Genomic DNA, 144,179 nt, shown 5'->3' with positions numbered 1-144,179 from the left:
TTAAGGTAGCTGCGAAGAGATAAAGCAGTTGTTGAAAATGTTGGGTGTTGAGTACATATCATATCATGCATGTCCGAATTATTGTATTCTATATAGAGGAGAATATGCAAACAAAGAGATATGTCCGAAATGTGGGCATGAAATGTACCATAAATAAATAAATAAAACTGGTAAATCACATGGTCCTCCTCATAAGATATTGAGGCACATGCATATAATCCCAAGCATTCAAAGGCTCTTTCTTTGCAAAGAATTAGCTATGTTGTAGGGATGACATGCCTCACACAAAAGTGAGTCGAGAGTTATGTGAATCCAAATAGATTCAATAACCATGAAGCATATAAAGGATACAAAGCCTGAAAAATTCAGGATGAAGTATGAAGTCTATGACTTAGCATAGCCATGGATGGCGTCAACCCATATTTCCTCCAAAACATCAACTATTATGTTTGGCATGTAACATAGATGAATAACAATATCCCCCTGTGGTTGTCTATGAATAGTGAAGATCTTATGTTGGCTCTCATAGTCCTTGGTAGAAGACAAGTGAAGAATATGGTTGTCTATTTACAACCATTGGTAGATGAATTGAAGGAATTATGGGAAGGGATACATGTGTACGATGTATCAAGACCCATTGCAACAAAGAGGAGTTTTACATTGTATGGCATATGTGCTTACACCATGCATGATTATCCATGCTTAGGAGTTTGCTCTGGCAAATTACATTTTTTTATTTGTTTACATACATAACAATATTGTTTCGCATATTAATTTAATTCGCTGCAATTGTTCTAGTCTTCATGATCACCAAGGTGCCTTGTATATAATAATTTTGCAGGTCTTGTAACGAAAGGGTATCATGGATGTAAATGTTGTGGACATTCTCTAAAGGCTAGGCAGTTCGACCACCTACGAAAATAAATGTATGACTGCTCTAGGGTATTCCTCCTAGAAGAACAACCTTATAGAAGAGCAACATTTGCTTTCAATGGTAAACCAGAGAGAACCCAAAGGCTTGCAATAATGGCACTAGTTGAATGGCTTAGAGCATATGAGAAAGAGAAGGAGAGGTGGTTTGCATAAATGTTTGATTCAAATGGGGAGCCTATGTTCGATGATCCAAAATTCTTCGACACCTACGCTGAGAAATTTCCCATTGAGATGAAAAGGAAATCTATCTGTTATGAGCTCCCATATTGGGAGCATCTTAGGATTTACCATTTACTAGATCCCATGTATATGGTTATGAAAAGGCTATTGAATGCTTGGATGACAATGGAGAACAAAGAGTCTTATAGGGTAAGAAGAAGGCAACATCAATTAGGATGTTTACAACCATGCAGGTAAAGCGTAGTCGCATGAAAGGTTGTGTATTATTGCAGTGCATATTTCTTGTGATAAAGGTAAGGATGTTGAGGATGCTAAGGTCTTGAACATGTACCTAGTTTTGCAGCAGTTTTAGGATGTGTTTCCAGTAGAGATTTCAGAGTTTTCGCCTCACAGGGAAGTGGACTTTTCTATTGATTTGGTACCAGGGGCAATACCAACATTAAAGACACCTTACAAGATGAGCACACAAGAATGAGTGGAATTGAAGTTGCAGTTGAAGGAAATGCTTTACAAGGGATACATTAGGCCAAGTGTGTCGCATTGGGGTGCACCAATGTTGTTTATGAAGAAGAAGGATGGCACTCTAAGGTTGTGTATGGATTATAGGCAGCTGAACAAGGTGAGGATCAAGAATAGGTACCCATTGTCGAGGATTGATGACTTGTTTGACTAGTTGAAGGAAGTAGTAGTGTTCTTGAAGATCGATTTGAGATCAGGATAGGCAACATCAGTTAGGATGGTTACAACCATGCAGGTAAAGTGTAGTCGCAGGAAAGGCTGTGTATTATTTGTAGTGCATATTTCCAGTGATAAAGGTAAGGATGTTGAGGATGCTAAGGTCTTGAACATGTACCTAGTTTTGCAGCAGTTTTAGGATGTGTTTCCAACAGAGATTTCAGAGTTTTCGCCTCATAGGGAAGTGGACTTTTCTATTGATTTGGTACCAGGGGCAATATCAACATTAAAGACACCTTACAAGATGAGCACACTAAAATGAGTGGAATTGAAGTTGCAATTGAAGGAAATGCTTTACAAGGGATACATTAGGCCAAGTGTGTCGCATTGGGGTGCGCCAATGTTGTTTCTGAAGAAGAAGGATGGCACTCTAAGGTTGTGTATGGATTACAAGCAGCTAAACAAGGTGAGGATCAAGAATAGGTAACCTTTGTCGAGGATTGATGACTTGTTTGACTAGTTGAAGGGAGTAGTAGTGTTCTTGAAGATTGATTTGAGATTAGGATACCATCAGGTTCACATAAAAGAAGAGGATATCTACAAGACAACTTTCTGGACTAGGTATGGGAATTATGAGTTTGTTGTAGCTCCTTTTGGTTTGACTAATGCTCCAGTTACTTTTATGTTCTTGATGAATAGTGTAATGTGTCCTTATATAAACAAGTTTGTGATTGTATTCATTGTTGATATATTGATATATTCTAAGAATGAGGAAGAACATGTCGGACGCTTAGCAACAATATTGAGATTGCTAAGAGAGAATCAGTTGCATGCCAAGCTTAGTACGTGCAGTTTATTTCAAATAGAGGTACATTGTTTGGGGCATGTGGTTTCCAAGGAAGGCATAGTAGTGGATCTAGAAAAGATAAGAGCTATCATAGAATGGGAAGCTCCTAGAAATGTGGAAGAGGTCATATCATTCATGGGATTAATAGGTTATTACAGGAGGTTCACCAATAAATTCTCACAGATTTCCTATCCTATTACGTCATTGCAGTGGAAAGGAAATAAATTTGAATGGACATAGGAATGTGCAACAAATTTTGAGTAGTTGAAACAATTATTGACAAATACTCTAGTTCTAAAGATTGCATATCTGGATAAAGAGTTTGTGGTGTGCACATATTCTTACAAGAGAGGATAGGTAGTATTCTATGAGTAAAGGAAACTGAACGAGCACAAGAATAACTATGTGACACATGATCTTGAGTTGGCAACGATCATCCATGCATTGAACAAGTGGACGCACTATCTTCTTGGTAGGAGATTCCTTCTAATGAGTGATCACAGTGGGCTAAGATACTTATTTTACCAATCGAATTTGAATGCTAGGCAAGTTAGATGGTTGGTTACAATCAATGAGTTTGACTTTGAGATCAGGTACATCAAGGGTAAAGAGAACAGGGTTGCAGATGCTCTTAGCAGAAGAGTACAGGTAAATCACATAACAACTATGAGTTGCTATGGGACAAATTTACAGGATCAGATCTTACAAGCGGGACAACAAGATGACAGGTATAGGGATCTTGGGCACAGGTTATAGCAATAAGGTACATGTGAACAAGATGTGGATTATCATCTCATGACAAACGGTTTGGTTGGATTTAGGGACAAGATATATGTGTCGGACAATAGTGAGCTCAAGAAGCTTATCTTGAGGGAATTTCATGCTAAGTCATATTCAAGTCACCCAGGATATCAAAAGACATTGATAGTTGTGAATAATTTCTACTACTGGCCGAATTCGAAGAAAGAGGTGGTAGATTTTGTCGCAAGATGTTTGGATTGTCAACAGGTAAAAGAAAAGTGTAAGCATCCAGGTGGATTACTACAACTGGTTTTGATTCTATAGTGAAAATGTGAGGTCATTTCCATAGACTTCATTACAGGTTTGTCGAGGGCCTTTAGACAACAAGATTTTATTATGGTTTTGGTTGACAAAGGTAGTGCACTTCATTCTAGTAAAGTATACAAATTCAGCTAGTGAGGTAGCACAAGTCTTCATCAGAGACATAGTGAGGTTTCATGGTGTTTCGAAGAAGATTGTGTTAGACAGGGATGCCAAGTTCACTTCTTGGTTTTGGAAAGGGTTATTTGCAGGTTTGGGTACAGAGTTGGCCTTTAGTACAACTTATCATCCGCGGATAGATGTACAAATGAAGAAGGTCAACATGATTTTGGAGGACATGTTGAGGATGTACATTATGCATCAACAATGAAAGTGGGAATAATATCTTCCACTGGTGGAGTTTGCATATAACAATGGGTATCAAGAATCTTTGAAGATGAGTCCATTTAAGACACTTTATGGGTGGAGTTGTAATACTCCTATAAGTTGGAGCAATCCAGTGAACAGGGTATTGATTGGACTAGACATGTTGGAAGAGATGGAACAAGAAATGTAGGTAATTAAGAAAAATTTGAAGGTCGCACAAAATAGACATAAGAGTTATGTAGATAAGCACAAGGTGTTTAAGGATTTTCAAGTTGGGGAACATGTGTACTTTCACATCAAGCCTAAGAAGAGCTCCTTGAGGTCTGGATCATGTGCCAAGTTGGCACCCGGTATTGTGGACCTTTCAATATTATTGAGAGGATTGGACCAATAGCATATTGACTTGCAATTCCTCCGACAATGAAAGTCCATGATGTTTTCCAAGTGTCATTAATTAAAAGATATGTGAAATATGTTGATAATGTTATTGATTAGTATGTATTACAGGTGGAGCCAGAAGGAGAATTCCAATTAGAACCTCAGAGCATTTTGCAGTGAAAGATGCTCATGCTCCGGAATCGAGCAATTGAGCAAGTTAAGGAGTTGTGGAAGCACTTTAGGCTTGATGAAGCTAAATGGGAGATGGTTGATAAGATGTGGGCTATGTATCCTTATCTATTCGTTGGTTGAGCATATGTCTTTTAGTATATGTTTTGGTGTTGTGGTTGGTTACGTCTATATATGCATATGTATGTAAATACCGCATCAAGTTGTGTTATAAAGCTCCAATAAGCGATATGGTGTTCATAATATGTTGGTTATGTTTTAGCAGATGGGTATGATGTAAATGTTGCCTCAAGCTATGTTATACAAATCCATAGGCAACATCTGTTTGTTGGTTTATAAGTGTCATTGAACATCGAGGATGGTGTTCCGTTCTATAATAACCTAGGTTAAAAATCCATGTAATAAAGTTAATAAAGGAAAACTAAGACCAAGGTCATGGGACACATGTTCCAAGCTGAATGTTGGACAAAAAAAAAGTGATGTGGATCCCTTGTAATTAATAAATGGCTATGGAAATTGGCAAAGGAAATGGAAAAAGCAATAGGCATTAATTGGCATTTTATTTATGAAAATAATATAAAATAGGAGAAAAAGAAGGTGAAAGGTGACAAAATTGCATGTGAGGAAAATTGAAGGAAAAATAGAGGAAAATGAAGAAAATAGAGGCCTCAAGGATAAAAAGGCTTATGAGGATAGATTCACAACCTTTTATCAGTTTAAGCTTGGAGCTCTCTTCCATTCTCTCTCTCTCATACTCTTGCACACTTAGAGTCCTTGGAGCCCTCTTGGAGGATTGTGGCGTACTTTGGATTTGGTGAAAGAAGGCAAAGGAAAAGCAGGAAAGTGCAAGAGGACAACAGGATAAACAATTGCAACTAGTTTTCTTTGAAGCTACTGAGTTGCATGTATGATTTCCTTGCTAGTTTTGGCATGCATGGCATATGCATGTGGTTGTTTTGTTATGATTTGTCATTGGCATGGAGGATTTCTTGGATTAACAGTGGTTTTGCCTTATCTTGCCATTTCCTGGATATCCATGGTGTTATGGGTTTTCCCATTTGTTTTATGATGGTGCTCATGTTCCTTATGGTTTTGGGTTGAGTTATTAGTTTTTGGACCCTTGATTGGACAAACGCTCCGGAAGCCCTGGAACGACTAAGGTTGAGTTACTAGTCTTGGAAGCCTTGGTTTGACAAATGCTTTGGAGCCCTTGGTGGGTTGAGTTACTAATCTTAGAGCCCTGGTTGGACAAACACTCTAGAGCCCTGTGGCAGCTGTGGGCTGAGTTACTAGCCCTGGAGTCGGGTTGGAACAAACACTCTGGAGCCCTGGACAGCATGGGTAGAGACCTATCTGTGATGTTAGTGATGTTCGACAGTGAGGTCGAATCACTAGTTGAGGGTTGAGGTGGTTGGCCTAAGGAAGCCCTTGTATGGTTATGTTTGGTTTACTCCATGAGATCCCACATTCATTCTCAAAATTTGGCACGAGGTTGATTACCTAAAAGAGAGATTTGGTTCAGCCCAATCTATGGTCAGGTGGTACATGAAGTGCCCGACTTGATTGGATTTTTCATATGTTAATAAGAGTTATTTCCTCTTGTATTTCATGATTAATTGTATTTGTTATTATGTGGTTTTGATGGTTGATTTATCATGATGTATATGTTGTTCACTTACTGGTTATATGTGGGTCATGAGACGTATAATGGTTGTGAATCTTGATGTGTTTTGATTGATTGAGGAATGATTAATGAATGTATAAGCTAATATATGCTAATGCAGTTATTATGAGATGGCATTAGACCTTCAGTAAGATTCCTAGATAAGTATGAAATCCCTATGTTCAATTATGTAATTATGACTTGTAGATTACATGATCATGAGGTGTTTGATGAAATTTTTATCATGGTTAGGTGTGGTTAAGTCCATTTCTTGTCTAATTTTTGAATTAAAGTCTTTGTCTTTGTGTCATTAGATGTTTTGGAAAGTTTCATTAAGTTTTGGGTAGTGGTTTGGAGACTAGCCCTGAAAAAGTGCCTCCGATCTCTCAGTCGTAGGCATATAACTAGGTGAAAAAGACTGTTGTTGCTCCCTTGTAGGCTTATGCATGCGACTAGAGGGTTACAGTCGAATTCAGGTAGTGTTGTGCCAGCGTCTGGGAGTCCAGATCAGTGAAAAGGTAATGTAACTTAGGGTTTGGACACCTGGAAGGGTGGTTTAGCTCTTAGGAGTCCTATAGCAGTTGAAGGAATTCAGTAAGGTTTTGGTTTTCTCAATTCAACTTCCTTAAGGTGATCTAGGAGGTTGAATCATATCATAGTAACTCTTCATCACATATTTACCCCGGTGGACCGGTGAACTTGGGTAAGTGTAGGAGGAGGGCGTTACAAAGGTTGGTATGTATGATTACTTATAGGATATGACTGCCATGGAGGAAATGTTGTTAGATGCATTCCAGAACGATGAGCTAGGGGATTATGCTCATATCGCTGATACCTTATTCGAAAGCCTGAAATCTGCTTCCACCATCCCTCTCTTTGGACCTGATGGCGAGTTAAAGTCTACTCAGCTGGGGACAATAATGTTATTGTACAACTTGAAATCAAAGTTTGGCATGTTGAATACATGTTTCTCACAATATTGAGGTAATTCACCTGCATGATCGATCAAGTCCCTTATATTTTGAGAAATCTTGTCACACAATCAACATTAAAAATTATTGATTTATTGAACGTTTAATATTGACAGTGTACAATTATATTCCCCAACAACTGCAGATTATTCAAAGATAAGGTTCTTCCGAGTGATAATGTCTTTCCAGGTAGCTACGAAGAGATAAAGCGGTTGTTGAAAATGTTGGGTGTTGAGTACATATCATATCATGCATGTCCGAATTATTGTATTCTATATAGAGGAGAATATGCAAACAAAGAGATATGTCTGAAATGTGGGCATGACATGTACCATAAATAAATATATAAAACTGGTAAATCACATGGTCCTCCTCATGAGATGTTGAGGCACATGCATATAATCCCAAGCATTCAAAGGCTCTTTCTTTGCAAAGAATTAGCTATGTTGTAGGGATGACATGCCTCACACAAAAGTGAGTCGAGAGTTATGTGAATCCAAATAGATTTAATAACCATGAAGCATATAAAGGATACATGGCCTGAAAAATTCAAGATGAAGTATGAAGTCTATGACTTAGCATAGCCATGGATGGCGTCAACCCATATTTCCTCCAAAACATCAACTATTCTGTTTGGCATGTAACAGAGATGAATAACAATATCCCCCTGTGGTTGTCTGTGAATAGTGAAGATCTTATGTTGGCTCTCATAGTCCTTGGTAGAAGACAAGTGAAGAATATGGATGCCTATTTACAACCATTGGTAGATGAATTGAAGGAATTATGGGAAGGGATACATGTGTACGATGTATCAAGACCCATTGCAACAAAGAGGAGTTTTACGTTGTATGGCATATGTGCTTACACCATACATGATTATCCATGCTTAGGAGTTTGCTCTGGTAAATTACATTTTTTTATTTGTTTATATACATAACAATATTGTTTCGCATATTAATTTAATTCGCTGCAATTGTTATAGTCTTCATGATCACTAAGGTGCCTTGTATACAATAATTTTGCAGGTCTTGTAACGAAAGGGTATCATGGATGTAAATGTTGTGGACATTCTCTGAAGGCTAGGCAGTTCGACCACCTACGAAAATAAATGTATGACTGCTCTAAGGTATTCCTCCTAAAAGAACAACCTTATAGAAGAGCAACATTTGCATTCAATGTTAAACCAAAGAGAACCCAAAGGCTTGTAATAATGGCACTAGTTGAATGCCTTAGAGCATATGAGAAAGAGAAGGAGAGGTAGTTTGCATAAATGTTTGATTCAAATGGGGAGCCTATGTTCGATGATCCAAAATTCTTCGACACCTACGCTGAGAAATTTCCCATTGAGATGAAAAGGACATCTGTTTTTTATGAGCTTCCATATTGGGAGCCATCTTAAGATTGACCATTTACTAGATCCCATGTATATATATATATATATATATATATATATATATATATATATATATATATATATATATATATATATATATATATATTCATCTTCTTTATGGATGCACATAACATCGAAAGAAGATGACATTGGTTATTAGGAGAGATCTTATTTCTTCAAAAACTAAAAAGAAGCATTGACCAAGACAAGAAAGTAAAGGAGAGGTTGGTCCCTCTTGGCCTTTCAAAGAAGATGATGTCCCATGGGTTTTAAAGAAAGATGATCTTTCTTTGGAAAAGGAAGTTATAATGAGTGTGAGGGTGCCCTCTTTATACGGGTCTTCACTATGACGTTGCTTCACTTTGGAAGATCGTTTGTCATGGTTGAAATCACATGACCATTTGAACCTTCTAAGAGTAGGTATGTAAAAAACATGATTTTATTATTTGTTATTATTTTGATGCAATGGGATATTTTATAATTATTTTTTGTATAATGTACTATTTATTGTGCAGTGTCATTATCCTCTACTCTATTGAAAAATGCAGCAAGAAATTCTTAATTTGATTAATTTGAGAAAATTCAAATTTCCAGATCAATAGACAATTTTGATGCCGTTAACTTGTGTGACATGGCTTGTGTTGTCCAATTTACTCAGTAAATTTGAGTTGGAGGAGTTAGAGTTCAGTTAAGCATGTGTGATTTCTAATTTGTAGCAATCAAGGTCAATTATCTCAAGTTGTTTTCAGTTAAACTAGTTCCAACTGTTGGAGGAACTAGTGGAAGGTCAGTTGTGCAGTGGGACTTCAGTCAAACTCAGTGATCATCCAATTAACTGATTAATCAACCCAAAATAACTAATGCATGCAAATAAATTGAGTTCCCTTGCTGTGGTGGAGATTCCAAGGTAGTGTAAAATTAGTTATAGACTAGTCTTGAGTGTACAGGTGTTGCATACAGTCATATATCAAAATAACTAATGCATGCAAAGAATTCGAGTTCCCCTGCTGTGGTGGAGATTCCAAGGTAGTGTAAAATTAGTTGTAGACTAGTCTTGTGTGTACAGGTGTTGCATGCAGTCATATGATCAACCTTGGGAATTAAGCAATTCATTTTGGATAAATTTTTAAATAATAGGGGGCTAATTTATCAAGGAATTGCGCAGGGAAATATGGGCTTAAGCAGAGGCATAAATTGATTAATTATGGGTCAGAGCTTCTTAGCGAGCAGAGAGATAGGTTATTCACTTGCAAGTTGTGCTCAGTTGAGAAAATAAATTGTAATACATCTCTATTCATCAGATTAATGCAAGCATGCATTGGTGTTTTTAGCATATTGCTTTCCTTAGGAAAAATATTGTGTGCATGTGTGTTATTTCTTATTGCATGCCTGGGATTTTTGTTCTAAATTGTGAATTAACTTCCGCATAACAGTAGAGTAGGTTTGTGTCTTGTGATTTTGATTAAAACTTCATGAGCAATTTCAAATCTACACCATAATTTCTACATGGTATCAGAGCAGGTTTCACAGTAGAACAAGAGTTTGAATTTGTTTATCAGGAGGATCGAATTTGCAATTCAGTGTAGTAGGATCTCTTCAGAGCTGAGAAGATGACCTTCAATAGGGTGAGGCTAGAGTATGCCTTGGAAGGCACCTCTAATTTCATCACATGGAAGGATCTCATGGATGCAGCATTAGATGATAATGGCTTGCTAGAATACATCAAGAAAGATGTTGAAAAACTACAAACACTTGATGCCTAGAACCTTGCTCAGTGGAAGAAAGATGTAGCCAAGGCGAGGAGAATAATCTTGGAGGGAGTATGGGATCACGTTGTCTCAAATATCCATGGGAAAGAGACTCCATTCATAATGTGGAAAGAATTGACATAATTGTTCAAGAATAGTAGTGACCATAGGAAGTTGGCGCTCAAGGATAAAAAATCCAATAACGAATTCGTGCACCCTTTAGGTATAAGAAAAAAAATTAGTGTGTAACCAACTGAATCCCGGAAATTTCCACAAGCCGGTCCCTCTTCTCATGAGAAGCAATGAGTCTCCCATCACAAGTGGCATGTTGTTGGAGGGGTCAGATGGAGGTGAGGATTGGCAGTGCGCTGTCTCTCCTGTGATGTTCCATCTGAGGTATGGCAAAGGGATGATCTTCAGGCTGTCAGGTTTGAAGGCACTTCGAAGGTTGATTTAGCTAGATTTCCGGAAAGGAATCCGTTAATTATCCCTGCCCTCTCAACATGAGCGCTAATGAAGTCCCTACATGTCGCCGTGGGAGTGTGGAGGAGGGATGTATGGGTGGAGGTGGAGGAGTGACAGTGCGTTGTATTCCCGTGAAGTCCTCATCTAGGTGGGGAACGGAATGAAGGCTAATGGTGTCCGACGTTGGTCAGTATGTATGACAGTGTGTGTTTGGAGCACCCACCCTACGCTCTGTTAGGGTAGGTACAAAGTCCCATGTTGTAGTCAGTAAAACTGACAGCTGGTGGTAGACGGATTCTTAGGTGAGTATCCATAATTGTATAAATGTGTCTGGTGTCTGCCGCCCTGCTGGTTTCAGCTATTTGAAGGAGTACGGTTTTGTTGGTTAGGAGTCATTTTTTTGGTTAGGAGTTTTTTTCCAATTATATGATGCATAATCTTTAGGAGGCACTGTCAGATGTGGAAGGTTGGAGGGCAGGCAGGCCGAAGGCTGTTGGCCCATCTTTAGGATGCACTGTGAGAGATTGTTGTGCTGAAGTCTACATCCTCTATAAAAGATAAAAGGTTCTTGGAGGGCTGAGGGATGTTTGGTTGGAAGGTGGGGTGATGGGGCCCCATCAAGGTTGGCCCCATCACCCTAATATCCTTAGCGACAAAAGATATTTTTCCAAATCTGCTTTGATTGGAATAACTTCTAAATCTAGCATTTGGGCTCCTGTATATATGCTTAATGCAAAGTCTATTCCTCCAATCAACTGATAATAATTTAATGCCTTTAGGATCCAAATCATATTTTCAGTGAATTGAGAAGACCACATATCTGATAAACTTTTAAAATAGATCTTCACCTTCATATTGGGCAAAGGGTATATCTTTACCAAATCAACATCTAGGCCCAAAGATATGACGACATTTTTAGACTGCCATGCTTGGCATCTTCAAAAGGCTTCCTGGGGTTAAAGGTTAAACCTCAGGAAGCCTTTCAGACAGATGTAAGTGAAACAGAAGAAACAAAGGAAACGGAAGAAACTACAGATGTTTCTGAAGATGAGTTTGATGCTACATCAATTTCTGAAAGACTGCAGCAAACAGGTAAGCAGCCAATCCCAAAACTGCCTGAACTCAATTCTTTTTGTCCTTATAAAAAGAATACTACTACCTCTACCAGTTTCACAATCCCAGACTGTAAAAGAGTGGAAGAGAACGCTCTCTTAAAAAAGATTATCAAAACCAATAGTCTCATTTATATTCCAGTCCAAGTTCAAGTCCGCAATGAATGGATAAATGTAGATGCATTCATCGACACTGGAGGTTCTAATAATTTGGCCCGACCCTCCTTGTTTAAATCTCTTTGGAAGCCACTCCAAAACATTTTAGTGTCTGAAACCGTTGGAGGATCTGTTCAGTTAACACATTATGTGGATAACATTCCTTTGAAAGTTGGGGGGAGTATTGTTAAAATTTCTGCTATTCAGCATTTTGATCCATCTACAAGTTTAATGCTTGGCATGCCTTTTATCAACTCTATGCTCCCAGTCACTATTAGCGAAGATAAGCTGATAATCAATTTAAAAAAGAAAGCTATTGTTGTGCCTAGATTATCTATAGCAAATTCTGAGGCAAGAAATGAGAATAGCCAAAATAAAGTTGGCGCACGCAAACCTCTTAAGGACTCCAATAATTGGCAAGAATTTTTACAATTATATGAGAAAAGAATGGAGTTAAAAAATAAACAAAAGGCCTGCATTGACCCAAAATGGTCCGCTGAGCAGATTGCTATGCATAACAGATTGTTGGAAAGTTGTTCAAATAATCCCCAACAATTTTGGACAGTAGAGAGTCCAAAACAAGAGATAGTGACTCTACACGACAATGGAGTCAAAGGAAAATTAATCCCATGCACCCCTGCAAATGAACAAGAAATCAAGAGACAAATAAGTGAGCTGCTCAGTATGAACCTTATTGAACCAAGCATGTCTCATTACTCTTGTTCAGCATTTCTGGTTAGAAATCATTCAGAAATAGTCAGAGGTAAGCCCAGAATGGTAATCAATTATAAACCTCTGAATGCCATAACTCAGGGTTTTCATTACCCGTTACCAAGACCAGAAACCATCATGCAGAAAATTCAAAATAGCAAAGTATTCAGTAAGTTTGATATGAAATATGGATACTACCAAATACAGATCCAAGAAGAGGATAGACACAAAACTGCCTTCACATGCCCTGCAGGTTTCTATCAGTGGAAGGTGGTTCCATTTGGCCTAAAAAATGCCCCTGCATTCTTCCAAAGAAGAATGGATTTTATTTTTGGAAAGTATGATTTTATTGTAACATATATTGATGATATTCTTGTACATAGTCCAGATCTTGAAACACATTTCAAGCATTTAGAGATTTTTCTGACTGAAGTTCAAAAGCATGGTATAGTCCTTTCTGAGAAGAAAATGGTTTTATTTCAAGACAGTATAGATTTTTTGGGGATCAATGTCGTTAATGGACAAATTCAAATGCAGCCCCATATTCTTACTAAACTGTCTCAGTTTCCAGATGAATTAAAAGACACTAAAACAATTCAGAGATTTTTAGGTGTCTTGAATTATGTGCACAGATATATTCCTAGATTGTCAAAGAAGACAGCCTCGATTAGAAAACATCTTCGAGAAGGATGGTCAGCAGAAGCCACTGCAGCAGTTAAAGAGCTCAAATCAAAATGTCAGCAACTTCCAAAGCTACAACCACCAGGTGATGGCCTTCTGATTTTACAAACCGATGCTTCTGATAATTTTTGGGCAGCAGTCCTTTTTGAGAAAAGGGAGAATGAAGAAGGAAAGGAAGAAGAAACACTTTGTGCATATGAATCAGGTGAATTCTCTCCTAGTCAAAAGAATTATTATATTGCTGAAAAAGAAACTTTAGAAATATTTAATGGGATACAGGAAATATGTTCAAGTAGTGGTGCACCATCAGCGTTGGTGGGTGGCTATTTGGATTGAGAAGAAGAAATACAAAACTTGGTTTTTGGTGGCCATTTTCCACTTTTAACATATCTATGATTGGCGTATTGAAATTCTTCTACAGGGGAGAAATTAGATACATATGTTCTAAACATCTTATTAATAGCAAGAAATGGCTTTTCTTCGGAGATATACAATTGGTATGACGGAATAGATACAATGGTTTCTTGTGATGGATGGTTATATACATTTCGTGAAAAAGATTTGCGACCGCTAGTCGATGGTTGCTCAGATTCTGGAATGGCTGGTAAAACATGCTTTTGTGGCATGAAGATTGGTCTAGGTATTGATGACCTATCAGACAATATTCGAACATGACCATCACTTACAGACATTCTTCTTGTTTTTTTTCTTAGAGTCTCTGTTGATGCCAGAGATTTATATTGAATGTACCAGTCACTGGGTAGGGCTTCTTTGTCATAGGGAACGTCTTCTACTTGAGCATCACTGATTCCTACGGCTACACAATCTTTTAACACTGGTTGCTTTAACTTCAGATATACAGTGTTCATGAGCTGGAAAGATGTTTGGACTAACACAGAAAGATATTCACTATCTTCAACCATTTTTAAACCTTAGACACTGACTATTAATTTCCAGCAGTGTTTTAAATGGACGTCAAACAGACTGATAGAATAATCTGGGTAAATGGTACCATATTGACAACCTGAAAATAGATTTCCTAATATGGTTTCGATACGAGCATGGTCATAGTTCTGGTGTCGCGTATCAAAAACTTCAGATATACATGGAGTATTAAAACCATGGCGAAATAGTGGGGCTAGTCCTATCCTTATCCCTCCAAAATGAAAATAAGCAATTTTTTTCTCTTGGACATATTTTTTGATTTCATCATCACAAAATAAACTCAAACCAACTATCTGTACAAAAGGACTAGAAATCTTAATTTTCAATTCAACTTCCTTTAACCAATTCATTCTTGATAGACTGAACAGAGATGGAACGGGATAAATTTCTTTTGAACTTAAAACAGGGGGGTTCCAATTTTCAGGATCTTCAACTTTCTCATGTTCAATATAATCGCTTTCTATGGATCGAAAATTGACTTCAGAAATAGTTCGTCTATCTATGTTAGAAAATGATCTTAAGAAATTGGCCATGACTAAAGTATAAACTATACTAGAGATTGAGTAAAGCAGCTTTTATCTAATCAGCAATTGTATAACAAATGCTTTTCGAAGGCTTCCTCACTGGCTTTAGACTCTGTCTGTAGTTTATAGACTTAGGACCTGAACGAGGCTCTGATACCAAAAATAGAGACTCAAGCAGAGTAAGACTTACTTCGAGATCAAATTCGAAGTTATTGAACAACAGATCTAAAACAAGAGTTTCTTCTCCTCAACCGAACATGCGTGCACAACTATGACCTCTCTCCACGGGTCTTCAAACGCCTTCGCCTTACAGTTCCAGGTTCTTTCGGATGACAGAAATTGTCCTCAGACAGGCGGCTCAGTATTATTAGTTCTTCCTTGACTAACAATTATTAAAGGGCATTCATATAAAGTAGGGATAAGTAGGGCTAACTGATAGGCCACAGGCCCAATGCGGGCAAGGATCTAAAAAGGGCCAAAAAACAAGGAGCTAGATTTACATACGTGCACACAATGTATTTCACGTTTCATTATTCAAAAAGTATATTTATGATCCTAGACATATTAGTAACTGGAAAGATATAAAAATAAGCAATAGTTGAAATAAATTTATATGAATGTCCTCTAATAATTGTTAATCAAGGAAGAACTAACAATGGCTTTTAACTGTGACTGTAGGTTGAACCAAATGGGGAATTTCTAGTCGAACCCCTACGTTTTCTAGAACAAAGAGAAACAATGTTGCAAAAGTGAGCTATCACACAAGTTAGAGTGTAGTGGAGGCACTTTATCCCAGAAGAGGCTACCCGAGAAAATGAAAAAATTATTAAGGAAGCTTATTCCAACGTGTTCTGTGGATTAGGAAAACATTGGGACAATGTTTTGTTTAAGGGGGGGAGATGTACTACCCTTTGGCAAAAACCTGTAAATATTTATTTACTATTGGAATTTTTTTTATTGTGGGCCTTGTGAAGCCAAATATGCATATATATAAATGTTTGTTAGCTTATTAAAATATAATTATTATGTGCAACTAACCATAAAAGTGGCATGGGAAACGATGTTGAGGAGGCTCACATTTAGTTGGTTAGAAATAGTTATGGGTAAGGCAGTTACCTGCCCAAACTGCTTTGGAGATAAAAATATCTTAAAAAGGAAAAAGGGGAAGCCAATAGGGTAAGATGAACCTGAGGCTACTTAGAGAGAAGATTTTGGATTGAAGAGCTCTGGTAGGGACTCTATTATGAAGAGTAATTCTTGAGCTGAGTAAGCCAGTGGAATTCCTTGTAAAGCCTTTGTGGTCAATATGATGACTTTAGACTAAGTCTCCTTGGGACTAGATTGCCTTGAAAGCTAAATTGTGTAGGTATTTGTTCTAACCTAACTTGAATGTGTAGTTGGCTCGGGGGGAGATGCAATGGATGACTGGTCTCATTGGTTGGGAGGAGCATTCCCTTCCCTCTGAATTTTCTGTGAGCTTGGATAATTAAATACAAGAAGAACACAGATAAGTATTGAATAAGGATATGATATTGTGTTGAATTGAAAAGGGTTCTCTTTTGGAAAGTATGTGGTTGTATGAGAATGAATAGATGTTCCAAATTGTATCCATATTGTATCTAATGTGTTGTTGCCTGGTGAGGCAAAATGATTATTGTTCTAGAACCGATGTAAAGAATATTAATTATGACAAAACCCTATCTGGAACTTAGATTAGTTCTCGGGCTAAGTCGGCATTGCCAACAACCTGAGATCAGTCCCTACGTTACCAGACGGATATGAAACATTCCATGTACACATTATAATTACTGTTGAAAAGAAATAAGCATTCTAGATTTGGTAGACCACAAAACTTGACATTAAAAATTTAATGGAATAAAATAGATAAATGCCATACAGAGGAATAGTATAATTCTTCCATATACCCGTATAAACACATGAGGATAAATAATCTCTGTTGTGAAAGTAATTTATGTTAAAAATGCTTTGCTAGTTTGAATAACACACTGTCTATACTCTTACGGAAAAAAATAAGACACCGTATGTAATGCATAGTCGAAGACATGTACAATTCTAAAACAAAATGCACAACATTGATAGGCCATATCATTTAGAAAACACCACCTTGGGCTGACCCATATCTGGTTGAAAACTTAACAGTTGAACATTGGACTGTGAACCCTCGATAAGAGGAAAACTGATTGAATTCAAGTGAACAAAACCTAACCCTACACCTGTTGACACCTAGAAAGAACAAAGAAAATAATTATTAGAAGAAGCCTAGATTGGAAGCCACGGAAGAGCCATAGGGAGTTGTAGAAGTTTGTAGTGGGATAACCCTCACTTGTCGAAAGAAAAGAAAGAGCATTGACACCAGTCAGTGCAATATTTTTCCAAGGGTAAAAACACTGATAAACACAAACAAGGAATGGTAGGGAAGTGTCCTTGTTAGGGAAATCCTTTCTTTCCAAAGACGCCAAGCGAGGTGCTCTAACAAAATTTATAATTCAAATTATTAATTGAAACCCTATAGTGATAGATAAAACAGTTTGAGATACATCACAGAGAATTGGTTAAGAACATGTAGAACAAACTTGTGACAGGAAGTCTTCAGCCAGAATCTGAGTCTGGTGGCAACTGTTTGCAAAAGAATCCATGAGTGAAGTGCAAAAGCCCTCTGTGAAAACTGTAAACAAACACTAGAAAGCACAAAAGAAAAGAACCCCATATAAAATACACAAGGCAAGCTAGTGATTAAAGAATGGAAGTCTTGGTAAGGGAAATTGAAAAGAATCTTAAGAGAACCGGAAAGTAAAACTTTACCCAATCCATAGAGCGTAGAAGAAAAGACCTTCATGACTAGGTTACAAATCCGTAACCCATTGAGTGAGAGTGACAATGGACTGCAAGAGGCGCCTGAGTGAGTGGGCAGTTACCCTGTAACTGCCCCTCATCAAATATGACCGTTCATTGAACCCTAGAGCATAGGAGTTGTAGATCTCCTTGCATACCTTACCAAGCAAATGGTTTTCCATATGGCACACGAGTGAGAGCTCGAGAAAGTTCGGGTATTCATTGTCACAAAAGCTAAAGTGATAATCATATAGTTCACACAATATTAAAATCCTTGCTATATATATTTCGGAACACATATAAACAATGTTCCACCAAGACTCCGAAACGGGGAGACGCGGGTGCGGGGAGACGCACAAAGGGGAAGTGTGAGAGTACCCTCAAATTTTAGGGAAATTTAGGGGGGACGGGGGACGTTGGGGCATATATATATCAAATTCATATTCTATAATGAAAGCATAAATACAATAATACATACATATTTGAATTAAATAATGAAATACATTGATCCATACTCATCATCCTTACTAATACATACATGATTCATCCATAGACCACGAGATTTAATAATGAAATACTCTGATCCATATCCATTATTCATTATTCACCATTCTAGAATCTACATTGATTTAAAAATTAAATTCATCATTCTAGATTCTAAATTGATTTAAAATTAAATTCATCATTCATCATTCTAGAATCTAATTAGTACTAAGAAAAATAGACTATAATAGATATTGAAATCTAAAGTCTGGAATAGTAAAATGATATAGCTAAAACTAAAAAACAGTGGAGTGATGAGTCTAAAAGTCACTCTAAAATACATAGAGGGCTTGGTGCTCTTGATTAAATACTAATTCCATACCCCCTTGTACATGACAAAATGCAATGGAAACATTGCAATCCATCGAATCCTGAATTTCTGAAAAACTGTTAAGTTTGCTGGATTTTGAGTGAGATCTAAAATTCTACTTTCTCCATATGAAATCCAATGAGGTCGGAACCACTCTCAAACATCTTGAGTCATTTCATGGTAATGTTAAAAATTTAAGTAAAAGGATGAAAATGAAAAATAAAGGAGAATGTCACTTTTACTCTAAGAATTTAACATTACCATGAATTGCATAGCGTGAGTAGGGAAATATGGTCAAATACTAGGTTTTCCTTGTCATAAATCATAGTTTACAAGCAAATTTAAGGGCAAACGCATAGCCCATTTTGAGGGGGGATGCTCAGGCGTCCCCCTTTTGGGGAGTCGCACCCCCCACACTGGGGAAACGTCCCCCCATGCGTCTCCCCGTGTCTCCCCCAAAGGGGGACGTGGGGAAACGTTTCCCCAGACGTCCCCCCGTCCCAGATGCGTGGGGTGCGAGGGGTGCGCGCACCCGATCCTGGGGGACGCGTCCCCATGGAATACTGCATATAAACCAAAGTCCTAGAGCTTGGGTTACATAATCTTAAACCAAACAAATGTATAGGGGTGTAGAGCAAAACCATTACCTTGCAGCAGTAAAATAAATACTTACCTTACGAAAGAAATATGTTATAAATATTAACTTTTCCTTTGACCATGTTAAACTTATTACTTGTAAAAAAAAAAATTCTCAAGGTATGATTCTACGTACTAGCAAGACCATGAAAGAATATAGGAAGAGAATAGTATATAATTTTTGAGAGTGGATTTACGTTATTGTGTATCTTTATGTTGTTTATGAGAATGTAAGCAGTTTGTACATTGTTTGATGCAACTACTGTATAGCCATTGCAGGATCTCGAGTCAACTCTCACATTGCTCATGTGACTGTGGCAAGCGAAGAGAGGATTGGGGCTTGCCCATGTGACTGTGGCAAGCGAAAAGAAGATTGGGGCTGTAGTTGCATGTGGCTTGCCACAAATGGTTAAACTTGCTCATTGTGCTCCCAGAGGCTATTCAGTGATTTAGGAAGGTGTTTTTAAGAAGTGTAGGGTTAAGCAAGACTACAAAACTTACAGAAAAATAACTAAACAATAGTTGAAGAAGAACAATAGTTCTTCATTCTAATCACTTCTTTGGTAGTTACTTTAATATAATATATCTAATGTATTCTCTTAATTTATGTGTAATAATGTTCTATAGCAATAGAGCTCTAATGGATCTAGGATGATAAGTTTAAAAATGGATAAGCTTAACTATGAAGGTGAGCTAGTGTGAGGGGAGGTGCGGGAAATATTAGGTAATATGTAATTATTAAGATTGATTTTATATACATACATCATGTTATCTTTATTTTGAATGATTATAATACAATTGGTGTCTTCAAAAAATAATTGTTATATTGTACTTACATTTTGAGAAATGATTATATTGGTGAATTATACTTGCATCATGTAAATTGGTGATAACGAAGAGGATTTTTAAATAATAATTAAAAAAAATAAAAATAAAATAATACTTAATCATAGAGATAATTAATAAGATATTTTAGTAAAAGAAGAATAATGAAAACATTAACCAATTCAATCTCATTGCAATGACACTTAAATTATCTAAAATTGTGTACTCTATGTATTTCCATGTTCTATTTTGCAAATTGCTTAGTGTTACATAAATCTAGTTTACTTGAATTTGTAACATAATTCTATTATAATCAACCATCTTTTAATCATCCTTTGATAGTTATATGTCAACTTGTGGTAGTAAGAATTCCTATAATATTTTATGCATAATATCAAAAAGACAACTTAAAATTTTACTTACCAAAGTATCTTCCCCGCACCATCTTTATTCCCAAGATAAAACCCACAATACATCGAGAAAACCATTTTTATAGCCTCCTTCAAGTGTTATAGCCTCCTTCAAGTGTTAGATCTAGCGTAGTAAGGAAATTCAAATTGAATTAGTTACACCCAAAATTGGAAAATGATTCAAAAAATTATTATGTATTTCTTCTTTGAAATTTAGTTTTTTACATAAATGTTTGATAAAGTATTTAGGAGAATCTTCTTTAGTTTATGTTTGATAAGGTAACTTTATTTTACTTTAGATTACTTTATTATTTATGTAATTTATATTTTTTATCTTTAATGTAAATTCCTTTCAATGTATTTGAAAAATTAAATGAATAAAATAAAATATTTATTAAAATATTTATCATCTTTAAAAATATGAAATTTCAATCACATTCAACATTTTATTTTTCAACCAAATTCTTATTTATAAAATAAGATACAAACTAATAAACAATAATGTCTCTTATAATCACAAGAGTGTCTAATTTAATATTTGAAAATCACACTATATTACATGATAAAATAAAATGTTTATTAAAATATTTATCATCTTTAAAAATATGAAATTTCAATCACATTCAACATTTTATTTTTCAACCAAATTCTTATTTATAAAATACAATATAAACTAATAAACAATAATGTCTCTTATAATCACAAGAGTGTCTAATTTAATATTTGAAAATCACACTATATTACATGATAACAAAAATGCATTTTATTTTATATTTAACGTAAATTTCTCTAAATATATTTGAAAAATTAAATGAGTAAAATTAAATAATTATTAAAACATTTATTATTTTCAAAAACATGAAATTCCAATCACATTTAAAAAAAATTCAATCAAATCTTTATTTATAAGATACAATACAAACTAATAAAATATAATGTCTCTTATAATCATCACATATTTCTTATAGAATTTAATATTTCAAAATCACACTATATTACATATTACAAATATATATTATATTTTATATAAATAAACTTAATATCATATATTAAATATTAAAAATATATATTATATTTTATATTAATAAACTTAAATCATAATAGGCAATAATAAGCAATATAATGGTTAATAAATTGACAAGTAAATATAAGCCGCTTTCCAATATCAATGATGGATATGATGGTTACTAGTTAACAAATTAAAATGTATATACCTGAGTTAATATATTCACAACTAACATAGTAGAGACGTTTCCAAACCATACTATATCAATTATATTAAAATTAATAATTATTATTTTTATATTTTAATAAATATTTTTATTAAAATTAATTATTTATATTTTTATATTTTAATAAATAATTTTATTATTAATATGGTAATGAGTAAATATATTAAAATGAATTATAATTGTGATTTTATAATTAGTTATTTTATTAATATTAATTATAATAAATTTTAAATTTTAAAAAAATTATAATTATGACTTGAAAACTTTTGCTAATCACAATTTTCTTTAAAATTATGATAATAAAATTTTAAATTAAAATTGATAAAATTCTAAATTATGGATATTTTATCAAATTTATTAAAAAATATTGAAAATATTTTATTAAATTTATTAAAAATTTTAAAACAGTATTTTTATGAAAAATATAAAGAATTTTAATATTTTATTAAAAAATAATTAAAATAATTATAAGGATATTAAAATTTGATTAAAATAATTATAAAAAACATTGAGAATATGTCATTAATTTTATTAAGAATTTTAAAAGAGTATTTCCATAAAAAATATAAGAGTTTTATTAAAATAATTATAAGGATATTAAAAATTTCATTAAAATAATTACAAGGAACATTGGGAATATTTTATTAATTTTATTAAGAATTTTAAAAGAGTATTTCCATCAAAAATATAAAAATATAATGAATTCTAATATTTTATTAAGAGTTTCATTAAAATAATTATAAGGATATTAAAAATTTTATTAAAATAATTATAAGGAAAATTGAGAACATTTTATTAAGAATTTTAAGAGTTTCTATCAAAAAAATATTAAAATATAATGAATTCTAATATTTTTTTAAGAGTTTCATTAAAATATATTGTATTCCAGTAAAATATATAAAAATATAATGAATTTTAATATTTTATTAATAGTTTCATTATAATATATTGTATTACAGTAAAATTTATAACATGGGCTTTCTTTTAATTATGAGTTTGAATACAATTGTTTTTCAAAGTTGTGATGATAAAATTTTTAAATTATTAAAATTTGTAAATAGTTTTTAGGATTTTAATTAATTTTATTACGTTGATCGAAAATATCTTCCAAGGTTATTAATCCTATTAAAAGTAAATTATTAAAATTTGTAAATACTTTTGAGAATTTTAATAAATTTTATTATGTTATTAATCCAAAATATCTTCTAAGGTTGTTATTAAAGTATATAAAATGTATTGTAATGATACACTGTAAATGGGTTTGGTACTCGAAAATTATAATCATAATTATAATGATAAAATTATAAAAAATTATATTTATTAAAACTGAGCAATGGAGAATATCATTATTGAAATCACTTGACATTGACATTGATATATTGATTTGAGATAATGTATTATTTGGTATGTAAGATGGTACAATGATTTCAGCAATGTTCATGGTGGACAGGATACGATGATCATTTAGAAGTAGACCACATACAAACCAACCATTCCATTTTATCAAATGATCACTTGGCAATGGAACTTCAAAGTGGGCAGCATGCAAACTAACCAGTTTGAAGGAAAAAAATATATTTACAGCAATATACCCTACACACATTTACTTCAAAGTGGGCAGCATGCAAACTAACCAGTTTGAAGGAAAAATTATATTTACAGCAATATACCCTACACACATTTACAACATAAAAACTTGACTGTTAGTTCAAGCTAACAATTATTGTCCCTCTCATGGTCAATTTCAAATACATTTACAACATAAAAACTTGACTGTGGTAGGTCAAGCTAGCAATTATTGTCCCCCTTATATTCAATTTCAAAGACCTTGTCAGGCTGACTCAAAACTTGTTCATGCTTTGGGACGTTCTTCTTTCTGTCAAGAGCTTCAACTTCATCATTAACTCCATCGCTGCATTCACCAGCATCAGCTTGAAACTGTAATCTGTTGCCTACTTCCACAACTTCAACTAGACTTACCACATTTGCCTTGGTCCTCGACATCTTCTACTTGACCTGTGTCATTGCCTTCATCGGTGACAACTACTATTTGATCATGTACTACATGATTTCCTTTGGTATCTAGAGAATAAACAAAATCAGAAAGATCAATATTTTATCATCTCCATGCTAAGCTAACAACATATAAATTTTCTATTGCACAATCACGTTGCTTATATGTAAGGTGAGACAATTACTTAAGAAAATTATACCTGATCCTGCATAGGCTTGGTTTTCATGGATATGAAAATTACATTGATGGTCTCTTTTTCCTTTACATCCTTCTCTCCCTTTCTCCTTTTTGTTGTTTCCACTTCATCAACGACAAGGTTCCCCACACCTAAGGGATGACTCGGTCCTCTTCTAATTCGCTTGAGAATAAGCAAGTACCATGTTCCCATGGCATGGCTATGGTTTATATGTCGTCAATAGTCACCATACTCTTGACCTCAAGATCCTTGAATGATGAGGGATTCAAGGGTCCACAAAAATCAACCCCGTGATGTAATAGGAACCAACTCCCACACAAACTAGTGGTCTACCTACTTTGCCCATTTATTACAATTTTCTATCAATGTTTTGTTTAACCCCTTTTTCAGAGAATGCACAATAACATGTGCAATAAGCATCATAAATGATAGATTGAATTAACTAAACTAGCGTTCATATCAATTGTTTTCTTTGTTTTATATAAACTAGTTTCTGCATCAACTACCATCAAATCCTTGGAGAGATATAAATTATCTATGCAAATAGTTCCAGATGCTCCTTGAGTAGGCCCTTTTAAAAGTAAGTATCATGCTAAGGTTGTTGAAAATTTTGACCACAATCAACCTCAACAGCCACAAGGAAGAAATAGAATGCAACATTGAAGGCCAAAAGACCCCTTGGATAATTTAAATGACTCAAAGAATTAAATTGCAATCAAGGAAAAAAATAGTTTTTACACAAAACATGGAAACTCAGGGATATAATGTTAATTTAGCTAATGTAATCCGTCATTTAAGATGTTTATTGGCAAATATTATTGTCCATTGTATGGAAAACAAGCTAGACAAAACATTGATAGAAAATTGCAATAAATGGGCAGGAGGTAGACTACTTGGTATGTATGGGGTTTGGTCCCCATTAAGTAATGGGATCAATACATATGGCCCTTTGGTTCATCTTCAACTCTAAGACGTTGGGGCTAAGAGCATGTTGACTATTGACACCACGTAAAACATAAGCATGCTATATGATCATGCCCCTCAATTATTCTCAAGCACATTGTAAAGGATTAACTCATTTCTTAGGAGTGGGGGAACCTCCCCATCGATTAAAAGGGAAGTACACTAGAAAGCACATGGTTATTTTCTGAAAGCAATGATTGCATTAGAATCATTCAAAACTATGTATAACAATACACCAACTATTGAAGCAATTACGAGTATAGCACATAAGAATTATGAAATCAAACATAATTTGTGTGTATGGTATTGGTAATCAATCTTAGTGTACATCTAAGAAAAAATAATTTAAAATGTTCAAACAATATCGATTCTATCATTAATAACAAAAAATAAAACATTGGAGAAGGCCAAAATAAATCAAACATAAGTATAGCACATAAGAATTATGAAATCAAACATAAATTTGTGTGTATAGTATTGGTAATCAATCTTAGTGTACATCTAAGAAAAAATAATTTAAAATGTTCAAACAATATCGATTCTATCATTAATAACAAAATTCCATCATTAATAACCAAAAAAACATTGGAAAAGGATAAAATAAATCTAAATAGTTTATGTAGAGTTTTTTTAAATCCATCTTAGATTTATCTTAATAGAATTTATTTAATATTATTAAGACTTACATTAAGAGCATTGTTGTATATATATAGAGAGAGGTGTAAATCAGTTGGATTGCAGAGTTTTTTTAAATCCATCTTAGATTTATCTTAATAGAATTTATTTAATATTATTAAGACTTACATTATGAGCATTGTTGTATATATATAGAGAGAGAGGTGTAAATCAGTTGGATTGGGTTTACTCTCTATCAAGTCTCAAGTTCAACTCTGATGGAGAGGGATTGAGGGCCGGAGTCAAGTTTCGAGTTCAAATCTGATGAAGAGGGATTGAGGGTGTGAGTCAATTGTAGAGGTTCCATTGTTTTAAGGGGCATCCAAGCTTGACCACATCTCGCACAATCTTGCTGATAGCATCCTGCTTTTGGGTAGATCATTATTCCATTTAACATGTGGGCTGGCCACGACCTAGGCTCAACCTACTATTGAAATTTAGAGCTTAGCATTGAATATATATATATATATATATATATATTTGAGTTGTGGCTTAGCGTTTAAGATTTCTTTATGCATGATAAAGGAACATGAACCCTCCTATGATGATTATTAGAGGTTGAAGTGTTTTAAATCATGTCTCTTCATCTAAATTAATTGGTAGTTTCTTAGATTTAGATTTTGTTCTTTTATTATTAAATTTTTATGTTCTAATGTTTTTTAAACCAGAAGAACCATGCCCAACATTATCCAAGTTAAAAACATCAACTATATAATAAAAAAACACCATAATCTTTGAATATAAAGTCAACATGGAGACACGTTGGCCATGAATATCAAAACCTGTTCTAAAAGCAACTAAAAGGAATTTGAAATGGAAAACCACTAAGAAACGAGACATCTGTCCCCAGCTTTTAGGAACTATGATGAAGAGAATTATTGTTGAATAATCAGCTTTCAAAATTCACCTAATTTCAAACCATCATCTTTGTTTCAAGTTCCTCCAGTGTAGTGATGCTTTTTAAACTCCAAATAGATAGTGTTAAAATCCAATTCTAAATGGGATAAGAAAGCCGAAGTTGTTAAAGCCCGGGGAGGGGCTTAAAAGCACTATTTATATTGGTCCAAAGGCCAAGAATTCAAGAAAGCTAGTTATATTCATTGGTTGGAAAAGACTAAGTTCGTTGCCTTGAAGGCCAAGATTTCAAGAGGCAAGATAACTCAAAGTTGTTTAACCAATTAGGCCGTTAATTAGGGAAATTAATTTCCCGAAGAGAATCTAAAATCAAAATTTGTATTGAAAATTTATGGTCTCAAGAAGATATATATATATAGGTGCAGCAACATGTGTATTTTACAATCCATGCAATTGTGTAAGATCATGCATCTAACATGACAACTTTATTCTAGAAGGGAGCCACATGGATAGCACCCAATGGAAGTGACACCATTGTTGAGTATCAAGCACAGATCCATCATCTAACCCTACCAAGGAGACACCATTGTTGAGTATCAAGCACAGATCCATCATCTAACCCTGCCAAGGAGACACCATCGTTGAGTATCAAAGCACAGATCCATCATCTAACCCTACCAAGGAGACACCATTGTTGAGTATCAAGCACAGATCCATCATCTAACCCTACCAAGGAGACACCATCGTTGAGTATCAAAGTACAAATCCATCATCTAACCTTACCACCCTACCAAGGAGACACCATCATTGGGTACCAAAGTACAGATCCATCATCTAACCTTACCAGGAATGAACTTTGGATACCATGGTTGAGTATCAAGTCCAAATCCATCATGTAATCTTATCAAGGATCAAATTTATGGTAAAATTCAATCACCTTGATGTTGGATGAAAAGCAATTCCTCATTGTTAGTGAATGGTCATCAATCCATTGAGTTAATTGTTAATTTTCCTGCGAACCTAGCATACGAACCTAGCACCTGATACTTAATTCTTAGCAGAAAATGATCTACTAAATCAATACACAACTAGGTTTCTAACACAAATTCAGGTTAAGCAAAATATAAAGATCTCAATCTCTATGACACAAAACAAATTTATGCCCAACAAGTTTTTCATTAAAACAAAACCCAAACTTTTGTGGTTTTCATCCTGGGATAATTGCCCAACTAAGAAAATACACAATACAATAACCTAGATCCGATCCACTAGATCTTCCCTGGGTTGGTGCTCGATCTTTCCTACAGATCTAGATCTCCAACCTCTCTACACTCCCTCGGACCCAACACACCACTCATTGAGATGTCGCTCTCAAACTTGTGTTGTTGTTGAGTCTTTCTCCTCTCCTCGGCCTTGCTTTTATAAGTTTACATTGAACTAAATCACTAACCCTAACCCTAATTTCAAAGTGATTAACAGTCAAGAATAGATCTCGCATCACTTGAAATCAATGGCTAAGATTAAAACCTAAGTTGCAGGGAATGTTGGAGAAGGGTTCGTTTCCGGACGGAAATGAACCGCAAACGAGGAAACTCGTACCGTACAGCCTGGAAACGCGTTTCTGGCCGTACTGGCCCGTTTCTCAAGGAGGAAACGTGGCCAGTACGGCCGGAAACGCGTTTCCAAGTTGTACGACGGAGTTTCCTCTTCTAAATTGACTTTTTCTTGTATTTTTTTTTATTTTTTCGCTTCTAATTTTTTATTGGGCGACTAAAATATCTTCTAGATGCCTCTCAAGTTATAAAAAAGAGGATTTTTTGAGTGGGGCAGCCTAATGTTCAAGCCTATGGCCCTAGTGTTGATATGCAGTTCATGGTAATGTAAAATTCCTAAAGTAAAAATGACATTCTCCTTTATTTTTCATTTTCAGTGACATTCTATGAAAATGAAAAATAAAGGAGAATGTCACTGAAAATGAAAAATAAAGGAGAATGTCACTGAAAATGAAAAATAAAGGAGAATGTCACTTTTACTTAAATTTTTAACATTACCATGAAATGACTCAGGATGTTTGAGAGTGGTTTCGCCCTCATTGGATTTCATATGGAGAAAGTAGAATTTTAGATCTCACTCAAAATCCAGCAAACTTATCTGTTTTTCAGGATTTCAGGATTGGGGGGATTGCAATGTTTCCATTAGATTTTGTCATGTACTAGGGTATGGAACTTGTATTTAATCAAGAGAACCAAGCCCTCTATGCAGGGAGACTCCCAATAATCAAGAGCACATAGGATACTAGGGTATGGAACTTGTATTTAATCAAGAGAAGTAAGGTCGTTCGACTATGTAGGAGGAGACTCCTAATCAAGCACAAGACAAGAAATTAGAAATTTCTCGTGGCTGATTTTGGATATTGTTATTTTCATTATGTGATCATTCATGAGTAAATATGATGTAAATTTAGAGAATTATAGTTTATGCATTGACAATTTAATCATAATGTAATAAATTAGAATGCATCATATATGCTTTATGATTGCACATATTTCTTAAATGTCCTAATATATATATATATATATATATATATATATTGTGTTTCCCCGTTTCCAAAATTTGGGGGGTCACGTTTCGTACCTGTGCCCGTTTCGGAAACTCGTACCCGTTTCCCCGTTTCGTGCAACTTAGATTAAAACTTACTAAAGTAAATCACTTTAATTTTGAATGTTGAGTGATCTTTCAGTAAAAATCACATAGGAGACTTTTAGTCGACACGTTTCAAACCATCAAGTGTGGTTCATCGTCAGGACAAGATGAAGAACCAAAATACTAATTTTCCTAAGTTTCTTTTAGCTCCATAAGCCAACATACTAATATGTGATTTTTCCTAAGTTAGACTTAGGCTAAGTTACATTAGCAACTCGCTCACACTTGAGAAAGTGTTCTAAGGAGAATGTTGGCAACTTTTGCACACCTAGATACAAGGCGTGTGCAAAAGTACCTACCCGAGCTACAAAAATCAACACTAATTTAGACTTTGTCAAAGTTGATATAGTTGATCATATTTGACCAAGTCTCTACATAGCTCTTGAGACAGAGCATTGATATACATCATTTGCACAAGAAAATACACAATCTCACATCCATGAAATTAAATTCTCGTTATATTTAGACCAAAGAATGGCATGCCTGAGCCTATTATATAGATATCCCTGCTAATTTGGAATTTAAAAATGCTACTTTTAGTGACAAAACCAAAATGCAAACTTTACAAATTTTCTTGAAGAAAATTGGCATCCATAGAACTAACATGATTGTCTCACAGCCCTTATTAGGTGAAATTGCATATAGTGTCAATCTATCTTTCAATAGGTGGACACTGATTTCAATCAAAATCCACCTATAGGTCATATTCTATATCTCAGGCCAAAAAAGGCACTGAAACGCATAATTGCAATGTCGGAAAGCCAAGAAATTCAAAAAATTGAAAAGTACAAGTGAATAAGCATGGTTTTAGATGAATGAAAAATATTAGAGGGCCACAAAAATAAACTAATTGGAAATGAAATATCAAAAGAAACATAAAATGATTGAGATAGGAACCCACCACATAAACTATATGGAGAAAGTTGTCCATAGGGAGGGATGACAACATTAACCATATACTCTAAATATTGGATGTCAAAACTAGGTAAGAAGCATTGGCTAATCATAAAAAGGGTTTTCAAGTATTTGCATGGCACTACAGATTATGGAATTTGCTACCAAGGAAGACCTAAAGCAAATAGAGTATTGGACATACATGGTTTTGTTAATGCAAACAAGACCAAAGATCGAGACTGTGGAAGATCTACAAGTGGTTATCTGTTTAACCTAATTGTCTTAAAAAATAATATTCTTCTGATGGGGACACTAAGGGGCCTACTCACTATTGACAACATTTAGCCAAGTCAATAAGTGGAGTTTCTCTGCATGTTAATAGCACATTTGGAACCTTTTGCAAACAATGAAAACAGGTGACTATTGCCTAACAATATCTTGATAAGATAGTGTGTAGTTGGTCTGCAATTAAATTTTCATTTATTTCAGTGAATTTGCATAACCAGAAAACATGATTAAAGCATTACAGTAACCAAATTTAATTTCTTAATAGTTTAGATCTGTGACCATAGAATATCAGCTTGTAACTTTAGTAGCAATCTAGATTTGAAGACATATCTATTTTCATATTGATTACAAAGACACTGTAATCTGCCTCGGGTGCATGCTATTACTAGTAATGCACTGAGTACATTCAGATTATACTAGTAAGATATAGAGACAAAATGAAATCCTGAGGGTTATATGGTTTCAAACATTTGGTTTGCAGGCACATGTTTACACTGCGGGATCTGCAACATGTTTAACATTTTTTGCTAATATTAACACCAAGTCTGAAGCAATTGTGAAGTTCAACGCAAACTCTCATCATTTACCTGCATGGTCTGTTGACATTCTTCCTGATTGCAAAGATGTGCTAGATGCTGCAAAGGTACAATTCAAACTTGGCACTGTAGATACGATTCATAGTTTTCAGGTTTTGCTAGATGGTAGAAGATACTTATAATTCAAATCATGGTGTTGGTATGGATTTATGGGTGTTATTTCAAGATATTTCAAAGATAAATTGTAAATATTATTTCATCAGGTATTCAACCAATAAAAGTCTCATGCAAAACATGTATGAGACACATGGATCAGACCTGAATGTGAATGTCAGAAGGCAGCTAAAACAAGGCAATGCAGACAGGGAGCAGAAGAGCTGGAACCTGCTGATGGAGCATCAAATGAGACACTGTTATTACTGCTAGCAGATATGAGGAGCTGTGCAACCTGCAGGTGGAGATGGCTTAGAGAAAAACTATTGAAAATTTAGACCCTAAAATTTTGTAAACTAGAGTTTTGGGGTCAAAATAAGTAGTGTCAAACAGAAGAAAAGGATTGACAGGAAATAAATTTTCATTTCATCATGGAATGATGTAGAAGATAGAATCAAAATTAGCAGATCTTGATATTGGCTTCTGAGTTTAGTGCTTTCTCAGACTATATTGAGCTCTACTTCAACAAGATACGGAACCATTTGGACCAGATACATGGAGCTAAACTCTATGTAGCCACTCCAAACTAGTATGTAGCCAAGCCTCTCTGATTGTTTCTACTCAGCACAACAGACTTTTGGACTATGTCAATCTGGTTTAGCGTGTTAAAATATGTAACTAGGTTTGGTCTTCATAATGACATATGTAATCATGATTTTATGTTTTTGATGTAAAGGTAAATAAAAATTATTATTGTCTTTCTTGAGGCATGGGTTTCATGCTCAAGGTTATTTGTTTTATAGGTCAAGCACCCATTGAGTGCTTCTAGGGCTTGTCATAGAGTCTACAAGTCAATTGAGTCATTGTCATGTATGGAAGACCCTTTTGGGAATGTCACATATTGTAAAGAAAATTTTATTTGAGTCAAAGACCCTCCAAGACCTTGTCATAGTGCTACAATCAAGTCAGCCTTCAAAAGGAGCAAGTCAGCCTATTAGAGCACTCAAGGAAGCCTACATATAGGAGCACTCAGCCTCATTAAAAGGGCATTTATCCAAGCATCAAAAACCTCGATTAAAGCAAGGAGAAGTGACCTAAAAGGTTAGCGAAAGAAGAAAGGACTTCAAAAAGGAAGAATCTGAATTTGTGAAAACTTTTTTGGGCCGAAAATCTTCACATGTGCAAAGAAGTCCGGGTGCTATATGTTGCAGTAGAGACTGAGTTATTGCAGTCACAATAGAAGGCCAAGAACAAGTGAAAAAGGAACCATTTTGCAAGTTGAGTTGGTGGAGAAGAAGCTACTATCCAAGCGAGGGAGAAAAGAGAAGAAAATCTCCATAATCCTCTCACATGTGCCACCTAGGGTTTCTGGAGCAGGAGCTGAAAAATGCAGGTCAAAATTGTAGTTTAAGATTGCAGGTCTGAAGTTGAGGTCGAAGAAGAAATTGCAGCAAAATCAAGGCAAGGTTGACTTAGTTTGACTTGGAAAGAAGAGGAAAGGTTTGACTAGGTCTTGGAGGAGTCTTGGTCAAGGGTCATAGGTCTTGGAATTCATCATTTGAAGTTGTATAAGAAGAGAAGAGTTATTGTGGGTTTTCCTCTCAAGAAGAGAGGTTTTGGCCCTAGATAATAGCCTACATCTTGTGTCATCTTGTCTCATTGTTCTTTATTGTTTTGGTAGTTGTTTGATGATAAGAACACTAACTAATGAAGAAACTAATCAAGTTAAGTAAAATACATCACAAGCAGTTATCAAAGATAAGAGAAATCATCTAATCTAGCAGCCCTAGATTTCTCAACATGGCATTAGACCTAAGGTGACAAGGCAAGGAAAGCAACTTGTAGAAGGACCATTAAAAGGAATATCAAGAAAAGTCAAGAAATCAAAGAAGACATCAAACCATCAAGAAGAGATTCATAAGGGCCAAGCAATCTAAGGAACATCAAGGAGGACCCATTCATCACATCACAAGGATCACCACAACTCAAAGAAAAGAAGACCTCAAAGACTTCAGTTTCAAAAAGGACTACACATTAGAAGCATCTTGAAGTCTCCACATTCTAAGGAAGCAAGAAGAAGCGTTGCCATCATCATCAAAGACATCAAGGTGATCTCCCTCTCATTGAAGCAATTATCACATCTCACGCATATTTGAAGAAAGACATCTCTAGAAGAAAGAAGTATTGTCATCTTCAAGGAAGTTATCATCATCAACTATCATCAAAATCAAAGAAGGCATCAAGTTGAAGATATCACTATCAAAAGGGCATCTTCACTTGACAAGTATCCTTATATCTATCACTGAATCTACTATCAAAATGGCTTCAGTCTACAAGGAGAGCAATAAATTGGTTGGGTCATCAAATTTCCTTGCATGGAAGAAGAGGACAGATTTTATCCTCAGAAAATGAAGTCATTGGCCATGTTAAGGGTTGAATCATTGAACCACCAAAATAAGAAGCTCAAGCTCTAGCGAAGTATATGAAGGGGGAGATAAGGGCTCAAAGAATCCTTATAGAATCAATCAAGGACTCTCTCTCATCCTATATGTAGCAAAATTAGAGAAGTCAAAAGACATCTATGACAAGCTAGTAAAATTATTCTTCGTAAGCACTGCAGGCTAAGTCACAGGACACGTCCTCCAAGGTCCCGTGTCCCGTATTTTACGTGTCGGACACGAAAACGGCCCTAAAACGTGTCGAAAACGTTTTTCATCGTGTCCTGTAAAATGTAAAACGTATTCGCCGGTTTTCGTCGTGTCCTGCATCTGGAAAACGCGTATTCCATTGATAGAAAATGTTGTCTGCATAAGCTGCAATTTTTTTTTGAAAGAAACAAATAATTTTTGAGTGGGGCAGCTTAATGATCAAGTCTAGGCCCTAGTATTGATATGTTATTCATGGTAATGTTAAATTCTTAAAGTAAAAGTGACATTCTCCTTGATCTTCATTTTCATCCTTTTACTTAAATTTTTAACATTACCATGAAATGACTCAGGATGTTTGAGAGTGGTTTCGGCCTCATTGGATTTCATCTGGAGAAAGTAGAATTTTAGATTTCATTCAAAATGCAGCAGACTTATCAGTTTTTCAGGATTTCAGGATTGGGAGATTGTAATGTTTCCAGGTGACACCACTTGCCCGGGCTACCCCTGCCACTAGTAGAGGACGTGGTCTACCTCCTATACCTCCTACTTCTAGTTCTTCAGCTTCTAGAGCATAGCAAACTCCACTGCCAACTCCACCAGCACCAGCATCTACATTTAGAGGGAAAGGGAAAGTTGTGGCATTTTCTCGCAAGAAGGGCAGAGGAAATCAAATGGATTAGACTTAAGTTATTTTCTTATGTGCTTGTAAGTTGTACATGAACAATGAACATTGAATATTCAAGAATCAAAACCAAGCATATCACATTCTAATTTCTAAATAGTAAATTTTGATTCTATTTATTTTTTTAAAGTGAACTATGAACTTTGAGAAGTAATAATATTTTAATTTGATTAGATAAGCTACAACCTGCAATTTAATATGGATAAAAAACCATATTTCAGTATATATATATATATAAAACATGTCCCCCGTGTCCTGTTTCCAGGTCACTGCGTTTCGTATTGAATACTCGTATTTACGTGTCCTCCGTGTCTCGTGTCCTCGTGTCATGTGACTTAGACTGCAGGAGAAGCGATATATTTGAGAATCGAGCTATATAAGATGAAAGTATCAAAGGAAGAAGGGATAGTTGCATATCTTATGAAGGTATCACAAATACGAGACCAACTGCAAGAGTTGGGGGAAATAATGTCTGACAAAGAGATGACCATCGTAGTGCTCAATGCACTACCTGATGAATGGGGCAACTTCGTATCAAGCATCAATGAAAAGAAGGAAGCCACCCCATTCAATGAACTTTGGTCATTGTGTAAGATTAAAGAAACTAGGTTAAAAGCAAAAAACGAAGTAGGATCAAATGAACAAGTTCAAGCATTTGCTAGCTAGGAGAAGTTTGGGAAATTTGGTCCTCGGAAAAAGAAGATGGATATGTCAAAGATCCAATGCTATGATTGTCAGAAATATGGGCATTTCAAGAGAGATTGTCTGAAACTCAAGAAGGACAACAAGAAAAGGAAAGAAAGGAATGAAGCCCATGTCACCGACGAAGTGGAAGGTCCTGAGAAGAAGAAATCAAAGGAGGAAGTGAAATATCTCTACTATGACTGAAATAATCTCCTTCACTTAGTTCTTGTCATTTTTGTAAAAAAATAGCTATCATAATAGGAAGCATTGTAAGCATGATAGGATGCATCATATTAGAAGATGGCATCATATTAGAAGCATAGTAGCATACGTTCGAAGAAAGAGCTCATGACATTATTATATAAGCTTGAAAGGATAGATGAAGTAGAAGTTTGCATGGTTGTAGCAATCATCATGATAGAAAGGAAGTAGCTCAAGATAACCTCATTGAAAGCATGTAAAGGTCAACCAAAATAGTAGTATATATGGTTGGAAGAAAGTCATCTAACATGATAGAAGACAGAAAGAATTCTTCATACATCATCATCATTAGGAAGGAGCATTTGCAGGATGAGGATAATCAAGATCCTCCGTTGGAATCTTCATTAGAAGGTTCACCTCTACTTGGAAGAAGCAAGTGTCTCGCTGATAATTTCACTTTGTGTGGAAGCCATTGTTAAGAACAATGATGGTATGATGACAAAGGAGTGCAGCATGGTTGAAACACTTTCAAGCAAGGAAAGGAAGTTGCCAAAGGAAGTGTAGATGACCAAAAGGACAAAAGAGGTATGTATATGTTTGATACATTAAGTCATGTCATCATAATATGACCTCACATGGAAGGAATATGAGGTGGTTGACAAGATGAAGGAAGTATGTATAGAAGTTCTCGGGGAACAATATGTGAAGAAAGGAAGAAAAGTTCATGAAAGATGCAACTATAGTCACATAACATAAGATAAGTGATCAACATTCGATGGCTAAAAGAATTGGCTAGGACATCTCCATGGAGAAGGTATGAAGACTCTGATAAAGTCTGTAAAGGAAGGAGACCTTGACATTGAATGTCTTGGAGATGTGTTTATGAATGTGTAGGATGTTGATGTTGCAAGCAAGCAAATGTCATGATGAAAAGTCATCATAAAAGGGAACTTTGATTTGATGTTCATTTTGAATTTTTAAACAACATCTAGTTGGGTTGATACACCGCTACTGAAAGAGAGTTGTAGATGTTACCTACAACTAGTACCCATGAGAATGGATGGAAGATCCTGAAAGTAACATGACTTGGAAGAGGTAGCTATATGAAGAAAAGCCAGATGTGAACTAGAAGATCACTTTTCGATGAAGGATGACCTGACTAGTAGTTCAGCCCTATGGTTCATTGAAGGAAAGTGATGGATTGTTGATGCCCTATGAAAAAAAATCTAGAACATGAAGGGTCCATGATGAAGAAATTAAAGTTTATGACATCGAAAGGAGGAGCCCTACAAGTAGCTGATAGTACCATGATCTCCACCAAAGAGCAAAGAGTTGTTGGAAACAAGTCCCTAATTAACAGGGAGCTTGGAATCAAGTCCCTAGTTGAAAAGGAGCTTGGGAAAGTGCTTGGTTAAGAGGGAGATTGGGTATATTCCTTTATAGGAATAAGTATATATTCCCTAGTTAAGAGGGAGAAATAGACACATCATTCTTGTCTTCATATGAAGAAAGAATGGAGGATTAGGTAAGCATATGAGATTGGTTCCGATACTCTTTGAGGATGTGGTAGGGCATCCAATAGGCAAGAGTAGTCGAAGAGGAAATTCCTTGAGGATGTGCTATTCCAGGATAGGAATTGTCCTCAAAGGACGTACCTTGTGCCTTGAGAGACGATGATGGTGTCTGTCAATCATTGGTCTCACCAGCATTGTGCTCTAATCTTGTCGAGAGACAAAGTTGTTAGTCAAGGCCTTGCTATGTGAAAATGTTGGTTGGTATAAGGAGATGCTCTGGCATAAGCTAAGGAATTAGCTTATGAGATGGCTTACCAATCCGACTCTTCTTATGAGCATTCATCAATTTAAGAATGTCCAAGTACCTTGTAAGGATTATGAATACCTCCCTAGTTAAGAAGGTGTGTTGAAATATGTAACTAGGTTTGGTCTTCATAATGACATATGTAATCATGATTTTATGTATTTGATGTAAAGAGAAATAGCAATTATTATTGTCTTTCATGAGGCATGGATTTCATGTTCAAGGTTATTTGTTTTATAGGTCAAGCACCCATTGAGTGCTTCTAGGGCTTTTCATTGCGTCTACAAGTCAATTGAGTCATTATCATGTATGGAAGAGCCTTTTGGGCATGTTACATATTGTAAAGAAAATTTTATTTGAGTCAAAATAGAGTCAAAGACCCTCCAAGACTTTGTCATAGTGCTACAATCAAGTCAACGTTCTGTTGTAGCGGCTACAACACCCTCCAAAATTTTGGTCTGCATGCAATTTCGGAGCCTCCCTTGGATTTTTACTTGATGTTTGCAAGCACTCAAGCTCACCCCATGAACTCGTGTCAAGTCTTTGCACCCTCCTTGCTTGATCATTCAGCAGACATCTCCTTGCATGTTGGTCACAATGTCACGCTTGCAGCCATGTTCTGGTCATGCACAAGGTCCCACTTCGTGTGTAAAAGTTGTATTCGCTATGTAAACATCTGTCGCAATCGTTCAATGATCTATCACAAGCGTCACGCTTGTCGCTCACACCATCGGTCAGTCATGTTGAGTATATGTTGTCTTGATGGTTTGAGGTGTCTTGTCGTCAAGTTATGTTGAGTGTGTGTTCGCAAGGTCGCGTATGCACAAATTCACTCGCTCACACACTTAGTCATTTTGCTAAAGTTCTGACGACCGGATCACCCTCTAACAGCCAAACCTCCACCCCAGAATCGACTTGACCGACTGTCACCCAAAACAACGCAGAAGTGTCCAACAAGCCATTTCAATCTGCATTGCCCGCAAGCTAATCAACCAACCCTCTTGCTGGTCAACCAGAGAGTTTGACCGGGTAGTGACCTCGAGACTCACTCCCCTCAAAAATTGTGCAAAAGCTGCAGACCTAGCCCACTCTGTTGACTGAGGAAATTGCGCAGACAAGCCAGACAGACACCAGTGTCCATCCTTGTCTCCCTCAAAAAATTGCGCAGTTTTTCCAGTCCGTTGTCCGGTTGCTCACCCAAAAAACTGCACAAATTTCATGAGCAGTCCCTCAGCTGCCCAGCGACCCGCTCAACTCAAAAATTGCGCAGAGGTGTTCAGCAGGTCAGCCTCCCAACAATTGTGCAGTTTTTGTCACCAGCACTCCTGCAGCCCACTGCCAACTCCCCAGGAAAAATGCGCATTTTTCCCAGTAAGCCTCTCGCTGCCAGCGCCCTTGAGGAATTGCACAGTTTTTGTCGCCAAGCTCCTCTGCTCCCTGCACTGCTTATCTCCAGAAATTGCGTAGATCTGCCCTCCAACCGAGCCAAATCCCGCAGACAGTCACTGTTGATCTGGAATGCCCATCTCAGTCTCCTAGTGACTTCTGTGCAATTTTCACCAACAGTGCCCGGAGCCCACATCCCAGCTTGAAACCTGCCTTGCACAGTTTCATAGCCTTGTCCTCTCTCCCGGTCACCTGCCCGGAGCCCGCATCCCAACTTGAAACCTGCCTTGCACAGTTTCATAGCCTTGTCCTCTCTCCCGGTCACCTGCATCCGAAATGAACGACAATGCATCATGCTACACTAGGAGGTTTATGGATTTGATGTCGTCTCGTCATGAGTGATTGCAGATACAAGTACATGAATAAGGCATGACGCGACGACGGACGGGATGAACAAGGAGCGCACATGCAAGGAGATATGTTCGCGAACGAACGATGCATGCGAGGGGAATTTTTTGCGAAAGGACAAACATGTGAAGCATGCTAAAGTACAAGCAAGCGAGCAACGTGCACATGCAACATCAAGTGAACACCAAGACCATCGAAGACTCCGCACACCTTGCCATGCAGAGGTGAAGCTGTGATACACCAAGAGCACATCCATCACTCAGCAGCACTGCAACTCGACATGGACACCAACAACAACATGAACATACCAGCACTATCGTGTTGAGTCGTGTCATGAGTCATGTCGGCCACATCACTACTGTGGGCCATACTGTGTAAATCAATGTAATGTAATGTGGAAGTCCAAGAGACCCACATGTCATACGAAGAGTCATGTAAATCTGAGTCGTCAAATAAGTCAAATAGTCATGAGGGAAGTCGAACAGTCACAAGGGCCAATTTTACCCTTGGCTATAAATACCCCCTCATTTGTACATGCAAAGGACTTTTCACCTTGGCTCCTCCCACATAGCCTTGAGAGTCTGTAGTCTTTTCTTTGAGGAGCGAGCAGTGGCTCCAACGCCCCTTTCATGGGGTTAGTGATGTATGGTGTATCGATGTGTCTTGGAACTTTCACTTAATTCAAACTCCCGATAACAAGCCAGCACGTTTTCACACATCTATTGTAACTGTTTGTAAAACTAATCTTGAACACTTGTAATGCATGTTGCTTTAACCTGTGTTAAACAATTGAACTATTTTGGTTGCTCTAATACATATATATTGATGAAAATGTGTTGTATAACGTTGTCCTGCCCGCGTGGGTTGTTTCACCGGACATCAGACAGAACCTTTCCCATCAACTTGTTATAACGACGGTCACACTCGCGCAGACTTCCCCACTGGGTGTTGTACATGCTATCTCCTCTTGTTTGTTGAAACTGTCGCATTCGTGTGGAGTGCTCCTGCCGAAGCTATGCATGTCCTGTTGTGTTGTGTGTCGCTGACAAAGTTGGGATTTCCCCCATTTCGACTAGAGACTCACCTCCACCCTATCCCTCTGCGGTGAAAGAACCTTGACACAAGTAACACTAGCAATCACCAGGCACGTGAACCTCGAATACAAAGCAAACCACTCTCATGTGTTGGCAAGTAAGAGCTAAGGAAAACATTTAAGATAATGGCAACCAGGCCATCATATCATATGGGACTCCTACACAAAACGGTGTGAGGTCTAGTTGGGACTTCATGTCGGGGAGATCCCATGAATGTTGGCGGGCCAGCGCCGTCAACATTTCTAGCGGTAGAAGGAGGGTCGCCAATTGTTTATGGCTGAATGTCCTCTCACACTCCCTCTTACTTACGCATGACTCTGAAGTTGGTTACTCCTCACTTCCCAAAAGACTGAACAAGAAATTTCGTATCAGCGCCTTCGCTTCGTCCATCCCATCCCCCGTCAGTGCGTGAAAGCAATCAAACTAATCCCATGAATACAGCATCTTCCATACGCATCAAGAAAGCCAAAAACCACTCCCATAGGGGTTGTTGTATCATCGGTGGAAGAACCAGTTCTTGCCACACTTGAAGGTCTAGCAGAAGCTGTTGAGAACGGAGAGGAACCTCCGGTCTTCCAACAGGGAGAATGAGACACCCTCGTGATCTTGGGCTCAGACTCCGGTACAGGAGGTGGAGGGGAAGGCAACGGAGGAGGCAGAGGCGGAGACAAACCAACAGACTCAGAGTCGGAACCGTCAAATTCTGAAGAAGAGGAGGAGGACGAAGAGCAAGAAGACATGGCTGACCAAAATTTGGAATGGTTGACTCAGGGACCATTGGCTCTCCCGGGTGCTTTGCACAAGATGCCGAAGCGGTCAGAGAGAATGATCACAAAGTTTGACCTTAACAGCACAGTGAAGGCAGAATATCACTTGGACAACTTCTACCTATAGTTGCAGACCCTTGAGGTACGGTACGATGACATTGCATGTAGACTATTCCCATGTACCTTGGATGGTTGCGCAGCAGCATGGTATCACAGCCTTCCTGTCAACTCCATACATAACTGGGGTATGTTCAAACGTATGTTTCTGGAAAAGTTTGTTGATGACAAGACCCCAGCCATGTTACTCAAAGAATTGGGAAGCTTGAAGATGGAGGGGAAAGAAAAGGTAAAAGATTTCAATCAGAGGTTTCTGCGCATATTGAATAAGTTTGCAGCGGACACGAAACCTCATGACTCCATCACTGTCGACTACTACACATCCGCACTACCGACCAACATTGTGCAATTCGTCAAACGAGCTGCGAAACCAACACTATTAGAAAACTGCGAAGAGGCAAATCGCTGTTGAAAAGGACTTGCGCGCTATCAGAGTCATCAAGGATGACGAACCAACAAAGGACTCCCAAGATGCGAGCAGGAAACCCCGGGTTGCGGCGAGCAAGGGTAGGGACAAGGAAACAAGTGATATTGAAACCCTTACTTGTCTTGTCAAAAACATAACAACAGAAGTGTCCAAGCTCAAACAACGAACAGTTGACATATCTGCGAGTAGTTAACCGCCCAAACAGAGACAAGGAAGCATGTCATCAAGCAGCAATTGCTTCCCGACTAAAACTGCATAGAGCTCAGTGTTCCAGCTCGAACAATGCATGAACAACGAATTTTGTTCATTTCATGAAGATGATCACTCGGAAGGGTCTTGTTCGAACTGGAAGCAAGTTGCAGGCTCAGTATGCAACCGTGCACTTGACGTAGCGAGCAGTGCGCAAGGACAGCCGGGAGATATAGACAATGACGAAGATGTTGCGCCTGATGAGGCATCAAGCTCTGGGCATGTGGTGAACATGTATCAGTGCTCGCAAGTAGCGCAGAAGACAAACACCGAGAAGCAGCCCCAAAAGCAAAATGATCGTTACAATCTCAAAAGTAAGGGGGCTCCCCCTACACTTGGGGAAGTGAAACAAAAGCTTGAACTGTTGAGGAAGGTTGATCCACCAGCCGTCCAAAAGCAGAAAACACAAAGCAAGCCCAGGAAGACAGCGGCGGACAAGAGTACGTCCATGAGCAGCAAACTGCAGAACACTCCATCGAACAACACGAACACCAGTCTTACCCCGGACATCTCGGTGAGTCTACCCCCTCTGGATTACAACATTATGGAAGACATGAAGAAAACTCGCGTAAACATCAGTTTGTTCAAGTTCGCTAAGATCCAGAGTCGGGGGGACATCTTGCTGCGTGCACTGGGGTAGACACCAGCGGACAGCGCAACGTCTACCAGAAAAGGTAGGAAGCACACTTCTTGGATCACTTTCAACTACACTAAACACACTCCGGATGAAAGAAGCAAACTTTGTTTGCCCTCCATTCCTGCTTTCATTTGAAATCTTCAACTGTAATGTTCACAATTGTTTGGTTGATTCTAGCACGGCAGCCAATGTCATGCCACTCTCCATTGCCAAAAAGATCAATGCACAATGGAGCAAGACATTCGCACAGATCATCCAACTCGATCGAACAACCGTACCAGCCACTGGTGAGCTTCAAGATGTAATCATTCGACTATCTCATGACAGCCAAGTTCACCAGTGCATAAACATTGTTGTTGTTGATATACCGAAAGTGTATGGCTTACTCCTCAGTAGAGACTGGTCCAACAAGATGAACGGATACTTTGCTACAGATTGGTCCCACATGTGCCCTTCGTACAAGGGCAAAAACTCACAAATTCGAGTGTTATCCGAGAGATTCATGAGGCACAATGTCACTCCCATCAATGGCGAAAACGAATTGTTGGCCTTCGCAAAGCTCATGTTCGGCAACTGCCTCTTGGAAACAACGTTGGGGTGTTATCCCGCATGGCCAGCTCCAACCCCACCAGGCAATTGGGTCTCCTTCCTTGCCCAACTGATGGAAATGAAACATGTACAGTACATTGTAACATTAGTAGCAGTAGCAGTAGCGATAACAGTAGTAGTAGTGCAGGCGCGTTGAATGGTCCGCGTACAGATGAATTGTGGACCATGTACTTCGACGAATCAAAGACACATGATGGCTCAAAGATAGTTTTTTTTGACATGCTAGGTCCCTATAATACTAGTGTATTCCGTCATTGTTATTAGTGTTGCCCACTTATTGTTATTGTTGTGCCCCACAGAAGCTCACTATTTCCTCATTGTTATTACTGTAGCCCCCTTATTGTTAGTGTTGTGCCCCATAGAAGCCCACTATTGTTATTGTGGTGCCCTTACATTAATATTGTTATGTTGACTCTGATTATATTGTGACCACTTAGACTCCTATATATAGATAGGAGGTTGTGTCATTTGAATCATCCAAGAATTGTTCATTTATGTAATTTAAAGAAGGTTGCCCCCTCGAAGAGGCTGATTTTGAAGTCATTGATCTATCTTTTATTCTATTTTGTGAGTTGGTTGCATAACACTCGCGAGCCAAACTACCTTTCCCGATTTCGAAACACTGTGATCAAGCTGAAACTTTTTGTTGTGTTTGACTGAGTTGGCGAAAGGTGAACCACGTCTTTCCATGGGGTAAGTGGGGAAGCCAAAGTAACCCGCACATCAATTCAGTACTCCCTAAGAGACCAAGATCCTCTGTTGTCAATGAACCAAAACAGAGAAGCTGGAGTTAAACTAGTGCGTCTCCAAGTGTTGTAGCGACTACAACACCCTCCAAAATTTTGGCCTACATCCAATTTCGAAGCCTCCCTTGGATTTTTACTTGATGTTTGCAAGCACTCGAGCTCACCCCATGAGGTCGTGTCGAGTCTTTGCACCCTCCTTGCTTGATCGTTCAACGGACATCTCCTTGCATGTTGGTCACAATGTCACATTTGCAGCCATGTTTCGCTATGTAAACATTCATCGCACTCACACACGAAGTTGTATGCACTGTCGCGCAAGCGTCGTCGCAGTCGTTCAACGATCTATCACAAGCGTAGCATTTGCCGCTCTCATTGTCAGTCAATCATGTTAAATATACATTGTCTTGATAGTTTGAGGCGTCTCGTTGTCAAGTTATGTTGAGTGTGTGTTCGCAAGGTCGCATATGCACAAATTCACTCGCTCACACACTTATTCATTTTGCTAAAGTTCTGACGACTGGATCACCCTCTAACAGCTAGACCTCCACCCCAGAATCGACTTGACCGACTGTCACCCAGAACAGCGCAGAAGTGTCCAACAAGCCATTTCAATCTGCACTGCCCGCAAGCTAATCAACCAACCCTCCTGCTGGTCAACCGGAGAGTTTGACCGGGCAGTGACCCCAGGACTCACTCCCCTCAAAAATTGCGCAAAAGCTGCAGACCTTACCCGTTCTGCTGACTAAGGAAATTGCGCAGACAGGCCAGAAAGACACCCAGTGTCTATCCTTGTCTCCCTCAAAAAATTGCGTAGTTTTTCCAGTCAACCGGCCGACTGCTCACCCAGAAAACTCCACACATTTCATGAGCAGTCCCTTAGTTTCCCAACAACCCGCTCAACTCAAAAACTGCGCAGAGGTTTTCAGCAGGTCAGCCTCCCAGCAATTGCGCAATTTCGCTACCAAGCACCTCTGCTGTCTGCACTGCTTCCCTCTAGAAGTTGTGCAAATCTGCCCTCCAGCAGAGCCAAATCCCGCGGACAGTCACTGCTGATCTGGAATGCCCATCTCAGTCTCCCAGTGACTTCTGCGCAATTTTCACCAGCAATGCCCGGAGCCCGCATCCCAACGTGAAAACTGCCTTTCGCAGTTGCATAGCCTTGTCCTCTCTCCCGGTCCCATGCATCCGAAAGCAAACGACAATGCATCATGGTACACTAGGAGGTTTATGGATTTGATGTCGTCTCGTCATGAGTGATTGCAGATATAGGTACATGAATAAGACATGACGCGACGACGGACAAGATGAACAAGGAGAGCACAAGCAAGGAGATATGTTCGCGAACAGACGATGCATGTGGGGAATTTTTCGCAAACGGACAAACATGTGAAGCATGCCAAAGTACAAGCGAGCGAGCGACGTGCACATGCAACATCAAGCAAACACCAAGACCATCAAAGACTCCACACACCTTGCCATGCGGAGGTGAAGTTGTGATACACCAAGAGCGCATCTATCACTCAGCAGCACTACAGCTCGACATGGACACCACTAGCAGCATGAACATACCTGCACTATCATGTCGAGTCATGTCATGAGTTATGTCGGACCATCACTACTACGGGCCATACTATGTAAATTAAAGTAATGTAACATGGAAGTCCAAGAGACCCACATGTTATACGAAGAGTCATGTAAAGTTGAAGAGTCGAGTAAGTCAAACAATCATGAGGGAAGTCGAACAGTCACAAGGGCCAATTTTACCCTTGGCTATAAATACCCCCTCATTTGTACATGGAAAGGACTTTTCACCTTGGCTCCTTCCACATAGCCTTGAGGGTATGAAGTTTTTTCTCTGAGGAGCGAGCAGTGGCTCCAACGCCCCTTTCACGAGGTTAGTGATATATGGTGTATCGATGTGTCTTGGAACTTTTGCTTAATTCAGAAGCCTGATAACAGGCCAGCACGTTTTCACACATGTATTGTAACTGTTTGTAAGACTAATCTTGAACACTTGTAATGCATGTTGCTTTAACCTGTGTTAAACAATTGAACTATTTTGGTTGCTCTAATACATATATGTTGATGAAAATGTGTTGTACAAGTTGTTAATGTTGCCCTGCCCGTGTGGGTTGCCTCACCGAACATCAGACAAAACCTTTCCCATAAACTTGTTATAACGGTTGTCGCACTGGCGCAGACTACCCCGCTAGGTGTTGTAAAGCCTATCTCCTGTTGTTTGTTGAGATTGCCGCACCCGTGTGGATTGCTCCTCCGGAAGCTGTGCATGTCCTGTTGTGTTATGTGTCTCTGACAGAGTTGGGACTTCCTCCCTTTCGACTAGAGACTCACCTCCACCCTCTCCCTCTGCGGTGAAAGAACCTTGACACAAGTAACACTAGCAATCACCAAGCACGCGAACCTCGAAGACAAAGCAGACCACTCTCATGTGCTGACAAGTAAGAGCTAAGGCAAACATTTAAGATAACGGCAACCAAGCCATCATACCGGATGGGACTCCTACACCAAATAGAGTGAGGTCTAGTTGGGACTTCATATCGAGGAGATCCCCTGAATGTTGGCGGGTCCAGCACTGTCAACACCTTCAAAAGGAGTAAGTCGACCTAACTAGAAGGGCAAGTCAGCCTATTAGGGCACTCAAGGAAGCCTATATATAGGAGCAGTCAGCCTCATTCAAAGGGCATCTATCCAAGCATCGAGAAGCTCGATTAGAGCAAGGAGAAGTGACCTAAACGGTTGGCGAAAGAAGAAAGGAATTCAAAAAGGAAGAATCTTAATTTATGAAGATTATTTTGGGTTGAAAATCCTCACACGTGCGAAGAAGTCTAGGTGTTATATGTTGCAGTAAAGACAAAGTTATTGCAGTCACAATAGAAGGCCGAGAACAAGTGAAAAATGAACCATTTTGCAAGCCAAGTTGGTGTTGGAAACGCTAAGAGGGGGGTGAATCAGTATTTCTTTTCAATTGTTATTTTTACCAGTTAGATCACTTATATTTAGAACAAAAAATGAACAATGAGAATAAATGCTTTTATTAATTTCTTCTTTATAATAAATCAAGTACAATATATGTAGGGCTCCAACCCTAGATGAAGACACTGATCTTCAATCTCCCAGGCTCCAACCTGTATTTTCCAAGCACCGACTTGGATTTCCAAGGCTTCAACCTTGTCAATTTTGAGGCACCAAACTTAAGGGCTCCAACCCTATATCTAGTTCAAGCTCCGACCTGGGTTCTTGAGGACTCTGATCCTCTAAGGCTCCAAACCATAGCTTCAATCCGTTAAGACAAGTTTAACAGTTCTTCAAGGCTCCCAATATCTTCTGCAACCAACCCTGACAATAATCTTCACCTTTAACAATGCCCTTGATCTCCAAAGCACTTAGCTCATCCATGACAACTTTGTCTTCTCATATGGTGTATCCACAACTTTTCATTTTACCCAAACAAAACTTCTTCAAGGTCACCTCATGATGGCTTCAATGCATCATGGTCTTCAATGATCTCCACAAATCTTCAATATGTTGCTTCACAAAGTTCTCCAACTCTTCCCTATTATGTTCTCAAGAGAAGACTTCAACGAGCTTTATTTGTCGAATCCCAATAAATCAACACTTCGACCACAACAACTATGACAACTTCAACCATGGCAGCTTCAACAAAAACAACTACGACAACTTCGACCACAGCAACTTCGGCAACTTCGACCAGGACAACTACGACAGCTTTGACCGTGACAACTTCGACCACAGTGGCTTCAACAACGACAACTACAGCCGCTGCGACAGCTTCGACCACGGTAGCTTCAACCACGGCAACTATGGCAGTTGCGACCATGACAACTACAACAACTTCGACCACGGCAACTTCTCTACTCCTAGCTCGAACCTGTGGAAGACTATTTAACCCAAGAATAATTTCACAAACTTGTCTTCCTTGCTTTTCTAGGCTACGGTTGCTTCTCTACCTCTTGTCTTGTCTCCACCGAAAAATCTGAGCTTGAATGGACGAATTTAAGTTTATATTTATAGTGGTTTTTCCATATTCTGAAGGGACACGTCTCATGTCGGCTTGGATAGTTTGATAATTTTTGACATATGCTAATTTCAAAAATTGATTTCTCTTCGACGGTAAGGAATTAGGAGGCAAGTGAGTACTCATTGGAAAGCTTATGACCTCCTCTATAAGCTGATATAGTATTCCCTTCAAGATATGACCTCTAATGATGGAAATTTAATTTTTCTTTCATCATATGAATATCTTTTCATAACAACCGTATTAAAGAATTTCTTTTATGGAATTAGAGCATCAAGTGGATTAGAATTTTTTTTCACTATTTTGACATGCTAGTGCATGTGATCTTCATGCATTAGGATTGCATACAAAGACTAGGGTTTCTTTGACATATTCATACATCTAGGGTTACTAGATTAGGGCCCACAGTACTAATTTACCCAAACGGGGCCCACAATTTGGCATTTCATCTTCTAAGGTTAGGTTTTTGGATGTGTAGGGTTTTCCATTGTTTCTCAACAATAAATAGGCCTTCGAGCCTCATTGTAACACAGTTCAAAGGCATGTAGCCGCCACATCTCTTCTCAGAGATAAGCTACCATCACCTTAGCTGGTTTATTTCCATTGTTGTTTGTAAGCATATTTCAGTAATTTACATTAATGAAATGAAGTATTATTTTCTGCTGCATCTTTGTGTTTCTGGTTATCTCTGTAATTTGTTGCTTTCCTGTTTAAATCTAGATCAGTGGTATCAAAGCAGTCTGTTTTTTCTCTGTTTTTCTTTGCATGTCCCCAACGAGGTCGGGATATAAGGAGTTAGGGCTTGAACTGGTCGAACCTTTGCAAGACCAGCCTTGCAAATCCCAACGGCCTCCCATGGCAGATGAAAAGAAAGATGAGGGGGCAGGAGATCCTATCAAAATCTTGCTCGAAGAAGCCCTCGAGCGACAAAGGAATGCGATGATGGACAACTTTGCCCAGATCCTTCAGCAGCTACCCAGGGGCGACGCATCGGCTTCCAATAGCTACTCTAGAAATGCCACATCGTTTAAGGTACAAGTTAAATTTGAAATCCCCATATTCGAGGGTCAGATAGACGCAGATGTCGTCGATAAATGGTTAAATCTACTAGAGGGTTATTTTTCTGTTTATGATTTTTCAAGTCGGGAAAAGATTATTTTCGCTCTTCTCAAAGCAGCCCCCCACCTCAAGGATTGGTGGGAAACCTACTGCGAGCAGAAGGATGAAAGTACAGGCTCACTATTTTCAACCGCACCCACTTGGGACCCATTCCGGGATGCCATCAAGGAGCAGTACTACCCTGTTGAAAGCTATGAGGATCAATACATAAAGTGGACCACAGTGCGGCAGGGAAGGGACCAAGACATGTCGGAGTTTACCAATATTTTCCATACCCTTCGCACAAAGTTGGGTATCAAGGATTCAAAGCAGCATTTGGTACTCAAATACCGCGACTGCCTGCACAAGTACATCCAGGAAGAAACAGAATTCTTGAACATCCCCTCGCTCGGTACGTCATACTGATCAATGTTTTACGAAACGGCCGAACTGAAACGGAAACGGCCGTTTCTAACCGTTTCAATCACCATTTAAGTGACTCGGCCCATGACCCGGCTCGGCTGACCGAGTCAGCTATGACTCGGCCGAGTCATCCAATGACTCGGCCGAGTCATCCAATGACTCGGCCGAGTCATAGCTGACTCGGTCAACCCGGCCGGGTCCGTATTGACTCGGCCGAGTCATGGAAAGGACGGCTGGGCAGCGTTTTTTATAAAAAAAAAATCAATTTTTTGCTGATAGTTGGTAAAGTTAATTAGGGTTTGTGGATTCTAAATGGTTATTGTAATTTGTTAAATGCTTTTGGGGTCCATTTCCCCCTCCCAAACTCTATTTAAGACAGCCAAATGCTCTCATTTCACTCACAGTAGTCTTATGCATTTGAGTGAGAGTCTTCTTTGAGAGTTAGTGAGCAGTTCTTGAGCTTGTTTTGGAGCAGCAGTGAGGAGTCTTGGAGGAGCATTGTAGCTGGAGTGAGGAGCTTCTTGGGCAGCCATTTGGAGCAGCATTGAGGAGCTGATTTTTGGAGCAAGCTTGAGGAGGCAGTTTGTGCCTGGAGGTATTTTTTTCCACCCTTACAAATCTGTTTTTGCTTAGTAAATTTTAGTTGCATATCAAGAAAGCTTAGAGAGTGTTTTTTGTCAAATAAATGAACATTGAATCAATTTTTTTTTTTTTTTTTTCATTTTCAGATTGTTTTCCTAGTCAAAAAATGGCACCTAGAGCAAAAGATCCTGCTTGGGCATATGTTGAAATGGTTGATAATCAGATGTGTTGCAAGTTTTGCCATAGGAAAATTAAGGAAGGTCCTGGGGGGATTAATAGGCTGAAACAACACTTGGCAGGGATTAAAGGCAATATTACTGCATGTAAATTTGATCAAATTGGGGAGATTAGAAAGAATTTGTTGGAAAGCTTTGAAAAATTTAAAGAAGAAAAGACTAGGCAAAAAGAGATACAGGCTGAAATTGGGAGGAAGAGGGAGATACAAAGAATGATGGCTGCCAACCCCCACTATGAGTTTGAGGGTTCTTCCTCTATCCCTCAAACTGGTGCATCAAACCCTTTCCGTTATGTTCCTCCCTCTTTTGCTTCTGTTCAAGATAAGGGAAAGGGTAGAATGAAGGGTGATGGGACTATCAAAAGTTTTTTCACTCACTCAGGCTCCTCTCCATCAGATGCACATGGTCCTGAAGTTAGTATTAGTAAAGGTCTTGCTCAGCCCACTTTAGATGACCATTGGAAGAAAGAATTGAGGGAGACTGCTTGTGACTACATAGCTAGATGGTGGTATGATGCTGATATCCCCTTTAATGCTGCTCGTTCACCATATTATGAGCCTATGTTTGAGGCCATACATGCTGCTGGAAAAGGCTTCAAAGGCCCTACTATGCAAGAGCTAAGGGGGTTTCGTTTGCAGAAAGAAATTCAATCAATTAATGAGTATTTGCAAGATTTCAAGGAATCATGGGCAAGAACAGGGTGTACCATCATGTCAGATGGATGGACTGATCAAAGAAACCGTACCATCATAAACTTTCTTGCCTTCTGCCCACAGGGAACCATGTTTTTAAAATCAGTTGATGCATCTGATAAGGTAAAAGATGGCCACTTGTTGTTTCAGCTATTGGATGAGGTTATTGAGGGTGTGGGGGTGGCTAACGTTGTTCAAATCATCATAGACAATGCCTCTAACTATGTTCTTGCTGGTAGACTGTTAGAGGAAAAACACAAGACCATCTTTTGGACCCCATGCGCTGCACATTGCATAGACCTCATGCTTGAGGATATTGGAAAATTAGATTGGGTCAGAAACACTGTAGATAATGCCAAAAGCATAACAAAATTTATCTACAATCATACACTGGTTTTGAGTCTCATGAGGAAACACACTGGAGGCAAGGATATCATTAGGCCTGCCATCACTAGATTTGCTACACATTTTTTGACATTGCAATCTATGCTTTCCCAACATAGAAACTTGCAAAAGATGTTTTCCAGTGATGAATGGAATCAAAGCAGTTGGTCTAACAAACCAGAAGGCAGAGAATTGAAAAGGAAAGTCCATGATGAAACTTTTTGGAGAAAGGCAGCAGAGATTGTGAAGCTTGCTGAGCCACTAGTTAAGGTGTTGCGGTTGGTGGATGGGGAAAGGTTGGCTATGGGCTTCATTTATGAGGCTATGGATCAAGCAAAGGAGCAAATAAAGACAGCATACAAGGATAGAGTGGCAAAGTAGGGGCCCATTTGGGCAATCATTGATGAAAGATGGAACAATCAACTCCATCGCCCTATACATGCAGCTGGGTATTTTTTGAACCCACGGTATCATTATAAAGCTAAGGAGTCAGGAGCTTTGAGGGGGGAGGTCAGAGATGGACTGGTTGATTGCATTGAGCGCATGGTCCCATCGGAGTCTGATCAGCTGCTGATACATCAGCAGGTCACATCCTTCAGCAATGCAACAGGTACCTTTGGGAAGAACCTAGCAAAGATTGCAAGAGAAGCAGATGAGCCAGGTAAACAAAAATTTCAATTTTCAATTTCTTAATGGTTTTACTTTTTTTATTAAAGTTTGTTAAATCATTTATAATTTGAAAGTTAGATATAATTTGTAATTTTGTTGAGCTTCAGCCTTCATCTAACTCATAATTCATTACACTCCTATGTTTTTTGCAGCACAATGGTGGGAGGCCTTTGGTGGCCAGTGCCCTGAATTGCAAAGGTTTGCAATTCGTATTTTGAGTCAAACTTGCAGTGCATCTGGGTGTGAGCGCAATTGGTCTGTCTTTGAGAGGATTCACACAAAGAAGAGAAACCGTTTGGAGCAAAAACGGTTGAATGATCTAGTTTTTGTCCAATACAACCTTCGGCTCAGACGGAACCAATTGCTGAACAAAAGACCTGATTCAGATCCCATTGTGTTGGAAGACATTGACCCAACATCAGATTGGGTAGTGGAGAGTCGTCTACCAGAGTTTGATCCTGATGAGGATCTTGAATCACTTGATGTTGGAGATCCACTGCAGCATGTTCAGTTGAATGCAGATCCCAATCCACCAGCCTCAGTCTCACAGCCAGCTAGTAGGACTCCAGTTGTAGGTGCTTCCTCTGCTCAGCCACGACAGAAGCGCAGCCGCATTTGTACTCTATCTCAGCTTGCATCTGCTGCACAGCCTAGTGGTACTGGCACCACTTCTACAGTTGCAGTTGGAGACGATGATGATGAGGAGGAGCCATGGGGCCCCTTGTCTGACTCTAATGATGATGATCCAGAGATTGGTCGAGATGATCTTGGCTCCTCTGGCAGTAGCTACTAGCCTCCTTGGTTATTTGTATTTTGTTTTGACTCTTGAGTCTTTGATCATGTATGACAGACTACAGTTGACTATGTATTTACTATTGCCATTGGGTACATCGTACCATTTTGATATAATGGATTGGTTCATGAGCCTACTTTGATCATATGTTGTCTTCCATGTATATTATAATGTTGTATGTTTGGAAACTTGAATGAAAATCTTTAAAATTATGTTTAAAATATTTAAAATTATGTTTTTTTTATAAAAAAAATTAATATTTAATGTATTTTTTACAACGACCGAGTCATTGAAATCGAGCCGGCCGAGTCATTACCGAGTCCGAGTTGTAAAACATTGATACTGATATGCCGTCAAGGTCGAGCAAAGGTTTAAACAGAGGAAGCGACACTTTGGATCTACGAATCCGAAGCAAGGGAAAGGTGCCCCCAAACCACAGAACAAAAGACAAAGTCAAGGCAGGGCGGCCCAAGACAACCTGCCAAAGCTACAAGCAAAGAACAGCGCGGTGAAGCCAAAAAAGGACACAGGAAAGTGGTGTGAGAAGTTCCATAAGAGCTCCACTCACAACACAAGTGAGTGTCGGGCCAAGCAGTCACTGATGGCCAAGCTAAAGGTTTCAGAATCAGATGCATGTTCCAATTTTGAGTCAAAACCCGAAAAAGGGAATGACAAAGGGAAGCAGATTATCGATGCAGAGCCCAACGCCACAGTTGCCACCATGAAGATCCAGAAGGAGGAACCCGAAGATCCAGAGGAGGAGTTGCATCTCTTCCACTCCCAGATGTGGCTAAAGGGCTCCCCACTATACTTCATTGTTGACAGCGGGAGCCAAAAGAACCTCATTTCAGCAGAGGTCGTGAAGCGGCTATGCTTACTGACCACAACACATCCACAACCGTACACCATCAGATGGCTTCACCAAGGATGGCATCTTCGCGTGAGCTAGCAGTGTCGCCTTCCATACAACATCAAGCCCTTCATGGATGAGGTATTGTGTGACATTGCTCCCCTTGAAGTTTGTGATGTATTATTAGGAAAACCATACTTGTGGAAGCGACATGCTGTGTATGAATCAAGGCCTCGTGCTGTTATTGTTACTTTGGGAAATAAGTTGTGCAAGATACCAGAGGTAGCACCGCCTACCGTCATCTCTTTGATTACTGCAAAGCAATGCAGTAAGCTCGTTTCCAAAACCGAGAAATTTGTTTTCCTGATGATACGCCCTCAAGGAAAGAAGAAGACGGTGGCCACGACCTCCAAATAGGGCCCCTCTGCACGACAACTACAAATGGACAAGGCTGTGGAGGAGTACAAGGACATCTTCACCTCCCCCGCAAGAGTTCCTCTGCACTGTCAGGTCAAGCACTCCATCGATCTGACCCCAGGTGCGCCGCTGCCCAATGGACCAATCTATCGGCGCTCCATTCTGGAGAATGATGAAATCAAGAGGCAGATTTAGGAGCTGCTACAGAAAGGTCACATCCATCCAAGTTCATCGCCCTGTGGGAGCTCAATCATGTTGGTACAAAAGAAGGATGGGACTTGGAGACTCTGTATTGACTATCGGGCATTGAACAAGATTACTGTCCGTAATAGGTACTCGATCCCATGGATTGATGACCTCTTGGACCAACTGAAAGGGGCAAAATATTTCAGCAAGATCGATTTGAAGTCAGGATATCACCAGGTACCAATCAAACCCTCCGATGTGTGGAAGACTGCCTTCAAAGCCAAGGAGGGCCTTTTCGAATGGTTGGTTATGCCTTTCAGATTGACGAATGCTCCTACAACCTTCATGAGGCTAATGGATGACATCTTGCAGCCATTCACCAACTCATTTATAGTGGTATACTTGGATGACATCCTGATCTTCAGCCAGAGTTGGGAAGAGCACCTCCACCACATCCGACAAGTTCTCCAAACACTGCGGCAACACAAGTTATGTGCCAATTTGGAGAAATGCACTTTTGGCATGACCCAGGTTCAGTATCTGTGATACATTATTGATGAACAGGGGGTGCATGTGGATCCATCCAAGATCCAAGTCATTCGAGATTGGCCATCCCCAACCACTCTGACAGAGCTTTACAGCTTTCTAGGTCTTGCCAACTTCTACCGCAGGTTCGTGTTGGGATTTTCTCATATCACTTGGCCCTTGAGTCAAGTCACCAAGGGAGGAGCGAAAGCAAAAATTCTTTTGGTCTGAATCTCAACAGAAGGCATTCACACAGTTGAAAGATCACCTCTGCACGGCACTAGTGCTCGCATTACCAAACTTGCAACAACCATTTGAGGTCAAGACAGATGCCTCTGACTATGCTATTGGGGCAGTCCTTACTCAACACAAGCATCCAGTAGCATATCACAGTGAGACACTTTCAAACACAATCCGGAAGTATCCCACTTATGACAAAGAGATGTATTCCATTGTGCAGGCCCGCCGACAATGGAAGCATTACATTTTGGGGAAGGAAACGTTCATCCACACAGACCACCGACCCTTGCAATTCATACAGATCCAAGGGAAATTGCAGAATGATCGCCATCAGAAGTGGTCCACATGCCTGCAACAGTTCCATTTGAATATCAAGTATAAGAAGTGTAACACCAATAATGTTGCAGATTGCCTCAGTCGACCACCGATCATGGCGTTAACCACTGTGCTCAACTCTTGTGGGCACGAGACTTCTGATTGGCCACTTCTCTACAAAACTGACCCAGAATTCGGCCACATATACCAGACACTCTTGGAGGGTCAGCATGTTCCAGATTTTTACCTCCAGGATGCCCTGTTATGCCACCTGGGTCACCTTTGTGTTCCTTCAAGCGAGCGTGCCAAGATGATTTGGGAAGCACACTACAGTCGGGCTGCTGGATATTTCGGGGTTGAGAAAACAGTGGCAGTACTGCAGAAGTATTTCTATTTGCCGAATCTTCGACAGGATGTCGGGAAGTACATCAGATCAAGCATTGCCTGCGCCATTGCCAAACCGACCATCAAGAAGCAAGGCCTCTATACCTCGTTGCCTAACCCTAGTCGACCTTGGGAATCCATCTCCATGGATTACATGGCAGGCCTTCCTTCCACTAAGCATGGAAACGACTGTGTTTTTGTGGTCGTCAACAGGTTCTCGAAGATGGCCATTAAGGCTGCCTGCAAGAAGAATATGACAGCAGAAGCCACTGTTAAACTCTTCTTTGAACGAGTGTGGGTACACTTTGGGATCCCACAGTCTATCATCTCAGATCGGGACAGCAGGTTCCTTAGTACATTTTGGTCCAGTCTTTGGTCGATGCTCGACACCAAACTCACTAAGTCCACAGCCTTCCATCCTCAAACTGATGGCTAGACAGAGGTTGTCAATAGGATGATCGTACACATTCTACGCATGTACAACTCAAAGCATCCACGCACATGGGACGAGAGCCTCCCCTATGTTCAGCACAGCTACAACTGGGCTCTCCATAGCTCGACTAGCCACAGCCCTTTTCAGGTGGGCTTGGAATTCCAGCCACTATGTCCCATTGATGTGGCCATGCCATTTGCAGCTACTCATGCAGATTCGGCTCATGTCCAATCCGAAACAGATAAGGCAAACAGCTTCATTGAGCACATCCAACATATTCGCCAGCAGGTCCATGGCATTCTGGAGAAATCAAATGCCAAGTACAAGTAGGGACATGATCAACATCAGGTGCCACACAAGTTTCAAGTGGGCGATAAAGTCTGGTTGCATTTGCAAAAGGAACACCTTAACGGAGCCTATTGGAAACTCAGACCACTCCAATATGGTCCTTACACCATTACCAAGGCTGTGGGAGACAATGCATTTGAGCTCAGCATTCTCCCATTCCTTGGCCTGCACTCAGTGTTCAATGTGGACCGCCTTCGGCCATACCTTCCACCATTACTAGACACATCCGACAATGTAGAACAACTCACACCCACAGAGTTAAATCTAGACTACATGGAACAAGCTGCAACTAATCGGATCATGGACACATAGATCAAGCACACTCGCCAGTGGAATATCCAATTGTATCGAGTTGTCAAAGCAGGCCAACTCCTTCACCAGGGCAAGTGGCTCACCAGGGACCAAGTTCAACAGAAGTTTCCTCATCTCATGGAGGAACTCAACGCAATGGGGACCATTGCTTCCTAAGGGGGGAGGAATGATCCAGGTAGATATTCGTGGCCACCTGCCAAGTCCACTTGGACCCCCACCATTGTTTCTTCCAGCTGTTTAGTTTCTTTAATTGTAGCACAGTTTACTATTTTTAGCAGTTTTTTGGGTCCTGAACTTCCGGAGCCGTTTTGAGACCCTAAACGATGTTTTTTTGGGAAAACTGGACCCATGTTGCTCTTCCCAAAGTTGTAGTTCTTGGATAGATCTTTCTAATGAGATATTGTGCGTGTCAAACGAAGATCGTATGCCAAAGTTACGACCCCGGGAAGTTAATGCACTAGTTTACCCAAACGGGGCCCACAGTTTGGCGTTTCATCTTCTAGGGTTAGGTTTTTGGATGTGTAGGGTTTTCCATTGTTTCTCAACAATAAATAGGCCTTCGAGCCTCATTGTAACACAGTTCAGAGGCATGTAGCCGCCACATCTCTTCTCAGAGATAAGCTACCATTGCCCTAGTTGGTTTATTTCCATTGTTGTTTGTAAGCATATTTCAGTATTTTACATTAATGAAATGAAGTATTATTTTCGTTGCATCTCTATGTTTCTGGTTATCTCTGTAATTTGTTGCGTTCCTGTTTAAATCCGGATCAAGTGGCCAAAAACTACAAGTCAAAATTATAGTCTAAGATTCCAAGTCTGAAGTTGAGGTCGAACAAGAAATTGCAGTTGCATCAAGGCAAGGTTGACTTCGTTTGACTTGGCAAAAAGGGGAAAGGTTTGACTAGGTCTTGGAGGAGTCTTGGTCAAGGGTCATAGGTCTTGGAATTTGCCATTTGAAGTTTTATAAGAAGAGAAGAGTTCTTGTGGGTTTTCCTCTCAAGAAGAGAGGTTTAGGCCCTGGCTAATAGTGTACATCTTGTGTCCTCTTGTCTCATTGTTCTTTACTATTTTGGTAGCTGTTTGATGATAAGAACACTAATTATAATCAAGTGAAAGAAGAAACTAATCAAGTTAAGTAAAATACATCACAAACAATTATCAAAGATAAGAGAACTCATCTAATCTAGCTGCCCTAGATTTCTCAACATAGCAGTCATGTTTAAAACTTTTGAATTTCACTACAAATAGTTGTTTTATGTTCTGCTCTGGACACTAGCTATAATCAGATAAGCTCACGAAAATTAGTTCAGTAAGTAGTCAACGGGAGTAAGAGCGCTTAGCATCATATTTTAGAAAAGTGGAAAAACAGGGACTTTTGAATATAAAGCATACATATGATATATTAAAGAAGACCCTTTCTAGACCATAGTAAGGAATGTTTCTTTAACCTACCAGAAATACAGCAGACCTGTACAAAATCAATGTTTGAGCTTAAATCTCCAAATCACACAACATGCCATTGCAAAAATAAACACCTTAAAAATTAAGACCATACCTTATAAATTATCCCATATTTCTGTTCAGTCAGTAGTTAATGCAGATAAGAATACTTGGTATCCCACTTATGAAAAATGGGAAAAGCAGGGAGTTTTGAAGATATAGCATATGAATGATATATTAAAGAAGACCCTTTCCAAACCATAATAAGCAACGTTACTTTTTCCTGCCAAAATAAAAGAAAGCCTGTAGAAAATCAGTGATTGAGCTTAAATCCCCAAATGACACAATATGCCATTGGAAAAATAAAAGTCTTAGGACCCTACCTTAGCAATTATCCCATCCTCAATGGCTTCCTGGGGCCTGTAATATTTTAGTCACCTAATATCTTGTTCGACCTTTTCTTTGGGATATCCAGTCGTTCTTGCATAAAGAGCAACGTATAATCAATATAAATGATATTTTCTCAATCCCAAAATAGATAAATAACATCAACAGACACACGGAATGAAATGGATTCTAGAGATAGCACCCTACCAGCAGGTGCCTTTCCTAATTTTTACTTCAAACTCTACTAGACGTGCAATGCAGTTTCAGTATTTTGGAAAAACATTTATTCAAGCAAAATATAAGTCCATAAATGTACTCCAGAATCCAGTCCATTAGAAATTTAAAATAAAATGTAATCTAAAATACAGACTCCAGAGTTATCCTACAATTCAAAACCATTTGAAAGCTTCCCAAAAAAAGAAAGAAAAGAACAAGAATAGTCAAACACAACATTCAAATTGCTCTTTTAGAGTTAGAAGAGCAATTCCCTTCCATTTTATGAGGTTCCATTTTATGATTTTGATCGCATTGATGAAGATTTTCATTAAATGGGTTGTACCTAACATGTGGAAGTAACCCTCCATATTCCCTCCCTAGTCAATTAATAAAGTGAGTTTATAAAGTTAGAAAGTGTACTTTTGTATTTAATTACTAAAAATGACTTAAGTGATCTTAGAAGTTGGCTTTTTCTAAAAGTGATTTTATAGAGTTTGAGTGACTCTAGTGATTTTAGAAAGTGTTTTTTCTAAAAGTGACTTAAGTCATCTCAATGAGTGATTAAGTCACATCTATTGATCTTTAGATGGCAAGATTTAATGGCTTTAGTAATTAATGGGTTTATAAAAGGAGAAAAGGGAGAGGAAAAAGCAAACTTTTCAAGAGAGAGGTGAAAAGAAGACGGAGGAGAAAAAGAGAAGCAGCAACAGGAGTGCACATTTCTCAAGGCAACTTACAGCAGTAAATATGGGCATGAAATCTCAGCTGAGAGGCAAGAATTTCAAGAAGAAATACTGTTGTTTTGTACAAGGAAAAAGGCACAAAAATCAAGACAGCAAGGGCACTGTTTTCTAGACTGTCTTTGGTGCATTTAGTTCAGTCTGTACAGTCCGTACAGCAGAGACATGGACTTCTAGACAGTGTGTGGCATAGATTTCAAGAGAATCATGGGAATAATTTTTTAGATAAGTACAGCCAGTTTTTGCTGGAAATTAATTGTTGTAAACTCAGAAATTTCTGTGTGCATTTAATAAAAATTTCCTCTTCTCTACTTGTTTTCCCTTCAGGGTTTTTCCAGGGGCATTGCCCAAAAATCTAAAGTGTCAATTCTTGTGAGCGTTTATTGTTATCTTCAGCATTTAAAGTTCAGATTTAGTCTTGTGTGTTTCTGCTCATAAAAATCAGATTGCATGTGTTTGACTTAAAATACCTTATTGCTGAAGTTTTTCTTGGAGTTGGAAATCTGAATGTTGACTAAGTGTTCGACGAAATTCCTGCATGAGATAATCACATTGTAGGTGAGATTTCAACATGGTATTAGAGCAAGGTTGTTGAAGTACAGTGGACAGGTGTTGACACAAGTTTATTGCAGGGATTGTAAAAGGGGGTTGTGAAGGAAAATGAAGGGAAAAGAGACTGTCAGGTAGTTGGAAAAGATGGCTTCTGACATGAGATATGAGAACAAGTTGGAAGAGGTCTCTAACTACTTGCAGTGGATAGTGAGAATGACAGTTGTTCTCAAGGAGAACAAGCTGTGGAACTTCGTTAGCACTGTTGTGCCTGTACCCACATTAGATCCTATTGTTCTAAATGTTCATGACGTGAAGGAACCTAAGGCACAAAAGATTATCTTGGATGGTGTGAGAGACCACCTCATTCCACATTTGGTTGAGAAACAAACAGCCAAGGAAATGTGGGATGCACTTAAAAATTTGTATGAGGCAAAGAACGAGAACAAGAAAATGGCCCTTAAGGACAAGCTCCATAATACTAGGATGGTCAAAGGAGAGAGTGTGGCCTCCTATCTCACCAGAGTTGCTCAGGTGAAAGATGAGTTGGCAGTAATTGGAGAGGTCATTTCAGACTCAAAGTTGGTGTGTATAGCTTTAAAGGGCTTCACCAAGGAGTGGGATGTTTTCGTGAAGTGTGTGGTGGGTAGAGAGCATCTTCCAGATTGGAGCAAGTTGTGGGATGACTTTACTCAAGAAGAGATTCAAGAGTGTTCTATGAGTAGAGAACGGGTGAAGACAGATGGTGATGATGAACAGAATGTGGCCCTTGCAGCAAAGGGTAAAGGCAAGGGAAAGGGAACTGAGGGATCTACTTTTGGGAAGGACACAAGCAAAGTCAAGTGTTTTGCAAGTCACAAGTTTGGTCACTATGCAAGCCAATGTCCAAACAAGAAAAAAGGTAAGAAGGACAATGAGAAACAAGTAGTTGTTTCCACTAAGGTTGTTGAGTTTGCAAAGAAGTTCAAGAAAGAGTTCTCCTTGGTATCTCATCTTTCGAGGAGCAGTGTCGCTAAGTGCAAGAACATTGGAGTTTGGTTTGTAGATAGTGGGGCATCGCACCACATGACAGGGACTAGAGCTATGTTCCTCGGTATGATAAGTATCAAGTTTCAACTCAGACACGCGTCTTGACAGTGGGGTGCACACCACACATGTAGTGAGGGGGACTGGATATGTGAAATTCCAGCTGGAGTCACGAGGATATTTGGAGGGTGACCATGTGCTTCAGGTGCCACAATTGTGAACATATATCCTCTATGTGTCAACTCTGGAGGATGACGGATATGTTGTTCTACTTGGTATTTTGTAATGGACAGGTAGTGATTTCTCTGATGAGAGAGTGTGGATGCAGCATGAGTTATTGGCATCCGTGTGGGCAGGATGTACAAGCTGGCAAGTCATCCTGTGGATGGTGAGTTCGAATGGATCTCATTTTCAGTGGTAGTGCCAAAGGCAATTGGAGGAGAGGATCTTCTAGCTCGGTCAGGAAACTGTCATGGTTCGAGATGACGAAGGAGGATGCTCAGGGCGAGAGAGAGGAGTCTCCTAGAAGCATGGGCTATTGACATAGGTCTTCAAGTCAGGGACGGGTAGCATGACATTTTGCTGAGTCAGAGGGACATTTTGCTGAGTCAAAGGGAGCAACTACAGTTAACAGTGTCATGAAATTCGGGTCAAATCCAGGTGGTAGAGGTGCCAAAAGTACCTTCCTCGCTAAGAGGGAGTGTTAGTTTTTGTAGCTCAAGAGGTACTTCCACATGGGTTGTGCCTAGCATGTGGAAGTGACCCTTCATATTCCCTCCCTAGTCACTTAACTTTATAAAGTGAGTTTATAAAGTTAGAAAGTGTACTTTTGTATTTAATTACTAAAAGTGACTAAGTGATTTAGAAAATGGTTTTTTATTAAAGTGATTTTATAAAGATTGAGTGGCTTAAGTGATTTTAGAAAGTGTTTTTTTCTAAAAGTGACTTAAGTCATTTCAATGAGAGATTAAGTCACAACCGTTGATCTTGAGATGGCAAGATTTAATGGTTTTAGTAATTAATGAGTTTATAAAAGGAGAAAAGGGAGAGGAAGAGGCACACTTTTCAAGAGAGAGAAAGAGGAAAAGAGGGTTGAGGAGAAACAGAGCAGCAAGAGAAGGGCACATTTCTCAAGGCAGCTTACAACAACAAATTTCAGCTGAAAGGGCATGAATTTCAAGGAAAAATACTGTTGTTTTGTACAGGAAAAATTGGCACAAAAATCAAGACAGCAAGAGTGTTCTTTTCTAGACTATTTTTTGGCACATTTAATGCAATACATACAATCCGTGCAGCAGAGGCACGAAATTCTAGACAGCCTGTAGCATGGTTTTTGAGAGAATTTTGGGCACAATTTTTAAGATAAGAACAGTTGGTTTTCACTGGAAATTTATTGTTGTAAACTCAAAAATTTCTCTAAGAGGATTTAATAAAAATTCCCTCCTCTATTGCTTTTCCCTTGGGGGTTTTTCCATGGGAATTGCCCAAAAATCTCAAGTGCCAATTCTTGTGGGTTTTTACTATTACCTTCAACATTTAAAGTTCAGATTTAATCTTCAGGGTTTCTGCTCATAAAAATCAGAATGCATGTATTTTAGTTAAAATACATTATTGCTGAAGTTTTTATTGGAGTTAGAAATCTGAGTGTTGACTAAGTGTTTGACGAAATCCCTACATGAAATAATCACATTGTAGGTGAAACTTCAACACCTTTCCCCAAGATATCTTCTTTGCAAGTTCTGGCCCCTTACTGAGCATCAACTTCAATCTCGTTTTAGTGCCTAAATCCTCCCATACATAACATTAAGGCCCCAAATTGAGAGGCCAAATACCAATGTGTAAACCAAATGAAGACCAAACTATACCAAAATCATCGAAATGTGCAAGTTGAAGAGAAGCATTAAGTGCAATGGTAAGGCTACTTGAAACCTATCACAAAACTTCATTTGCCTCAAGATGTGCCCCTTTATGTATGATTCACAGGCTTTAGCATCATCACCGATGGGACCTTCAAATGTGTAACTAGGTTCGGTCTTCATAATGTCTTATGTAATCATGATTTTATGTACTTGATGTAAAGAGAAAAAGAAATTAAATATTATTATTTTGTAGCGTGGGTTTCATGCTCAAGGTCATTTTTATTTATAGGTTAAGCACCCATTGACTGCTTCTAGGGCTTTGTAATAAAGTCTAGGAGTCAAAGAGTCATTGTCATATGTAAAAAACACTATTGGGCACTTTGTATCATGTAAAGAGAAATTATGTAAGTCAAAAGTGTCAAATGTCCTCCTCCAAGACCAAGTTGGCCAGCAAGAAAAGAAGTCGGCCTCATGAAGGGCAACTCGACCTCACAAGAAGCCTATATAATATATATATAGTAGCTCGACCTCGTTTGAAGAGCCATCCAACAAGTTTGATCAAGGAAAAAAAAGACCTAAAAGGAGCGAAGTAGAAGGAGAAACAAGGAGACAAAAGTGAAATCAAAAGTCTGAGTTTTCGCGCTACAATCTCTCACATGTGCGAAGTAGTTAGGGCATCAATTGTTGCAGCTAGACCGAAAAATTGAAGTCATACTGGGAGGCCAAAAACAGGTGTAAAAAGGACCATCTTGCAAGCAAAATTACTAAGGAAGAAGCAACTCCCCAAGTGAAGGAAGAAAGAGACATAATTCACCATCTTTTCCTACAGATGCGAGTTAGGGTTTCTATAGTAGAGGCCGAAAATTGCAGACCTGAAGCAGTGATCGAAAATCTAAAGCAGAAACCGAAATCTGAAGGTTTGGCGCAGGTTGACTTGGGTTGACTTTGTGAAGGACAAGCTCATCAAAAGGAGAAGCTAACTTGGTCTTGGAGGGGTCTTGATCTTCAGTCTTGGAATTCATCATTTGAAGATTCTATAAGAAGAGAAGAATTCTTTTGGGTTTTCCTCTCAAGAGGAAGGTTTTGGCCCTGGCTAGCAGCCTACATTTTGTATCCTTTTGTCTAATTGATCTTCACAGTTTGGTAGTTGTTTGATGATTAGAACACAATAATAATCAAGAGAAAGAAGTTAACTACAAGTACATCAAGCTAATTAAAAGAACATCACAAGCAATTATCAAAGTAAGAGAAATCACCCTAATCTAGTTGCCCTTGATTTCTCAACATGGAATCAGAGCTAAGGTGACAGCAAGAAGGAAAGGCAACTTGAAGATCACCCAATTGAAGAAGGATACATAAGGGCTTAGCACAATGGGAGCATCAATTCAAATCGTCAAGGAGAGTTAAGTGCATCAAGAAGGACTAGTCTACACATCATCTTAAAGGAAGGAACTCTTGAAAGAAGAAAGAAGACCTCAAGGACCCCTCCTCCACTCAAAAGACTCTACATACTTGAAGTATTCTTGGAAGATTACACATTCAACAATCATCAAAGGAAGCAAGAGGACTTCATCATCAAATCAAAGTGATCTCCCTCTCATTGAAGAAAGGATCACATCTCAATCATCCTTGAAGAAGATCATCTACCAATCATCATCAAGGAGGCATCTTCAATTTTCAACAACAAAGGAGTAGTGGAAGTTACCATCATCAAGAAGGCAACGAGTTGAAGATATCATCATCAAAGGAGCATCTTCACTTCACAAGTAAGTATTATATATTTTATGTCTCAATCTACAATGACTTCTTTCTGCAAGGAGAACAACAAACTTTTTGGGTCATTGAATTACCTCGCATGGAAGAAGAGAATAAATTTGATCCTCATAGAAAATGAAGTTAGCAAATATGTCACAGGCTCAATCAACCAAACCTCCTCAAGAGCAATCTCAAACACTATCAAAGTACATGAAAGGAGAAATAAGAGCTCAAAGGATCCTCATTGAGTCAATCAAGGATTCTCTCATCCCCCGTGTAGCAAAGTTGAAGACATCGAAAGAGATCTATCAAACGTTGGTAGAATTGTTCTCTGCAAGCACTACAGGAGAAATTATATCGTTAAGAACCAAACTATACAAGATGATGGTATCAAAGGAAGAAGGGGTAGCCATATAACTTATGAGGGTATCTCAAATAAGAGACCGACAACAAGAGCTAGGAGAAGTGATGTTTGATTGAGAAATGACCACTATTGTACTCAATGCACTACCAGATGAATGGGGCAACCTTGTATCAAGTATTTATGGAAAGAAGGAAACTACCCCATTCAATGATCTATGGTCATTATGCAAAATTGAAGAAACCAGATTGAAGGCAAAGAACAACATTGGATCAAGTGAACAAAATCAAGCATATGCAGCTATGGCAAGAAAGAAAGTGAGGTCTCGAAAAAGATTTCAAAAGAAAATTGACATGTCTAAGATTCAATGTTATGAATGTAATGAATTTGGGAATTTCAAAAGGAATTGTCCTAAAATAAAGAAGGACAACAAGAAGAGAAAGGAAAGAAATGAAGCCCATGTCATTGAAGAAGTAGAAGAACCTAAAAAGATGAAGTCAAAGAAGGAAGAAGTGAAAAACCTTTACTATGATTGAGATAACATTATATACTTAGTTCTTTTCAGTTTGTAAAAGACAACAGACATGATGGAAAGCATCACAAGTATGATAGGATGCATTGATTGAGATGGTATCGTAAGCAGTCATCATTATAGAAAGGAAGTAGCTTATGGCATCTTCATTGGTAGATAGAAGGATATCCGAAGTAATAGATTGAATGATTGGAGCAAGTCATCTAGCAAGATAGGAAGATAAAAGTTTGTCACACCTGATCTTCATTAGAAAGAAGCATTTGCAAAATGAGGATCATCAAGATCCTCCATTGAATCTTTATTAGGAGTTCACCTCTACTTAGAAGAAGCAAGTGTCTCGCAGATAGTCTACATTCCATCTAGTATGGAATCCACAGTTTAGAAGGATGAAAGTATGGTGACAGAAAGGTGCAGCATGTCAAGTTGGTTGAAGCATTTTTCATCTTCAGGCAAGGAAAGGAAGTTGCTAGAAGAAAGTCTAGATGACCACATGAAGGAAGAGGCATGTATAAATTTGGTAATAGATAGATAGAGTCATGTCATCATATGGTTGCAGATATAATGACTAGAATACTCTATCACATGAGCATGATGAAAGCAGAAGAAACTCTTCCATAAGAATGATACATGAAGGCATGTAGACAATGTGCCTTGAACCCTTCTACATATTGACATGATATGACCTAATGAAGAATATAAGGTAGTTGGCAACTATGGTTCCTATGATGAATGAACCATGTGTAGAAGATCTGAGGAAGCAATATGTGAAGAAAGGTGAAAGAAGAGTTCGTGAAAGATATATCTATAGTCACGTAAGAAAAGTGATCAACATCTGACAGTAAGAAGGATTAGCTATGACATCTCCATGGAGAGGGTGTGAAGACCCTGATATATATGTTGAAAAAGGAGAACCTAGGTAATGTATGTCTTGGAGATGGATTCATATAATATGCGAAAGGATGTTGATGTTGCAAATTGCAAATTGCAGATGTCATGACAAAGAGCCATCATAAAGAGGTAATGTTGATTTGATGTTCATTTTTTATTTTTGAAAGAAAGCATCTGGCTGGGTTGTAACAGGGCTATCGAGAGAGGGTTGTAGACATTCATCTATAAATTGGATAGAAGATCTTGAAAGAAACATGACCTAGAAAAGGTAGCAGTCTAAAGGATAGCCAGATGATGACTAGAAGGTCAATCCGCGACGAAGAGAAGGATGGCATGACTATTGGTTCAATAGTATGTTTCGTTGAAGGAAAGTGATGGAAAAGATGGTTGATGCCCTACGAAGAAGTTTTGAAAGAAGAAGGCTCCATGATAAGGAAATTGAAGTTCATCCATGACATGATGATGCAGAAAGGAAGAGCTCTACAAGCAGCTGATATTACCATGATCTCCGCCAAAGAGAAGATAGTTGTTGTTGTGAACAAGTCCCTAGTTAAGAGGGAGCTTGGCCAAATCCCTAGTTAAGAGGGAACTTGGGTATATTCCTTTTATAGGAATGAGTAGATTCTCAATAGTTGAGAGGGAGAGATAGACACATCATTCTTGTCTTCATGTCATGAAGAAAGAATGGAGGATTGGGTAAGCATCTGAATTCCAATATTTTTTGAGGATGAGATAGGGCATCCAATAAACATGAGTAGTAGAAGAGGAAATTCTATGAGGATGTGTAAATCCAAGATGGGAATGGTCCTCGAAGGACATACCTTGTGAACATCCAGATGGAGTATGTGTCTTAAAAGACAATGATGAAGGTGTCTATAAATCATTTGTCTCCCCAACATTGTACTCTAATCTTGTAGAGAGATAGCATTGTTAGGCAAGGCCTTGCTATGTGACAATGTTAGTTGATATGATAAGAGGCATTGATATACGCTGATAAGATAGCTTATGAGATGGCTCACAAATCTGACTCTTCTTATGAGAATTATTTAGTATGAGAATGTCCAAGTACCGTGTATGTATTATGAATACCTCCCTAGTTAAGAGGGAGTGTTGAAATGTGTAACTAGGTTCGGTCTTCATAATGTCTTATGTAATCATGATTTTATGTATTTGATGTAAAGAGAAAAAGAAATTTATTATTATTATTTTGTAGCATGGGTTTCATGCTCAAGGTCATTTTTATTTATATGTCAAGCACCCATTGACTGCTTCTAGTCATAAAGTCTAGGAGTCAAAGAGGCATTGTCATATGTAAAAGACCATATTGGGCACTTTGTATTATGTAAAGAGAATTTATGTAAGTCAAAAGTGTCAAATGTCCTCTTACAAGACCAAGTCGGCCAACAAGAAAAAGTCGGCCTAAAGATGACAAGTCAACCTCATGAAGGGCAACTCGACCTCACAAGAAACCTATATATATAGGAGCTCGATCTCATTTGAGGAGCCATCCAACAAGTTCGATCAAGGAAAAAAAGACCTAAAAGGAGCGAAGAAGAAGGAGAAACAAGGAGAAAAAAGTGAAATCTAAATGAGTTTTTGGGCTACAATCCCTCACATGTGTGAAGGAGTTAGGCACACCAAAAACAAGTGTAAAAAGGACCATCTTGCAAGCCGAATCACTAGGGAAGAAGCAGCTCCCCAAGCGAAGGAAGAAAGAGAAATAATTCACCATCTTTTCCTACACGTGTGAGTTAGGGTTTTTGTAGTAGAGGCCGAAAATTGCAAACCTAAAGCAGTGACCGAATATCTGAAGCAAAGGCCGAAATATGAAGGTTTGGAGCAGGTTGACTTGGGTTGACGACAAGCTCATCAAAAGGAGAAGTTGACTTGGTCTTGGTCTTGGGTCTTAGGTCTTGGAATTCGTCATTTGAAGATTCTATAAGAAGAGAGGAATTCTTGTGGGTTTTCCTCTCAAGAGGATAGGTTTTGGCCCTGGCTAGCAGCCTACATTTTGTGTCCTCTTATCTCATTGATCTCCATAGTTTGGTAGTTGTTTGATGATTAGAACACAATAATAATCAAGAGAAAGAAGAAGTTAACTACAAGTATATCAAGCTAATTAAAAGAACACCACTAGCAATTATCAAAGTAAGAAAATTCACCCTAATCTAACTGCCCTTGATTTCTCAACACTAGTGACTACAATAGAATGGTCCTCATAGTAGAATACACATGGCTTTGGATCTAGGATAGAACTTCTTCTATAGAGCAGGATTGTACATTTATAGAGGTAGGGTTTCCCATAGTCCTATATTTTGAAGCATAATCTTCCCATTCCCTTATAGAACTAGTATTTTACATCCCTTGCTTCAAAGGATCCTAAAGTTGAGGGTTAACCCATTCTATGGGACTCTTGAGGCTTGCAAAACCTTCTTGTAAGTAGAATATAGCATTGTCTCCCATCTCATCTAGCATATCCTTTGAGAAGTTGACTAGATTATTCAAGCAATGCTACTTATATGGTTGTCTACAAACTTTGAAAAAGAAAATGTGCATGATACTTTTGTGTTTGATCTATTGTTTGAGAATAAGTAATGCTAGTTTTATTTTACCTTTACAGAATCCAAAGTTCATGTAAGCTCTAAACAAACTAGGATATTGTGGATGCATTAATATTTTTTGTTTTATAGCATTTGTTTCATTACACTTATTGGAATTGGGATCTATATAACACTAGATGTGTGTATATATACACATATTTTGATGTTTGAACACAGTTTGTTACACATTAATTCATAATGGTTTGTTCCTTCTATAATTTGTATATATTATTTTGATTAATAAATTGGGATGTTACACATCTCATCCATATTGTGTTATTTTTGTAAATATTTTAAAATATTATATTGTGCTAACTCATGTCATGTGTCACATTAGCTTTAGGAAGGAACATTACACATCTCCCTTGTACTGTGTTTCAAAATGTTCCTAACTTTTCTCAACACAACAAAATGCATTATCATCTACACATATCCTCAACCTACCAAGCTAAAAATGTGACTAATGGACTCAGCGGCATATTTACAAATTGATCAATGAAAAAATATGTTGCTTGCCTCATAGAAAATTCAAATTTCAAATTGATTACCAAGACTAGAGCAAACCTCATGGACTAATTTGACATGACCACATGCTGAGACAATAAATGCCCCACTAAATTTGTTTCCATCTTAACTAATGGTCTCCTTAAAAACTAGACAACATGCATGGATGTAAAAAAGGTATTTGGCATGCTCATTTACCCATGAAAATGAGCTTAGTATACTCATCCTCATAATGTAGTTCCAATAAGGCTCATGTGGGATTATCAATGGCATCAACTCACAAGACATTCTCACATGTATTTGCACTGCCATCCAAAAATATGTTGTGTAAACATATTCCTCATCTCCTTAAAAACCCTAGAACATGCATAGCCATAAAAAAGGGTATTTGGCATGCCCAATAACCCATATAAATGAGCTTTGCATACAAAAAAAAGGTATTTGGCATGCCAATTTGTTGAAAATAGTAGTGAGAAAGGGTTCCTTGATTCGTGCCTTAATCAAAGTGACCGGAACGAGTTTCTCCTTAGCATGCTTGAGTTCTCTGTAAGTTAGGACAAATTCCTATAATTTAGGATTTGTTCCTAAAAGTTAGGACGAGTTATGAAGCAGTCAACTAATGTGCAAAAGTGGAAGGTTGAGTTCGTTGTCTTCTAGTGTGAGTTAATCTGGGAAAAGGACAAGTGACTGAATCTCAATTTGTAGAATTGAGATGAGAAGAGATGCATGAATTAGTTCAACTCAGTTAACTCATCAATCACAAAATCAATTCCTAAAATATAATTTGCCAGATTTAGCCATTTGAATTGCTTATAAGGAGGATGAAGGCACTCATTGTAATCATTGTCTTGTGAGCACGAGTTAGTGAGGCAAGGCAATAGAGAACACAGATTTGTGTTTGTGTGTGCGAGCTTGTGAGAGGATCAGCGTACCAAGAGAAGCTTGTGTGCAGATTTATTAGAGAATTCCCTTGGGATTTGCGCAAGGAAATAGGGAAGCAAGGATCACTCTTGCAGGTGTTTCAACTTAGTATAAGTAGAGAAAACCATATTGCTTTCCAGTGAAACAAAGTTGTATTGTAAGAGATTTGTTGCTCCTTTTCTATCAATAAAATTCCCAATCAAGCAGAGGGTTTTCCTAGTTGGGTTCCCTAGAAAAATTGTGTTGTTGAATTGTGTGATTGTGTATTTATTTTTGTTCCTATTCCACTGCAAAATAAGTAGAGAAATGATGTGCCTATATGAAAATAAACTAGTTTCATATTGTTCATATTAGCAATTGTAGAATTTCGAGGCTTTTCTACATGGCATTAGAGCTGTGAACAAAATCGACCAACACAGATTTCAGATTTGAGAGATGGCCACAGCAGGATTGAGAGATCAAGATAGACTTGATGGCACCTCGAACTTTGGTCTTTGGAAAATCCGGATGCCGTTCTTGTTGGACGAGTTTGGACTAAAGGATTATGCAGAGAATGGTGTTGCAGAACCTTTACATCCAAAGGGAGATGGCCAAAACCAAGAGGATGATCCTAGATGGAGTCCAGGATCATTTAGTTTTGAATGCTTCCGTTAAGGATACTACAAAGGAAATGTGGGATGTTGTTGTGAAGCTATAACAAGATCCATCTAAGAATTGTAAAATGATTCTCAGGGAGAAGTTGAGGGTCACCAAGATGAAAAAGGGCGAGAACGTAACTTCCTATCTCACCAATGTTCAGAACGTTTGTGATCAGCTAGCAGATGCGGGAGAGAAACCAAAAGACTGTGAATAGGTGAGTTGTTATTAAAGTGTTTACCAAGGAGTGGGCCAATTTTGTTTAAGGGATTACTAGACGAGATAAACTTCCAAATTGGGAATGCATGTGGAGTGATTTCTTTCAGAGGCGGCTCAGACCCAATCTTGTCGAGAGCAGCAGTGGCAAGGGGTCGAAGGCTGATAAGGAAGTGGAGAATTTTGCGCTTACAGGTAAGGCCAAGGGCAAGATGGACCAAGGAGAGGTTGAATCCAGTCAAATGGGCAAGAAAAAGGATCTAAGCAAAATCAAGTGCTTTCATTGCCATGAGTTTGGACATTATGCCACTATGTGTCCTAAGCGGAAGAAGGGGTCTAGTAAGGATCATGTTGCTGCATTAGCGGAGGTAGATGCATTTTCTTCCCAGTTCAAGAAATATTTCTCATTAATTTCTTTCATGGCAAGCTCAACAGAGAACGATCTTTGGTATATTGATTCAGGAGCATCCTTCCACATGATCGGGAAGAAGAAGAGTTTTAGCCACCCGGAGGAGGACATGCGGTTTCAAATTGAGCTAGAAAATGATGGTCAATATGCAACTAGAGGAGTTAGTACTGACAATTTTCGGAGGGAGTCAGGTAATCCTCTTCATCTCAGAGATGTTCTCTATGTTCTAGGATTGAGGTAGAATCTTGTTTTGGTAGCTACCCTTGAGGACAAGGGATATGATATCATCTTCAGCAGAGGTAAGGTGTACCTCCAACACTTAGCTTCTGGATGTAAGAAGCAGATAGGTGTGAGGGTGAAGAATCTCTACAAGTTGCAAGTAGAGACAGGTGCAACCTTGAGAAGTAAGTCAGGGAGAGCTCATAGTGGAGAAGTGGTGGTTGAGCGAGAGTAGGATAAAGCTCTCAAAATGGAGGCTCGACCAGTTTCTTTGTTTCAGTCTAAGCTCGCTGGCAGTTGGGTTGACCAGTAAGATGATGAGCATAGCCCAGGGTGAGTGGAGGCAACCACCAAGTATAAGGAGAGTTCGAGCTAAGTGGACAGAGGATTTGTTTATGGGAGATCCAAATAGAATTAGATCTTCCAATATCACTTCTAGCCAGAGGAAGCAACCTCAGAGGTAGACAGGGTCCATGGCACTAGTGAATGAAGTGATGGACTTGCAAAACATGGTGGGAAAGAACAAGTCTTGAGATCAAGTTCCGCAGAAGAAAGTAGGGAAGCCTTCTAGTTTAGAGGGAACAACTACAGCAGTGGAGAACATGGTAGTGCCAGAGACAGATCCAAGTGGACGAGGTTCGTCCAAAAGCACCTTCCTCGCTAGGAGTGTTGAAAATGTTGAAATATATGGTAGCCATGATCAGTATTTTCATCTGGAAAAATAAATGGAAATTTGAATTTTTAAATTTGCCTCCAAATTTATTAGGTCGATTGGGCCCCTTAGAGGCACCCATTCGACCCCCACTTGACAGCTATATAAAGGAGATCATTTCTCCTCATTTGGACACATTGAATTTATCTCATGTATATCTTTGAACCTGCGAAATTATAGGAGGGCCGAAATTTCTGGAACTTGGATTTTGACATGGCACTTCATCATGTTTTTGGTTACTGGTTTGGTTATTATTCTACTATTGTTATTTATGATGTATGGATGAATCTAGAAACTCTCTCTCTCTCTCATTAGGAAGAAATTTTCTGGGTTTTCCCTGGCTGTGTGCTTAATTTATGTGTCTCTTGTCTGTTTGCTTCATGGTTACTTTACTGCTCTTTTGTATAGTTGCTTAAATGATATTGAATTTAATGCTATGCGAAACTAATGATTAATCGACTATTGAAGTAGTTCACGTAAATAAAACGTAATTCTAGCACGTGCCCTAGAAAATCAACATGGAATCAAAGTTATGGAAGATCGAAGAGCAGTTTTAAGGCAAGTGAAGGTTTGGACAGGTCTTAATTAGCTCTGAGATTTAGGTCGAATTATCTCTGAGCAACAAGAAGGGTCGAGTCCCTTATGTGAATAAATCAAAGGGTTGTTATAAGGTCCAAGTTCCCTCAAATATAGGCGTTGGTGTTTGAGGGCCATGTAAGGAGTTCTTTGAGACTAGTATATGTAGCTCGAGCCTCCTCCTTCTTGAATAGATATGAGCTCTGTGACAAGTGAGCTTCTCTAGCGAACAGATCTGTGGCACTTTTTTTTGGCACCTCGTCTCTATGGCATCTCATGCGAAATCTATAGCACTACATTTTTGTAACTTAGGTTCGTGCAAGCTTCATGTTTCTTGTTTTTCCCTTGCTCTAGCTAACCTAGAATGTCAAAAAGCAAATTGTAGTCATTTATTCCCTTGCAAACCTATGGCATGTAGTTACTGTGGAGATTTGTGGACACAAGGAATTCTAGTTCTGCGGCATCCAAGGCATCCTGGTGTCCTCTATTTATTGATGATAATCCGAGTTCTCTTTAAAGGGATGTGCAAATCTGAGAGCCCTGTGAATAATGTGAAGTCTGGAGTATCTTCTTTAATCAAAAGGAGATTAAAAAAATCAATATTTTCGACTCTATGTTAAGGTTTGCGAAGTTTTGAGATATACATATTCGAAGGTTTGTGGTTCATGTGGTAATATTGTTCAACTTATCTGAAGATTGTAGAAATGATAGAAAATGTTTATGAAGGGGACGTCGTTATTTCATGTGAGTTGTATTTCATAGATTGATCTGATCCTCCTCGTAGTAGGGCAGCAACAACATCGCTAGAGACTCTCCCATCTCTCACCATAGCTAAAATGATTATTTGAAATTGAATCGTGGTTGTGTCTTTGACCCCCAAAAATGGATGTCGTGGAAGAATATTGACAAAGCGTGAAGTTTTAGATGCAAGCAACTACAATAGTGTGGATAATGTGTGATCGCTTTAACATGTGACTGTTGATAATTCATTGTCATTTTGGTTGAATTCCTTCACAATTTGATCAATATCTCGATTTAATTACAAAGTGTAATGGACATGTTCAAAGTCGTGGATGGAAGTTATGTAAAATTGTTGAAGTCTGAACCTATGCCTTGCACCTTTCTGAAGCATGTGCTATAAAGAAAGGAATTTTTCATTGAGGAAGAATCTAGTCTCATTTGCAAATAATCAATGGGATTCACATCTTTGGCCCTCAACCAGATCAAATCTGCAAAAATAAATTTGAACGTCCAATGCTATGATTTCAAGCACGCTAATTCGCTCAAATAGGCCTGAAAATATTTTGAGATCGGGTTTCAAAAAGAGCAGACATATAATACTTCAAATTGATAGCTTAATCTTAGAATTTGTCAACTTGAAAGGTTTTATTCATATAAGGACAAAATGCAATGAAGTCGACAATCCTACGATTTGTCAATGGAAAGTTCACCATATATTTTAAAAGCCATACTCCTCTGTAAGTCTCATGATCAAAATTATTATAATGATCATTGAATTTTTCACCAATGATCTTACTTTAAGCTTTGCTCAAACCTCTTTAGAGCAATAGAACAATGATGAGCAGCTCAGTCTCCAAATGGAAGGTATGTATCTATCCATTATGATATTGGATCTTGCTTTGGCAACATTCCTATTGAAGTAAAATACTTTTATCTAGAGGCTATTCTATGTCATGGGACTTGTATCAAGAAATTTGTATTAAGGATTGTTGTTTTAGTTGAAGGAGTTGTGTTATGGTCCATGATTCTTGTTACATGTCAATTAATTAGACAATTAAGGAAAGGTTGGGTTCCTCTTTGAAGACTTGAATGTATGAATATTCTAATCTGAAGAACTTACAAGGTTTATTGCACTATGAAGAGGAAAATGTTGGGATCACTGCAAGAAGGTTTGAATAAGAAAGCCCTAGGGTTTGTAGTCAAAACCTTAGGACTGATTCTGATATAAAGTACATAAATGATGAAGATTGCAAGGATGAGTGTCATTTGAACATATCCAAGGTATCGAAAAGTTTTGAACATTGAATTGACTAGGGTTTGGAAAAAGAAGACTAGGGCTTATGGGCCAAACACTAGGTCTGATAATGAGAATGTTGAAATTGGGAAATCAAGGTTGAAGTAAAAAACCCTAGTTGATTTATTGTTAACCCTATCAACTCATTAGGGTTGAGAAAAGAAAGTTGTGATTAATTGCTTCCACTTAAGAAGGAACCCTTGCTCCTAGAAGTTTTGACATCTTGTCAAGGTTGATTAGCAGGTTGGATTCAAGAAGATTGAAGATCAAGAGGGAGTTGTCATGAGCTCAAAAGGTAAGTATCTTATATTTATTTTATTGTTTTAATCATTACTAACATTGATTGTTTATGGTTTGTAAAACCCGGGAAGGGCTTGGAGATGAAAATAGAGTCATAGACCAAATCCTAGAGTTGATTATGTTTGTTTGAGAAAAAGAAGTCCTAATTCCTTGTTGGTGATATGGACTCGATGATAATGATGTGGACATATCGACGACATGGACTCAATGATGACGAATTGGGCTAGACTCCTTGATGATGATGATGATGATGATGATGATGTGGACTCGTTGACGATGAATTGGACTTGACTCCTAGATGATGATGATGATGTGGACTCATTGATGATATTGATGATAATGATTTTGACTTGATGTTGATGTGGGCTCCTTGATGATATGGACTAATTGATGATGAACTCCTTGATGATATGGATGATGGACTCCTTGATGATGTGAAACTCTTTGATGATGATGCGAACTCCTTGAGGATATTGATGAGGACTCTTTAATAATGATGAATCCTCGATGAGAACTCCTTGATGATGATGTGGATTAGACTCCTTGAACGAATTTCTCAATGATGATATGGACTCCCTGATAATATAGATAATATGTACTACTTATGTGGACTCTTTGGTGATATGGACAAGGTCAACTTCTTGATGATGATATGGTCAACTTCTTGATGATGACATGGACTCTGTGATGATATGATGATGATGATGATATGGATTCCTTAACGATGTAGACTACTTGATGATGATGAAGATATGGACTCGATGATGATGTAGACTCCTTGATGATGATGATGATGATATGGACTCCTTGATGACTTGGACTCTGAACTCTTTAATTGATGAAAATAACTCATTAATGATGATGTGGATTCCTTGATGACGTGTACTCCTTGATGATGTAGACTCCTTATCAGTCAACACTTTGATGACAGTATGGACTCCTTGATGACGTGATGAGATTGACTCGATCTAAGAAGGCTAAGATCAAGAGGGAGCTAACACACTCTCAAAAGATAAGTATTATCTTGATTGTTTCATTATGAGTCTCTTGGCTTGCTTGGTTGTTCTAGTTCTTCAATGACCTCTTCATGAGGATCGCAGGAATCGCAGGTACATAATGAAGATTGCCAAGGTGTGGCAAAATTGTTGGAAATAATGAAAGAACAATGTGACAAAAAGACTTGGGATAGGCTCTATACTCAGAGGGAGCAAATAAGATTAGCCTAATTGAGGCACATTTCTATGAAGATGAATAGAAGTTTTGAAGACCGATGTTGATCTAGATATGCTAAAGATCAGCCCATGACTTTTCTGCTGTGTAGAGGACTACTGTGTAAAAGGGAGCTGCTTTCGAGGCATGAACCTGATGATATCCTCGGCACAATGGACTGCATGTCCATCGAAATCTCCCTAATGAATGATTTGAAGAAGCCGCAAGACTCTAATATTGACTTATTCTTTGGTTGGTTCGTTGATCTATCTTATGATGTTTGTTTCCATTTAAGCTCATTTACTATTTGTTGAATTCGACTATCACTGTGAAAAGCCACTTATTATCCGTGGAATTCGACTATGGATACTGATATGTGCTTTTGTGAGAAGCCATTTATTATTGGACTCTACTATGGTTGTCGATGATTGCTTCTGAGAGAAGTCGATGCTGAAGTCTATTGTCTGCTAATAGCTGATGATGTTTGCTTATGAGAAAAGCTTCGGTTGAAGCTAAAAAACAATTAAATGTCGTTGTTTGCTGAAATATTTGTTAAAGTACTAAGATCCACCATGGCTACATTTATGTTGTTGCACTAGTTTTTGATGTAAGAAAACTGGAATGACTGAGAATCCCCTTGCAGAGGGAGCATTACATAGCATCATATTATGGACCATCCCCTGTAAGTTGTGTGTCATGAGACCTTGTGATCCAGGAGATGTATTCTTGATTCCTCCCTTAGGTTGTGTGCTATGAGACCTCTTGGTCAGGGAGATGGTTTGACATGGATGTTATGTATCTTTCCTTATGATGAGACTGGTGATCTCTCCCTTACGCTGTGGGCTGTGAGACCTATAATTGGTCGGGGAGATTGATCCTGACAAAGAGAGATTTGTATTTGTGACCTCTTCCTTAGGTTGTGGGCTGTGAGACCTATAATTGGTCAGGAAGATTAATCTTGAGAGAGAGAATGAAAAGTACCTCCCTGGCTAAGAGGAAGTATTGAAAAATATGGTAGCCATGGTCAGTATTTTCATCTTGAAAAATAAATGGAAATTTGAGTTTTTAAATCTTCCTCCAAATTTATTAGGTAGGGTGGGCACCTAAGAGTAACCCATTCGACCCCCACTTGAAGACTATATAAAGGAGATCATTTCTCCTCATTTGGACACAATGAATTTATCTCATGTATCTCTAAACTTGCGAAATTACAAGAGGGGCAAAATTTTAGGAGGCAGCCAAAAATCTAGGGAGGGCCGAAATTTTAGGGACTTAGATTTTGACATGGCACTTTATCATGATTTTGGTTACTGGTTTGGTTATTATTCTGCTATTGTTATTTCTGATGTATAGATGAATCTGGAAATTCTGTCTCTCACAAGGAAGAAATTTTTTAGGTTTTCCACTTGTGGGTTCTGCCCTGGTTGTGTGCCTAATTTTTGTGTCTCTTGTCTTTTTGTTTCATGGTTACTTTACTGCTCTTTCATGTTTATTACTTCTTGTTTTTCTTCTGTATAGCTGCCTAAATTATATTGAATTTAATGCTATGTGAAACTAATGTTAAATTGATCATTGAAGTAGTTATTAGATAAAGAAAAACTTAATTCTAGCATGTGCCCTAGAAAATCAACATAAATTAGTAGCAAGAAAGGGTTCCTTGATTTGTGCCTTAATCAAAGGGACCAAAATGAATTTCTCCTTAGCATGCTTGAGTTCCCTATAAGTTAGGACAAATTCCAATAATTTAAGATTTGTTCCTAAAAGTCAGGATGAGTTATGAAGCAATTAACTAATGTGTAAAAGTGGAAGGCCGAGTTTATTCTAGTGCAAGTTAATTTTGGAAAAGGACAAGTGACTGATTCTCAAGTTCTAAAATTGAGATGAGACGAGTTGCATGAGTTAGTTCAACTCAGTGAACTCATCAATCATAAAATCAGCAGAATTTTGTGGATTTTCTACACCATTAACTCATGTAAATGAGCTTCGCATACTCATGCTCATAGTGCTCTCCCTATGAAGCTCATGTGGGATCATCGAGGGCATCATCGAGCTGATGCCTGCACAGGACATTCACATGTATCTACAGTGTACACTGCCATCCAAAAATGTGTTACATAAACATATTTTTCATCTTGCAGCCTGAATTTGGGTAATATTTTTTTATATAAGCTCTTTTAGCAGGGTAGATACTAAAATGACACCCTCTACTCGAATCCTACGACGGGTGGCGAGACAAAGTTTCCCATTGGCCAATCTAATCAGTTGATAACTGGTGCACCTTGAGAGATTAGGTACTCCTACAGTCTAGTTGAATGACGTGCTCTTTGTAGCTTGTACAGGTCTAAAATTTGATTTGCCTCTCAACCGAAACAAAAATTTGACCTCGGTCTAAATCTAATTAAATTAAGCCAATATCTTTTGAATTTCATTCACTTTTGAAGTGTTACAAAATCTAGAAAATATTTTTATCGCCACTATAACAGTAATTGTTTATTTCAAACTATTATTTAGCATAAGGATAAAACTATTTACAAAATACAAGACCACGCAGCTTGCAATAGCAAGCTACTTGCTTAATTCTCAATCGAAACTTACATTTATGCTAGAAACGTAAACTATATTTTTATGAGAAAAGGAAGAAGTAGGATGTATAATTAAAGTGGTAGAGAGACCCAAAACTATGATTTGAAAATTAACAAGACATACAGAATTTCAACCTCGTTTAACAATGTTATAAATCTCCAATTACAGCTAGAAAAGATGCAACTCAAACACTAACATACTGAAACAAAATGAGAAAACATTAAGTTGCACTCAAATCACAGGCAAAAGCAGTATTCTATATGTCAAATAAAATGCTTTCAATATAATTTAAGCCCCTCCGATTAGTTTATAAATTGGTCTGGTTTATTATTATTATTATTATTATTATTATTATTATTATCCAATTTTAAGGTCACGGCCAAGTTAGACACCAAATTGGTGTATGAGACCCCCTTGTTTGTGTGACAAGGGACCCACCTCCGCGCAGTGATTTGACTGCTAAGTCTACAAAGGCATACATACTCTACCCCCCTTTGGTTTTGAACCTGTGACCTCTTAGGAGGAAACACATGCTCTTAACAATTAGGCCCACTCAAGCTTCCATTTTAAAAAATCCTGCTGCATGGTGACTTTCTTACTTTTCGATGAGATAAAATGTCAAGTATAAACCAATGGCAACAATTCAAGAGGCTCACTTATCCACCTCTGCAAAACATATCATTAAGAAGGCGAAATTAGAGGATACTTTCGTTACGGGTGTGAACCTTAGCTTCTGCATTTTGTATTCAAAGTTATGACTTTCCCTTGCATGAAATCCTCTATGATTTTATAAAGGGAATGTTCCCCCAATCTTTAAGTTATGGTTTTCAGTCCATATTTTAGGTTGGCATATTTTATGAGGAAGTTTCCCAGTAGTCTGCCTTATTAATTTTAGGGTTTTGGTTTCCAAGGTGTTATAGTTTTCGCTTTTTGGCTTGGATCCATGGGATACTCTGTGGTATCTCTGTTTTGCCACCCATTTTTTAAAATATAGCGATGTATTTGTACACATTTGTTATAATATATTAATGTATCTCTCTTTTGTTGATGTTTGTAGCATCGGATAAGAATTTTCACACAGGTCTAAGTGTCAAAGGTGTGGAAATCATCCAGAGCCTTCAACCTTAGCAAATTCACTTTAATTGAAGTAATTAATTATAGTGAAGTGCTTTCATAAAAGTCAATTTAATCTAATAAATGTAAAGACTTTTATGTTAGCGAATTAGATGATTTTTAACCGTAGATCTTAAGTGTTGTCAATCACTTTGGAGATTACGGTTAATGGATTCAGTCATAACTTAAAATCATAAAAAGCAAAGCTAGATGAAAGAGAAATACACACAAGAGATTCAAAGGAAAGTGATTCAAAGAGATCTCAGGAGGGGCGATAAAGGAGTTTCATCCAGAGATCAAGTCCAAAGGAGGAAAGTGCAAGCAAATAGTAGCCAGAGGAAAAAAACCCAAAAGCTACAAATCGAAGGATAGACTTCTGGGCAACCAAGCAGCAGTTCTGCGGGTGGAGGATAGCTGTACAGACCATACAGCCATCACAGCAGCAGGGAAGTAGGGTCATACAACTGCGAGTAGCCAGGAAGCAGCCATACAGCACATGCAACGCTGCACAGACTGCAGGAAAGCCGTACAACTCGTGGGGAGGGTCATACAGGCCATAGGCAACCAGAAATGATGCAGGCTGTACGGACAGCTGCAACAGGGGTTTCTCCAACAGAAAAATTCACCAAGTTTCTGTTGTAGTTTGTATATTTCTCAGTGGGCCATTTTCCCAATAAGGGAGTGCCCTTGTATACTATGATATTATTTTAATGAACAACAGATTTGAAAGGAAGAAAATTTCAATGTGCATATATCAAAATTAGCTAATTTGTTTTCACTGAAAAATATTTTGTTTACTAGTTAAAAATCTCAATGATGCATTTCATTCAGTAAGTTGTAATTTAAATTAATTAACAGCAAAGGAATTACTAGGAAATAATTTGCTAGTTTATGGGGATTTAGAAAATTAACATGGTATCAGAGCTTACACTCTAATACAGAGGCTGATTTCAAGTTTGTACAGTAGATCAGCCAGCAGTGAGATTAGTGGAGGCCATGCAGAGAGAGAGGAGAACACATCAATCAAAATTGTTTGGCAGAGAAACCAGCAATTTGCAATAGACTATAAACCAACAACAAAATTATTGTGGGTGCTTGAACGAGTAAACACGCGACAGTTTGAACATACCTAGAAATGGCAGCAGCAAGACTAAGGTTTGAAGAGAGGTTGGATGAAGCTTCAAACTTCTTGTCCTGGAAGGCAAGAGTCACCTTGCATTTGAAGAAATATGACCTTTGGGAAATAGCTAACAGAGTAATTCCTACATCGGCAGATCCACAGCAATTAGCAACTCATGAGAAGAAGGTGGTCAGAGCCCAACAGGTAATCATGGATGCAGTGAAGGATCATTTGATCCCTCGCCTGTTTGAGAAGAAGTCAGCCAAAGAAATGTTGAAGGCTCTAGTGGATTTATTCTAGAGTGATAACATGCACAGGAAGATGATTTTGAGGAACAAGCTCAGAGCTGTGCAGATATCAACAGCTGACAACATTACTAGCTACCTCATGAAGATCACCCAAGTACATGATCAGATTGCAGTGACTGGGGAGGTGGATGATACAATTTAATGTGGCATTGAATGGATTCCCAAAACCTTGAGAACCATTTTTCAAGGGTATCTGTGCTCGAGCGAAATTTTCCAATTTTAAAAGGCTTTGGGATGATTGCATCCAGAAAGAGGCTCTTGAGGGCTCCAAAGCCAACAAGCAAGGAAAAGGAGATGACAACCTGGCCCTTGTCAATCAAATAAGAATGGGAAAATGAAAGGATTCCAGTAAGAAAGGTAACAATGAGAATTCAACCTCACAACTAAGGAAGAAAAAAGACTTGAATGAGATCAAGTGTTTCATATGCCACAATAAAATGCACATTATACATCGCAATGTCAATAGAAGAAGGGTAAGGGAAAATCACAGCAGGTAGCAAAATCAGTAGCGACTCAATTGGATGGCTTTGGTGCAAAGTTTGAAAATGACTTCTCACTAGCTTCCTGCATTTCTACCATCACAATCACAAGGAGTGCATGGTACTTGGACAATGGTGCATCTCATCACATTCTATTTCGCAATTTGACAGAGAAAGACTCGAGGATTCATGTGGAGCTTGGTGACGATGCCAAGTATGCAATGAAGGGGAAGGGACCAAATCTTGTTTCAATTTCATTTAGGTGGTTCACTGGAGGCTCAAGACGTGCTAAATGCACTGGGACTGAGGAGAATTTTCTCTTAGTCTCAGCTATGGAGGACAAGGTTTTTGTTTTCATGTTTCGAGAAGGACATGTACTCATTTGTCCACAGGTATCTAGCCCTAACACAACAGTGGTCATTGGGGATAGAAACGAAAATTTATACAGGTTGTTACATGATAGTGACAACCTGTGTGAGCTATGGCACAGGATGAATGGGCACTTACACTAAAAGGCATTGCCGATTTTGAGGAAGATTGTCCCTGGTCTCCCAGATTTCAGTATTGAGCAGCAAGGTGTGTGCAGAGGTTGTGCAATTGGCAAGAATGCCAAGGTTGTTTTCCCAAGATGCAAAAGTAGGTCCCAGCGGTATCTTGAATCTCATTCATTCAAATGTGAGTAGGCCAGTGTTAGTCACATCAGTACGGGAAGCATTATCCTATGTAACATTCATTGTTGAGAGCTCAGACTTGCTTAAAAGCCCTTTAAGCTCAGAAAACTGTGGGCAGTCACTGGAGGGTTATCCTTGGTCTGTCCGGGATAGTCTTGCACAATTTCAGCCAAAGAACCCCGTCTGCGTCAGAAAATTTGGTGTCTTGACCTCAGAACAGCTTCGTAGGTGCTTCAAAACTATGTTGCAGGAAACGTGGGGCAAAAGGGCGTTTCCGTACGGAAACGGGTACGAAACGCTAAAACGCGTTTGGTATGGCAGGAAATGTGGGGCAGAAGGGCGTTTCCGTACGGAAACGGGTACGAAACGCTGAAACGCGTTTGGTACAGCAGGAAACGTGGGGTAGAAGGGCGTTTCCGTACGGAAACGGGTACGAAACGCTGAAACGCGTTTGGTACGGCCCTGAAACGCGTTTCAGGGCCGTATGACCCACGTTTCAGCATTTACTTGTGTTTTATTTTATTTTATTTGTTTTCTAATCTATTCTTACGTTAGCCTAGTGACTTCTAGTTGCTTCCAGATGCCTGTCTAAAGTTATAAAAGTGAACTTTTGCCCTAGTGTTGATATGCAGTTCATGGTAATGTTAAATTCTTAAAGTAAAAGGATGAAAATGAAAAATCACTTTTACTTAAATTTTTAACATTACCATGAAATGACTCAGGATGTTTGAGAGTGGTTTCGCCCTCATTGGATTTCATATGGAGAAAGTAGAACTTTAGATCTCACTCAAAATCCAGCAGACTTATCTGTTTTTCAGGATTTCATGATTGGGGGGATTGCAATGTTTCCATTGGATTTTATCATGTACTAGGGTATGGAACTTGTATTTAATCAAGAGAACCAAGCCCTCTATGCAAGGGAGACTCCCAATAATCAAGAGAATGTAGGGTACTAGGGTATGAAACTTGTATTTAATCAAGAGCATTAAGGTTGTTCAACTATGTAGGAGGAGACTCCCAATCAAGCACGAGACAAGAAATTAGAAATTTCTCGTCGCTGATTTTGGATATTTCTATTTTCATTATGTGATTATTCATGAGTAAATGTGATGCAAATTTAGATACTTATAGTTTATGCATTGACAATTGATAGTTTTATCATAATGTAATAAATTAGAATGTATCATATATGCTTTATGATTGCACATATTTCTTAAATGTCCTAATATATATATATATATATATATATATATATATATTCGCGTTTCCCCGTTTCCAAAATTTGGGGAGGTCGCATTTCGTATCGCTTCCCGTTTCGGAAACTCGTACCCGTTTCCCCATTTCGTGCAACCTTGCTTTTGATTGACTGGATTCAGATGCAATTGACATCATTCCTCCTTCAGCTAGATGATTCCCTATTTGCCAAAACAAACAAGAAAAGATAAAAGTAGTATACTAACTAGGGTGGAATCTTTCACCACCAAAATTAGTAGGAAAAAGGGGTCTGAAAACCCTCATAGCCTCAGGCTCGACAAAACAGAGACAAATGATCCAATTGCATGGTGATCCAAATGAATCCAACCCTCTTGTATTTATAGATTTCCTTGAGGGGATTTTTCTCCTTAATTAGTTGAGTGAGATTCACATCAAACCCCAACTTTGGGCTTTTTTGCCCCAGCTGCCCCAAACTTGCCCAAACATTGGGTATTTTGGGGTTTTCCCCTTTATCGAGGACTATAGCCTATGGGGATCAATAGGCTACTTTGTCCCTTGGGCCAATTAATCCCTCGGGGACATTACATATGGGCTGCTGCAGCAAGGGTTTCTCCAGCAGAAAAATTCACCAGAATTGTGGTAGTTTGTATTTTCCTCAGTAGACCATTTTCCTAGGAAGAGAACCCTTGTGTGGTGAGATATTACTTTAATGAACAGCAGATTTGAAAGGCAGAATTTTCAGTGTGCATGTGTTGAAATTGGCTAATTTGCTTCCACTAAAATATTTTATCTTTACCAGTTAAAAATCCCAGTAGTGCATTTTATTGAATAACTGCAATTTAAATTAATTAACAGAAAGAAAATTACTAGGATAGCAGGAAATATTTTCCAGTTCAGTGGGGTTTGGAAAATTACATATATTCCCAGAAAGACATCACGGTAAAATTCAAGGGATGTTTCCTCACAATCATGGATTGCATAGTAAATTTGTTGGGGTCAACTAGTGTACTTAACCCAGTGGGATTTGAAGCGGGCACCTGTTGACATCGAACTAGCCAAATGCCCAGCAACATTGGCAGCTAAGCCTTTGGGATTAATATATTGATGTATCTGTACATATAACTTCTCATTCTATTATCTCACTACTCTTCTGGAACAAGATACTCTTCAAAAAAGAAGCTTTTCAAATATCACTTTCAAGCATATTTACGCAGCACCCAATAGGGTCACAGAGTCTGTGACACAGACAGCTTATCGAAAAAGGAAATGCATCTTGCTGAATGTTGTCTGTATCCCTTCCTATGTGTGAGCATGCAGCCCTAGAATATCTTCAGCAAGATGATTTTCCTCAAAATCCCAGACCCTTCATCCCCTATAAATTCTCTATGCTTCTCGAGTTCTGTTTGCCTTTTGATGTCAAAGTCTGTATGGCATCCCTGCTTTTGAAAATTACATACTCTTAATGCTATGCTTTTAATGGACCATTGGAATGATGGAACTTATACAATTTTTTGTACAACTCTACATAGGTTTTTCTGCTTACAGTTGGTAGGGGATTTTTCCAGTAGTAAATTTTTTCTTCAAGAACCTGTATGGACAATATGTGCATGATGAAATGTACAAAATGTAATTTTTTTCTTTGGAAGCATATAAAAAACTTATTATTTTATTAATAGATATAAGAAGTCCATGCAGAGATCAAATCATTGGTTTCAATAAGTTGCAAAGAGTAAGAGCCCTATAGGCTTTATTTAGCTACGGAAGCTCTGGGTTCATACATAACCCATACTTATTAGCCACCCACAATCCCACCGTGACTTGGGAGGCGTGCACAGACTGTTTTTCAATCATTGTGCTTTATCCTAATAGCTGAAATACTGGGCCTGTATGCTGACAAGATCAGTCCACAAACCATTTGGAGTCTATGGAAAATATTTCATACTATTGTATCCATCAACAAATAGGTCTTACCTCAGTAAAGCTTGTGGCAGTTGGGTGCTGAAGATCTCCTCCAGTGAAATCTGAAGTTGAAGTTGCTTTCAGGGGCTTTTTGAATGGGTTAAACAGCTGCAAACAAACCGAAAAACACTGTTAAAATTATAGGATAAACTATAATCCTAGATATATGATTTTTCCCTGTCTTGCTTCCTGGTTCTATGTGAGTTTATCCACCAGTATGATGGTCGAATACTCAGAAACACAGTGTGGTCACATGCAGACTACAAGAAAAATAAATAAATAGAGCAGTGAAGACCTTAATTATGCATACCTCTGGTGCATTCTTTAGGAACAGTAGTGAAATCTGCTTTTGGTTTGTGGATGCATGCCTAAAATGCCTGCAATTCTGATGCTTTATGAATTTTTTCAAAGCACCTAACTGTGCTTTTATTACAAACTTGGTCTCCAACATAACTCATCATGGTAAATATCCTAAACAAATTTGAGGATGAAGGCTAGTACCAAAACTTATTATACAATAAATAGGGGTTGTCAAAAAAGGTTTCTTCAAATTACATGGGTTACCCAAAACCTGAAAAAAATTCAGACAAGGATTGCCCAGACTGAAAGCTTATCAGTTTTCATCAAATAAGAGTAAAGATAGGGGGGCTCTTCTCTGGCCATTTGAGGACATGCATAATGAAGATTGAGGCACTTTAAGGACATGAGCAGGAAAGGATCAAGGCCTCAATAAGATATGGTGTGACTGAGAAAGAAGAGATTTGAGGACATAGGTAGTGAGGATTAAGGGTGTTTCAGCACATGAGCAGTACCAATTACAGGTGTTAGTGGCATATGGGAGATCTTGTGGACCTATTCTGTGATGTTGAAGGCCACTGGCAATAGTTTTAAAGATGCTTGACAAGGTTTTAAAGAAGACTGAGATGGGCAGTACCATGGGTTTATAAATAGAAAGAGGAATGGATGGCAAATGCAGAGTGTGAGATGCTTTGTGGACTCTGGAATTCAAAGGAAAAAAACAGCTTAAGACATTCTGATGATGGTGACCGTTAAGGTTGGATAATACAGATTTCAACCAACCTCCAATTTACAACCCACCCATTTTTCACTCCAGTCTGTGCTCAATAATATCCCAAAACAAACTGCTGAACATCAAAACCCTGTCATGCCACTGTGGCTGCCATCGCTTCTCTCTTTTCAAACTCCTATTTCTATTCCTTCTTCTCAAACAACCAGTCCCGCCTCCTTACGAATCCCAGTCCCATTCCAATTTCCAAAAGACAGCTGCAGCTTGCATGTCACTAACCATCCATCTGTAAACACATTACACATTATTTTTTTGTCATTTCTTGAAGAGTGGTATATTCTTTTTACATAATCAATTGCATAGTATGTGTATTTGCCATTTGGTCTTCTCTCTTCCTTTGTGAAATCTGTTGTATAACAAGGGCTGGTAACATAGTAACAACTTAGTCACTTGCTTTCAGATAATTTTAAAAATGAAGTGGTACATTTTTTATCTTTGAAAATCTGCAGAGTTTGCACTAATGTACATCTATTTGTTAAAGTGAATTCCCTCTAATTGTCAGTTATCCCCGTTTTGGAATGTCACTTTAAAATTAAAGGTATGGTCTTTATGTGCCTCTAACCCTATCAGCACATAACTCTAAATTAACAAGGTAAATTATTTTCTAAAAGCGAGAAGCTTGAAACAGTTGGACAGAATGGAAAGCGGGCAAAGCATTTCATAGGCAGTTTGTCAAAAATGACACAGAGTTTATCACTATGGTGCCTGTACAGTCAAACCAAATTCCTTCTTCTAATTCAAAATGAATTTTGAAAGCGATGCATTTAACACTGACAGAATTGGAGTTAATTATTATCCATCCAGGGCAAAGCATTTCATAGGTAGTTTGTCAAGCATGACAGAGTCTATCACTATGGTACCCACTGCCCATACAGGCAAGCCGAATTCCTTTTCCTAATTCAAAATGAATTTTTAAGGTGATGCATTTAACACTGACAGAATTGGAGCTAATTTTATCTATCCCAATTCAGACTTATGAAGGAAACTAAGAGTTTGTAAATTTCATGCTACAACTTTAAAGTAGTGGGGAAGTTTCCTTTCAACTTGCTACAAGTCTCAACATTCCTATAAGTAATTGCATCATAAATACAATCAAAACCTAAAAACAAATTCAATGAAAGAGAAAACTCTAACACCTTAAATTGTACATAAGTTATAACTAAAAATTTGTTTGGAATTTCTCAAAAATGTTTATCTATCCAGATTCGAGGTTGAACAACCAACTAAATTTGGCATATTAAATTTTTTAGCATGTTTTCCAACTTTACCTCTATTTACGCTGTTACAACAAAATCTAGCATCCCCAAATGATGTGAAGTCCCAAACATCAAGGGGATAGTTTTGTGCTACTCAGGAAAGCTGCCCACCATCACCATAGTAACTCTTATTCTCTGTCTTTTGGTTGGCTCTTCTTCAGCAAGGAGGGCTTCCCCAAGAAAAGAATTATCAAGGCTATGGTGCGGGGGCTGAACATGAAAAATGAAAAGTCTCAATAAAACAAAGTGGTTGTAGCAATGGTATGTGACGATGGAAATGGAAAAGGGGGAATGGAGAGAAAATGAAAGAAAAATGAGGGAAAGAATGAAATGAATGATGTAAGACTAGTGACTATCAAATCTAAGCACTGATGGAGTCATGAAACATTGAATGAATGAAAGAACTAGTGTGTTACAATCAACTACTCTGAGGTAGGCCATACGGTTGATAGTGCTTGTTTAATGCATTCAAACTTTTGGGTGAAGGGACTTATTTCATGTTCATCACTTGGGTGTGTAGGTAAAAGGAACTAGTTTGAAGCAATTTACCCCAAAAAAAGTGTTGCGAATAAGCTACAGAATCATGTTTTGGAGGGCTCTGGGTGCCACTCATCAATACAAATGTGAAGGTGTTGTTTTATAGCTGAAATGTACCTACAAATCTGCAACTTAGCTTGATATGGAAAACAAATGCAGAAATAAAACAGCAAAAAAATGAGTGAGAACCTCCTCACATTGATTATTCCAAAATGAATATTGAGTTCATTGTTAAGCCTTCAACTAAGTATAATAACAAGAAGTTCTATAACCTATAAAGAACAATTACAAAGCGTAACAACATACATTGAAGTGGACCAATACCTCAATGCTTCATTAGTCCTCAAAGGTTTGATACACAAAGGAAGCTCAACATCATCTCCAAGCTCCCACAATTTCCTTCATTCATTCACTCTCTAACACCAAATTCTCCAATTACCAATTGCAAATGAAATGGAGAGGAAATCTCTTTAGATAGAGTGAGTCAAAGTCTCCCATGCAATAAAATATATTATCTTTTTAACTAACTCCAGGACAAGTCAACAAAGAGTAAAATATTGTAGTTAGATACATGGTTGACAATATCAAGGCACATTGACACTAGCTTCTTCAAGAGAGGTCGCCCTAATCCAGAAATAGGCAATAATATGCAACAATAACCTCAAAGAGAGTACACGGCATCCAAAAATAGGTATTATATCAAGTTAAATGCTAACTGGGTTCACATTAAATTTGTATTCCAAGAATGGATGCATGGAAAATATAATAAAATACTTTTCAATCTAGAAGAATGTGCTCAAGGGTCCACCTAGAAGGACTTACAAAGTGCACCCTCTGTGAAAATTCCTTGAATGCGACAAATGGAGTTTAATCTTCTAACTGAATGCAATTTATTTGTCTTTTGAATAAATTATTCCGCAAATAATGAATAAATCACAGATACATTCCTCACAATAAAATTACGCTGTGGAAATAAAAATACGGAAGTAAGAAATAGATGCACATACAATAAAAATGACACCATTATTTTTGGACAAACGTCCCTGGAAAAATCCCACTGGGAAAACCAATGTAGCAGATAAGGGTTTTATTATTATGCAACAAAAATAGAGAATTACAACTGGATGCCCAACTAGCAAAATCCTCCAACAATTTATCTCAACTAGAAAAATATTGGGAAAATACTTTTCCCTCATAGCAAATCTATCTGGCCACTTGCACTCGGACCATTGGCTAGAAATGTGCACTGCAACCTCTGGGAATTTTCTTCTGCCCCAAAAAATCCTCTAGCCAAGTCGTCTTACTTCCCTCTACCTCTAGAAACAATTCGCTCTGCCTCCCAAGACTACATCTGGGCACTAGCAACTGAATCGATCCTTCTTTCGACAACTCGCACTGCAAAATATGGCCTCCTCTGTTGGATAATTTGGCCTCTTGTCCTGACTCCAGATCACTAAAAAACCTCTTAAGAATTTCTCAAGAAATTATCTTTGTTGCAAGCCCCTGCTATTATCTCTCCCTTGGCTTGAACTGTACCCTGTGGAATACTACGAACTGGGTAATTCGAATTGCACTTTGTTGAATACTGCGAACTAGGTAATTCGAACTGCCTCGCTCACTCAATGTGTCTTCTCCAATCCCTTCGACTTGCTATTATAATCTCTCGTTAGAGCATCAACTACCAAGATCTAATCATGATTGATGGCTTAGATCATCTTTAGACTCCGTGAAGTCACTTTTTTAAAGGTCTCTAGAGAAAAATCAATTTTCTCAATGAATACCTATTAATTAATAAATTTTCCTAAGTTAAACTTAGGAACTTTTTAATTATTGATCAATTAATTTACTTGAGAGGTTTCTAAGTATTTTATCTCGAAACCTTTTCTGCGTTTTGGAGATCTCATGTTTCTTAGCCTCTTTGACACCTTAGAGGCTAAAACACCTGCCCGATGCTACCATATCCATCAAAAACTAACACTTCCTCTTAGTAAGGAAGGTGTTCCCCACTCTTCATTCTACTCATCTTGTCCCTGATGAACAACCTGTAGTTGGACTGATCCACGTTGTTGACGTCCGACATCTGTTATACCTCCTTCCTTCACATATTCAAACTAAACTGACTCACTATCACTAGAAATCAGTGTGAAGGAATCAATCTAACAAACATTGTCCACCATGCTATTGCGCATACTCTGATCTCACACTGTTGATGCCTTTGCACTGCCTCTGTGCTTCTGCAACCACTACAACTGTGTATTGATTTGCTCAGAAACTGAAGGTCAAGCTTCCATAGGGTTGCTCCCTCTAAAGCTAGACTCCCTTTTAGTCTCAAACTCTCTCTAATCTACTATTTCACTACAACTGACTTTGCACCAATCCCTTGAGTCTCTAACTGCAACTAGTTCTGCACTTTCTACTGAGCATTGCACCCAATTGGCTCTGCAACTGTCTCTCAAGTATCTGACTGCAACTAGTTCTACAACTACCTCCCAAGTATATGACTGCGCCTTTGCTGACACTTTGATCCTCCTATTACTTTACTACTATGGGCCCCCATAGCAAAGGTATTGATCCATGTGAAGAATGTGCAACAACTAGATTTGATCTACTGATCAAGCCCTCCGTGGCTAGATCTAGACCTCTTGTTTCTCTTCCCACGGATCCTGCCTGATCTGGTAATCTAGAGCATCATGTTCCTCCTCCATTTGGAGGAATTGCCGCTAACAATGTGAATTCCTCCAATCTAGAGGTCAACTCATCGATCTCTATCAAAGATGTTGTCTGTTGCTCTTTCTTGTCCTCTTGAGCCTCAGCTCCCCTAAGTGACGTCACTCCATAGGCGCTCCCAACCTAGAAGCGTGACTCGCCCAGAAATCACTTGGATGAATGTACACCACTCCTTGGAGAACTCATTGAGTGCCATGCGCACCAACTCACTATCAAATAGTTTCTCTCCTACAGCTACAAGTTCATCTTGAACACCCTGAACCCTGGTGAGATAGGAAGTAACATTCTCACCCTTTTGCATCTTTGTTGTCCTCAGCTTCTCCTTGAGAATCATTTTCCGATTCTCAGATAAGTCCTCATACAGTTTTACAACAACATCCCATATGTCCTTTGTTGTATTCTTGTTTGCAATATGTTGGACAATATGATCCCAAACTCCGTCAAGGACCATCCTCTTAGCTTTGGCCATCTCCTTCTTAAATGTTGCCAATTGTTTTGGAACTGTAGACTCAGCCATTACTGGTGTCACAAATTCCTTCTAATCATTCTCGTTTAATGGGAATTGCATCCTAGCCTTCCAGACGCCAAAGTTGGAGGCTTTGTCTAGTTTGTCATGATCTATGAGACCAACTATGGCCATCTCAACGAAGATCACAAAACTGTGCACTGGAAATCTCCTTCTCCTTCCAACAAATCAACCATATCTACTCCCTACTACTCACTCCTGCCTGCAACTAGATCCTGCAACCCACACTGGATTGCGTAGTACTACCCTGGGATTTCGATCTTACCTTCGAAAACTCTTTACGACATTGTCATTGCTTGTTGTTGAACACTAAAGTTGCTCACTCTACCTCTAATCTGGTACTGGAACACAAATTGCAACCTTTGCAACACACACTAGCTAACAATGTATTTCGAACTGGCAATCAAACGACTTGCAAATGGTCTCTTCTACTAGAAATCACGACCTCCTTTCCTCCTACTGGAAAATTGGAAACCCTCTGAGAATTTATGGAAATTCCCTCTTGGTGTACTTTTCTCTTCCACCCCTACGTCAATCTGCAACTGCAAAACCCTTACTGCAAATCTTTTGCGCTAGATCTGCTCTACGAATAAATTGTTATGCTCAATGAAACCCTCTCTAGCAATCCTACTACCTGCTACTACATATATGAGGCAAAATCAAACTTTTCCTTCACTTGAACAGGAAATCGATTTTCCTGCCTCTTTGTAATTCACACCCCTGGCTTTGCCTGCGCAGATCTGGCAACTGGTGCTTCATATCTCCCTCTGAAGCTGCAGAAAACTCGCTTCCTTCGCCTAGAGCCTCTAATTTGATCTTCTATGCTCTTATACCATGTGAAAAAATCTTGAATGCAATAATTGGAGTTTAAACTTCTAACTAAATGCATTTTATTTGTCTTCTGAAAAAATAATTCGGCAAATAACAATTAAATCATTGATGCATTCTTCACAATAAAATTACGAGGCAGAAATAAAAATACGAAACTGAGAAATAAAAGGGATACCATTAATTTTAGACAAACATCCCTAGGAAAACCTCGAAGGGAAAACCAGTGTAGCAAATGAGGCTTTTATTATTATGTAGCGAAAATAGAGAATTACAATTGGATGCCCATCTGACAATCCTCCAACAATTTATCTCAACTGGAAAAACACTGGGAAAATGTTTTTCCCTCACAGCGAATCGATTTGGCCTCTCCTTGGCCACTCACACTGTAGGAAATCCACGAAATTATGATCTACTAATATGAGCAATCTGAAATAAAATTTCTTCTCACATAACAACAAAATTTCTCTACTAGATGCAGTGGAATAAGAAAAGAAATAAAAGCATAGTCACACAATTCAACAACACAAAATTGTCTAGGGAACCCAACTGGGAAAACCCTCTGCTTGTTATTGAGAATCTATTGAAGAAGGTTGAACAATGGATCTTTTACAATACAATAAAGTTCCATTAGAGAACAACCATGTTCATTTTGTTTACACTAAACTGAAACACCCTTGCTAACACCTTGATCCCTGCTTCCTAACCCAAGGAACTCGTCTTTCTTCAAACTCCTACAAGCCTCACCTAGGCTCGTTCTCTTTCTCTCACAAGCTCCATGCACAAACTCGTGCTTCCTATTGCTTGGTCTCACCAATTCGTGCTCACCAAAACAATGATAGAATTGTGCCTATGTTCCTCCTTTTAAAGGCAATTTGAATGGCTAAATCTAGCAAATTATATTTTAGGAATTGATTTTGTGATTGATCAGTTAATTGAGTTAACTAACTCATGCAACTTGTCTCATCTCAATTGTAGAACTTGAGAGTCAATCACTTGTCCTTTTCCCAAATTAACTCGCACTAGAAGACAATAAACTTGGCCTTCCACTTTTGCACATTAGTTAATTGTGCCTTTGTTCCTCCTTTTAAAGGCAATTTGAATGGCTAAATCTAGCAAATTATATTTTAGGAATTGATTTTGTGATTGATCAGTTAATTGAGTTAACTAACTCATGCAACTCGTCTCATCTCAATTCTAGAACTTGAGAGTCAATCACTTGTCCTTTTCCCAAATTAACTTGCACTAGAAGACAATAAACTTGGCCTTCCACTTTTGCACATTAGTTAATTGCTTCATAACTCGTCCTAACTTTTAGGAACTGATCCTAAATTATAGGAACTTGTCCTAATTTGTAGGGACTCATCCTAAATCTTTAAGAAATCATCATAACTTAAAGGAATTAGCTCCTAACTGATAAGAATTGGTTCCTCACTTATAGGAATTGGCTCCTAACTTATAGGAACTCGAGCATGCTAAGGAAGAACTTGTTGAGGTCCCTTTGATTAAGGCACAAATCAAGGAACCCTTTCTCGCTATCATTTTCAACATGCACTCCTCCTTAGCACTCGCACCATTGGCCAGAAATGCACACTGTAGCCTTTAGGAATTTCGTTTCGCCCTGAGAACTCCTCAAGTCAAGTTGTCCTGCCTCCCTCTGCCTCTGGAAACAATTTGCTCTGCCTCCCGAGACTAGATCCAGGCACTAGCAACTGAATCGATCCTTCTTCCAGCAACTAGGCAACTCGCACTGCAGAATACGGCCTCCTCTACGGGATAATTCAACCTCTTGTCCTGACTATGGATCAATGGAAAACCTGCTGAGAATTTCTCTGGAAATCCTCACTTGTACAAAGCCTGGCTATTATCTCTCCCTTGGCTCGAACTGCACCCTGTTGAATACTACGAACCGGGTAATTCAAACTGCCTTATGCACTCAATGTGTCTTCTAAAATCGCTTCAACCTACTTTTATAATCTCTCGTTGGAGCATCAATGGGCAAGACTCTAATCATAATCGATGGCTCAAATCATCTTAGACTCTGTAAAGTCACTTTTCCAGAAGTCTCTAGAGCAAGATCGACTTTCCCAATTATTACCCATTAATTAATCAATTTCCCTAAGTTAGACTTACGAACATTTTTATTATTAATCAATTAATTTAATTGAGAGGTTTCTAAGTATCTTCTCTCGAAACATTTTCTGGGTTTTGTAGATCTCGTGTTCCTTAACCCCTCTGACACCTTAGAGACTAGAACCCATGTATGATGCTACCATATCCATCAAAAAATAACACCCTCCAAGGTGCATGAGAGATGTAACAACAAAATATTCCTCCTAGGATATTGTTCCATAATCCAAATCGGAAAATAGAATGTGGTCCATGTTACCGCAAAATCTAGCAAAGTCTCACTACGCAGATTTGGACCTTATGACAGCAAAAGATAGATCACCACTATCACCTCGGCAGCCTTTCTCCAATTGTTTAGTGGTAAATTAAACCACGAGGGAGGCTTCCCTATATAGATCACCTATAGGATATTCAACAAGAAGGGTCTAAGGAGATGTAAGGTCTAATCATTGGGATGAGGTATCAATGGGGCCTAAAAGGCTAAGATATTTTTTACCAAGGTTCAAGTACTTTATCCTTATACCACTTAAATAGATTAGTGAGCTATTATAAGCTAGGGTTTGATAGATATTCAATGATAAATGTCAGTTTGATAGATATTCAATGATAAATGTCATATAACAGTTAAAAAAATATCCTTACAATGATGGATCAAAAAGGAAGAAGGCTATCAATTAGCCATGCAAGGCTTGGGGTATGCAAGTGAGTTTTTATCGCTGAAACATGCATAAAAAATCAATGGAAAAGATGACATCAGCCCTAATTAGGGTTTTATTATGCAATTAATGTTAGATTTTGCTTTTTCCCAATTATTAAATGCAAACCTATTAACAAGGCAATAGCATATCAAGTAAAATTATTGTTTAGCCCAATTTCAAGAAAACCTTAACCCAACACTAGATACCTAGAATTTTGAGAGAAGAAAGAGAAAATAATTATAGAGGGAAGGTTGATCAACACCTACTAGACTAATGCCTTGATCTAATTGGGCAATGGAGTCTTTACAGGGCAAATTCCTTTGTTTAGTGGTGAATTAAACCATGAGGGAGGCTTCCCTATATAGATCACCTATAGGATATTCAACAGGAAGGATCTAAGGAGATGTAAGGTCTAATCATTGGGATGAAGTACCAATGGAGCCTAAAATGCTAAGATATTTTTTTACCAAGGTTCAAGTACTCTATCCTTATACCATTTAATAGATTAGTGAACTATTATAAGTTAGGGTTTGATAGATATTCAATGATAAATGTTGGATTGATAGATATTCAATGATAAATGGTATATAACAGCTATAAAAATATCCTTACAATGATGGATCAAAAAGGAAGAAGGCTATCAATTAGGCATGCAAGGCTTGGGGTATGCAAGTGAGTTTTTACAGCTGAAACATGCATAAAAAAATCAATGGAAAAGATGACATCGGCCCTAATTAGGGTTTTATTATGCAATTAATGTTAGATTTTGCCTTTTCCCAATTATTAAATGGAATCCTTATTAACAAGGCAATAACATATCAAGTAAAATTATTATTTAGCCCAATTTCAAGAAAACCTTAACCCAACACTAGATACCTAGAATTTTGAGAGAAGAAAGAGAAAATAATTATAGAGGGAAGGTTGATCAACACCTACTAGACTAATGGCTTGATCTAATTGGGCAATGGAGTCTTTTCAATGCAAATTCCTTGGAGACGGCTTTGATGAAGAGGGTGAGAGGGCAAGAGCCTCTTCTTACAAACTCAAACAGCTCCCTTAGATAAAGAATTTTATGTTTAAGAGATGCACATATAAGAGTTCTCTTGAAGGATTCAAGAAAGCATTCTCACATACCATGAAGAATCAAGATTTCAAGATAAATATTGCAATTTTAACATGTGTCACATAGAAACCCCTATTCACACATTATAGAATGCAAAATTGAAAGATAAACAACAAACTTACAAAATTTCCATAAGAATCTCTTCAATCTATCCCAAGAAACCTCCTCATGCAAAAATCCTCCTCAAGAAGACAACTCAAACCATAAAATTACAGTGCAACCAACTAGAAGAGAAGACAAGAGCTAGTGCACTACACATTTCTAGAAAAGAAATGTGAAGGATGATGATGACAAAAATGAAAAGTGACTCCCCTCTATTTATATGAGGATAACCAAATCGTCTCTTTGGAGACATCCGATAAAATTGGAACGATACAGAGAAGATTAGCATGGCCCCTGCGCAAGGATGACACGCACAAATCGAGAAATGGTCCAAATTAAAAAAAAAATGAGGATAACCAAATCACCTTTTCATAAGTTTACAAGCAACACCCTAAAACAATTTTACTCGAGCATTCACCTAGGTCAAAGCTCACAAGTTGACCTTGAAATAGCTTTAAAACATACCAAAATGCCAAAAAAACCCACAACTTGGGAGAAAAATGGTCTCCACCATGACATTATCCTCCAGAATAGGCAATAAAGCATCAAGTGAGTAAGACAATCGTTCAAGAATGCTCCTCACTCTAGGAAAACATCAAAGTATATGTGTGCATCTCCAAAATGCACCTCCTCCACCATGACATCATCTAAAACGAGGCATATATCACCCTTTCCATGCATGTAGGAGTGACATGGCACCAGTTAGGTCAAACATTAGCATCAAAAAGTGATGTGATAGCCCTCCCAAGTCATCTCAGCGATGACCATCCTCTTCGAGACTCCGGATCAAGGCATCATCCAAGCATCATCCATCAAACAAGGTCAAGGCCAAGTCTCATGCTGTCTTAGGTCCATCTGAGCACATCAAATAGTCCAATGCCCAAGCTTTCAAGCTCAGTGTTTCAACATCTTCAACTTCATCAAGAGGTGCAGAAGCATGTGGACGTTGCTTAAGGCCCAATGCTCATCTTTGAAGGCGCAATGTTGAGGCTAAAAGGTCATGTCTACTCTCAGAACGAGGCAGAGAGCCCTCTAGAAGGTGTTGAAGAAGAGTCAAGCTATACCTTAAGGGATCTTTGCTACATGTGTGAAACCAGATGAACAAAACCTCTCAAGGTCAAGTGAGATCAACTTCATTAGGGACATGAAACCATTAAAGCATCATAATGGACCATATCTAATGTTAGGGACACAAAAATACTTCACACAAAACCAATGTTGCAAACATCGGCATCGAGATAAAATCAGCAAGGGTCTAGAAAACCAAGGTATAATAAAAAAATGGAAAAAATTGCTAAACATCAAAAAGATTAAGATACCACCAAAATATTGGTAAAAATCAACAAATGTTAGCTAGGCAAAATATCGCGATTTAAGGATTTATCGCGATAAAATCAAGATGCTTGCAACACTACATAAAACATACCCTCAAATGTCTAACTACATTAGGACCTGTAAACAAGTTACCTCACTTATGTTAGGAATGATTAGGTAGACAACCCTATTATGTGTTTCCAGCCCCCATGGGGAATGACATGTCCTAGGTTGAACCATCAATCCATAGGTGTTTGTGATATGGTGGTCAGGGAGTGGGAGATACTTCAAGGAAGATGTCATTGCTATGAGACTAGCTAATGGGGACCCAACATCCAAATTGTAATGGTGTAAGAAGGGAGCAATCGTAGTGGCATGAGTTACCCTTTCCTTGGCCTACTTTTTCCACCCCTTTGGTGCACCTTTTACTTTAGTGATTTGTCTTTATTTGATGCATAGCTTAGGAGCCCAAGCTTGCTTTATAATTTTACAATACCCCTTTAAGATGTAGCAGTTTCTTGCTCATCTGGGTTGGGACATTCAAGAGTTCCTTTATTTAGATGAAAAATTGAATGCTTCAAGAGATGTGTGATGGCTAATGAGGGGTTTAAAGCTCATGCTAGGCTTTTTCCCATGCGCTAAATATGCCATAACCATCTTTTGCATTTTACATTTTTTTCCATTATGGCTTTATATGCTTTTATCATTCTTTCAATCACATGAATCTTTAGAGCCAAGTTTTTGGATCTTGACTCAAGGATGTGGATATAGGGTGCCAATGCCAATGACCAATAACTATCAACCCAAAGAATGGAGATGGATAATGGGAGAGATGGAAAGTGTTGAGTATAGATTACCTTGGAAACGTTATATCAATCAATGCCTCCCCAGTAGTGCCCTTCCTCAACCCTAAGGCCTAAGAGGAGGTCCCACTGTACTAAAGTCAAAGACTAATCTCCCAAGTGAAGCGTGGGAACAAGGATACAATCGAATCATCCAGTTTGTCCCATGATTCATATTAATATGCCCATAACATTATATGAAAGCACATGATTGCTAGAACGGCTAAAGTACCTATCGATAGATGACCCACCTTCCTTCAAGAAGAATGCCAAATGAGTGAGAGCACTGATCAGGGCAGTGGTTGGAGACCTCTAGCATAATGATATATGTCGACCATCATAGAGTTGTTGATTGGTTGTTGGTTGTCAAATGAGGATAAAAATCCTGCAAGCTCAATAAGCCCGCCATAGGCTATCATTCATCCGTTGGACCACCCTGGGAGATGATGATGTCTATTTGTTGTTGTCCGTTGGACCCTATCTCTCGGGAGATGTTGGCCACACTTTTGTTGGGTAACAGTCCACAACATGCATGCAACCAATCCATGTGTGCATCCCAAGCAACCAAAGCCATGGATGAATGCGCAACCTACCAAGTAGATGTAAAATTTTCTGTTTTCCCACCCCGGTTTTCAGTTTCACCTTATTTCTCCCATGTAGTTAAATGCCCATTCCCATAGCCATACATTTAACAGACTGAAAAAATAAATATTGCTGAAAACACAAATTCTGGAAATTTTTCAGAGTGCTGGAAATTGCAGAAATAAAAATCAGCAATTAAAAACAGCCATTAAAACACATTTAAACTCAGTGATTTTTGGTCAACTTGACCCTGGAAAAACCCCCTACAACTCTTGGGGAAAACCAGTTTGAGAGCTCTTCTTTATTTCTGGAAAATGCCTTTTTACAGAGAAAATTTTCAGCAAATAAATTTCAGCAAAAACAGAAATTTCCAGCAAGCAAAACTTATCTGTTTTCAGCCCAAACGACAATCTGAAAAATGTTGTAAGAGCTGTACGGACCGTACGGATGTACGGACGTACGGATGTACGGACCGTACTGACTGTACGGACTTGTACGGACGGCCGTACGGACTTGTACGGACAACCCTCGGAAAAAGTGCAGAAAATCGCCTCCTCGATATTCGCGCTGAAAATTAATTTTTTCCACTATTTTGCTCACAAAAACTGCATTTTTCTGCTTGTTCTTTATGCTGTTCGGATTTGCTGAAGTGCTGCCTTGGTGTGTGTGCCAAACTACTGCCTCTTTCTCCTCCTTGTCCAGAAATCTCCCTTGCTCTCTTGCTCTCCTTCTCCCAATCTGCTCATGAAAGAATGAATGATCTTTTTCTCCTTTTCCTCCCTTAACCCAACCCTAAATGACTTTTGGGTGATCCCTAAATCCAATGGCTGAAATAGATTTAGATCAATGGCTGAGATTAAATGCTCATTTAAATCTCACTTTCTATTTTTTAATTCACCCCACTTTAATAAAGACCCACTTAGTCATTTATTTCCAAAGTCACTTTTCCTTTCTAATTTTTCATTGACTTTATAAAGTCACTTTAAAATTAGACTTAGTAACTTTATCACTTAAAGTCACTTTCAAATTAGATTTAACTTTATAAAAATTATAAAGTTACTTTAGGAGAAAAATTAAATTCTTTTGGACACTTTTCCCTAGGCCAAAGATCAAAGCCTTAGGGAACCACCTGTCCTCCGGTACCAAATTTCAACACTCCCTCTTATCGAGGAAGGTGTTCCTCACCACACCCATCTTGTCTCTGAAGTAGACATGCTTGCCCCGTGGTAAGGCTTTGGTAAGAATATCTGCAACCTGCTCATCAGTGGAAATATACTCAAGCTTCACAGCTCCCTTCTGAACATAGTCTCTGATGAAATGATATCTGATCCCGATATGCTTTGACCTGTCATGAAATACTGGATTCTCCGTGAGTTTAATGCAACTCTGATTATCACAGTAAATCACTGAAGGTCTCAAAGGCTGACCAAATAAGCCAAACAACATCTTGCGAAGCCAGATGGCCTCACAACTAGCTAGACTGGCTGCCATATACTCTGCTTCCGCTGAACTCAGTGCTACTGACTGCTGCTTCCGGCTGAACCATGACACTACTGCTGAACCCAACCCAAAACAACACCCTGAAGTGCTCTTCCTATCAGAAGCACAACCTGCCCAATCAGAATCAGTGTATCCTGCCAATCTCACTCCATCTCCCTGCCTGTAGTCCAGACCATAATCCACTGTCCCCTGCAAGTACCGCAAAATGTGTTTTGCAGCCACCCAGTGAACCTTCCTAGGCTCACACATAAACTGACTCATCGTGTTGACTGCAAAACAGATATCTGGTCTGGTGTTGACCAAATACATCAAGGAACCAATCAGCTGCCTGTACAATGTGGGATCCACCAACTCGGAATCCGAAGCATGAAGCTTCTTCCAGTTGGTGATCATCGGTGTCGACATGGGTCTACAATCCTCCATGTGGAATCTGCTAAGGATGTCCACAATATACTTCCCCTGCCCCAAGAAGAAATGCCCCTCCTCCTGCCACACCTCCAAACCCAAAAAGTAATGCATCAAGCCGATGTCCTTCATCTCAAACTCCGCCGCAAGATCTCTCTTGCAGTGCTCTATGAGTCTCTCTGCACCTGTAATGATCAAGTCATCCACATACAGCACCAGAATGAGTGGCTCCTCACCAATCACAATAAAGTAAAGGTTCGGATCTGCCTCACTCTTTGTGAAACCCATCCCCTGCAAGTATGCATCTATCCTGGAGTACCAAGCTCTGGGAGCTTGCTTCAGGCCATAAAGGGCCTTCTTCAATCTGCACACATGGGACTCCTTCCCATGCACCTCAAAGCCCTGTGGTTGCTCAATGTACACCTCCTCCTGTATGAAGCCATTGAGAAATGCGGTCTTCACATCCATCTGGTGGATCTTCCAACCCATCTCTGCTGCTATCGATATAATGGAGCGGATCGAAGTATATCGAGCCACGGGAGCGAAGGTCTCCTCATAATCAACTCCCTCTACCTGGGAGAACCCTCTAGCCACAAACCTTGCTTTGAATTTCTCAATGCTGCCATCTGCAGCATGCTTTACCTTGTAAAGCCATCTGGAAGTAACCACGGATTTGCCCTCAGGCCTCGGCACCACCTCCCAAACATCATTCTTCATGATAGAAGAATACTCCTCCTGCATGGCCTCTCTCCAGACCTGCTGGCTAGCTGCCTCCTCATAGCTAGAAGGCTCAGAGTCAAGGATGCTGGTAACCATCGCCATATAGCTACAAAATCTCTCAGGTGGTCTACTCTCTCTGACCGGCCTCTTCGGCTCAGCAACAGATGTGGCATCTCTCAAGGTGTCCTGAAGCCACTTGGGCTTCCTCTTCCCTGAGCATGCTTCTCCCATAGGAGAATGAAACTCCTCCTCCTCATCCCCATCAGTAGCCTGAACTCCTGACTGTCTGTCTGTTGTCCTCCTGCCTGCACCTGAACCTGTAGAAGCTGAGGTACCGTGTGAACTGTCCATCAGTGGACTCCCTAGTGAACTGCTCTGTGAACTGCTCTGCATGCTGCCCGGAGCACCACCCCTCTGGCTCGGCGAGCCACTGCTCACTGATGGACCTGACATCCTCATAGATGTACCTCTGGATCCTCCTGATCCCTGCCCACTGGATCCCTGCGACTGACTCAACTGCTGCTGAGGGTCTGGCTGATCCAGATACTCTAACTCCCGTGACCTCCTAAAGGCCCTGTCCTCCTCGAACTTCACATCCCGTCTGACAACAACTCTCCTCTGTGCAGGAATGTAAATCCGAAAGGCCTTTGAGGTCTCACTGTAGCCCACAAAGATACCCTTCTCTGCGGTGGGCTCTAGTTTGGTCCTCTCCTCCTTGGGGATATAGGAGTATGTAATGCATCCAAAGATATGAAGATGACCAAGATCAGGCTTCTTCCCAAAGAAAGCCTCCTCAGGAGTCATGTGCTCCAAGGCACGATGCGGACTCCTGTTCTGCAAGTAAACAGCTGTGTTGCAGGCCTCTGCCCACAAGAACAATGGCAACCCCTGATCATGTAACATGGCTTTAGCAGCCCCTATGATGGATCTGTTCTTCCTCTCTGCAACCCCGTTCTGCTGGGGGTTGTAAGGAACAGTGAACTCCCTCCTAATGCCTGCCTCCGCACAATAGTCAACAAACTCTCCAAGGGTGTACTCTCCTCCATTGTCCGACCTCAGGGACTTGATCTTCCGACCTGTCTGTGTCTCCACAAGAGCTCTGAACTCCTGAAACCGCTTGAAGACCTCACTCTTGGTCTTCAAGAAATAAATCCAGGTCCTCCTGGAGTGATCATCAATGAATAACACATAATACTCATATCCACTCAAGGAAACATGAGACATCCGACCACTCACATCGGAATGAATCAAATCAAGTATCCCCGTCGCTCTGCTGTCACTGCTGGGAAAAGGGGATTTGGCAAACTTGCCCATCGCACAACCTCTGCAAGTATCGAAGTGATCAGTACTGAAATCTGGCACACCTGTGGTGATCTCCCGCAATGTCCTCAAGGCTCCATGATACATGTGTCCCATCCTGCGGTGCCAAATCTCACACAGCTCAGAACTGCTAGCTCTGCTGTCGGTACTACAGCTCAATGCCAAAGGGGGCTGGAATGCAAACTTGTACACCTTTGCATGGCGTACACCTATCACTCTAGCTGAATCAGCTGGAGAGCCCCTGGGATACATCAACACCTGTCCTTCCCTGAACAGTACCTCATATCCTCTGTCCTCCAAAGCTGAGACGGATATGAGGTTCTTCCTCATCCCTGGCACATAAAGAACCTCTGACACCTTCAAGGGAGGTTTGGACTCCCTCTGAAATGTCACTGTCCCCACCCCGACTGCTCTAACAACTCTGTCATCACCGAGTACTACCTCAATATCAGTGCCACTCTCTGAAAGCTCTGAGAAGTACTCCCGGACTCCTGTCATGTGACGTGAAGCCCCACTGTCCACATACCAGATACCTGTAGATGCTCCGCTAATCGAGGGAAAAGCATGCTCCCTCTGAACCTGTGTGGCAGGTGATCCTGCACTAGAGGACTCACATGTAGTGAACGCAAACTCCCGGTCAAAACGACCTGCAAAGTCCTCAATCTCAGCTGACGCTGCCACATCCTGGGTCTTCCCCTTCTTCTTCTTCTTCTCCGGACACACAACTGCATAGTGTCCCATCTTCTGACAATTCCAACACTTCACTTTGGAATAGTCCTTTTGTGAGTTACCCTGTTTACCTTTACCTTTGCCTTTGCCTCCACCACCGCTTGTGGAAGCCTGCTTCTTCCCTTTGCCTTTCTTGCCTCCTGCCACCAGTGCTACGTCCTCATCCTGCTCAACTGGCTTGGCTGCCCCAAGCTGTCATTTCCTGATCTCTGTCTGAATACAATCATCCCAAAACCTCTCCCATGTGGGAAGGGTCTCACGTGCACAAACCCCATCAGCAAAGTTCAACCATGAACGGGGGAGGCCATTCACTGCAATACGCACCAACTCAGTGGATGGAATGGCCTCTCCAATCGCTGCCAACTCATCTCTCACATTGGTAATCTTTGTGAGATATCCAGCTGCACTATCATTCCCCATCTTAATGTTCTTCAGCTTCTCCTTCAGGACCATCTTCCGGTTCTCATTGGTACTCTGGTAGAGATTGGACAATGCTGTCCACATCTCATGGGCATTGCTCTTTCCTCTCACATGAGGAATGCAATGGTCTTTGATTCCGTCTAGAATCAGCCTCTTACCCTTGTTGTTCTTTCTATTATAAGCTGCCAACTGAGTAGCATCAGTAGGCACAACAACAGGGTGCTGTGCTGTATGCACCATGATATCCCAGACTTCTGCCTCCTCAAAGATACTCTGCATTCTCTCCTTCCAAACGCTGTAATTTGTATGCCCATCCAACCTATCCTCCACCCTCAATCCCAATGACATCTTGCTGTCCTAAAACTGAAAAATAGCACTGCTGTGGTAAAGATAAACCTGATGTTTATGAAAAATCAGCTTGCTGGAATTTTCTGAGTGAAAAAATCAGCAGCTGTATTTTTTTCTCTTTTGTTGTCCCAAACTGCCCTTCAGTACTCAAGCTCTGATACCATGTAAAATTTTCTGTTTTCCCACCCCGGTTTTCAGTTTCACCTTATTTCTCCCATGTAGTTAAATGCCCATTCCCATAGCCATACATTTAACAGACTGAAAAAATAAATATTGCTGAAAACACAAATTCTGGAAATTTTTCAGAGTGCTGGAAATTGCAGAAATAAAAATCAGCAATTAAAAACAGCCATTAAAACACATTTAAACTCAGTGATTTTTGGTCAACTTGACCCTGGAAAAACCCCCTACAACTCTTGGGGAAAACCAGTTTGAGAGCTCTTCTTTATTTCTGGAAAATGCCTTTTTACAGAGAAAATTTTCAGCAAATAAATTTCAGCAAAAACAGAAATTTCCAGCAAGCAAAACTTATCTGTTTTCAGCCCAAACGACAATCTGAAAAATGCTGTAAGAGCTGTACGGACCGTACGGACTGTACGGACGGCCGTACGGACTTGTACGGACAGCCCTCGGAAAAAGTGCAGAAAATCGCCTCCTCGATATTCGTGCTGAAAATTAATTTTTTCCACTATTTTGCTTACAAAAACTGCCTTTTTCTGCTTGTTCTTTACGCTGTTCGGATTTGCTGAAGTGCTGCCTTGGTGTGTGTGCCAAACTGCTGCCTCTTTCTCCTCCTTGTCCAGAAATCTCCCTTGCTCTCTTGCTCTCCTTCTCCCAATCTGCTCATGAAAGAATGAATGATCTTTTTCTCCTTTTCCTCCCTTAACCCAACCCTAAATGACTTTTGGGTGATCCCTAAATCCAATGGCTGAAATAGATTTAGATCAATGGCTGAGATTAAATGCTCATTTAAATCTCACTTTCTATTTTTTAATTCACCCCACTTTAATAAAGACCCACTTAGTCATTTATTTCCAAAGTCACTTTTCCTTTCTAATTTTTCATTGACTTTATAAAGTCACTTTAAAATTAGACTTAGTAACTTTATCACTTAAAGTCACTTTCAAATTAGATTTAACTTTATAAAAATTATAAAGTTACTTTAGGAGAAAAATTAAATTCTTTTGGACACTTTTCCCTAGGCCAAAGATCAAAGCCTTAGGGAACCACCTGTCCTCCGGTACCAAATTTCAACAGTAGACGGAATGCTCCACAAGAAATGCAATAGTCAAACTCCCAAAACAACAGGCAAACAATCTCCAACAAAACAAATCCAAGGAGAAAATGGTGAATTAGAGGTTTGACCATGCCAAACTTTATGAAATAATAAAATATATACCTACAAGAATAACAAGAGGTGTCTCCACAAGTCATCTTCCAAAAATATGCCAAATATAGTAAGATGATAAGTAAATGTGTGCAATGTGCCACATGTGACCCTTCAAGTATGCCACGTGCCTCCCAATAAAACCACCAATAAACACCTCAAATAAAATAATACAAGTGCCAAGTCAAAGAGGTGAGCGTGCTCTCGAATGAAGGTCAAAATATGTCACATAACTGAAATATCCATGCAATAAAAATGAAAGAACACCTAGGAAAGATGTGCCCTAGAAAAGTGTGACATGTAACTACCTCAACCACCCACAAATACTCTTTAATGAAGTGTACCGAAGGAGAATGTGCCAAGACTAGTTAGACCTTAATAAAAGATATTACACCACAACCACATCATAGTGATGTATAAGCAACTCAAGGGAGTGCACCGTCGAGAAATGTGCCAACCACTCCAAAAAGAAATAAAATAACGCATACCTTGAAAATGGCACCCAAGAAAGGGGTTGCACCACTAGAAAGCCTCAACCAACTCCAACTAACCCCCTCAAGTGTGATAAAAAAGCCAATGTAGGGTGCCTCGGTTATTAACCTTAATCTAGATAAATAGATTAATTTAACAATTGACCAATTAAATCAACCTCAACATGTGTGCACAAAGCTTAATGCTCAAATATAATCATAGTCCCCCTCCATAAAGTCACCAACAAAATAAATCACCATGAACATGGGTGCTAATGAGGGGAACATGCTAACAAAGTGTTGTACCATGTGAATAAAATATTTTTTCCCTAGCAAAAGCCCACCATGATAACAACAAAACATAAGTCATCCTACCAAGAAGTGAGACTGCCTCAAGCCAAAGTCCTCCAAGGAACCAACATAGAATCTCCATCAATGTGATGAAAATCACAAAGTGGAAACGCATACAATATGAATAGCAAAAAAATGCTAACCTAGCATTGGACTTAACAAGGATTTTGTTTCTCAAGCAAACTTGTCACAAATTGCTTTCTAGGTAAGGCAAGAGGTATGCCCATTACTCAACTCGTAGTTTTTGAGGTAGAAAATTCCTTTAGCATGAATAAGAGAGATTATTTGATATCAACACAAGCTATAATTAAACAAAACTCTTGAAAATGGCAAAGATCAAAGTGGACAATAAGCCCCAAAATATTTCTTCAAATTGACACAAATAGTATCCATAGGCTCAAAGCATGTAGAATATTTAAATTTAAAAAAGTAGGCAATGGAATCGCTTGATAAGTTAATGTCATATATGGTGCATGAGGTAAATTGAAATCTCAATTGTTAATGGCTAATTTCTAGCACTAATGCATTATTCTTGACCTAAATAGTAAATACTAACAACTGAAACCCCAACTCTAATTTGACTAGTAAAATTGACATAAAAAATTAGCATTAAAATTGTTGGGTATCTAGATCAAGAACCAATATTTCAACGTTAGAAACTTAGAAATTAACCATTGACCAAGAAATTTTTACAATGACAACCCATAACACGGTCTAAAACAAGATACCAATAACAATCTACATACAAACATAACTTTATTAGTCATCGTAGTTCCAACAATAGTTTTTGTCTCTATAAGTTCATATTGGACAGTTTTTAAGAGTTCTTCGCCAAAAATTTAAGGCCTAGGATTAATATATTGATAACAAATCATTATTTCTCTTAATATATCAAGTGAAACCCTAGAAAATGGAAAAGTTGCAATAGAAAGGCATAGTTGCAAGTTGTCATTAGAACCCTGGGAAAGATGCAGTCTAAACTTAAATAACCCTTAGAGCATTACAAGTATGTATGTTGAAAATGTTAGCGAGAAAGGGTTCCTTGATTTGTGCCTTAATTAAGGGAACCACAACAAGTTTCTCCTTGACCATGCACGAGTTCCCATGAGTTAGGAGTTAATTCCTAAAAAATAGGACGAGTTCCTAAAATTTAGGGCAAATTCCTAAAAATTAGGAGTGCAAGATGCAATTCACTATGCTAATAAGTGGAAGGTTGTGTATTGTCTTCTAGTTCGAGTAATTTTGGGTAAAGGACGAGTTGATTGAGTCGGGTTCCTAAGCTCCTAAATTATAGGAAGGACAAGTTAATACAACCAATGAGCTTTTGTTAACTAGTCAATCAACAGTTCGACTTTCCTCAAGTAAAACTTGCCAGTAATAGCCTAATCGAAGTGTTTATAAGGAGGAAGGAAGGCACAATTTGATCATTGTCTTGTGAGCACTAGATGGTGAGACAAGGTAATAGAGGGCACAGGTTGGTGCTTGTATGTTGAGGCTTGTGTGAGTTTGATAGAGAGCAGATAGGGATCAACAATCTTGCAAGGGTTTCAAGCCTGGTTCAAGGTAGGAAAGCAAGTTTGTTTTGAGATTGAAATAAGTTTTATTTATAAGAGATCTAATGCTCAGTTTCTATCAATAATCAAGCAGAGGGTTTTCCTAGTTGGGTTCCCCAGAAAAAATATTGTGTTAGTATTGTTGTTATTGATGTTCCTATTCCACTGCAAATTTTTGTAAAGAAATTTGTGTTTATATGAGAAGAAAATATATTTCATATTGCTCATATTATCAGATCAGAATTTCATGGATTTTCTACATGGTATCAAAGCGTGGATCAAAATAAAGATAGCACATACAAGAGCAAATTCGTCATAGTGAAGAGGCATATGGTCTGAGGTAGCCGCAAGCACTTGAGGAGCTAGTTCAGGTGGAGCGAAGGAGCAAGAAGTGTCTCTTTTGAAGTTTGAACAGGGCCGAGTTAAGGGCAGATTGCAGGCAGTGTAGAGGGTAGATCTGTGTGTTGTTTTGTGGAGGATTTCTCAATTAAACAGGTCAAGATTTTTTTGTGTTCTAGAAAGAGGGCCGAGGCGTGTCACCTCTGGTTTGGAGGAGCTGATAGGCCTGAACAAGTGAAAGAATAGTCCTATAGTCCAGCGCATATAGAAGGCTTGTAGAAGGAGGATAACCACAGGTTCCTGAGGGAGTTTTGGACCAAGTTTAGGGGAGCTGACGTGGACAGTCACTAGCCCTAACCAGAGAGTCGAAGCTTCAGACTTAGATGCACATGACGAGTTGATTTGGGGACAAAAGTAATCGTCCAAACCAAAGGTATGTTTGTATTCTTCCAAGGTTGATGTTTTTGCTAAGTGTTTGAGTCCAGATTTGGGGCATTTTTGGTGGCATCTTAAGTAGAGGTGGAGGGTTGTTAGTAGGTGCCTAATTGTGGCCAGAGAGCAAATCTTGTGAAGGACAACAAGAGTGCTAGCAGTGGCAGAAATATTGAAGCCCAAGAGTTTGCAGACTTTGAAGGACTAAAGGAGCAGTGAAGTGGGCAGCCTCCAAGCCCTAAGTACAGTCTTTTGTGAAGGATTATAGGTTGTTAGTGGGCAGGTTTTAGAGAGCTCTAAGGGGAAGCAAGATGGCTTACCAAGGGTTGAGAGTGGATCACTGTTTAGAGAGAGCATCGAACTTTGTTCCATGGAAAGGGAGGATCACGATAGTGCTGAGATAATGGGGTGGGACTCGGGAGAGTACATCAAGTAGGCGATAGTGCCACCTCAAGACCCCCAACAATTGGCCCAACATAATAAGAATGATATCAAGGCAAGGAGGATCATTCTAAAAGGGCTCAAATATCATATAGTTCCTCATATCCATGAGAAGAAGACAGCATTGGAGATGTACAATACAATCCTTGTTAAGTTATGGTATGTTCTATGCTTAGTGCAATTTACTTCAATTTCTTCTTATTAGCCCAATGTCAATTTCACTATTTAGCAATCACATTAACATAAAGTAAAATGCTGATAGAACATAAATAAATCAACAGAAGACAAGCCAAGACAAGAGACACCAGATGTGGCGGCTAGCCAGGGACAAACCCCAATGTGGGGAAACCCTTTGATCAATTCTTCTATAATCTTCAATAATTCAGCAGAGAGAGAGAGATAGTACAAATATACAATTCTGTAATTTTATTACAGCAGCAGCAAAACCCTAACCAGCAAAGTCAAAGTTGGTCAAACAAGTCAGAATTGACCTCCAATCAGCTTGGTCAATATCCCAGTCAACTCGGCCTCCAACAACAAGAAGAGGCAGCCCAAAAACACAGTCAAACAAAGGTCAACAGAAGTCAACTTGCAGCTAGCAATTAGGGCAGTCAACGCTGGTCAAACCTGAGGTCAGATCACCTCGGTTTGTGTGCCAAAATCTGCGGCCTGCCAAGGAGAAGCAACCACACCAAATCCGCAGTCCAAGAGTCCACGTTGGTCAACGTTGGTCAAAGTGTCTTTCTGCAGCCCTGGTCAAACTCAGTCAACGCAGCCCTAGCCAGAAATCACTTCGTCCTTCCACACATGTGAGAGAGATGCTACTCCTAGATGTGTACCCAATCAAATAAGGAGAGAGAAGAATGTGAGATTAGAGATGAGTGAATAATGCCACAAGGTGTCTTCTATTTATATGAATCGTTGAGGATGTGTGCCACACATTTTGTTGTTGGCCGACCTTGAAAAATTGTCAAGTATATTCAAATAAATTCATATCTCCATAAATACATGTCAGAAGATGATCGTTAGATCAATCCTACACCTCTCGACGAGAGGAATCTAATAAAAATATCAGTTGCCATAAATAAGATGACCCACATGGAGTTTGGCCCTAGTTGCCAATTTTAACACTCCCTCTCAACTAGGGAGAACTCTGTCTGCTAAACCATCTAACCGTCGGTACTATCTCTGCCATCAAATGCACTGCCCTGCACTACTCGGCTCTGCTCTGCTGAATTATGAAGAAGAAGAAATGAGCGAGGATGTATAATATTATCCTCTACTAACCCAAAGTCAATCCCAAATAAAAGAGAGTGCTCAATAGCACTCTTAATGACCCGAAGTCAGTTCTAGAGAGTGTGTCATACCACTCTTACTGATCCCAGATCAGTGCCAAAAGAGAGTGAGCTATATCACTCTTACTGACCTGAAGTCAGTTCCAATTGATCCCAGATCAATGTCGATCATCCTAGCATAGGGAGTACGATAGATACACGATGCGTCCATCGGTACTACTATGGTCCCTAACCCCATTTCCCTACTCATTAACCAAATGAGAGGTACTTCCCATGAGTCCCAGACTACATGGGTAGGATGCCTTGACAAAAGAACCACTCATCCTGTCCATAAGTCGCCATGGGGAATCACAGGGGAAGGCTAAACCATTCACCTTGTACACAACACACCACTAGGGGAGGGTGAGTCACCCTATGGTCGCTTGTTGCTCCAAGAAGTACCCCAAGCCCCCCGGAGCTCCCAGAGCTCAATGCATGCATCATACAGGACCCTCATAAGAGGGTCTCTCAACGACTCCAAGTCGTTCTCAGAAAGTCAAGAATTTGACCTTTCCCAAGGGCTTCGTCAGAATGTCAGCGACCTGCTCATCTGTACTGATATGATGGAGCCTTATTGCTCCTCGCTGTACCATATCCCAGATAAAGTGGTACCTGATATCAATATGTTTGGAGCGATCATGAAATACGGGATTCTCTGATAAACGAATACCACTCTGATTGTCACAAAGGATAACAGTAGTATCCAATGTATATCCAAACAACTCAGTGAAAAGCTTCCGCAACCAGACAGCCTCACAAGAGGCCATACTCGCAGCAATGTACTCTGCCTCAGCGGTGCTCAAAGCCACCGACTTTTGCTTCCTGCTCATCCAAGATATCGAGGCAGATCCCAAAGAGAAACAGCACCTGGAAGTGCTCTTTCAGTCCACCACACTACCTGCCCAATCAACATCGGTATATCCATGTGGCCTCACATCTCCGGTAGTGTATCTCAACCCATGAGTGATTGTGCCTCGAAGATATCTCAGAAGGTTCTTGGCACCAATCCAATTGTGAGTGGTGAGACTCAACCAAATGTTGGCTCAATGTGTTGACTGCAAAACATATATTAGGACGGGAGTTCACCAAGAACATCAATGCTCCTATGAGTTGATGATACTCGGTAGCATTTCCCAAAGAAGGTTCGGCAGCACTACTGCTTAACTTCTTGAATTCAAGCTCCATCGAGGTAGTCACAGGCTTGCAGTCCACCATACCAAATCTCTCCAATATCTTCACCACATATTTTCCTTGAGATAAGAAAATCTCCCCTGGCTTTTGCCAGACTTCCAGCCCTAGGAAATAGTGCATCAATCCTAGGTCCTTCATCTCAAACTCGGAAGCCAACTCCCTCTTACATTTGTGAATGAGAGGGTCTGCACCTGTTAGAAAGAGGTCATCAACATACAACACCTGTATGAGAGGCTTATTATTTTCAACCTTAAATTCAAGGTTCGGATTGGCTTCACTCCTAGTGAATCCCAGCTTCATCAAGTAGCTATTGATCCTCTCATACCAAGCATGGGGTGCTTGCTTCAGCCCATAGAGGGCTTTCTTCAACCTGCACACGTGAGATTCCCAATCATGAATCTCAAATCCCTTAGGTTGTTCCACATAGACTTCCTCTTTGATCGACCCATGCAAGAACGCAGTCTTGACATCCATTTGATGTAGGTTCCATCCTTGCGAAGCAGCAAGGGCTATGATTAAGAGGATGGTGGTGTATCGGGCAACACGTGCAAATATCTCATCATAATCTATACTTTTCTTTTGAGAGAAGCCACGAGCAACAAAACGAGCCTTATACTTTTCAGCACTTCCATCAGCTCCATGCTTTATTTTGTAAAGCCATTTCAAGGTGACAATTGTTTTGTCCTGGGGTCTGGGGACCACATCCCAGACATCGTTCTTCATGATGGACTCGTATTCCTCTGTCATAGCATTCTTCCATACTTGATGCTTCACGGCTTCTGCAAAGGATGAAGGCTCATTTTGAATGATCGTGCTTATAATGGTCAAGTATCCCTAATACCTAGTCGACTTCTTACTTTCATGGAAAGTCCCTCTGGGTGCAATGTGTCCTTCGACATCATCAAGTGCCCCCTAGCCATGAGGACCTCTTCCTAGAAGGCTCTTGCAGAGGGGGATCAATAGGATCCATAGGTTCTTCCACTTCGGGCATCGTCTCATCTTCCTTCTCATCCGGCTTCTTGGTGTCAGCTTCTTTAGTTTTCCTTAGAATAGGAAGATTGTCAACCTTGCTAAGAGCCATGTCTTCGTCAAAGGTGACATCATGACTAATCTCGACTTCCCTTTGACCAGCCACATAGATTCTATAGCCCTTAGAATTTTCACTATAGCCCACGAAGATTCCCTTCTTTCCAGATGCACCCAATTTATTCCTTTTCTCTTTCGGCACATGAAAATATACGGGACTTCCAAAAATTCTAAAATGAGAGACATCAGGTTTCTTACCAGTGAACATCTCTTCGGGAGTCTTGGAATCCAATGCTTGATGAGGGCATCAGTTTTGAACATATACGGCGGTATTTGCAGCTTCGGCCCATAGAAACTTCGAAAGTCTTTGATCATGGAGCATGGAACGAACAACTTCCAAAATCGTACGGTTCTTCCTTTCCGCCACACCATTATGCTCAAGAGTGTATGGTATAGTGGTCTCCCTCTTAATGCCAACCTCTTTGCAAAAGTCATGGAACTCATGGGATTCATACTCGGTCCCATTATCAGTCCTTAAGATCTTGATCTTTTTCTCGGTTTGATTCTCGATCAAGGCTTTGAAGTGACGGAACCAGGAGAACACTTCATCCTTCTTTTTCAAGAAGTATATCCACATCTTGCGAGAATAGTCATCTGTAAAAGTGAGATAATATAAATATCCTCCTAAAGAGTTCACAGGCATCATACCAGATATGTCGGAGTGAACCAACTGCAAAATGTCGGAGGTCTTGCTATGGCTTGAGGGGAATGGTCCCCTTTTGAGCTTTCCTTCGGCACACCCCAGACATACACCTTCTTGCTCCACTTTAAATTCGGGCATCCCGGTCACCATTTGTCTCACATCGGGTAGAGCCTTATAGTGAAGGTGGGCAAACCTCCGGTGCCATAGTTCAGACTAAAGAGTTGTGTTGCAAGACATGACTCCCAACGGACTTCCTCCAACTTGATATAGAGAGTCAACTCGAAACCCAAGAGTGAAAGCATCTTTAAAATTCTTTTTCCATACACGTACCTTGCCATCGATGAAGGCCACCTTGTAGCCTTTGTCTTCCATCGCCGAAATGGACACCAGGTTCTTTTTGAGATCAGGTACATATAGGACTTCTTGCAAATGAATTGTGTTACCATAATTTAATTGAAGAGTAGCATTCCCTACACCCTTCACGAGATAGGTGGAGTTGTCTCCAAGAATAATCTCCAGGTTGGTCTCCTTCTCTATCAGATTAGAGAGAGCTTCCTTGTAACCAGTGAAGTGCCTTGAGGCACCACTATCAATAAGCCAATTGCCCAACGAGTCCGGAGGAGAAGTAGTAGAGAGGGCCGATATCAGATAATATTCATCTTGCTTATTGTTAACAACATTAGATTCATACCTGGAGTTTCTTGCCTTCTTGGAGGGTTGACCACTTCCTTGATTTCCGACATTCCTCTTTCCTCTACCATTGAACCTGCCATTCCTTTGATTGTGGTTGGAATTGCCTCGAGAGTGATTTTGATCATTGTCATGAGATGTGTCTTTTCTATTTGGACACTCCCTCGCATAGTGGCTAAATTTGTTGCAAACGAAACATCTTCCCTTCCTTCCACCTTTCGATCCGGCCTTTCCTTTGGATTTAGACCCAGAATTATTTCTCCTTTTAGCATGAGAGGAGAAAGCAGTGGGGTTGCCTTTAAATGCAAGCATTTCCTGCTCTTCCATCCTAGTCTCTTCTTGAATGCATCTTGCCATCAATTCCTCAAATCCCGGAATTACATTATTGTTGAGAAGAGTGGTTCTAAATACATACCATTCGGATGGGAGCCCTCCAAGAGTTGTGATAGTCAATTCCTTGTCAGGAATGACTTCCCCAATCGATAGAAGATCATTCTTGATCTTGGTGATCCTTAAGAAGTAGGATTGCATATTCTCGTCTTTGCCCTTCTTAATTTCCTTCAACTTATTTTTTAGGAACAAAACTTGATTTGCATCACTAACTTTAAACAAGCTTACCAATCTATCGTAGATCTCCTTGGAGGTGTTCAACTCGGAAACATAGGCCACCAGGCGCTTATCAATAGAGTCTCGGATGATCTTCTTTGCTTTGAATTCACCCTTTGTCCACTTGTTCCTTGCAGCAACTGGTGCATTTGATAGAGGCACAGTAATTCTGCCTCCCACATAGTCCAACACTTCCTACTCTTCCAATGTCAGATCGAGAGACATCTTCCATCCGTGATAGTCAGACTTCTCACGGAGCTTGTCTTCGGCAAGGAAGTGTGATGAGGAACCCATGAAGTCTTAAGACTTTTTCCAACAGTGTTCGGTGGTTGCTCTTGCTTGGGCTTTGTCTTCACCTCAACTCTGATACCATGTTAAGTTATGGTATGTTCTATGCTTAGTGCAATTTACTTCAATTTCTTCTTATTAGCCCAATGTCAGTTTCACTGTTTAGCAATCACATTAACATAAAGTAAAATGTTGATAGAACATAAATAAATCGACAGAAGACAAGCCAAGACAATTTGATCAATTCTTCTATAATCTTCAATAATTCAGCAAAGAGAGAGAGATAGTACAAATATACAATTCTGTAATTTTATTACAGCAGCAGCAAAACCCTAACCAGCAAAGTCAAAGCTGGTCAAACAAGTCAAAATTGACCTCCAATCAGCTTGGTCAATATCCCAGTCAACTCGGCCTCCAACAGCAAGAAGAGGCAGCCCAAAAACATAGTCAAACGAAGGTCAACAGAAGTCAACCTGCAGCCAGCAATTAGGGTAGTCAACGCTGGTCAAACCTGAGGTCAGATCACCTCGGTTTGTGTGCCAAAATCTGTGGCCTGCCAAGGAGAAGCAACCACACCAAATCCACAGTCCAAGAGGAGTCCACGCTGGTCAACATTGGTCAAAGTGTCTTTCTGTAGCCCTGGTCAAACTCGGTCAACACAGCCCTAGCTAGAAATCACTTCGTCCTTCCACACGTGTGAGAGAGATGCTGCTCCTAGATGTGTACCCAATCAAATAAGGAGAGAGAAGAATGTGAGATGAGAGATGAGTGAATAATGCCACAAGGTGTCTTCTATTTATATGAATTGTTGAGGATGTGTGCCACACATTTTGTTGCTGGCCGACCTTGACAAATTGTCAAGTATATACAAATAAATTCATATCTCCATAAATACATGTCAGAATCGGATGATCGTTAGATCAATCCTACACCTCTCAACGAGAGGAATCCAAGCAAAATATCAGTTGACATAAATAAGATGACCCACATGGAGTTTGGCCCTAGTTGCCAATTTTAACAATCCTGAAGTTGTATCAGAGTACCAATGATACCAGGAAGCTTGCTCTTAAGGAGAAGTTGAGGAGTATCCAGATGAACAAGGATGAGCCCATCGTCCCATATTTGTCAAGGTTCACTCAGGTACGAGATGAACTAGGTGGGGTGGGTGTGGTTGTATCTGATCATGATCTTGTGAGTTTTGCCTTACTTGGACTTCACAAGTCGTGGAAAGGGTTCCAGGATGTCATTATGGGAGAGAGAACTTTCACAAATTGAAAAAGGTTTTGGACTGACTGCATACAGGAAGAGATTCGACGAGGAACCATAGAAGGGAGATCAGTTATGACAAAGGACGAGGAGAACTGTGCCCTAGTAGGCAAGAGTAACAAGGCTAAGGGCAAGAAGGGCCAAGGAGAGGCTGAGTCCAGTGAGAAGGGCAAGAAGAAGGATCTAAGTAAGATCAAGAGCTTTCATTGCCATGAGTTTGTACACTATGCTTCAAAGTGTCTTAATCAGAAGAAAAAGGAGTCCAATAAGGATCATGTTGTTGCATCAGCAAAGGTAGATGTTTTTTGAATTTTCTGCCTAGTTCGAGAAATATTTCTCATTGATTTCATGCATGCCAAGCTCTGTAGATAGCAGTATACGATATATTGATACAGGAGCATCCTTCCACATGATCGAGAACAAGAAGAGTTTTAGCCACCTAAAGGACAAGGACATGCAGTTCAGATCGAGCTAGGAGATGATGGTCAGTATGCAACTAGAGGAGTTAGTACTGTCAATTTTCAGAGGGAGATAGGTAATCCTCTTCATCTCAGAGATGTCCTCTATGTTCCAGGATTAAGGCAGAATCTTGTTTCGGTAGCTACCCTTGAGGACGAGGGATATGATATCATCTTCAGCAAAGGTAAGGCGTACCTCCAACACTTAGCTTCTGGATGTAAGAAGCAGATAGGTGTGAGGGTGAAGAATCTCTACAAGTTGCAAGTAGGGACAAGTGCAGCCTTGAGCAGCGTGGCAAGGAATGCACAAAGTAGAGAAATGGTGGTTGAGCGAGAGCAGGATAGAGCTCTCAAGATGGAGACTCAACCAGTATCTCAATTTCAATCTAAGCTAGTAGGCAGTGGGGCTGACCTGCAGGATGATATTGAGGACCATAGCCCAGGGCGAGTGGAGGTAGACACCCAGTCAAAGACTCCAAATATAGGGAGAGTTCGAGCCAAGTGGGCAAAGGATTTGGTTAAGGGATGTCAGGAGAGAGTTGAGTCTCCACATCAAGAAGCAGACACATAGGTACACAGGGTACATGGCACTTATGACTAAAGAGGTGGACTTGCAGAGCATGGTCGGAAAGAACAGATCTTCAAAGCAGGTTTCGCAGAAGAAAGTAGGGAAGTATTCTAATGCAAAGGGAGCAACTGCAGCAGCAGAGAACTTGGTAATGTTGGAGACAGATCCAGGTGGACGAGGTTCTTCCAGGAACACCTTCCTCACTAAGAGGGAGTGTTGAAAATGTTAGCGAGAAAGGGTTCCTTGATTTGTGCCTTAATCAAAGGAACCACAATGAGTTTCTCCTTGAGCATGCACGAGTTCCTATGAGTTAGGAGTTAAATCCTAAAAACTAGTACAAGTTCCTAAAATTTAGGGCAAATTCCTAAAAGTTATGTTAAAATTGGCAACTAGAGCCAAATTCCTCTTTGAGCAACTCATTTGAACAAGATAATTGTGGCATTGAATTCCTCTTTTCAAGAGGATCAAAATCTAAAGATCACTAAATTTGGATAAGGAAAAATATTCATTTATTCAAAAAAAAAAATTATGAGGCATGACCTTATCAAGGCAGGAAAAATTGAAATTTTGAAATTTGAATTTGCCTCCACAAGTGACCAAGTCAACCTACCCATGAAGGGTATAAGTACTCTCTTCGTCTACCTCCATAAGTCGCTTCGATAAGCTTATCTATCTTTGTTCTAAGCGAAGGAAGGAAAGGGTAGTAATAATGAGAATAGAAGGAAGAAATTTACTTCATTTGCCCTCGCTCTAGTAATCAAAGATGGTCAAGTTTTGAATGTTTCACTGTGGTATACATTTTTGTGACAGAGTGTGAAGTTCTAAGGCAAAGTTTGTGGCATCATCTGATCTTCCTGAGGCAGAGTTACAAAACGATTTTCGACCCTTGTTGGATACCTTGTTGCAGAGCTTCTGTGGACAGAAGTAGCCACAGTGATAAGGAGCCCAAAGGAAGGAAGGAGGAGTTGTATTTTGTCCTCTCTATGACTGTTTGAGCAGGCCGAATATAAGTGTAGGCAGGCCGAGACTCCTAGTGCAAATATGGGTTGTTTTTGTGACTCATTTGGGGTTGTTTTCTTTTATGATGACGCTGCATGTCTATATCATAACTTGGACAGAGAGTTGAACTCTGTTCCATTGCTTGGAGAGGGTCGAAAGTATGAACAGAGGGTTGGAGATTGACCCTACAGCGAGCATGTAGCAACAGTAAGATAAGAGAGGTATGCGGCAGCGACTGGAGGCCTTGGAGAGGTGAAAGGAAGGGCTAACAGGGAGTTGTAGAAGCCCTAACCAGTCAGCCTAACCTACAACAAAAATACACCAGACTTGAGGTATGAGAATGTTATAGTTAAGTTGAAGGGTTGTTATCCTTATGTAGCACAATTCTGGGTTGGTATGTGCAAGTTTTCGATGTGATTTTGTCTCAGTACTATAGGCAACAAATCCTTGGTATTATTGCAAAGTGGGCAGAGGTTGTAATGACTGTTTGGAGGAGCCAAAACTACCATAGACTTATTGAGTGAGATAGCAGTAGTAACCCTAACCAAATCACGCTTCTACAACAGTTTGACACTAGGGCAAATTTTGTCTCCTTTAGAATTGTTATTTTTGGGCCTTCTATTTATCTGCAATTTGGCAAGTCAATTTTGACTGAGAATTTTGTACTCTCTCTGCTAAGCATTTGATATTAATAATAAGGAATATTGATCAAGGGTTTTCCGCATCTTGGGGTTTTTCCCTAGCTTGAGCCAAATTTGTGTGTTCTCTTGTCTTGGCTTGTCTTCTGCATTTATGGTTTATGTTCTTTCTTCAGTTACCATCAATGTAATGATGATTTATGCGATTGAAACAAATATAAATTGGGCTATCTTGGAAACTGACTTAAGCAAAGAACATGATTATCGAAAATTAATAAGTTAGGGAGGAAAGAAGCAGTTGAATAGTGCTAATTAGTGGAAGACCGAGTTTATTGTCTTTTAGTGCGAGTTATTTTGGGTAAAGGACGAGTTGATTAAGTCAGGCTCCTAAATTATAGGAAGAACGAGTTAACCAGTGAGCTTTTGTTAACTAGTCAATCAACAGTTCGACTTTCCTCAAATAGAACTTACCAGTAATAGCCTAATCGAAGTGCTTATAAGGAGGAACGAAGGCACAATTTGATCATTGTCTTATGAGCACGAGTTGTTGAGACAAGGCAGTAGAGAGCACAGGTTGAGGCTCGTGTGAGTTTGATAGAGAGCAGATAGGGATCGGCAATCTTGCAAGGGTTTCAAGCATGGTTCAAAGCAGGAAAACAAGTTTTTTTTCAGATTGAAATAAGTTGTATTTGTAAAAGATCTAATGCTCAGTTTCTATCAATAATCAAGCAGAGGGTTTTCCCAGTTGGGTTCCCTAGAAAAAATATTGTGTTTGTATTGTGTGATTGTTGTTATTTTTGTTCTTATTACGCTGCAAAGTTTAGTAGAGAAATTTTGTGTTTATATGAGAAGAAATTATATTTCAGATTGCTCATTCTAGCAGATCAAAATTTCGTGGATTTTCTACAGTGTAAAGCAAGACAAAAGAAAATTTTGTGACAAAAAGATCAAAATAACATGACCTTCATTACAAACGAGATAAATATATGGCCCAAAACAGGAAAGGTTTATACCTTAGGCAAGCCATCAATGACCTTAGCGCTAAACCAAAGAAACTCGTGGAATATTGAGATGCACGGAACCCTGGCAAGAAAAAAACAGATAACCGTTACCACCATACCAATAACAATCTGTATACATAATTTTATTGGTCATCATAGTTCCAACAATATTTTTTGTCTCCACAAGTTCATATTGAATAATATTTAAGAGTCCTTTGCCATTAATGTAAGGCCCATACTTAATATATTGTTGAGGAATCATTTATCCCCTTCTCTGAATATACCATGTGAAACCCTAGAAAAGAGATGCAGTAGAAAGGTGTTGAAGTCCAGAATTGTCTTCTTTTTGATAACTCATTTAGTTTGTTTTCAATCATTTTCATGATAATTTTGCTACATTTCCAAGTTGAAAGGTCACCTCAAATATGCTCAAACATCATAAAAGGTATCAATCATTCATGGTTTATAATCTATTGTTTCTTTATGAAATTTAATCAAAACATTCCTATAGCTACCAAATTGCACTCATTCTGCAGCTAACTAAAGATTTTGCAGCTACATCCATGGTTAGACAGGTTCTAGCACGTTTGAGAAGGAATAAAGGATATAGGTAGATGGAAAATGATCAACATATGGACATCCACCTATCACAATGATCTGGCAATTCACCCGGTTCGAGAGATCTAATGGTCAAACCAGAAGTCAACTTTGGTTATAATACTCCAATTATGCACAGGATTTGAAGGAGGATCGTGGCATTATCAAGCGAGTGTGGAATTGGACGAGAAGAATTTGGAATCATAAGTTACGATATGTCAAATCAAAATCTTCTCATGATTTTCTCTTCCAGTAGCAAATCATGAGAAGAAAGATTCCAATTTCAATTTAATTTCTTAGTTGTCAAAGTAAAACTTGCTTCTCGGCTTATAACTCTTAAGACTATTATTTAACAGAGGATTATAAAAGGCCCTGAGGCGAAGTAATAGACATTGTTACTCTTTTTAAACTTGTAATCATTTGCTATTGAAGACTTTGGCATTTAATACAAATTACTTTGTTCCTTTGGTGATCAATGCGTGGGTGAATAGTTTGATAGTTGATCTCGTGCTTGCACTCAACAAGAGGCCCCCCTAGAGAGTTGTAAGTTAGTTTAGTATCTAGTTATGTTAATCTTGGCTTATTTCATGAATAGTCACTTCGTTGCAATTAGTTAATGTTTTCAATTGTTATTTTCTCATCAATTTCTGGTTTAACCTTCAGTAGTTTGAACAAGCTGAGCATTCATAAAAGACAAAAATATTTCCATTTCATAGTCTGTTTTACTCAGTTGTTTTTATTTCGATTTCATGAGTAATGGGCAGAGCAATTCTAATCACAACTGCACACATTTGTAATCCTTCAGAGTTACATTTTAGCTTGCTATTTTACTGAAGTAATTAAATTAAGATTTCCTCTTTTGTTGAATAGAATACAGATTTTGATTTGCAAGAGCATTTAGAATAATATTTCAATTTTCTGCAAGTAGAATTAAAATTTCAATTCTGCCCATTAGAATAGATATTTCAATTCAGTTCAAATAGAGTAATTTTTAATTCTTGTTGCAATAGATTAAATTTCGATTCAGTTTGATAATTAAAATTTTCAATTGATTTCACCTTGAAGTTTGATTTGCTTTTAAAAGAGTAATTTTGATGGAAAGAACATGTGTGTAGGAATGTTTTGAGTTAATCAAGTTCCATTTATATTCAACATCTTTTAAAATCAAAAATTGAATTCCTAGCATATACTGTGCACATGCACTTCACAAGTACACGAACCCCTTGGTTGACAATGAATGAAGTAATTTAAACATCAATTAAATTACCCAACAAACCCAACAAGTTGTCATTCAAACCCTGGGAAAGATGTAGTCCAAACCTAAATAACCCTCAAAACATTGCAACTGTGTAAAGCAAGACAGCAGCAAAGTTTGAGACAAAAAGATCCCAGTGACACGACTGCCATTGCACACAAGATACATGTATGGCCAAAAGCAGGAAAGGTGTATACCTTAGGCAAGCCATCAATGACATTAGCGCTGAACCAAAGAAACTCGTGGAGTATTGAGATGCACGGAACCGTGGCAAGAAAAAAACAGAAAACCGTTACCACCACAAGAAGAACAATGACTAGACTGTCATTCTCTGAACTGTCAGTTTATTTCTCCAGAGGTGCCTGAACAAAAAACCATCTTATGTTTAGCGGGATCATCTTTCCTAACTAATCAGAAAACTAAAGCTTGTTAAATTGATGAAAATCACACCATCATTAATTCTCTAAAGAAGCATTCTTCGCATAAATGGTTGAGGGAGACCTGTCAAAATAAACGGAGGAGAAAAATAATTCTTATGTTGTTGGATACACTGAAACAGATGCGGTAGGAATTGTATAAATGTGCATCCGGGTAATGATAGACTTACATCATGGGGTATTTCAATTGCACTATTGAATTTTCGGAGAACAATACATCACTCTGCCTATCAATCTTCTCTTCTTCTATCTGATTTATCCAGATTCAGAAGATCCTTCCACTTTCACAGGAACATATGTAATTTTTGGCTCTGATATGAAGGCAACAAAATCAGAATCCTCAAATTTAACTCCAATCTTCTGGCTTATTGTAACTGTTTCTCCGATCATCTCTCCATATCTTTGACTGAAGGACGAGGATGTAATAGAATTCTGAGTTGCAGAAATTCTAGGTGGCAACACATTTGCAATTGCATTGATGAACCCACCGACACCATCTGCACTGTCAGAAGAAATATTCTCCAGCGCTGTAGATTGACATGACGCAAGTGTAGTCGCAGAAGCAGCTGAGGATCCAGTTCCATTGATCTTCCTGCGGATCCAGTTCCATTGATCTTAGTGGGGCCTAGGCCTTTTATTCCTGGGACCTGCAGAAGATTACACAATTTTCAATTAAATGAAAAATATGAAAGCATAACACTGCAATCAAATAAAAGAAAGGCGCATATACCTCAGTCAGTTAAGCCAATACGAATGCAGAAGCAGAAACAGGAGATAAGGCACGAATCGGAGATGAAATATTTGGATTCAGAAGGAGAAGACTATGATGCTACTTCTGCAACTTCGACCTCTTGCTCTGAGAATGTTGGAGACACCTGCGTGGTTAAAATCACAACTAATTAACACTCGAACAGAATCCATGTTGTTGCAGATCTGAAGCAATGGATAGAAATTTGAAAAACCTGATTGCTTATAAATAAAAAGAGGCTACAGCAGTTGGTTGAGGCTATCTATCTAACTTCAGAAATTTTGCAGGGCGGAGCTTCGTTCAAATGGGTTTCTGCAATGAATTCAACACAATCAAGCAAGACAACGCAAAATGGGTTCCACTCTCCCTAAAAAATGGGAGTCCTAACTCAAAGAAAGCAAGTTGACTCAAAGACAAAAGAAGCAGATAATTGTTTTTCTGATTGGAGGGCTAGACGCTTCAAATCAGTCCGTTGCAATAAGGAGGACAGCGCACCTTTGCTGCGGAAAAGGAATGTCGAGCCACGCAGGCTCGTTATCCTCGTCGGAGAAAACAGAGATCAGCTAGTTGGGGTAGGTCGAGGTCTACACCATTCCGTGCTCTCATACACATCTTGTTCCTGATCATGATCGCTTCCCGGGAATTGAACTCCGACAACACGCTCTGTTTCTTCTTCTTATTGCGGCTCCGTGAAGAATATGAGGGCGATTAACCGAGGATAGGGTTTTTCTTTCTGGATAGACAGTGCAGCGCTCTCGATACTGCCACCCCTCTGCCGAAACAAACCAAAAACTAAAACCTCAGAAATTTCTCCACCCGGTCTAAGGCAATTGACGCGAAGGTTGCGTGCAAACACGGGACATTGCATTTAAATGTTGATTGCCATCTGCGCTCGGCATCTTTCAACATTGTGCTTCTTTTTCATATTTCTTTGTTGGTCGTTGGCTGTACCAAAAAACATGACTTGTAGTGTCGTCAAACTTTTACTTTTTTAAAAGTTGGGTCGATTTAATTATTCATTATTTATGGTTTTAAGGAATCTAAATCAATTTTGGTGATTTTGCTTTTTGGGTTATGGAGTATTTGCTGTGTTTTTTTATTTGTACGGAGATTTAAGTTAATCATGTTTAATTTAGTGGTGGTTTTTATTTGGGGATGGGGGTGGGCTATTTGCTATGTTTTTAATTTTTACTTTGGGGATGGGGGGTGGGGCTATTTGCTATGTTTTTAATTTTTAATGAAATGGAGATTTAAGTAAAAAATTATATTATTTATTTATAATTTAATATTGGGAATTTAATTTTTGTTATTATTTATATTTATTTATAAGGTGATTGGTTAAAGTTTATGTATTATCATAAGTTTTCTTATTAGTTATTAATTTTTTGTTTTTTATTGAACTTTTTTATTTGTATTTATTTTTGCTTTCTCTATTATTTCTATATATTTAGGCTGATGAATGAAAAAATAATAACAAAAAAATATGTATAATTTTTAGTTTTATTATTTTTTAATTTGAGTTATACCTTTTTCTTTTTTTGTCCACTTCTATTGTTTTTTTTTTCTCTATTTTCAATTCCAAATCCATTAATCATTTTTTTTTCTTGTTAATTCTTAATTTGATTTTATTTTTTTCCCTTCATCTTTATGTAATTTTCCTTCCCTACAAGCAACAATTATTTCTCTTTCGTATTTTCGATTCCACTTGAAACACTATCATCCATCTTGCCCTTCTTTGCGGCAACATTCACTATTGTTTCCTTTTCTCTTTTCCATTTAGTTTCCATTTCCCCCTATGCTTTGTTGTTGTTTCCAATATGAAGAAAACACAGTCGAAAAAACCATGCATAACACGCAATCAAGAGGGATTGACAACTTGAAGAAGATCACTAAATACTCTAAATTCATTCACACGACATTGCACAATCCATTGCAAATTTATGTAATACACAATGGACGCATTAATCAATGGAACTTTTGTTGGATTCACCACTTTCTTGCCCAAAATTGGCAGCCAATGTAATAATAAATCCAAGGGAGCCTACAATTTCTCGTTCTTGAAAGCTAAAGAACAATATATAAGAAGAAAAAGAAAGAATTTTGCTGCAAGGAGGCGAGATTTACATGTGGTTTCTGCAACTGTAGCTCCGCCCACCATTCCTAGCTCTTCTTCTACTGAAGAATTTGACAAAGGGCGTGAAGCAGAGGAGGAGAGTGGGAAATTTATATGGAGAGATCATTGGTATCCAATTTCTTTAATTAAAGACTTGGACCCTAAGATTCCCATGCCTTTCCAACTCTTAGGTTGTGAGATTGTTCTCTAGCAAGATGCCGAGGGAAATTGGAAAGCCTTCAAGGACAAGTTCCCCCACAGACTTGCTCATCTCTCGATAAATTGCTATTATTTATGTTATACATAAAGATTAGTTGTTATGGGCTTGGAGTCATTTAAATGATAATTATTATTTTTTGTTGTAGGAAGGGAGATTGGATGAGAACGAATGGCTTCAATGCTCCTATCATGGTTGGTCTTTCAGGCAGATGGTTCATGTGCTTGATTCTCACAGGCCGCATCTAAAGGACCTAAAGCTCGAGTTGCGATGTCACCTTGAGCTTGTGCAGTGAACTTCCAAACAACTGTCTCTCAGGGTTTGTTGTTTGTGTGGCCCGATGAGAATGGCTGGAAACAGGTCTCAAAGTTCAAGCCCCCACTGTGAAAATTATTTCTATCACCCATAGTCTTATTTTAGAAGAGGAATCATTTAAATTATGTATACGCTTTTGTTTATATTAATGTCTAGGTTCCTTTTTAAATATCATTATTTATTTGCGTAGTTGAGCATACTGGTATTTGATTTTCTAATACATTTCACTCAATAAAAGTTGTTCGCAGTTGATCATATTGACATCTGATTTTCTACTCCATTTCACCCATTAAAATTTATTTGTTGTATATCGTTTAATATTATAGTATAGGATGAGTATGTGTTGCAATAATATTATAGTATAGGATGAGTATGTGTTGCAAAAATTATGATTTTCTTTATAGTTAAAGTTAGTATATTAGAATTGAATAATGAGAATTATAATTCGAGAGATAGCAATAAAAGTTTTGTTCCATATACCATGATTCCACTGCCACAAACACAATTACATTTTGCTCTATATCAATCATGTAAAATGACCATGAACAATGTACGAGACAATTGTTCGTGTAAAACAAGTTTCCTGGAATTCACATCTCATTCAGTTGAAACTGAGTTTCTCCATATCAATTTGAATGAAACACTGCCAAATAAATAAAGTTATAGAGCTTCATTACAACCAATGAGGAAGGGTGCTCACCAAAAAGCACCATTTTAGCACAACATTTTCACTTTTATATCTATTTTTTCATCAAGGCTTTAATTGATCAACTCATAGCTTGTCAGTAGTCTAGACTCCAATTTAACTATATTTAAACTACGAGGTAACCACTAGCTACTACGTAGCACCTTTTTCATGTTAAAAATAGTTTTATATATAAATAGTGTTAAAGATAAACGTTTATGTATGTAGGATTATGTTGTTTTTTTCTTTTTACTAAATTGGATAGTATTTATATTATTTTATTAGTAAAAGATGTTGGCATCTTTGTGTTGGCATTGATATTAAGGATGTTTGGCACAACTCTCATGTGTCTATCTCATGGATGTCTTATATAGGATTGGCATTGATGATTGGCAAAACTTTCATGCAGGTGTGAAGAAGGCTTTAATATTTGATGCCAACCTGGTTATTGATGTAGGGTAAAGTTTGTGCTATATTGCAGCATTTGCACTAGCATATCCCAGCAAAATTGTGCATTACATTGAGCAGCATTACCAAGGTTGTGTAATTTACACATGATTCTCATCTAGTGCATGTGCAGAAGCTACCAAGTCGTACAAACAAAGTGGGCCCCAAAAACCATGGTTTTATCCCTTGGCTTTTTTTCCCATGGTGACCATGAATTGATGCCAGATCTCAATTACCATCAAAATTTACCAAAGGATTTCCCATGGTAATTTGATGGTCAACTTAATTCGGTCTTTGAGCAATGGATATATATACAGAGGTAGAATGGCATGTGGGTGTGTCGATTGAGTAATCTGGACAATGATCTCTTCCTTTTATTCTTTTGTTATAGTACAGGTGACATGATGGTGATCGCATACGTCCTGTGTCTAGCAAGATCAATCGCAGGATTTCATTCATTCTAGCCCAAGTTATTAAGTCTAATTTATGATCTAAGCAAGACGCATGGTGCAAGACTAAATCTAATGATGAAGGCATATCCAAGTGTATGGAAGGGTGCTCTGATCTAGGGAAATCACATTATTATCATGTCTTCTTCTTGTGTAATCAGATGCTCAGTCGCTTATGATGGTGTAATTATTCCCTTGTCTCTATTCAAGAGTGATCACATGGTTGTATTTCTAAGCAAAGGAATTTCTCAATGGTGGTTTGTTATTTATATTGCATTTTGGTATGATGTATGTATCACTAGTGTCACTTGTGATTCTTTGAGCAATCGGTGTGAGCAACTAAATGGTTATGAGTGATCATAAAGCAATGTGTACCTATTGAGTATGTCCACACAAGCAAGTGTCCAATTGTTCTTGTACACAAAGTTCGGACATATCTCTATTTTGCACTAAAACAAGAATTCACAGATATGGTGTAACACATGACGATGATCAAGTACAATGGATTAGCAATCAATGCTCAGTTTGGTGTATTGATAGTAAATGTTTTTTATTGGAGTAACACATCCTTTGTTCTAGTTGATGAGGTCGATGCATGCAAATACAATGGCCTGCAATCTAGTACTCAATAAGTTATAATCACTTCTGAATCAAAAAATAATTTGTATAATCAGTGAAGTCATTGCTAAACAAAGGTTTGTCGTAGGTGTCTACTTGCTATAATTATTGGTGTTGTGTGGAATGCTCAGAATTAATATTTAGAAGCTACACTTGCTATTATTGTTACAAGAAGTATAGAATAAACTCTCAATGTTACAAGGGTTGTTGAAGAGTGTGTGTAACCTGATATGTTGCTACCAACAATCTTGTCAAAGTGTTTCAAACATTGTGTTATTTATTCATTGATGCAATCTATTATTTTTATACTTAAGGTCTGAAGGTAACATTGAATATGATATTGATTGTATGTTGACGTCCAAAGCCTTGTGAAGAACCATTAGACTGTGTGTTGAGAAGCTTTAAGGGTTCTTGTGTAGATATGTGTTGATGAATGAGACTATTGAGCTAGTCTATATGTTGTTTGTTGCCAGTCATTGTACTAAGGTTGACTTTGTTTTAGGGCAAGGTATTGTTAGGTTTCTTGTTTTTTTTGTAAACACTAATGAGTAGATATTTTTATAAAATTTCCGCTCAGAACGCAACAAAAATTGGGAGATTTACATCAATTATGAGATCAAATTCTTCGATAGAAGAAGTTAGACTAAGATTTTCTACATCATCAACATCGTGATTGTTTGCTACATCCATCCTGCTAGCATATTTGCAACTATAGAGCCTGCAAAATTGACCACAAAGTAGAACAATTTTACATATTATGTCATTCACAAGAAGAGGAATCAATTGACATTGCTTTTGCCCAATCTACACTCGTGTTTCCTACTAAAGTTTGATGTCTTAAAGCTAGACCGGTCGAAGATAGGTTTTCCAGTTGGTTGCGGGCGACATCTATTTCGTCATTTTGACGATTGATCCAAGCTTGAAAGCCTTGCATTCTCTTAGACTGTTGTGCAACTGTGAGGGAGAGTTGTAGGAGGAGTTGAAGGAGGGAATTACTGGCAATGTTATCATTGAGAGGAGGGTGTGGGTAGAAGGGGCACGAATGTGAGGTTCCCTCGCCTCCATCTTTTCGACTGAATTTTTCCATCACGTCCCTAAAACATAACATCTCCAATTCCAACCTCTTTCACAAGCCAAGATTGTCCCAACTCCCCAAATATTGCATGCCAAATGTAGTGGAAGATAAACACATAATGCCCCAAGGAAACACTAAGGAAAGATTGAACTCTTATGCAACGAACAAGGAAAGAGGTAAATTACCAAATTATTCCCCAAATGTCGAGGAGTCTCATGCAGACCATCCACTGTGTGGAACCACAAGTTGTTGTTTTGCTTATCGCTCGAACTATCTCGTCCCTAGACAATTGCCACCAAATTTTGCTAGAAATTAAACTCAGTTAGGTGAAATCTCCTTTACTGGAAAAAACCTTGAAGGTAGAGCTCAGCTACAAGATAAAGTCTTGAGGAGTGAACTTCAACCCTATCTATGACAAAGACACTAGACTCCCATCCAAATCCTGTTGGCTCAATGGGATCCCCCTGGTAGAGAGGAAGCATAACCAAACTTTCACACTAATCCAATGGTCATCAAGCTCCTTTTAATGAGAAAGAGCCAAACCCATGCCTTTACTCTCCTTCGTGAATAAGAGTAATGAACCTTATACTTCCCACACAGGGGTCATCCTTTCCTCTAGTGTGACCGATATATCTATCCGGAATGGTTGCTTGGGACTATAATGCACGCAGTGTGAGATTATAACCTGGATCCTTCTGTGCAGACTCACCACAGGCATGGTACAGAACGAAGTGTGGCCTACATGCTCGCCCATTGCCACCTCCCAAGAGAAACTACGACCAAAATGAATGATTAATTTGCATTTCAATGAATGGACAAAGATCACATTAACGCTAAGGAGTTGGACAATCAAATCGAAATTTTATTTCTTGGTACAATGTTTTTTTGGCTTGAATACATAGAGGATCTTATCATTCCCATTGGAGAAGTCATCGTATGGTTTGCCATCCCTTTTGGCCATTGATCTCTATTTTCCCCTTCCTTAAACTGAATGCTTGGTTAGCTTGTTTGTCCACCTCATAATTCTTGCTCCTTAGAACATGGTAGAAACTTTTATGCCAAAAACAATCTAAAATGCTCATGATTATTTGAATAAGAATATTTAGCTTATTGACCTCGAGAGTTGTACCTTTCTGCAGGAATTGAATTGTAGGGAGAGAGTCCCCTAAAATTGTGATCTTGGAGATTCCTTTTTCCTCAACCAGTCGAAGTCCTAGTAGAAGCCCGTACATCTCTTCCATGTTGCTGGTTTCTTTACCAAGACCTTAGGTGAACTTAATTTCTTGATGCTCATCAGGATCCCGAAGGATCCCTCCCCCTCCTACTACCCCTACTTAGGTTGCTTGTTAATAATATGCTTTTTGTTAAGTTTGAGTTGCTCAAAATTGATATAGCCAAGGTATGAATGCTACACTTGATAACATGGGACCTTTGTCTTGAATCTATTGCAACCATTATTGATGAGAGTTTCTACTTGTTTCACATGAGTGATTGTTAATATTGATGGTACTTGATCTAGACATATGCCATTTTGATGAATGCGAGAGATGATGAGCCTTGTTGACAAGGGCCAATATTGGTCTAGTTATTGTACTCATCTAATTTTGTGACTAGCATGTTGATTTTTCTTCTTGAGACTAATGATGTATTGTTGAAAGTAATTTTATGGTTGTAGAATAAGTGTTGTTGATGACATATGTGTGAGAATGTGTTTGCAGAAGACTTTTTATCAAATTTTGAAGTTACAGGGAGTGGATCCAATTTGAAATTAGATGAAATGGAGGTCCACGTTTATTAAGGGGGCATGTGCCTCTGGCTGGTTGGTGTCAACACAAAAATTAAGGGAGTGGGTGCTTCCTGTTGGTGGGTGCCAACAAAACAGTGTAAGGGTGTCGCCTCTTTCTACTGGTTGAATCCAATGAACATATGTAAAAAAAATTAAGAAGAGAAGAAGAAGAATGATGGTTTTCTCCCTTTATAAGTTTCCACCCTAAAAATTCATTGTTTTTTGTGTTTCTTATGTGATTTGCCTTATGTTCCTTGATCCATGCATGGTATTGTTGATGATTTTCTCAATAATATTATAAAAGGAGGTGTTAAAATTTAATTGAAAATCAAAGTAGCTTTATATTGATTAACTCCCCTCGCCCTCAGTATAAACAACATTTCTACAATTGGTATCAGAGCTATTGTAGAAATATTATTTATACTAAGAAGTTGGAGGGGCGAGGGGGGAGGGGGCGGCATGAATCAGCATAAAGCTACTTTGATTACCAATTACATTTACATGAAACATTGATAACATAAATATTATGATATTTTATAATTACTTCCACCATGACGACATTTTGGTGATCATTATGTACCTTGCTATGCAACGTCGAATGCTACATGGGGGTGGATATGCATTGTTGGATAATTACCGTTGATAATCCCACAATGCATACCCACCCTCATGCAACATTCAACGTTGTGTAACAAAGTAGATATGTTCACCTAACATTGAAGCATACAATACTTGTAAAGTTGTAAATATTCCATTCAATGTAAATGAGACAACACAGAGGGTATGAGTTGAAGAGTTAAAAAAACATAACACTATGCATTATGTAGAGCTCGTACGAGTCTCAAGATATTTGCGGTAATGTTGTTAGATTTGACAATATCATTATATTCAATGGCACAACCATAAATGCCTTCGAAATCATCCAAACTCTTCACTATATATACCATTTGCCATCTCTCAATAGCAATGTGAAGTATCATCAACCATGCTCACTTGAGCCATTTATGCGCATGACACACTTGAATGAAAATTGATATGCATTTTGTATATACACTAATTTTTAGTAATATATTAAAGCATAGTCTAAACATGTTACATTTTGGATTTGTTTTTATCATGTTTTTTCAATCATTTTTGCTCAAATTTGGCTAAAATTATAGAAGAGTTGTTGGGATCACATATATTAATTATTGAGATTGCACAATCCAAGTGTAGTGGGGGTTTGAGAGGAATTTTAATCCATTTTTGCATTTGAAAATATAAATTTCAACAATGAAATATTACAATATTAAAAAAATTGTGTAACTAAATTCTAATAATGATTGTTGAAAAAGTCCAAATCACATAACATTTAGACTTCTCCATGTATTAATATGTATTCCCTGGAACATTTGAAATTTAAGTGTACACAAAGATGAGTGATCCATCTTTTTGTATATAACATTAAATTGTAATAAGGTTTTAGAATTATAGTCTTCATGTATGGTGTTGATGGATAACTGCTACAAAAACCTCATGACCCTTCCTTGGTAGCTTCAATGACAAACAACAAGGATACTAGGTTTCTAGTGGATAGTGGTGGTAGGTTGAAGTCTTAGAGTATAATAAATTGTTGATGCTTGGCTAAGAGCTTATCCTCCTCGAACATAGAGAAACAAGTTAGTGGTCCAAGACCTAGAAACATGTGGCAAGTGTGGAAGTCTATCCCATTACATACCACTAATGAGTCAGTTCAAGTGACATGTTTTTGAATAATAGTGATGAAAAAACTTGTATCTACAAATATAGTGACAAATAATGATTGTCCTCGCAACTAATTGACCACTAAATTATAGTAAGTTTTTTTACCTTAGACATGGCTTTTATTGTTGTTAAACATTTTTATGTTTGGTTGTTACCGTGTTTCCTTGTTATTAAGGAATAAGAGCTCTTAGTCAATCAAATTTAGTATGAGGTCTTACTCTACATTAAAAGGCCATTTTAGCATAAATAGTGTTTACAAACAAGTCAATGTCCATTTTATTTATCATTGTGGCTACTTTTAATCGATTCACATGCTTTATAATAGCATAAAGCTACTTTGATTGCCAATTACATTTACATGAAACATTGATAACATAAATATAATGATATTTCATAATTACTTCCACCATGACGACACCTTGGTGAACATTAAGTACCATGTTATGCAACATCGAATGCTACATGGGGGTGGATATGCATTGTTGGATAATTACCGTTGATAATCCCATAGTGCGTATCCACCCTCATGCAACGTTCAATGTTGCATAGCAAAGTAGATATGTTCACCTAAAATTGAAGCATACAATACGTGTAAAGTTGTAAATATTCCATTCAATGTAAATTAGACAACACAGAGAGTATGAGTTGAAAAGTTAAAAAACATAACACTATGCATTATGTGGAGCTTGTATGAGTCTCAAGACATTTATGGTAATATTGTTAGATTTGAAAATATCATTAAATTCAATGGCATGACCATAAATGCCTTAGAAATCATCCAAACTCTTCACTATATATACCATTTGCCATCTCTCATTAGTAGTGTGAAGTATCATCAACCATGCTCACTTTAGCCATTTATGCACATGACACACTTGAATGAAAATTGATATGCATTATGTATATACACTAATTTTTGAGTAATATATTAAAGCATAGCCTAAACATGTTACATTTTGGATTTGTTTTTATCATGTTTTTTCGACCATTTTTGCTCAAATTTGGCTAAACTTATAGAATAATTGTTGGAATCACATATATTAATTATTGAGATTGCAAAATCCAAGTTTAGTGGGGGTTTGAGATGAAGTTTAATACAAATTTCAACAATGAAATATTACAATATTAAAATAATTGTGTAACTAGATTCTAATAATGATTGTTGCAAAAGTCCAAATCACATAACATTTAGACTTCTCCATGTATTAATATGTATTCCCCCGAACATTTGAAATTTAAGTGTACACAAAGATGAGTGATCCATATTTTTGGATATAACATAAAATTGTAATAAATTTTTAGAATTATAGTCTTCATGTATGGGGTTGATGGCTAGGTGCTACAAAAACCTCATGACCCTTCCTTGGTAGCTTCAATGACAAACAACAAGGATACTAGGTTTCTAGTGGATAGTGGTGGTAGGTTGAAACCACCTTTCTAGTCTTAGAGTATAGTCAATTGCTTATGCTTGGCTAAGATCTTATCCCCCTCGAACATAGAGGAACAAGTTAGTGGTCCAAGACCTAGAAACATGTGGCAAGTGTGGAAGTCTATCCCTTTACATACCACTAATGAGTGATTTAAAGTGACATTTTTTTTAATAATAGTGATGAATAAACTCATATCTACAAATATGGTGACAAATAATTATTGTCCTCGCAACCAATTGACCACTGAATTATAGTAAGTTTTTCTACCTTAGACATGACTTTTATTGTTGTTAAACAATTTTTATGTTTGGTTGTTACCATGTTTAGTTGTTATTAAGGAATAAGAGCTTTTAGTCAATCAAATTTAGTATGAGGTCTTACTCTAGGTTAAAAGGCCATTTTAGCATAAATAGTGTTTACAAACAAGTCAATGTCCATTTTATTTATCATTGTGGCTACTTTTAGCCGAGTCACATGCTTTCTAGTAGCATGTATCCTTAATTTCATACATGAGAGAATACATTACTTCTAGGAACAATGTATCCTCTTTCCCTGGAGTAAGACATTATTTTTTTTTTTATTTCTTATGAGCTTGCCTTCTCTAGATGTAAGAAAACAAGTCAACGACCCTAACCTAAAAGCCTTTGGTAAAAGTGGAAGTTTTCCCCCTTATAAACCATGAGCAAGTCATTTTAGTTGGCATGGTATTTTTCTAAATAAAGATGACGAGTCAGCATGCATTTAAGGGTAGTAACAAGTCATTTTAGGTGGCGTGTTTTTATTTAAACAATGGAGTGAATTAGTGTGCATTTAAAGATAACATGTAGTCATCATCCTCATTATTAGCTTACATTCAAATTATGATAAGTGTTGTCACCTTAAAAAATGATGAATTATAATTGTTCCAATTTCTTTCCTTCTTGACCTAAATTTAGCAATATAATTCTTGGCAAGATCACCATTTGTCATTGCTTGAAATATATTTTTGAATGCACAAATAGATTTAGAGCCCTTCAAACCCTGGGGCACTTGGTCTTTACATATTTACAACTCAAATATGTTTTTCCAAACATTTTTGGATGGATTGTAGGCAAAACTTATTGAAAAATATGCCTAAAAAAGAGCAAAAATGTAGAACATTTAAACTACACTAAAAAAATTAGTACATAAATATAATTAAGTTGTAAATTGAATCTATCTTGGGTTGTTCGGATGCATGATTATTGTCTTCCCTATCAAGTTGAATTCCCATAAATGATATGATGAACTTTATTGTAACGACTTTGACCCTTGTTGTTGAGTTGAGAAATTCATCGAAAACCAAAACATGTATATTCTTGATATGGAATATAAAGATATTTCTCATGAAAAAAAAAAAATTTACATTTTTACATTTTTATTTTATTTTCACCTTAAAAAAATGATGAATTCTAATTGTTCTAACTTTTTTCCTTCTTGACCTAAATTTAGCAATATAATTCTTGGCGAGATCACCATTTGTCATTGCTTGAAATATATTTTTGAATGCACAAATAGAGTTAGAGCCCTTCAAACCCTGGGGCACTTGGTCTTTACATATTTACAACTCAAATATGGTTTTCCAAACATTTTTGGACGGATTGTAGGTAAACCTTATTGAAAAATATGCCTAAAAAGAGCAAAAATGTAGAACATTTAAACTACACTAAAAAAAATTACTACATATATATAATTAAGTTGTAAATTGAATTTATCTTGGGTTGTTCAGATGCATGATTATTGTCTTCCCTATCAAGTTCAATTCCCATAAATGACATGATGAACTTTATTGTAATGACTTTGACCCTTGTTGTTGATTTGAGCAATTCATCGAAAACCAAAACATGTATATTCTCTTAAAAAACCAATAATTAATTATTTACAAAAGGCTTATACTTATAATTTTTGTCTTCTTTACCCTGGGGGTGTAACTCACTTAGCAAACCCTAAAATTTGTTATGTAAAATATTATGAGGTCTTTTGTTTAATCCCCTAATTAACTCATGTTCATGTTAGGGGCAATGTGGTGCACCCTGTGGTTACAGTGGTAACAAATGAAATTTACCCCATATCACGTGAGTACGAGATCACCCCAGTTGTCGATTATGCTAGTCCCCCTCGAAAAAAAAATAAAGAGAGAAAAAAAAAAGAATAAGAAGAAAAATAATTATGCCTTCTTTTATAAAATACATCATGGAATCACATTTATATAAAACATAGATAACATAATATTACAATATTTTATAATTACTTCTACCATAACATCTTGATGAACATTAAGTATTGAATGTTGTGCAACGGTGGGTGTGCATGGTTAGAACTTTATCATTTATAATACCCACCCTCACACAACATTAAATTTTGCATAACAAGGTGGATAATGTCCGCCTATCTCATTCCTTCATACAAAAGGAAAAAAAGAAGATTATTTATTTATTTTTATTTATTTTTTAAATATATCATGCAATCACATTTACATAAAACATATATAATATAAATATTATGATATTTTATTAGAAATTTTCAGAAGACAATTGTGTAGTTTATTTGATCCGTCCAACATGTCGAGTGGACTCTCCACCCATCCTTAGGGACTAGAAATTTTGATGTGTAAATGAGCACTGAGGAGTCCTTATATAGAAAAAGGTTACCATGTAGCTGTTAAAAAATTTAATAAATTAATCAAAACCCATGTCAAAGGTCAAATTAAGAAATTAATAAAAAATCTATGTCAATGGTCAATTTGAAAATGATAGGAAATTTATATTAAAGATATGGGGAACATTAAATTATAATGGTAAGAAGGGATTAATTGTAGAATTTCCTGCAAATTCTCTACAAATTTACCTCTGAGATCTATGTAGAAAATCTGACTGTAGATTAACTCGATAATGCAATATAACTAAAGCAAAATACTATAATCTACTTCTATTATCAAACTTATGGAAGCCTAAAGATCAAGTTGAATCAGAGCTGAACACATATAACCATATGAAGAATAATCAATGCACATGAAACACAGAAAATACTCAGGGGAAAGCCTCAGCTAAAAACCCCACTATCTGTATTATCATACAAGGTGGAAATACATCAAGATTACACAAAGCTTTAGCTCTCATAGCTAGCCAGCTCTCAGTACAATCCTCCTGGATGCTCACAGGCTAACAAGGATTCTCACAAACCTTCTCCTCAGCCCTCCAAGCCTCCTATTTCCTTGCGTTGTTTCTCCTGGGTGATCCTACTGTTACCAAGTGTAACATTGATCACTCACACTGATCTCACACCCTATAAAATTGCGCAATCCTCAAGGAACCTTTCCTTGACTACATGGATGAGTTTCCTTTATAGGAAAACACATGCAACTGATAGTAACATGTCCTTGACATTTAGCTCAACTGGGTCTTTCTCTGAATAGACATGCATGAGTTACTGATGAGAGAATCTCAGTTATCTGGAGTACACTAGTTGGATGCATGCATGCATTAACTGACTGAACTCACAATTAGTTCCTCAAACTGTTTGGAACTAATTTAACTGGACTTAACTCAGTTAACTGAGCTAATGAATTACAACTCAAATACAACTTATCCTTATCTCCTTATTTAAGGGATAATCTCCTTAATTTAAGGGATAACTGTTGCATGACTTCACAAAGACTTCTAGCTTGAATTTCTCCAACTAATTAATCCAAGATGAATTAATTAATTATTTTTCAAGCAGCCGGTGAGACTAAATTCGAATTTTAATTCACATTTTTAATTCAAGGAAAAATTAAAATTGGAATATTCTTAATGTTATTTTTAGCATTTCTTGTTGCCATTCTCAACATTAATTAAGAGGATTAAATTATATATATTTCTCTTAATTAATCCTTAGAAACAGGCTTTGACACTTAGAGATGGTTGGTATTTTCTATTTATTATGACTAAGATGTGACATATGGGTTAAGAGAGGAATTACGGATAAGGAATATATATATAGTCGTCTTAATCAATCCTTAGAAACGGGCTTTGACACTTAGAGATGGTTGGTATTTGCTATTTGTTATGACTAAGATGTGACATATGGGTTAAGAGAGGAATTACAGATAAGGAAATTCAAAAAAGAAGGAAGAGAAAAGGGAAAAAGGCAGTAGAGGGCGGAGGGGGCAAAGGCCCATTGAAGTCAATGGGTAAGTTGGTGGATGATCGGATTCTAGGATTGGATAAGCCTCTTCACTATTAAAGTTATTCAGGTGCTTCGAGAGTTGTGGAAAGGAACACGAACTAGGATTTTAGATTGATCAAAGCAAATAAGGTGCTTGGAATTAAAAGAGTGTTCATCGATGGTGGACACCTTGACACTCAAAGATGGTTAGTATTTTCTATATGCTCTTTAAGATAGGATTTGAATGGGCAACTTGTCTGGCCAATGTAAGACTTGTTGCAACAACAAGGAGTTTGGTAGACTCCAAATCTTAGCATGGGGTCAAACTTATCTTTGGTTGACCGAAATTATTTCTTAAGGGTTGTATGGGGTTTAAATGTGGTTTTTATGTTTCTCTTGGCTAATATCTTCATTATGAGATCAAGAGTTCCTTTTATGTATGGGAGCAAAGCCTTGCCACATGGAGGAGAGGAATCTAAATTGTTGGACCTAGGGTTAGAGGTAGCTTGAAATGATTTGTTAAGAAATAATTATTCTGGATTAATCACACCAATAATTTGGGTCGTTCTTTTGAACCAATAATTGAACCAAATTGGTTGGTTTGAAATGTCAACCAAAAATTACTCGTGTGATTAATCTTGAAGAATTATTTCAAAACATTAAGAATCATAGAAGCTTGAATTCAGAGTCTTTGTTAATCTGAGAGGAGGTGTAGTTGTTGGCTTTGAAAGCTTGATCGTTAAAAAAAAAAGAAATAAAAAGAGCCACACTGACTTTTATCTTCATGCCCAATTCATCACCACCCATCCCAAAAGTTAATGTTCTTAAAATCGTCATCTCTCGAGCCCTTAAAATCTTTGCCCCCAAGTTCCTTTCCTATGAAATAGCCAACCTGATCCAAGGTTTCAAATCCATTGGCTACACCTCCTCTCAAATTAACAAATCCTTTCAAGCTGCCTCTAACCTATGAAAATTCCTAATCCTCTAGGAACCCCTACTGCAGCAAATCTAAATCTACTTCACCTACTTGATTTTAATTACATTCATCAAGTTGTTCTTCTGAATACTAAATAAAATTACTTCTACAATGTACACTACTAAAATTTGATTTGCAAGAAACAAGGAAATTGAGCAAAGAACAAGATACATAAAACACAATTATTTTTGGACAAAATGGTCCACGGAAAAACCCAATACGGGAAAACCAGTGCGGCAGCTCTGAGGATTTTCTATTATTAAGCAGTACTTCTGAATACAAATGTTGGTAGCCCTTGTGACAACCGAGTGACAGAGAAAATACAATGGCGGAAAATCTAAGTGAGTTTTACCTCACTTCACCCGACAGATTCTGACTGATTCGACAACAAGACTGGCTAGCCTCGGCTACTTTTACATTGGCCCTGCATAGGCCCTGCATCATCTCTTCTGCCCACTGTGTCAGCTTTCCCAATTGTTCCGGCTTTCTGCGTGGAAGGAAACTTTCTCCTTTGCGCCGACCCTTCTGGCTCTGCGTCAAGGCTACGTGGGACGAGACTAACTCAACGTCAGTCCTCCTGGCTACTGCGCTGCCTCCACAAGCTTCTCTCCACCTTTCTGTCAGTATTCTCAAACTATCCCTACCCCTCAGCTGCAAGATCTCCCCAATCGATTTTCCTCCTGAGAACTTCTCACCTCAAAAAATCAATTTCCTCAATCTCTCTATGTGTTTTTTTCCAACTGACCCCAAGCCTTCCTTTATACTTTTCCTTTTGAGAAATCATCAGTCGTGATCTAATCTCTAATCAACAACTGAGATTTAATTATACTTGATCCTCATCACTTAGAAGCTTCTCACCCATATTTACATTAATTCACTTTAATTATATTAATTTCCTAATTTTTAACTTGGGCACCATTAAAAATAATTAATTATTTGAATAACATGCACTCTAGGTGGAATTTCTCCAAACGATTTTTGGGTCTTGGATAGCTCATGTGTTCTAGCCTCTCCACAAAACATTGGAGCTAGAGCACATCTGATGCTACCCAAAAATCAACACTCCCTCTTAGCGAGAAATGTGCTCTAACAATACTTCCCAGCAGAAGTATCACATTGATCCACGACATCAGTCCTTTGTGCTGCTAATGCTCGGCCTGCTGCCCCTCATCCACTACGCTGCTGCAATCTGTATTGTTTCCCATGACATTGCCACTACTTCATTTGTACTGCATCTCCCTCTCAATATGTTGCATCATGTTGTCCATAACACTGCCACTACTGACTGTTGCACTGCAACTCAGTTGCTGTGAAGTAAACAACTGAAAGCCACCCAAAAGCTAATATGTTACTGTGTTGTTGTTGTATCTGCTTTGTGCCTTCCGCACTTCTGCAACACTCCATTGCGTTGCTTCAGACTTTGGCACTCTAGCTTTGCCATTGTTTCTCAATCATCCCTCATACCAACTAACTCTCGTCATTCTTCTACTATCATTAAGGGCTCCCATAGCCATACGTGATCCAAGAGTTTGGGCACCTCAAGGATCTTTCCCCCATGTAGCTCTTTCAAACTACAACTCTAAATCTCCCCACCTCCCCCCTGGAGATGCAACTGTCATCTCTACCAAATGTTGAATGACCTCCTCTCTCCTTTTCACAACATTAGACTAGCCTACGCACTCCCTGCTGAAGCTTGTAGATATGACCCTCTCCGTTGTTGTTCAACAAGTGAATATTCAGACTCCTTGGCTGGAATTCATCTGAGGAGAAAATTCCCCTTCTATGTGTCTTCACTCTTTTCTTACGGATTTCTGTCCCGGCATAAACTACGCCCTTCAAGCACTATGCTGAGGCTTTGCATTACACCCTCTGCCTTTGCAAGCTCATGATTCGGAAATTGTACCTCTATGTCGACTCTCTTAGAGAGAGATTTCCTCAAAATCTCTACTTCCCAGCAAGGACTGCGCAATCCCTCCAAGAGGATTCGAATTGCTGCCAAGTGTAGCTTTCGGCCTCACTGCTCAGCGCTAGATCTGTTCTTCCCTATTTCAAAATCAATGCTCTGATACCATGTGAAAATTCCTAATCCTCTAGGAACCCCTACTGCAGCAAATCTGAATCTACTTCACATACTTGATTTTAATTACATTCATCAAGTTATTCTTCTGAATACTGAAGCAAATTACTTCTGTAGCCTACACTACTTAAATTTGATTTGCATGAAACAAGGAAACTAAGCAAAGAAAAAGATACATAGGACACAATTATTTTTGGACAAAATAGTCCCCGAAAAAACCCAATACGGGAAAAATGGTGCAACAGCTCTAAGGTTTTTCTATTATTAAGCAGTAGTTTTGAATACAAATGCTAGTAGCCCTCCTGGCAACCCAGTGATAGAGAAAATACAATGGCAGAAAATCTAAGTGAGTTTTACCTCAATTCACCTGGTAGATTCTGGTTGATCTGACAACAAGGCTGGCCAGCCCCGGCTACTTCTGCGTTGGCCCTACGTTAGCTCTTATGACCACTACGTCTGCTTTCCCAGTAGTTCCCGGCAGTTCCAACTTTCTACGTGGAAGGCAACTTTCTCCTCTGCGCTGACCCTTTTGGCTCTACGTCAAGGTTGTGTGGGCCCAGATTGGCCCAGTGTCAGTCCTCCTGACTACTGGGCTGCCTCCGTAAGCTTCTCTCCGCCTCTCTGCCAGTATTCCTAAACTATCCCTACCCCTCAGCTACAAGATCTCCCCAATCGATTTTCCTCCTGAGAACTTCTCGCCTGAGAAAATTGATTTCCTCAATCTCTCTGTGTGTTTTTTCCAACTAAACCCAAGCCTTCCTTTATACTTTTCCTGTTGAGAGATCAATGGCTGTGATCTAATCTCTAATCAACGACTAAGATTAAATTAGGCTTGATCCTCATCACTTAGAAGCTTCTCACTCATATTTACATTAATTCACTTTAATTATTTTAATTTCCTAAGTTTTAACTTAGGCAACATTAAAAATAAATAATTACTTGAATAACATGCACTCTAGGTGGAATTTCTCTAAACGATTTATGGGTCTTGGAGAGACACAAATATGCATGCAAGGGAAATTAGAGAGAAAATGAAGGAAAATGAAAGAAAAATGAGACATCAATGATAAAAATGCATCAGAGAAATAGTTCACAACATTTTGTCAGTTTTGACTTTGGATCAATTTCAGAGAGAGAGAGCTCCAAGATGAGAGAGCAAGTAAGCAAAGGAAAGCAAAGGCCAAGCAAAGGAAAACAAGGGAGCGTAAGGAGACAATTGGATCAATAACTATAGCAGGTAGATTTTCAAGTAATAGGTTGCATGTGTAATTTCCTTTCTGGGATGTGAATGCATGGTACATGCATTTGATTATTTGGTTCATTTTTTGTCATTGGCATGGGCTTTCCTGGATTGATAGTGGTTTTAGCTCTGTCTTGCCATTTCCTAGATAACAATGGTGTGATGGGATTCATTCTTGGTTGAGCTTTGGATTGCCAGAAGATTTAGGATTTGGTTGAGGTGGTCTTAAGAAAATCCCAAGGGTTGGTTGTGGAGATGGTTTTCTCCAGGAAGCCCTCAACATATGGGTGGAGACAAGGAAATTCCTCTGGGTATGGTGAAGGAATTATGAAGCATCAAGCTTGTTTTAGTTTTGTGATCTCGGAACTGGTTTAGGTGAGATCACGATAGCTTGAGGGTGGATATGGTTTAACCTATGGATTCCATGTTTGGTTATGTCTTGGTTTATCCCATGATATCCCACATTCATGCTTGGAATATGGCACAGGGGTGATTGGATGAAAGAGAGATTTGGTTCAACCTAATCTATGGTCAAGTGGCAAGTGAAAGTCCTTTAATTGGTTGGATTTTGCATATGTTAATATGGGTTTCTTTCCTATTGTGATCAATGAGCATATGTATTGGTTATTATGTTGATCTTATGACTTATTTGTTATGGCTTATATTTTGGTTATATGCATGGTTATATGTTGTGCTCTTACTATGGATCTTATCCATGATTCGATAAGTTATTAAATGATTGGTGGATGCATGGGCTAACAAGTGTTGTTGTAGCTACTTGAGAGGGCATTGGGCCTTATTGATGATTCTCTGATGAAGTTCAGAAGTTTAT

The 144,179-nt window shown here is 38.5% G+C and overlaps 2 protein-coding genes and 1 non-coding gene across 9 annotated transcripts; 2 read left to right on the top strand and 1 right to left on the bottom strand.

Moving 5' to 3' along the window:
* Positions 1-23,550: 23,550 nt before the first annotated feature.
* On the bottom strand, positions 23,551-124,948 carry LOC149235583 (uncharacterized). Of its 7 annotated transcripts, XM_089372152.1 has the most exons (13): positions 124,508-124,948; positions 124,227-124,324; positions 123,995-124,139; positions 123,435-123,911; positions 123,278-123,328; positions 123,025-123,189; positions 120,988-121,057; positions 86,351-87,353; positions 86,053-86,148; positions 58,326-58,422; positions 58,058-58,225; positions 24,022-25,165; positions 23,551-23,890 (listed from the first exon to the last, which is right to left on the bottom strand). In XM_089372152.1, the coding sequence occupies exons 8-10, from the start codon at positions 86,489-86,491 to the stop codon at positions 58,381-58,383; spliced, it is 279 nt and encodes a 92-aa protein (XP_089228278.1). In that variant the 5' UTR covers positions 86,492-87,353; positions 120,988-121,057; positions 123,025-123,189; positions 123,278-123,328; positions 123,435-123,911; positions 123,995-124,139; positions 124,227-124,324; positions 124,508-124,948; the 3' UTR covers positions 23,551-23,890; positions 24,022-25,165; positions 58,058-58,225; positions 58,326-58,380. The 7 variants fall into 7 exon arrangements, with proteins under 7 accessions (XP_089228278.1, XP_089228279.1, XP_089228274.1 ...); XM_089372153.1 differs by lacking the exon at positions 58,058-58,225; XM_089372155.1 differs by lacking the exons at positions 23,551-23,890; positions 24,022-25,165 and adding an exon at positions 57,888-57,970.
* Positions 50,874-52,867, top strand: LOC149235585 (uncharacterized). Its single transcript, XM_089460991.1, has 3 exons — positions 50,874-51,691; positions 51,852-52,481; positions 52,851-52,867. Exons 1-3 carry the CDS (start codon positions 51,574-51,576, stop codon positions 52,865-52,867), a joined length of 765 nt encoding a protein of 254 aa, XP_089317117.1. The 5' UTR covers positions 50,874-51,573.
* On the top strand, positions 97,292-97,394 carry LOC149235584 (U6 spliceosomal RNA). Its single transcript, XR_016246934.1, has one exon. It is a non-coding gene; the product is annotated as a U6 spliceosomal RNA (small nuclear RNA).
* Positions 124,949-144,179: the final 19,231 nt, after the last annotated feature.

Source organism: Pinus tabuliformis, chromosome 8 (assembly GCF_031772625.1).
Source record: "Pinus tabuliformis cultivar Carrire ecotype Pingquan chromosome 8, CPIR1, whole genome shotgun sequence".
Lineage (NCBI taxonomy): Eukaryota > Viridiplantae > Streptophyta > Pinopsida > Pinales > Pinaceae > Pinus > Pinus tabuliformis.
The sequence above is the reverse complement of the archived record's forward strand: the minus strand, read 5'-3'. Positions and strand labels throughout refer to the sequence as shown.

Excerpts from the sequence above, each read along its gene's own strand:
- LOC149235585 (XM_089460991.1), top strand. The coding sequence starts at position 51,574 with ATGGTCCCATCGGAGTCTGATCAGCTGCTGATACATCAGCAGGTCACA. Across the intron at positions 51,692-51,851 it reads AAGAGAAGCAGATGAGCCAG|CACAATGGTGGGAGGCCTTT; the intron begins GTAAACAAAAAT and ends TGTTTTTTGCAG.
- LOC149235583 (XM_089372148.1), bottom strand. The coding sequence starts at position 86,491 with ATGTTGGAGACCAAGTTTGTAATAAAAGCACAGTTAGGTGCTTTGAAA. Across the intron at positions 86,149-86,350 it reads TCCTAAAGAATGCACCAGAG|CTGTTTAACCCATTCAAAAA; the intron begins GTATGCATAATT and ends GTTTGTTTGCAG. Across the intron at positions 25,166-86,052 it reads CTGCCACAAGCTTTACTGAG|AAAATAACCATGTGCTTTCT; the intron begins GTAAGACCTATT and ends CATTGCTTTCAG.